Source organism: Haliotis rufescens, unplaced genomic scaffold (genome assembly GCF_023055435.1).
Source record: "Haliotis rufescens isolate VD_foot unplaced genomic scaffold, xgHalRufe1.0.p SCAF_20, whole genome shotgun sequence".
In the NCBI taxonomy this organism is placed as follows: Eukaryota; Metazoa; Mollusca; class Gastropoda; order Lepetellida; family Haliotidae; genus Haliotis; species Haliotis rufescens.
This window is the reverse complement of record NW_025963891.1, coordinates 11,429,470-11,558,232: the sequence shown is the minus strand read 5'-3', so window position 1 is coordinate 11,558,232 and position 128,763 is coordinate 11,429,470. Positions and strand designations below refer to the sequence as shown.

Genomic DNA, 128,763 nt, shown 5'->3' with positions numbered 1-128,763 from the left:
CTGGTTTCGTATTAAAAGGATGCAGTATATCTGATGAGCGAATACTCTTAGATTACCAGTCAGCTTAAGATGGGCAGTCAACATGTGCGGATGAAAGTGATTCGTAGTATTTCATATTGTACTCGGGTGAGAGAGTAGTGTTTTACGCCGCTTTTGCCAATCTTCAAGAGCAAGAACGGACATTTCACACCGTGGAACTCGAAGCGACGAACCAGCGCTTCTGATCATTCGTTGATCCCACAATTCGATACATCGAGTGATGTATATCATGGGATTTCGGTTGGCCGACCCACCATGCAGTATAGGTCGATGCCCATAGTGGCCACTGGGTTGTCTGGTCAAAGGCCACCGTACCCTCATACCGTGCCGCCATGACATGGTTCGCAAATTACTGCATACTAAAAGAATTTAACCTCTCTCTCTCGTATTTATCTGCTGTTTTCAAAAGCGAATATCTTCTTGTGAGGATACATTTTGGTGCTGTCACAATATTACTATTTAATCCGAGTTGGCTATAGTGAAGCGAGTCTTAACAAGTATAGAGCTACAGCGGTACGTGATTTAGACCACTTTAACCATAACGAGACTGTGAAATATATTTTAGAACCATTGTGCCACTTCCGACCAGGGCGTTTCAGTTCGACTTGATCCTTTGCCCCGTTTAACTTCCTTGTGAAGTTGCAGCTCTAAGTAAAATAAATACGTGCACACATACTGCCCTCTACATATCCGTCGTTCTTTAAAAAATGCATTGCGTCATTTTGTTGTTTTGGGGTTTCAGGGATGCTTTTCGTCTAATGCGACGGGAAACGGATTCAGATTGCCATTGAATTGTTATTGAATTATTTCTTTTCGTACTGACTGTCTTTCTTAAGCTGAATATTACTGAGTGCGGCGTGAAATAACAGACATTTTTCTTACCCTAGAAGATGCGCTCAATATACTCGTGGTGTAATCTTGTTTAATTGCTTATATTATTTACCGAACTGGACCAAGAGTGGACAGACCCTGTTATTCCAAGTTGTTTCTGTTCTAAAGATAATTACTGGCTTGGTACAATTAGGCGACATAAAATATGTGTGCGTATGAAGTAATTGGTACTGAAAATAGTGGATTCTCGCAACAGAACAAAAAGTCAAATTCTCATAAACAAGTTACATTCCAAAACATATACAGTAAACTACCGTTATAAGGGACTAAAAGGGACCACTAATTTTATTTCGTTATAACCGCAGTTCGGAATAAGCATGTTCGTAATAAACGTATTACTGTGGATGTAACATGGCTACCAAAGAATTCATAGTAGTCAAAACAACGTGTCGAACTTGCATTTGTCTCGAAGTAAAAGCTTGTTCCCTGCGTATTCCTTCTATATTCACCAATTTCGGTTGTGTCGAACCTCTGATAACTCGAAGTGTAAAGGTAGGTCCCTTCAACTTCGACACAACGGTGTTTGACTGTAATTAATGTTTACCGAAGCTTATATATATTCAGGTCTTGTAGCATCGTTTGAAATAGAAATCTAGTTTGGTATCCTTTCGATGAACAATTAATACAATACTGTAATAAAATACAAACATGAAGTACCAATAAAGAGTAAACTTAAAACACACAGATAATCTCAACAATTAGGAATTTAGCATGGAGTCTATCGCGAAGAACAGGCAGAAGTCGTTTTCACATGTATAGTCTGAGAATCAAGGGAGGTAACTCGGCGATCGTAAACAAACCAATGTCGACCATTATGGCTGCCGACGGGAGTGCGACGAAGGATGACAGTGGATAAAAGCCAGTGTTATCTTTCATGTGGCGTGTGGCACGCTATTGATAGCTAATGTAACATGTAGGTGCTGGAATACATCCGGCGTCAACATTGATACCGTGTTGGAAATGGATAAACTGAGCATAATATCGGGGGCATTGTTCTTCGCTGCGGATATATTCGCTGTCACAAGTTTGGCGATGCCGAACTGGATAGTATCAGAAATCGGCGGTAAGTGTACATTCCAGGACATTTGTCATTGTTTTGATCATGAATGAATACAAGATGAGTTAATGATGTCAATTTGGTCTCATATTAAGCTATTTTGTTAAGCTTACACTTCACATGGTGCCAAAATGGTACCCACTTCCAGGCAGTGGCTGAATTGACATTTCGTGAGTACCAGAAGCTCTGAGTAGACAATAATACAATTAAAATAAGACTATCCAACTGTTTGTACGACTTTCAACTATTGGTTTGATAATTATGAAAAGTCATGTGTAAACCATTGGTTTTGTTGTGCCAAAAGAGCAGGCAATAATGGTATAGTGTATTCATAATTATTAATACCACTGTTCCCATATATATTTGGTGCAAGCATTGATCAGGTGTAATAGTTCTTTATTAAATAGGGAAGGTTGGGTTGCCTTGTGGTTAAAGTGTTCGTTCGCCACATCGAAGACCCGAGTTCAATTCCCGACATTGGTACAATGTGTCAAATCCATCTCTGGTGTCCCCCGCCGTGATATTGCCGGAATATTGCTAAAAGCGGCGTAAAACCAACCTCACTCCCTCTTTATTAAATGCCCTTTTCCATAAAACTTTCAAAGACTTGGCTGAGTCATCATGGTGGTCTTATGAAGCATCTTGCAGCACAGAGTTGCGTCCCTAAGTGTGCCAGGATTTGAGTTCCATTACAAGATTTGTGTGTCATGTGGTCTGTCAGCATTATATCAATACTTGTGGCCTCTGTGGATATTCAGGGTTAGAAGGTGCCGACAGCAAGCTATGCTGGTCATATAAGGCGAACAAGTGGATCGGGTGGTCTGCCTCGATGACTTGGTTGATGGTATGTCCTCGTACTCTGGCGGCATAGATCGATGCTCACGATATCAATCACAGGATTGTCTGGCCCAGACGATTATTTACAGGCCCCCCGTCATACGGTACCTGAAATATTGCGTTGGCAAGCAACAAACAAAACAATTCTTGATGGTTTAACAACATTGGCGAACATATAAAACCTGCGTCAATCCAGCTTTCTTCCCCATCCCACACTAAACTGACAGTTTTATATGTAACTGAAGTGCTGTTCAAAGCTGGGCTAATCCCCATTAACTCATGTAATGACTTGCAAGGAATATGTAAGCTTCAAAGACTTTCAGTGGGCTGCCACAAGATAACACACATAGCCCAAATGTCATAAAAGTGGACTGTCACCCAAAATAGACTGGCATGATTGATGTTAGAGCCAAATACTTGAAACTTATTAGAATGCAGTGTAGTGTGCATGACTACCAGGGTAAGTGGATTAACATGTCATGTTCCCTTATCAAAGTTTGTATGGCTATAGTTTGTTTCATAATCAGGAGGTATAATACATAAGTACCTTTACATTTAAACAAAACATACATACCATATTCGATGTAATAAGCACCCCGCTCTAATAAGCACCCAAGGCGATATTTGCTAATATATTGGCCAGTGAACAATCCCAATTTGCCCCCCTTCCGATTAATCAATGTACACAAGACTTATTTATTCGCGTATGATACGCACTCATGTGTTATGTGCATACTTAATTATGGGCAATTAAATTTTGGAAAAATATGTCTGTCGTACATAAACATTTCAGGCTGTCAGCATAAACCACGATATTTATCTTTCAACTCTGTTTTTTTCACTAAAATAATATTCCAGTAAGAGCCCCCTATTTCTACTTTTGAGAGCGCCCTGGGCGCTTATTACGTCGAATACGGTATGTAATCACTTTTTGATATGAAAAGTTATTTATATAAATATGACAATTTTTGGAAATGTGTTGTACATCTTATTTCACAATGTTTCAACTGATTGTTTTTAGATATCTAAGAAATAAACAACAAGTGAGAGTTGTTTATTTCTTATATATGAGATATCAACATTATGTACAGCCTATTTAACAAGTTTAAGGATGTTGATAAAATGTACAAGCTTTAAAAATATTTACCCCTATTTATATAATGATGACTCCCTCAAAAGAATCTGACCGCAGCAATGTCAGACAAGTCCATTTTATGCACAGGTGGGTATTTCCTGCATTTCCTCACAATCCTCACATCGAATACCTGTACCTTTTCTCCCAATACCGATTGTCATATCTCTCCCAGTAATGGATGCAATCATTCGGCCATCACGTTTATCTACGTTGCCCAGCTACATCTATGGGGAACGACTCACTAGACACAAAAAATAACATCGTCAAACATACGGCCTCATCAACTTGTGAACGTATGTTTGAATCTCCAGAAGTGACGTCATGATAGAACAATGTTTTATCGGGAAATAAACCACGCTTCGTTCTTCATTGTTCTTTGCCATTTATTGCGTAGCTATCTTCTTTTTGTAAATAAATCATGCTGACCCTCTTTTATGGGAGGTCAGTTGGTCATTGCCATGGTAACGAAACAAAACTCATGTTCCAAATGCATGATTTAAGAAAATAAACTGGTGAAAAATGCAGGGATTAAAATTCTACGAGCACTTAGCATGCATTGGATAACTTTAACATTAACAAAACAGGCTTGTGCTTTAAGCATGTTAAGAACTTGCATAATAAAGACCAATCTCATTAAAATCAGATCTTAGTTCTCGCTGCCGCTATCCCATTACGGGTCACGTCAGACCGACCTTGGGCTAACTTTGACCGACCAATGGAATCACCAATCAGAAGGCAGCTTTCTCGTGCTTTACGGCACTAAATTCGAATTGGCGACTACGCTTCGAAACATATTTTGACAAATTCTAGATTACGAATTTGAAACCTGAACAAAAGAACATTCTGGAATGGCTAATAGATGGGCTAGACTGTATGGATTCAGTCGTTAAACCCGTAACTATCGTTCGGAATAAAGTTTTCGAGGTTGCATGATAAGAAATCATATTCTGACTGTCACTTTCATAATCTGGTAAGAGACGCTCTGATTGGTGGGATGAAAGGTCGTTCTGATGTGACCCCTAATGGGATGTCTTCAGATCTTTATTTAGCGGTAGCGAGAACTAAGGTCTGATTTTAATGAGATTGAATAAAGACTTTCTAACGGGTTTTGTGGAATGGACACATCAACTGGTGCCCAGCAAACATTTCCAAGTTGGGGCACATGTAATCCAGTTACGGTAAGGGTACATTTCTATATTTAAAGAACAGTACCTAGGGTACATATCTGTAGTACCCTGTATGACCACAGCCCCTTCAATGCTTGTACTAGTCATGCTAGTAGCACAATACTTGTTTTGGATCTCCAGGTCAACCAATGCACCAGTTTGATAATCTCTACTCTATTTGTTCTGTAAGATGTCAACATTGTAGCTGAAACGTTCTCTTCCAGGGGACACATATATCGGTCTGCTACAGACCTGCCTGACCATCTACGGCCGCCCGACGATCTGCTTCACGCCGGACCCGGTGCGAGGGGAGTGGCTCCTGACCTTTGTCTGCATCGTGATGGGGATTCTGTGTATCAGTGTCACTATTGTGCTTCTCGGAGTCTCCTACTGGGAGTACAGGGTCATGAAGTTTGCCCGCTGGCTCGGCTTTGTTGCAAGTATGTCACATACGGAAAATCCTTTTTTAGAATTTTGTTGAGGTCTTGTTCATGTTGTTGTGCATTATATATATGCACATACAGTCAAGTCTCGTTAATCCGACACTCATTAATCCGACAATCGGCATTATCCGCCACAAATGATGGGACCGAATAAATCAGTGCTATTTAGCCCCGTTAATATAACAGTCTCGCACTCCGACTCCAACCCACCTAATTTGCAACAAATTACCGAAATCACTCATAAATCAGTGTTGTAAGTCCGACACAGTGATCAGCGTGCGCCATGGTCATCTGCCCCCGAGTACACAGCTCGTGTTTTGATACGAGAGGTTGCTTGATTAGAAAACGTATTCTGCTGCACCTCAATTTATCTCCATGTATTCCTTATGTTTATTTTTTTAAAGATTGACACATGCAGTGAGAGACTTTATAGGCATTTAGAAGTTGAATAGAATTATAACAAGGAGTAGTAGGGATACCAACTTATTTATTATACATGTACATACACTATGTTTCATGTATAACAAGACAATGTTATCCATAATACTTTTTGCCACAGGGCTAGAAAGTAACATTTTTAGTCCACTAGTCATTATAGTGATATAGATGGCAAATTTCTACTTGTCCGTATGATACCTTAACTATTGGGCAGTATGGCAAGACTATAGGACTAGTGCCAATGTCTACCGCTGTTATCATAACATATACTGTGTTTGATACTAAGCTGGGTCCTGGGTTCCTGGAGGTTACTTTCTTACTCACCCACTCTTTCACTCATTCTATCACTTACTCTCTCACTCGCTCTTTCACTCACTCTATCACTCTCTCACTCACTCGCTCTTTCACTCACTCTATCACTTACCCTCTCACTTTATCACCCCCTCGCTCTATCACTTTCTCTCTCACCCACTCTTTCACTCATTCTATCACTTACTCTCTCACTCGCTCTTTCACTCACTCTATCACTCTCTCACTCACTCGCTCTATCACTCACTCGCTCTTTCACTCACTCGCTCTTTCACTCACTCTATCACTTACCCTCTCACTTTATCACCCCCTCGCTCTATCACTTTCTCTCTCACCCACTCTTTCAATCATTCTATCACTTACTCTCTCACTCGCTCTTTCACTCACTCTATCACTTACCCACTCACTTTATCACTCACTCACTCTATCCATTACTCTCACACACCATCTCACTTACTCTCTCACTCACTCTCTCAATCGCTCTATCCCTCACTCTATCACAAAATATATGTGAGCTTCTGAACCTGTTGTAGTCTGGTTATTATGAGATTTAATGCACCATGTGTTTCTGTTGTAGTGATTCTGTTTTGCCTGGCGGCAGTGATCTTCCCTATAGGATTCGACATGGATCAGATCGGGGGCGAGGCCTACCAGCTCCCCAACAACTTCCGGGTCGGAATATCCTACATTTTCTTTGTCCTAGCTCTCTGGATCACTGTTGTCTCTCAACTCTTTGCCAGTAAAGTCTGTCTGCCACATTTCTGATCTCCGAACATTTATGTGACTGGACGCTCCAATTATTCACACTATGCTAGTCAAGAGGAGTGCAGTCATGTGGTAGGCCTAGCATCAGGAATCTCACAGGCTTCCCTTCTGTATTAGTGATGAGTAGTGCTTACTAATACCTCCACATAGTGGCTGTGGTCGTTTGTACCTACAGCAAGTCATCTGCATTGACAGAGGGCGAAGTTCATCGTCAGCACTTCACAAGTTTGTATGCAACCACGTTTCTCCATCACCTGTAAATACCTAAGGCTACTTAGTGGTGTGGTCACTATTTCGTATCATTCTATGCCTGGTCTAACTGAGAGGAAATAGACCGATGAGATCTTCGATTACAAACGTTTTTCTTCTACAACATGTGCCATATCTTGGACAGGTAGGTATGTACAAAGTTCATGCATCAGTAGGGCTCATTTGACTTCCGTGGAATCTACAAAGCCTGACACATTCATTAGCAAAGTGAAAATAGGCTCAGGACTCTTCTCCACAGTGTGGCTGTATGTATTAAACAGGTGATGGAGACACGTAATGGCTACAATCCAGTGAAGTATTCATCATGACCAAATTTCACATCAACTGTTTCTCTATCGAAGCCAGCCGGGAGATACGGTGGTCTTGACAGATGATCTCCGTTGTGTACCTGTCTTTGCCTGAGAGGATGTAGACGGCCATTGTTGTAGAGAATATAACCTGCTATTCTTCGTTGGGTACAATTAGGTTCTGAAGAATCATGTTTCGAAAGCCGATTCCTTCTTGGAATGAATGTAGAATGTAATAATATTGGAACCTTTGCTGTCCTGTTGTGAAGATGTGTCACATTCACTGATGCGATAGCACTATTTATTATCCATGTTTTTTTCCTTTTCTACAATGAAGAAATTAAAGTGCAGTTTTCTCCTGAGATGCCTTGCACAAGTATTATGAAGAGCTTTCAGGCAAATGTACAGAAATGATGAAATCCATGTTTGTATGAACAAAGAAGCATTGTTCTGTAAAACAAACAATGACAAAGGTAGCACTTCTTTTGCATATTATCAAACAACTTGGTGGACAACAATACATCATATGTTCAAAAACAATTTTCTGAAACTCTAAATTGGTGATGATAATAGCTACCATCTGCATTCCAGTAAGAAGTTGTGAAATCTTCCGAATTGAAAATCCAACTGAAAAATCATCCATAACTCAGCTGATGGTATTTGCAGAATTTTGTTAGAAGGTCCTTTTGACACTTACGTCCAACTTAGTACCTTACTTTTCCAGGTATTTCCTTCCACAAGTGCAATGACTGTAGATCTGCAGCGTGATGTTTGTGCATACTCTGTAGAAGTGTAGGGCTGCTGAGGTGTATTCTGATGATAGTCCATAGTGTACATAATCTGTAGGTACATGGAAATATACCCAATAGAGAGGGAACCAGTGGAGTGAGCTCACCTGAATACGTTTCTCTAGCTACTGTGGGCCATGTGTTGTTTCAGTAACTTTGTCTGGTGAACTCATTCAGCCAATGCAAGAGGCCTGCTTTGTCCACACATTGGGTTAGTGTCACTGGTGGTGTACAGACTAATCATCCTTTTCCAAATATAAACGTGATATCCTGTGCCCCATTCATGACATCCCGTGCCCTATACATGATATCCTGTGTTCGATACATAATATTGTGTGTCCCAGACATAATATCCTGTGCCCCATTCATGACATCCCGTGCCCCATACATGATATCCTGTGCCCCATACATGATATCCTGTGCCCCATACATAATATCCTGTGCCCCATACATGATATCCTGTGTCCCATACATAATATCCTGTGCCCCATACATGATATCCTGTGCCCATACACGATGTCCTGTGCCTCACACATAATATCCCTTGCCCCATACATGATATCCTGTGTCCAATACATGATATCCTGTGCCCCAAACATGACATCCTGTGCCTCATACATAATATCTTATGTCCCAAACATGATATCCCCAGCCCCATATATGACATCCCGTGCCCTATACATGATATCCTGTGTCCAATACATACTATCCCATGCTCCATACATGATATCATGTGTCCCATACATGATATCCTGTGCACCCTACATAATGTCCTGTGTCCCATGCACGATGTCCTGTGCCCCATACATAATATCATGTGTCCCATACATAATATCACGTAGCCCTTACATGATATCCTGTGCCTCATAGATGACATCCTGTGCCTCATACATGATATCCTGTGCCCCATACATGATATCAAGTGCCCCATACATGATAGGCCCACTTGTGTATTCAAGTACAACACTTGTGTATTCGTATACAACACTTGTGTGTTCATGTACAACACTTGTGTTTTCGTATACAACACTTGTGTATTCGTATACAACACTTGTGTATTCAAGTACAACACTTGTGTATTCATGTACAACACTTATGTATTCATGTACAACACTTGTGTATTCATGTACAACACTTGTGTATTCAAGTTCAACACTTGTGTATACATGTACAACACTTGTGTTTTCAAGTACATCACTTGTGTATTCGTATACAACACTTGTGTATTCATGTACAACACTTGTGTTTTCATGTACAACACTTGTGTATTCAAGTACAACACAGTAGCTGTGTAGGACATGTGCGGACTAAGGGGGCCTCATTCTATAAGTGTTTTATTGGCTATATGTGTGTATTGTAGTCTGGCATGCAAGATGGCAACTCAGTGCCATTACCAAGCTTGGTATGAAGGACATGGATATAAGATATTCATTGTAAATAGTTGTATTGTCCAACCACAGGAGCTATGTCAGGGTATTGTCTCCATCAAAGTTTTCCCCGGACTTAATTGTTCATTTTCTTAAAGCTTGGGACACTACGTGCAGTGGGCACATTGTTTGTACTCGAGATGAAGATGTGATCAGCATCATATTTATCCTTTCCAAAGAAAAGTTCCTTATGTTTCTAACGACGATTGCTATCATTTTATCAAGACAATATTGTCATGCAGTTGATCTGCAAGTCACAGCTGAGGAGCTTTAACATTACTGACGCCACATTTTGTTGTATTCATAGATTGGGAGAAAATTAAAACTAGATTTATGTTCCTGAACATATGTTATTAATGAGGATGCAACTTATCACTAGCCGTTTCAGTTTGTGTACTTATAAAGTATCCCAGGGGCTGGTACAATTCCCGGCTTGTTCGTGGTTGTCCTTCTATGTTATCACTATTGAGACTTAGGGAATGTTTCCATTCATCCCTGTTTTATATGTACATTTGTAAACATTTCACTGAGAACACTGCTAACAAGCATTAATGTAGTTAGGTAATGGTCAACAGAAGGAAGTACCTGAACATGAATCTCATCCTTATTCCTTCCAATCCAATGCTTACTGACCTACTTGTGTTTACATGTTTCCAATGACTACTTTTTTCAAAGCATTTATTAGCTATTTATTTCAATCTGACGAAGGACAAAAATAATGCTGTAGGATTTGTCACGGATGTTGGTGTTATGTCGAATCATTAACGTCCTTCAGTTTAACACTGGCTAAGTGTGCAATAGCTGGTTTAATCGTGTAAGTCCAGATGGATGTAACTTCTTTTAAAAGACATGAAATGTTTAATGAACACTCCAGTTATCTTTTCCAAAATGTGAAGGGATATGTATATGATGCAGAATCTTCATTTTGGTCTTTGATGAGGATTTTTAGAGCAGGGAACAGGATGCCCAGTTTCCCAAGGTGTTGCAGTTCAAATTGCTGAGTTACATCCCTTAGCCATGCCAGGATTTGCTGGTCATTGGTTCAAATTTGGTGATTCCCGGTCTGTCAGTACCAGGCTGATTTGTTTTCCCTAAGTGGGAGTTCTCTATGATATCTGTCATTTCCACCCACATTTGGCCTTGCTGTATTTATGCTTGGTTTACAGATCCGCTGAACTTAAAAATGAAAACTTAAGAGAAATAAATAATATCAGAAGGGCTAGGTTAATTTAATACCGCAGATGGTAAATATCTCTTTGACAATATTTTTGTTACCACTTTACCAATCTAAGTAAAAATTTAAGATGATAAAAAAATCCATTTTAAGCATATTTTTTACATTTCATTTTTTATCTCCCGACCAAATGTTTCTCTATAAAAATCCGAAATGCTGATATGACCAACATTAAAAGATCTGTTACAAAGTCTCTCTTAAAGCTAACCATGCTAGCACAGAGTTACATATATTGGGTACTTCAGGGTATAGAATTGTATATTATCAATCTCAGTGGAAATGCATTGAATACTTAGGAATGATAGTTGCAGAAATCAACCCAATAAGTTACAAGATGTATCCATGTTAATAATTTATTATGATTATTTTTTCTGATTGTTTGGGCCAGCTGTATGTACAGTCCTCCCATACTGTGTACATCTAGTCTCGGATTATGTGAACAGTATTTAGTGGCATGATCGGAAGAGGAAGACATGCATGATACATGAACCATGGTTTTGTCCATTGTGTGTGTTGTGGAGCAATGTGATACCTTGTACAAAAACCACTTTGACATATGGAGGGCAGTTAGATGTTGAGTCAGCACAACCCTGGTGGGCCTACACAAGGCGCGGGGTAGATGAAGGAGCGGGGTAGATGAAGGTGCGGGGTAGATGAAGGTGGGGGGTAGATGAAGGAGCGGGGTAGATGAAGGTGCGGGGTAGATGAAGGTGCGGGGTAGATGAAGGCGCGGGGTAGATGAAGGAGCGGGGCATAAGCCTGCATCACAGATATATGCTGACAAGAAGAGTGTTTTACTTTATTTACGATAAGTGCATGTCCTTGATCGTCGTCGGTTGTCCAGTGTGTTATGTCGCCATTCTGTTAGGATCAGGGGTGGTCGGGTAGCCTAGTGGTTAAAGCGTTCACTTGTCACGCCGAGGACCCGGGTTCGATTCCCGACATTGGTACAATGTGTTAAGCCCATTTCTGGTGTCCCCCGCCGTGATATTGCTGGAATATAGCCGAAAGTGGTGTAAACTCACTCACACACTCACTGTTAGGATCAATAGCCTGGTCCCATTGGTCACAATAGCATAGTGACATCACCAGCTCTATCCCACAGGCCCTTGTGGTGTTGCTTAAACAAGTGTCAGAAATGCTGCGTCCTATTATTTAAGAAATAAACGATAAGTGGGAGTTGTTTATTGTACAACAAAACTCTGCTGGGAGAATAAACCTTGAGGGGCACAGTCCCTTCAGTGTTTTATTGTACGAAAAACAATGACCACGAGTTGTTTATTTCTTACATGAGATATCAACATTATGTACAGCCTCTTTAAGGATGATGGTGACATGTACAAGCCTTAAAAGTACTAAGCCGTATTTAAATATTGATAACTCCCTGAATAGAATCTGACCGCGTCAATGTTGGACAAGTCCATCATATGCACAGGTGGGTATTTCCTGCATTTTCTGACAATCCTCACGTCGAATACCTATACCTTTTCTCCCAATACCGATTGTCATATCTCTCCCGGTTTTGGATGCGATCGTTTGGCCATCGTGTTTATCTGCTTTGCACAACTACATCTATGGGGAACAACTCACTAGACACTCCCCTCTCAAAAAATAACGTCGTCAAACATACTGCGTCATCAAGTTGCGAATCTCCAGAAATGACGTCATGGTAGAACAATGTTTTATCATGAAGTAAACCTTGCTTGTTCTTCATTCATCAGTGTGATTTATGGTGCAGCTATCTTATATACCGCTGTGTAAAGATAATATATTTCTGACACTCATTTAAGCAATGACACAAGGCCCTGTGCTCCATCCCTCGGGGCACAGAATTTCTGTCTCTCAACCAATCAAAATGGCCCTTGTGAATTCGAGTGAGTCATAGATTTACGTTCAAAATGGCAGCTTTATCTAACTGAACCATGTATTTAAATGATTGACAAAAATGTTTTAAATGATTTTTTAGTTGGTAAACATGGTAGACAGGGCAGGAAAGTCCTCATTAGCTTCTGCTTGAATGAGACGGCATACAAAACTTGAGACAAGTACGGGTGATATGGCTGCTTTATTAAATCCTGAAAGAACAAATTTTGTTTTATTGGATATCTATTTTTGTGCCATTCCAAAATAAATGAATGGGTCCAGGGTATGATAGTATGGAGATGTGATACACTGGGTGATCAAGGGTATGATAGTATGGAGATGTGATACACTGGGTAATCAAGGGTATGATAGTATGGAGATGTGATACACTGGGTAACCAAGGGTATGATAGTATGGGGATGTGATACACTGGGTAACCAAGGGTATGATAGTATGGGGATGTGATACACTGGGTAACCAAGGGTATGATAGTATGGAGATGTGATACACTGGGTGATCAAGGGTATGATAGTATGGAGATGTGATACACTGGGTAACCAAGGGTATGATAGTATGGGGATGTGATACACTGGGTAACCAAGGGTATGATAGTATGGGGATGTGATACACTGGGTAACCAAGGGTATGATAGTATGGAGATGTGATACACTGGGTAATCAAGGGTATGATAGTATGGAGATGTGATAGACTGGGTAACCAAGGGTATGATAGTATGGAGATGTGATACACTGGGTGATCAAGGGTATGATAGTATGGAGATGTGATACACTGGGTAACCAAGGGTATGATAGTTTGGAGATGTGATACACTGGGTAACCAAGGGTATGATAGTATGGGGATGTGATACACTGGGTAACCAAGGGTATGATAGTATGGAGATGTGATACACTGGGTAACCAAGGGTATGATAGTATGGAGATGTGATACACTGGGTAACCAAGGGTATGATAGTATGGAGATGTGATACACTGGGTTATCAAGGGTATGATAGTATGGAGATGTGATACACTGGGTTATCAAGGGTATGATAGTATGAAGTTGTGGTACACTGGGTAATCAAGGGTAAGATAGTATGGGGATGTGATACACTGGGTAACCAAGGGTAAGATAGTATGGAGATGTGGTACACTGGGTAATCAAGGGTATGATGGTATGGAGATGTGATACACTGGGTAACCAAGGGTATGATAGTATGGGGATGTGATACACTGGGTAACCAAGGGTATGATAGTATGGGGATGTGATACACTGGGTAATCAAGGATGGCCCTTGATGTGCAAGTGGGGATTTGCTGAAACAGGTGCTTTTATTTATTAGGCCAATCCAACTTTTTTGTTTAAATGTCTTGAGGGCAAAGTCAATATTAAGAAAATTTATATGTTGCCAAGTTTGATTTGAGGCTAATTTATTGCAGAAAACTCTTGAACTAAAAGTAAAACATAAAAAGTAAAAAGTGTTAAATAAAACAGCATTCTGTCCTTTCAACTTATGTAAAATGTAGGGTAACCATTATGAGCTGAGGTTTTTAGTGAAACAAGAAACTACATTCATCTGTCTATCGTATAATTTTAGAACTATTCACAGACCGCCTTCATATAGCCGGAATATTGCTGAGTGCGGCGTTAAGCAACAAACAAAGAAAAGAAAAGAGTTTTATGATGTTGAATGTTATGATTTTGCCAGAAAGGGTGAAAGGTGAAAGCCCCGATATGTCTGGCTCATGAAGTGTGTTGATAGTGGATGTATATAGTTTTGGAGACATAGTATTCAACTTTGATTGAAACTTTTATGCTTTCATAGTAGGCCACATTTATCATTTGTTATCAAGAGTTCAGGGTTACACATGGCCACTGTGTTGCTATTGAGGGCAGTGTTTGAATTTAATATACCGTATTCGACGTAATAAGCACCCTGCTCTAATAAGCGCCCACGTCGATATTTGCTATTATATTGGCTAGTGAAAATCCCAAGTAGCACCCCTTCCAATTGATCAATGTACACAAGACTTAATTATTTGTGTATAATACGTGAGTTGTATGCATCCTTAATCATGGGAAATTAAATTCTGGAAAAATATATATGTCGTATATAAACATTTCAGGCTGTCAGCATAAACCACGAAATTTACCATCTTTCAACTCTGTTTTTTTTTTCACCAAAATAATATTCTGATAAGAGCCCCCTATTTATAATTTTGAGAGCGCCCTGGGCGCTTATTACGTCGAATACGATAAGTCTGCTAGTCCGAGACCAGGAAATTTCAGGACTAGTAACAATTTCTTGTGGACTACCACTTTTCCTATTAGGTAGATTGCATCGCTGTAGCGCAAGTTTGTTGACTAGTGAAACTATGTCGGAAGCTGTGTAGACCAGTAGTGACTTGTCCAGTGAAAGAAAGGCTGCTTTGAACCTTATATGTGATCAGTTTAGTGTTGTAATGGCCAAAGTTTAACAAAAAGGAATCCTTTCATAAATATGGAGGGACATTTTGTAGGTTGCAGTGCTTAGAGGATGTTATACAATAATAACCTATCTTTTACCTCAATGACGAACTGTGCTGTGAAAACCAACTCTAGTATATGCAGATGACAGCATGAGAGTGGAGTATGGTGGGTGTCACACCAGAACAGCTTGAATTTGAGTTGGTATCCATCGGGGCCTATAAGTGCGCTTGCACTCAATACATGAACATCTCTGCAACTTATGGATCTTCCAAAAAATCACTCTACGCTGTTCATCAGTTTCTGTTTTGTTGATATTTTTACTAATTATTTATTAGTATTTTATGATTCACATATGTTCTGAATTGGAACAGATGTTTTCTGTGGTTGTTCAGAGTACCTGGACAAGAGGCTAATCAAAACAGTTGATTTCATATATTATGAAGATTTTTGTTTATGGGAAAGTCATTGTTTTGAAAGCTGAAGATACAATAAAGAATCTGTGTGTATATCTTGCATGAATTTGTCATGTATATTTTGTTTTGTTGAAAATGATTTTATGAGAAAACTATTTGTGCATGCAATATTGATGAGTGTTGGTTTTGATAAAATGTTTTGTACTGTTATGTTTCTTGCATTTTGATCATCATTTCAAATATTGGAACTTGGTGACGAGTTTATGTAGAAAGACCTTTTATGATAATATATTGTGGATGTTGGATCCACATTTCAGCACAGCAGTCCGTGTTTGTTTCTGGCAGAGTTCTCCAGGAAGCCAAATAGTAATACCTCATTCATAACAAACAAGTTTCCCAATGTTTCACTCCATGCTTAATAATTGGGTCAAGTGTAATATATGAAGAAGACAATATATGGATGTCAACTGCTTTATTATGAGGAACACAACGTTTTGGAGTTTATACTTACTCCTTCATCGGGTGAATTATTGCTATGAAGCAGATAACATGTATGTTTCTGTAAGAACAAAAAAAGTAATAAGATAACAAAGGTGGAAACTTAACTATACTCCGTAGCATTGTGTTCCTCATGATAAAAAAGTTGACATCCATAAATTGTCTTCCTTATGTGTATCACTTCTTAATGCCATTCAAAGACTACAAATAATACGGAATTGTATTAAGAGAAAAATGTTCCCAGATTTGCTAATTTTGGTCACAATGTCATTATTTCTAAGGGACATAACTCTTATCTGTAAATTTTAGAATGTTGTGATCGTTTTTCCAAGGTCAAGGTATTTCAGTTTGGAAATAAAAAAATATTATATGGATATATTTGTTTGAGATAACGTGTAATTCTGTATGTCGCCCAAACAAAATCTATTATTGACAGGATACCTACAGTTAATGATGGAACAAGATGATAATTATTGATATTCAGACCTTTTTAGAATATTTTGAGAACTTAGCAACTTTGAGAAATTGAATATCTGTAATGTTCTCCATCATCATGGCAATATTTTCATCCTTTATCTCTAGGCGGAGCTGTTGATCAGCCTTGTGTTACATGTAAGTGATGGAATAAACACTTTTAATCATTGCCTTCACTTCTCTATTGTCTGACAGAGGTCTCTCAGCGCTTGTCAACAAACTAACCCAAGCATTTGAGTTCTGACAGTCTTGGCTTTAACAACACTTGTGGAGTGAGTGAGTTTGGGTTAATGCGCTTTGAACAGTATTCTAGTGATATCACAGCGTTCAGCTGTATGTGGGAGGAAACCCAGTGATTCAGGTGTCAGAAGTTTTCACCTGAGGTGAAACGGGTATCGTGCTGATAAACCTAGAAACATATTCGAGGCTAAAAGTGATTTGAACACACGATCGTGTTTCTGGCATGCCTAAGGGGGACAACTCTGCAGAGCGAATTGCAAACCATATGGAACTTAGCCCTCTCTTACATCATTGTCATTAAAGATGCCATTCCAGAAATCCATTTAAACATTTGACTGCCTCCGTGGTCTACTGGGTGAACATTAAACATGAATACCCCACTCAGACACAGTATACCGACTCCAAGCTGACCAGTCCTTGTTTTAGCTCCGTAATGCTGAGCGCCAGACAGGGTAACAAGAAGTACCATCTTTTAACATCTTTACATATGATGCGGCCGGACATCAAACCAAGGAACCGCTCTACCACCAGACCACGAAGGCAGTCTGCTTATCTATATGGTCTGGACATAAAAAACAAGCTACTTGGTGTCCTAATGCACTTTAGACGAAGAGAAGACTGGCGTCATGGGTGAAATAACTAACTGAGGTGTTATTGTCCTCACTTTTATTTAACTTGCATGTGTTTTGAATAATAGGGAGACCCATTATGACACTGTCAGTGAGAGAAACAACACAGGCCAGCAGACCAGCATGTACCTACGACAAAATTCCGCCAAATATCTCATTAGTACCTACAAGTATATTGGAGTAGAGACTATCAATTGGCCCACTGGCTTTAGATAACAGTAAACTGGCCAAAGAATCTGTGGTTAAGTCAACCAATGGGATTAGTGCTGATTCATCATCATAGTTACAAGCTTTCACAGATGCCAGAGAGCAAAATTACACATTTTATCGGTAAAAACAAAAAACACAACATGTCAGGTTATGTATTTATTATTTAAGAGCATCTTTAAATGATCCAGCAGTTTGAGTACAGTTTACAGACTGGTGTGATGTTGGCTGAACTCATGGCTGACAGAAGCTTGTGCTGACTTCATGCATATCAAAGAAAGTTGATGCTGAAAGATGACGTCGACAGCACATCAACGATACTACACTCAAGGAGTGGCTACAACCAGATATATATAGACAGGTATATATACAAGCACAAAGAAAAACATCAATCAGCCATGGCTTTGGTTGGCGGCTACAGAAGTTTGTAAAAGATCCATTTGATCCAGGATATGACGAAAGAAAGACTACGTTTGACAGACCATGAATGTCACAGTACAGAAGTGTTGAGTGTTGCTATGTGCCCTACACACTGCCTGGTTTGAAACCATGCCTACCAGCTGACCCTATCTCAAAACAACACACACTAGTCATGTCTTGCACACACATCGTATTCAAACAAAATATACAGTGACATCTTTACAATTCCATTTAGCACACCACAATGTATTCAACATTGCTCCCAAACAAGAAGAAAATTTACAGACATCCACTACATTTAATGAAAATAGCACTTCATGCTTTAACTTCAGTGGTTAGAAAAAGGCTTCAAATTAGTACAAGTCAATAGGAATCTCATGAAAATTGGATATATTGGTGCTCGTTACTGCTAAACAAGGCTTTGTGTAACATCAGCGAGCTCCAAGATCTAATTTGAATGAGATTGAGTCAATATTGAAGCATTCTCATATGATTTGGTGTAATTAATATGTTTCACATTAAAATCGGAGTGCAATCTATTGTCAGATGAAGGTGACACAAACACAGACATAATAGGGCAATTGGTATAATGTGCACACTAAAGTACTAGGTTGCTAGTGAAGTTCAAAGCTGTGTAGTTAGAGGTTAGTATCAGCCTTTATACTATTGCCTATATTCATAAAGGAACTGAAACATCATGCCAAATATCAAATGAGGTAGATGAAGATGATGACAAACATTGCTGAATCAAACTGAATACTAGGACAGTCAAAATGTATGGGGTCCCTGTCCGCTTACGTCAAGGTTACTTTTGTTGAGTGCTGCTTTGACAAAGAAGTGGTAGCAGTGTAATCAAATGCATGAATTTGGTCCAATGCAGAGAAAATGTTGACACAGTGAACATCATTCACTGCACATCTGGCATTATTAGACAAGTTGTGCAAGTGTGGTAATACTGTGACCATATTCTCCTCCATGTATGCTTGTATAGGGACTGAGCAGAGGGGTTTATGCCAAATCAGCATTTTCTTTTGCAGCCTTATCAAGATTGGGCACCAAGAACAGCCCCGCAGTGGAACCGAGGCTTACTGGACACATGATACACATAACACTAGCTTGACCCACAACATTAAATGCATTTTGCAGCCATTACTATGGTAACTAATTCAATAACCATATTTCCAAAGTAAAGATGCTTTATGAACATTGTCTCTCCAACAAAAATGAGAGGAATTCTATCATGATGAAGATCACGGTTTCCAAAGGCAGGTAAGTTACTGCCAGTAACTATCTACTGAGTATTTACATCTCTTGGATTTCTCACGGAATGAAATGATTGTTACTTGTGTTAATGCCTTTCATAACTTGCATGAGGGCATCAAGAATGTTTTACTTCAAATGCACATGAGAAAGTAACATGATAAAGATACTCCTCAGAAAGTTTTGATTTGAAAGGCAGTTGATACATCCTTATGACTATTTTTTTATAAAAAGACACGTTTACATAATGTTTTGAATGTTTACTTTCAACACTTCATCCTCTAAACAGGAATTTGGTAACATTCGTGTTGAAACAAAAGACTGTCCGAGAGGGTGAAAGATTAAAACCCTGAGCACCATTATAATCATTCTCTTGACTGTGATAGTGGAATGACTTGGACACATTATGAAAAAGGGAATCGCCAAGAAATAAGGACTGGAAAAGTAACAAAACTGAGCAATATCATTAACAATGAAATCAATAGAAAAATGTTCCCATAAAATTAACATCTCACTGATGTCATAATTCAAACAAGACTAATATTTAGCAGCATTAGGCAGCAGCCACCGACCTTCAACACTAAAGTCCTTTTAAGATCCCTGTCCTGAATGTGACCATTTCGATGAGATGACCAGCAAATTCACTTTTCCATTCCCAATTTCTCCTGCTTCATGGATAGCGACAATATATACAACAGCTACGCACTCCTGGATCAAACAGACCTCATGTGTCGAGGGTACAAAATTGTTGCAACAACATCTTTTTGTTACTACACACATTTAAGGAAGCTTAGGGGATACACACAAGGTCTGTGTCTTCCTGCATAGACACATCAGTACCCTGGGGTTTCTATAGTCATGAAGTCTGGCAAAACCAACACGCAAGAACACACTGCTTGAATCATACAAAGATGCACTGGTAAAATTGAATTTAAAGGAGAACCCGATTTAAATCATGGAAATGCCACAGGAATGATATGATCTGATGTAAGTGACTAAAATGGAGAATGATAAAAATAATGTCATTTACAAATAAATTATTGTTATGAATTAGTTAGCATGGTTAGTACTACAAGATTATGTTATGTGTGGCCTTAAAACCAAATAAATAGTATATTGTATATACAATATAGTAGGGATGTCATCGTATATCGCTATAATGATGTTACAATAATTTTTTAATGTCGATAATATATGGATAAAAATTTAGGAATATTGAAATTATATTTATAATTTACTATCACGGAAATGTATGCCTTGTATACCTTGATTAAGATGGAAAATGAGATGGCAGTAAATTAAAATTTAACCATTTCTTGGATCAGCCTAGTTCATTCATATTTAACATTAAGTTGATTAACTGCAGGTCCAGATGGGTATTTGTTTTAATTGCAGGTCCAGATAGGATTTTTGTATCTGTACACATACAGTATAACTAATTTTGTTATTAATCAATATATCATGATACTTTTAAGTCGATATATATTAGGGTGAAATGATACATCGGTGCACCGTGAGTTTACATGTGACGATATGATACACGATACACGATAAACTTGCCGAAATAAATTACTTACTACTCATTTAATGACCCCTGGCGTTTTTTGTCAGTCAGATATAGCAAAATGTGTTGGAATTAGCGTTTCAAGTTCACTACAAAAACTAGCCACAACGAGTATGTGTCTACAGCAAGTTTTGACTTTTGAACCTGCTCTGAAATACTTATTGTCGAGAAGTTTCCATGTGATTTGACGGAAATATGCGTATCGCGAAACGTATCTTATCGTGACCTATGTATCGTGATACGTATTGTATCATGACCTTGCGGTATCGTTTCACCCCTAATATATATATGGATACTAAGTCTTCTAATCAATGACACCCCCACAATATAGAAGTTTGTAAATGTTGAACGTGTATGTGGACGCATCATCAGGATGCTCATTTTCTAGTCAGCACTATAACATGATAAAACTTCTCAACTTGTAGAATTTAAGTCCTTTTTTTCAGAATTGAAGCCATTCAGGGATTCCTTATTTCAACCTTATCCCAAGCATCCAGGGACGTAGGTTATAGAGCACAACTTGTCAAGGAGAAACTGACCCCATTAACCATTCTCACAGAATATACAGACACACGTCATCTGACCCAGCTTTCCTTGAGGAAACAAGGATACATTTATCTTATATACATATACATGTTTTGGCAGTGATCAACACAGTGACTGTTTCTACACTATTCAGCTGAATGTTTTACTCGATGCATATATAGATCACAGGTGTACTTACCTACTTCATGGCTTTCTATTAGTCTAGCAGCGTAATTTGGAAGTGTATGGTATACAAGTATTACTATTTGTTTGTTTGTTGTTTAACGCCGCACTCAGCAATATTCCAGCTATGTGATGGCGGTCTGTAGATAATCGAGTCTGGATCAGACAATCCAGTGATTGACATCATGAGCATCAATCCACGCAATTGGGATTGATGACATGCATCAACCAAGTCAGCGAGCCTGACCACCTGATCCTGTTAGTCGCCTCTTACGACAGTTAGATTACATGTTTTGTCGTTGCTATCAAATTCCATTCTGATATTATTTACAATATGAATATTACTGGTGCAGGTTTTGACTTGCATGATTAAAGCTCAAATATTCTCTTTCAAATATCAACATCAAAACAACATCTAGATGTTAAATGAAGAAACTCTTCATACTTGGTCCACATACTTATTATGAGTTTCAGATATACATTTGCAAATGTTGTGTTAATCAAATAATCAATCACTCTGATACCTAATGCATTGTGTACGAACTCCAAATTATCAAGTAGGTTCTCAAGTGGACTAGCAGTGGAAAGTATTGTGCTTATATGATATTACAAAAAGACTGCTACACTATTTTTGTTTTTTTTGTTTAATGCCGCACTCAGCAATATTCCTGCTATATGGCAGCGGTCTGTAAATAATCGAATCTGGACCAGACAATCCAGTGATTGACATCATGAGTACGATCCACGCAATTGGAATCGATGACATGCATCAACCAAGTCAGTGAGCCTGACAACCTGATCCCGTTAGTCGCCTCTTACGACAAACATAGTTGGCTTTTACGGCAAGCATGGGTAGCTGAAGGCCTTTTCTAACAAAAGTTGACATGGACCATAAAAAAAGATTCCACATGTGTACACAACAAACCACCTGTCATGACAGCCCTAGGTTTCTTGAAGTTCTTATCACTTCTAAAGGTAATGGGACAAAACAAATGTGACACATTTCATTAATTCTTAGCTCTTCAAACTACTGCAGGAATGACCAATAACCAATGTTCACAAGATCAAATAGCAATGCAGTTTGTGATTTTGAAAATATGAATTCATTTAGATTTATCAGAAAGTGTATACTATGAGGCACATCTTAATTATGATTATCATAGCATATCTCAAATCTTATAGCACAAACATGGACGTTGGGTTATTTGCTTCTAAAACTCACAATAACTAAGCATGTCCACAATGTATGCAAAGGTACTTTTTCCTGCTAGTACCTCAAGAGAAAAGTTGATGACCTAGTTACTCACAGTCTAACTACACTAGCCATGACATATTACGATCACTTACTCTTTCATTACCCCCATAACCATTACACTGTGAAGTTGGACACATTCATTGATAATTACAATCACTGTTTTGCCAGACTTCATGGAAGAACATTGCAAATCATCCAGTGCATGATACTAAAGTACTTCAACTGAAGTGGACACTAAAAATTAAGGACACAGAGACATCCAAATTTTAAAACGTTAATTGCGAGCTATGCAACTTTACAAGAAGAATCCTGGAAACTTTAAGATCTGAAAGACTGTTGAGTTCCTATCCTCAGTCTGTGACACCGAAGTGAATCAGTCAAATCCTGCATGATTAATCCTCCTTCATGCACAACTCTTGAATCTCCCCCATTCAGACTCCATAGGAAATAAAAGCCAAAGATGAGACAAAATGAATACAGCCTCATGGCTGTCCATAACCAGTGACATGGTTTCAGTCACAAGCACTTGACGACCAAAGTCTTGTCTATCACTGAGTCCGTCTAGCCAGTGTGAGTCTGCCCAATGATGTATTAGACTGTCACACTGGGCGGACTCCACGTTGTAAGGTAAATGCACAGGGTGGTGACTAGACATCTTTCTACTTGCTAGTCTCTTCACATCAGTATGTTCAAGACACGGGTATCTTCATGCTGTGCTGGGAGGCCATGGTGCCTCCACGGCTCATCCGTTTCATTCTGTAAAACACGAGAGGAAACATTATTGAGTCGGAGAATGTCTAAAAAGTCACATTTTGTGTCACAAAGTTACACCTGACAATATGATACACACTGCATCTACCCATGTACTGATTTCCAAAAAGTAGGCGTTTTATTTTTTTTATTCCTTGGTCTACGAATCTGGCATAAATGGACCTTCTTTCAGTTTTTTTTATTGTATGCGACATATTTTTTCAAGTGTCCACAAAATAAAATAAAGCGTCCAGAGAGGGTGGAGAGTGATGGAACAGACACCCCTTCCCGATACACCAGTTCACGTTTTGCAGCATTTCAACGGTAAATGATATCAGTGTGTACACATTTTAGACCAGCTGAGGTGAAGGGGTACTGGGCCCCAAAACATTTGAAAAGAAGCATTTTCAGTGCATGTTCAGTCACAGTGATCATACACACACCCTTCAGAAAAGTTAATACCAACCTATTTCTAAACCATTTAAGGACTTACACCAAAGAAATGCACTTGGTCGAACATTTTTTTCAAACATTAGTCCAAGTGCAGGTATATTTTGTACACATATAGTCCATAAAGTTTAGAAGTAGGGTTGGTACCAACTTTTCCAGGGAAAAAATGAACAAGAAATGAAAAAGGCATCTTTTCCTATGTTTCTCTACCCAGTAACCTAGCATCTGCCCATTGCACATCTGTGTACTCATGAACATATTTGCAGTTGACTGCAAAACGTGAACTTGCATATCGGGCAGGGGTGTCGGATTCAACTTGATTCCCTGATGTAACCATTCTCTAAACACATATCGGTAGTTCTGAATTGCATTGTGAAGATATACTGTACGGTTTACAAGACCTGCTATGAAAATGACATCTGGCACGATTGGACGCACATTTAAATACCCCCGCAATATACACGTTGTGGGGGATAACCAGTGAGTCACAGCATGATCAACAGCCCATGCTGCTGGATATAATCAGCCAAGTTACAGAGACTAAGACTTATGCCGTATTAAGCGTCCTGCCCCAATAAGCACACCTGACCAACTTTTAGACCAATCTGAAAGTAATATTAATAACTGCCCGCTACAAAGAACGAATATTTATAATAGTCCACATTTTCTTGTGTACATAATTATTACAGATTTATATATACAGAAAACGGCAGCGCGAAAAGGGTTAATAATTGCCTTGAAGTTGTAACTATTATTGAAAATGCTTTAGTTTCATCGATGTTTGTGAAGTATGTCTGTTCACTACCACTTGATATCTGGCGATTGCTTTTAATAAGCCCCCCTTGTCAATTTTCTAAGCACCATGTGCACTTGTTTCAGTGAAAATGATATACTGAATCATCTTCCTCTCAATTCAGGCATTACATTCGTCACACTGAAGTACTGACATGGATCATGTTGACAAAGCATTTAGATAGAGAATTCCCAGACTGGAACAATCATATGGAGTGAGTGAGTATGGTTTTACGCCACGTTTAGCAATATTCCAGCAATATCACGGCGGGGGACACCAGAAATGGACTTCACACATTGTACAATCATATGGAGGACTAGAGAGAGCTTCTTAACAAACAATAAGATCAAACAAATAATATCAAAATATGCAACAGGTCTGACTTGTGTGTCTACTCACCTTGGAGAATCTACTGCACTTCCTGCGACTACTTTACCACTGCGAGGCTGATCTTTTACAAAATTTCGACATGAGGCTAGTTTGCTTTCGAGGGCCTGAAAGAAATCACAATTGTTATTTCTTATTTATATAAAAAAAATCATAATCATGTGTTATTGTAATTTGTTAATATATTTAGCATGTCTAAGGCACCACAAATAACAAACTGTAATTCCCAAATAAAATGTAAGCAACAAGAAATCTTGTTTTTTCCCCACTTGTGTTTCCATATAAGAAATTAAAAACAAATTTGAATCCAAATCATGAGAATAGCAAAGTTTACAGTGAAATGAAAGTCTGAAAAGGTGTCTGCCTCAGGCGCTTTCCTCTTCAGAAACAAATTCCAGATGTGGCTCTGTCAGGTTAACTTCACAGATACAGACGCAAGATACGGAACAGACATGGCCAATTAAAAGTTCTTGTCCAATCTACCATTCTTAATATTATTAGAAGCATTCACATACACATATTTGAATCGGCACAGCAAAATCTAATCTGCAAAATCTAGTAGAATCACCAAAAAATACTTCTGTTAGCATGGTTAGTACACAAAACACTCTTTAACATACTGTCCATGCTAAGCCTCTTCACATTCTAACTTCTGACAATTATCTGTTTGTTTATTGTTTAACGCCACACTCAGCAATATTCCAGTCATATGACGGTGGTCTGTAAACAATCAAGTCTGGACCAGACATTCCCGTGACTGACATCATGAGTATCGATCCACGTAATTGGGATACAATGACATGCATCAACCAAGTTAACGAGACTGACCAGCCGATCCCATTAGTCGTCTCTTACGACAAGCATAGTCGCATTTTTCAGCAAGCATGGGTTGCTAAAGACCTATTCTTCGCTGACAATCAAGTCGAAAACAATATCAATTAAATAATCCCTACCGAATACTCTTAGTGTAAAGGTTACCACTGCTCGACAATCGGCTACAATAAGGTAACAAGTTGCACAAGCTAATTAATCAGAAACATGATATAAACTAAAATAGAAATGTTTTTCATAGACAATAAATGAAATTAATGTTCCACACAGTATGTTAATTTTTATAGGAGATGAAATTATTCATGTATTATTTAATCAATTTGGATGACTTTTTTTCACATGATCAAAGGTTACAAATATTTCTTTCCAAATTTCCATAACATCATTTAAAGTTCAACCATTTGTCTTCATGGCCTAAATATTATCCCACCATCACACTAATCCAGCAAAACACTAGGTACTCAACCAATATAACAGGGATATATATGTAGGTTACCTATCTATTAACAGGAGTACAACATGTACAAAACACGGGTCATCAGGAGATGACAAATGCCCCGATCCCCACAAATTAAAAAAACCTAAATCATCTGTCTGTTATTTTAAGTCCAACTTTGTGACAGAATTTCTATCTAATCTGTATACAAGAGTAGTTATTGAGCTATCAAAAAATGCCCAAAATCCAAAAATAGCAAAAGGCACCACTTCAGGATGTTTGATATATCTGCTAATTTTTTATGAATAATATTGAACGGTTTCCAAAATAATTACAGACGGACGACTAAGGGGGGAGGGGGGGGGGGGGGGGAGAGAGAAGAGAAATATAAAAATTGATTTGTGATCAAAATAGCACAATAACAATATTTCTTAAACAAAGATCTCCAGTCATTGTTTTTCAGAGATTGTCCAAAAAAATATCAACTGATTCTTTATTATAATTAAGGTGTACGTGCTGACAATATTTCTTTCATAATGCAATTGACTGACAAATCATAATAAAGCAACATAAGACGACTTCATGTGTTCTTGTTCAGAACAATCATAGAAATTCCCAGACGCCAGCCATCTGATGGTTATCAAGAAGATTCAAACATTTCTTTACACATACGATACACAAACAACCTATGATTGATCCTTTCTAACACAAACACTATGTATCAATACATATGAATGATATGAAATGAAACCATAATCGTTAGTAAGTCTACTTCATAATGCACCAAAATCACTCCAAAGGGAAGGAAATGTTATCAAGTTACTGCAGGCAGTAAGTCAAGGCAAGGTGACTATTCAAGAAACAGGTCTGAGATGCAACAGCATCACATGCACAACCAGCATCCAAGTGCCAATTATGGCCGCCAGCCAGTTGACTACTTACACCCACTTTCCGCAACAAATCTCCAACAATGTTTAGGGCCGAGATTCGCGCCGAAGGAGTGAGAGGTGTACCAGAAGAACTTGTGCTGGGGACTCCTGCAAAGCAAAACAGGTGTCATTCAAGCCGAGTAGTGGACACATGTACAGGTGGCGGCAGTCCCATGCTGATGAGTGGATGAGAGATGATATATACATACCACTGGACAGTAGGGTTAGTAATGGCAAACAGAGGAGTCGGGAACGTTAGAATGTTACTGTCAGATGTCACAACTTACAAATAAAATAAACTCTTACTTCAGTATCACATTATCCATTATTTTTCATTTCAAGAAATACATAGTTAAGAAAATATAATTTGTATATCATGGTATATATCAGCCAACATAATATTACAAAAAAAATTGAATCAATTCAAATATTATGATTCCTTCTGATATCAGGATTATATGTTCCGGGTATCAATAAAACATCAATTTATACTCTGTTGTACCCATATAAATCTGAATCACCTTTATATACATCATTTAAACTATTGCCTGAACCTTACCACTGTGCTGTTGGTAAGAGGTGAGCATGATAAGATACTACTTCACATGCTATTCTACCACATGCACACACCACATAGGAACAGCTACTACATGACATTGACAACACACAACACTAAAGGTCTATGAAGCCCATTCAGTTCACCCACTAGGCTATACTTGGTTGCCAGCTTCGGAATATATCAGCCAAATTATCACAACTGCCAAAACAGTTACATTCAACATCAAAAGTAACTTTTTACAACACTCGAATTGTTCAAAATAATATATTTCCATTCTCAAAATAATACCAGACAAAGCATCTGTATATCTTCCATCTAATTATCAGTCCAGCATGTTCAACAATGTTATAACAGAAAGTGCCACAAAGCCACAAAGAAAAAAAATATATTCTCAGAATACATAAATGTATATTTAATCTTCTGAAGTTGAAAACAGTTCAGAAGAAAATTAACAAGGCAGCAAATATTCAGCCACATGTACTCAAATATTATAGAGTAACAATTATTCATTCCACATTTCTTTTTCACTTTTAATTCACGAAAAGAGCATGATGGACGATTGTCTATTTTGATTAATCTTAATCTGCTGTACAGAAACTGAAGCTTTTGTTACTGACTGTTAGGATAGCCCCTGCATACACAATGTAAAGCTCAATACAGAATAGGTAGGCATGCTGGAGTTACAGGAGGATGAGTGAGGTGTGTGATACATGATGTGCTGACATCGTGATGTACACGGTTACTAGCATATATCTAGGATAGTTAGCATTCATACATGGATAGTATGTCACTTGTTAGAAGTCACAGGTTAGAGAACAGGTTATGCAAATGTTGCATAATATAAGTAAATGAGGATATGGTATTAGGTCTTTTTTTTTGTCTTTGTTTGTTGTATAACGCCGCACTCAGTAATATTCCAGCTATATGATGGCGGTCTCTAAATAATCAAGTCTGGACCGACAAGTGATTGATATCATAAGCATCAATCCTCGCAATTGGAATACAATGACATGCATCAACCAAGTCAGCCAGTATGACCACCAATCCTGTTAGTCGCCTCTTACGACAAGCATAGTTGCCTTTTACGGCAAGCATGGGTTGCTAAAGACCTATTCTACCCTGGATCTTCAAGGGTCTGGAATTAGGTACTGCTGACACATACTAGTTGTTAAAACATACAAATCTAAAACATATATCAAACTTGTTCAATATGTGCTCATGTAAATCATTTGACTATTCTTATCACAAAAACCTGAAGTTACCAATCTAGGTAAAAATGTTTATTACCATATTCTTGTCCAGATGAATGGTTCATCATCAATAAAGCATACATATTTGGCAAACTTAAAAACAATAATTATTCAAAGCAGCATTAGTGTATCAAAGCTGAAACAATCCAAACAAGCCTTGCATCTGATTCGTTCTTCATCACACAAACACACAATGTCTCAGGAAAGTGAACATGTGAACAGAAAAAAACACCCATAGACAAATACGCATGGTACAAGCACAACACCGACAGCTAGGACATGTACTGCATGTAACAGTGTCTGTATCTTACCTCTACCCACAGGAGTAGAGGGAGACAAAGGCACTGTAGTAGACATGTGGGACCCACTATATCCACTGTCTCCCATTCGCTGTGGGGTCATCCCGTTACTGCCCTCAGCAGGTTCAGGAGCCTCTGGTTCCAAGTGTGTGCTGGCTGTCATGGACTCACAGCTTGTGCTCATCAATTCTTGGCGCTCTCGCACATCAATCTCCTGCCTCAAGTCTGAAATAAGGAGACAGGATTATCATGATGTGTTGCGGGATTTCTCCTTGCCATTACCACGTTTAGAGTCTGTGGGTCATGATGGCCAGTGATCATAATACAAGGCACATGTAATTGTTACAGATTGGTACTTCTTACCATGATTGGATTTTTTCCTCAAGGTCAGTTTGTAAATACTGTGATACCTTATAATAGGGGTGTCTATTACTCTGGAAATCACTATTGCGATAACTATTGATATTGAAAGAAACTATTGTGATAACTATAAATAGTTCAAGCAATTATTGTGATAAATATCAATAGTTTTCACTGTATCATTTTAGATGGATTTTAGAGTTGAATTAAAGCTTGGAACTGAAGTTTCCTTTGAATGTGATAACCATAACAACAAATAAAAAGTAAAGTTTGAGATATGACCGATTTGTTTTTTCTTAACCCTAATAATTTAAGAAAAATAAACTTCCACATTACCATGTGTAAATTACTACCACTCATGATCAAAAGAAAAATAAATTTGAACAGCATTGCATGTACAATCGAAACTATTGATATTCCAAACTTAAATCGATACTATTGATCGGAAACTGATTTCGTTTTAATGACTTTAAGTGCTTACCAATAGCAATATATCGATATTTTGACTTATCGTGACACCCCTACATTATAAGTCCAGAAACCTTGCCATCCAGGTATGTATGTGTGGGAACTAATATTTCATTGTAATTGCTATGCTGTGGCTAACCCAGAAAAAAAGTTTTCATGACCTAGGCACCTTAAACATCTGACCCAATAAAAACTCATCAAAACATAGCCAGTAGCCGCATTTGACACTTTTTATACAGTTGTGGACCATTGCTCCTACTCTGACAATAGTTACCAGATCTGCGTACCCAGTATATACAACTCTAATAGAGGTCCTGTTTCAGTGTTTGTACAACTCTGTAAACTGATCATTAACTACTTATTCTACACTGACTTTGGAGTACCACCTGTCAAGTTTAGTTGCCCATCACTAAACTCCAAACATGGTAAACATTACAATGTCATGACTTAGCAGTTTCACAATGTCTTAACATGGATCATGCAGATTATATTGTAACGAACATGTGAGTGACAAATTGAACAGGAACATGTCAAAGTGAGTGAATGATAAATCTATCAGCAATTTGTGCAGCGATTCTCGACGATCAAATTAAAGGGACATCACAACATATAATATATTGTAATGCACCAAATAATGATCATACTTCAAGCACAGATATTGTCACTGTTATATATAACTTTTCATAAACCAAATGTTCATAAATTATGATTGCAACAAACAGTTGGCTATTTACTAACCTCTTGCCTCATCTTTGAGTCGTTGTACCGTCTCTGATAGGGTCTCTTTCTCATCCAATTCACTTTCAAGGAATGCATTTCTTTCTATTGCCTGTAACCGTTACAAGTATTACAATAACAGTATAAATCCTGGTGTGAGATTGAATATACACTTCCTACATACATATGCATAATGCATCCTCTACTTCATTGTCGTGTTCAGACACAATAACACCAAGATACAAATACAACACTATTATTAACATGATTAAGGAATTGATAGCCTTTAGACAATCCTGATAATATCTACCACCCTGTTTCAGTAATGAGTACTGGTAATTCAAATGAGTACAGCTTATATTTTATGTGTCTAGAAGACTTCTTAGTAACTTGACTACTACTAGTACTAGTGTATCAGCTAAACCTTCAAAAGCTAGTCTACATCTTGAATAAATTGAGCTCAGTTTAACTGGCTCTGTAATGGAACTAGTTCTTGATAGCTGAAAAAGTATGGAACAGACCAGCACAGCACCATCGTTAGTTTGTTGAAAATGTATGCAAAACTAACACTTACCATATTTAATCTAGATTCAAAATCTTCAAGGGATACAACTGTAGCTCTGCAAAAATTGAAACATCTTATGAAAAACCACATAGGACAGATTAGCAAAATATGAGATCTGAACACTGTGATAAATTGGCCATACCTATAAGTATTGTCAACGTAGGCAATGGTAAACAGTCTGTAATTTTCTATATATATTTTTATCAATTTAATTTGAGCCATGTTAACTAGGCTTAAAGCATTTGTAAGGATGACACTTAGCAAAGAACTCAACATAATTCAGTCTCATCATGCTTATGTCATTCAATTCTCACAATAAGGAAAGATCCTTATTACTATTAGAATAACATTATGTATTAACCAATATAGACCATGTGAACAGCACATACCTTTTAGCTCTTTCTAAGTCATCGTTAGCCTGTTCTAGTTCCCGTACATACTTCTGTAGTTCATCTTTAAATGCAGAAACTTGAGCTAGTTCATCTTCTAAAAGAGAAACTTGTTTATGGCTGGAACCTTGTAATATCTCTAATTTTTCCTGAAAGTAACAAGCGAAAAACACTGATAAATAACCATTTGACATAATGATAATCTACATCATGAACTTTGCAACAATATTTATCAGCATCGATATTCATGATAATGTTAAGGAAACAACATGATTATTAACATGACAAAAAAAGAAATATAAGAAAGCACAAATGTATAACCATGACAATATGTACAAGTAAAATTTTCATTAACAAAAAACATCTATCGTTCAATTTTGGAAGAGCAGATGCTCATGATCAGAATTCAATGGTGATTCCATTCAAATTGAGATCCTTCTCTTTTGTGTAATGTTAAAACTTACAAGTAATGAGGTGAAATGGGGTTTAACGTCGCGTCCAAGATTATTGCACTTATATAGCGACCTGCATGCACGTGTGTGTGCGTGTGCGTGTGCGTGTGCGTGTGCGTGTGCGTGTGGCTGTTTGTACAAAAAAAAAAGTCAGGACTGATGTGGATTTATAGTGCTAGCTCACTGAGATACCACGCCCCAGTTTAACATGAATACCGCACTCAGACACAGTATACTGACTCCGAGCCAACCAGTCCTTGTTTTAGCCTCTTAATGCTGAGGGCCAGACAGGGTAACAACAAGTACCATCTTTTAACGTCTTTTGGGATGACGTGGCCGTGTATCGAACCCCGGACCTTCCGCATCAAGTAAAGATGTTAACCATGTCAACATTGTAAGTAAATACAGAGAGGGATCATTTGACATGTTAGATATGAAAAAAATAATGCCATGTACACAAACAATAAAACAAGATAACAGCTAGTTTTCAGAAAAACCTTAACAAACAACAAGCAATGACCAAGCGATTAAAGTGCAACAGTGCTGTCTCATCTGATAACTGATGACACTGATAGTGTTATCAAGTAATCTCTGTACCTTTAATGATTCACACTCAACAGTGAGCCTGTGTTTATCAGCCATTAATTCTTTATTCTTGTTTTCCAGCTGTTCTAGCTGTGTCTCCAGCTCACATTCTAGTTCTCGGCTGCTGATCTGGAACTCTTCTAGCTCCTCCTTTGTCTCTTCAAGCCTGAAACATACAGCAATTGTTACGATCGACGTTGATGTGCCATGCTTACATATCCATTAAAATAATGTAAAGGCAACATGAGACAGATAGACATGAACATGAACGTGATGATCCGGGGTAGAATAGATCTTCAGCAAGTTGACAGCAACCCATGCTTGCTGTAAAAGGCAACTATGCTTGTTGTAAAAGGCGACTAACAGGATCAGGTGGTCAGGCTCGCTGACTTGGTTGATGCATGTCATCGATCCCAATTGCGTGAATCGATGCTCATGTTGTCATTAATGTCAATCACTGGATTGTCTAGTCCAGACTTGATTACATACAAACCACTGTAATATAGCTGAACTATTGCTGAGTGTGGCGTTAAACAAAAAACAAACAAATGATACCCAAAGGTTCATTTTCATGGTCATCGTGAAATCCTTGGAACTTGTTCATCACATCAACCGAGGCAAGTAAGTTATTAAACTCACTACATGTATAAAACTTTTAAAAGTCCAATTTCCACCCCTGCCTAACTAGACGTGAATTTCAATGTTATCATGGTTATGTTTTGACTGGACTAATGAGTCTATGCATAGTCCAATCAAAATCACGTAACGAATTTGACATCTGGTTCTATGTTGGTACAGTTAGTATATGTACACTGGCCCTTGTGCATGCACAACATGAGTGAGTGAGTTGGGTTTTGCGCCGCTTTTAACAGTATTCCAGTTATATCACGGCTTGTCAGCTTAATGTGGGAGGAAAGCCCGAAGTGATGCAGGTCTCAGAGGTTTACCTCTTCGGTGAAGCCCACGAGCACGGGTATGGTGCTGACAAACCTAGAAACATAATCGGGGCGAACCGTGATTCGAACCCACAATCATAGGTTTACGTGTGCCAAAGGGACGCAATCGCGGCGCCTTAGAAGACTGGGCCACCCGTGCCCCCCTGTACAACATGAGAAACATCATACTGATGTTAAGCAACGATAGAAAACATTTTAAGTCCACTAGTCCTTATAATGATAACATATACCAAAACCATTAAAAATAGCAATTTTTCGACTAACAGGATCGGGTGCTCAGACTCAATCATAGTCGATGCATGTCATTGTATCCCAATTGTGTGGATTGATGTGCATGTCAATCACTTTATTGTCTGGTCCAGACTCGATTATTTAGAGACCGATGCCATATAGCTGGAATATTGCTGAGTATGGCGTTAAACAACAAACAAAGAAACTTGTCCCTTATGGTACCTTAGCTAATGGGCAGTTTGGCAAGGACTATTGGACAAATACCAATTCTAACGCTGCTAAGTAACAAGCAAAGACATTGGAACGGTATTCATTGCTATTATAAAAACCAACTAAACCCACAGCATGCACATGTATGGTATGCATGTAATAAACATGATGAAGGACAAATCTTCAGCATGTATCCTGATGTGTAACATATATTTTATATCTCAGACAAGTCAAGAGAAAGATCATGTTGACCTCCAGTAATAGTTTTTCAAACAAATATATCCAATACAGCCCATGCAAGTCTACAATATTTGGCAAGCCCAGTTGCAGTATTGGAAAATGAAGAACGCCTCAGTTTCTTATATTTCATAACTTTAATTTAACAACTGCTTTCTTCTGCAAGGGTAAAATAGTTCATTTCAGAGTCTTCTCCCATAATCATGGTGATATTGGTTTGTTTTCAATGCATTAATGAACTTAAATGCAATGACTGCACAGTATCAGACCTGTTGGGCTGTTACATATATTAAAATTCAGTGCCATACACCATGTTAACAGGTCCATTATTTCCATGATTTAAAACTGACATGCCACAGGATCTATTACATTAAGCAAGTCAACACTCAGCATGCTTAGTGCTGTTAGTTATGGAGTCATCATGTCAATGACAATGGCTTTCACGTATTTTAACCCCTGCTGCTATCAACTGCCATATGAACATAAAACTAGGACATGAAAAATAATTATCATAGTAAAGCCATCACTGAAAGCAACCTAATACATTCAGTAGCTGGCTAGCTGCACATGCATCCCTATATTTACTAAACTGGTTATATAAGTGTCCATTTAACCATGAAGGTTTTACCATGAACACAACTAAGTCACATTAACATGCATGGGAAGCATGGTGAATGTTTGTGCACTGTGTGATCAGTGATCCCTCATGCATGACATAACAAATGTTAATGTTGCAATAACTTGTGTGGCACTGTGTGACCTACAGGTAAACACAATCTCAGCTAAATTATTTATAGGGCATTTATAATGTTTATTTATTATAATGCTGCTTTCGAGTTAGCACTTGCACCATTGTATCATTTCAAATCCTAGAATTTGTTCCAGTGATTAATTTATTTTCGGGGTCCAGGGGACTCGCACGCTTTAATTGTCTTAGTCCCATGTAAAACAATGTCAAATATTGAATAAACAATGTTAATATTTATTAATTATTATTTTTTAAATCATGTTTGTTTGCACTTGAACATGTTGAAGATGTACTATATCTTTCCCTGCTAAAAAACATTTTCAAACCTTGTTGTTTGGCCATGCCTTGTAGCACACAACTGATGTATATATATACTATTGTGCATGCTCTGAGGCCACTGCCTAATTATAAATATGGAATTCCTTTACTGAAACAACAAGTGCTAGTACTAAACATTTTTAATTTTTATGCATATAGGACATATAGGATGCAGGATTTCACGTCCATCAAATCCATCAGTGATCATGGTGGTATTCACCAGCAAGGCATGGAAATCTTTGGATCTTTTTGTATGTTTAGTGGGTCATTGATTATTTGCTACTTCACCCAAAATTACCTTATTCAAGGAACAGTATGTCGACGTTGTGTTCTTAAATTTTGCATGAAATAATTTCTGAGTGTGATGTCATGGCCGATTCAATTCTCAAAGCAAAACAATACATCTCCGCACAGTGAAGCTGACAACGCAAGCACTGCGCAGAGTAAACTGGCTTCAGTCTTTTTTTTCGATTGAGGCAAATTGAAGAGAAGGCTTGTGTGTAACTGAGTGACAAAATATCATTTGCCAGTTGGATTAGAGACAGGTGTTTATCAAAGCCTAGATTACAATATATATATATATATATATATATATATATATATATATATATATATATATATATATATATCGGTCAAATGAAGCCAATCACTCTCCTACTAAGAGCTCCTTGAAGCCAGCAGAGTACCTCTGTCACATCTTACCCATTCATCTGATTTATCGGGACGAGGCTACACATTTAGAAATGTTTCATCTTTCATTGAGAAAATACCCTAGAACATGGAAAACTATTTCCATTTGCATATTTTTCATCCAAATCCGATCATCGAAACCCTACGGAGAGCTTGCGATATACGGTCACTTTGGTGTGTAAAGGTGCGTTGTCATGCACCTCACTATCTCAGTTGTAGTAGTATTTCCATATCAGAATAAGAAACAATATGTAACTTCAGCACACCAAAAGGCTTGCATTAGATTAGGCCCGTCTGTTCTTATTACAGAATAAGTGTGTTTGTTTACAAACAAGAGAAAAGCCTAGTCATGTAATAAGCCTACATATGCGGTGTGGTCATTGGAGCAGAAACGGAATAAGGCATGCAGAGCTCGGGCGTTATCAGCTATTATTTACAAACAAAGTTTTAGAACGGTCGACATCTTGTCCATTTAACATAACACCATTTAACATGATTTATTCATAAAATACTCAAATGATCTTATCAGCATGAACATAAAAGTTAAAAAATGGGATTTATGTACTAATACTTCTGCAAACACATGAACACAACATTCAAGCATGGTACAGACATAATATCATTTTAGGCATGGTTGAGCACAGGCATCCTATTTCATGTATGAAGACGTTCATTGCACAGTTGCAAAAGGAATTAATTTCCATGAACATCAGTTATAATGGTTATTGTAAGATCTGTTTACAATCAACACTCAATTAGCCAAACGTGAGATACATTATCAGAATAGACAAATCAACTTACTCTTGCTTGAATTTCTCAGCAAGGCTTCTCCAATATTTCAGCTCCTCTTCTGGAGTCTGAAACTTCTTTGCATCATCTGCCATTTTTTCCCAATGTGCATTAATTACCTCTTATCACAAAGATGTCAGCTCCATTTACAAAGTGCTGTCACTTAACCATAACACCGTATCTGGTGTCATATGGACATTTTATTATGTGAATTATGGACTGGTCTAACAGGTGTCACTGTGACACCACGGTCAAAAGATGTTGATTAGGACTGAAGACTACTTATACAGCTAACCCAAACCAATATATATCATCAATGTCAATCATCAATATACTCGAATACATATATAGTTAACACATGACAGATAAATCAGCTAATTATCCACGAGACGAGAAATGAAATCCGGAGCAGTCCTATTCTCAGTCAAACCTGAAACGTCAGATGGGTCAAACTAGACACACTCGATCGAAGCAATACACACGTGGATTTTCAATCGGATGACTGTTCTAGATACATTGTCTCTACACGCTTCAGCATATATGTACCACGTAACAGTCCAACAAACGTACAATATGAATTAGAATAATTAATTTCCTTCGGTTATGACTGAAACTTTGAGCGGAAGTTGGATATCAAATATGGCTACGAAAGTAGTTCGACGATACATGCGCCCGTTGTGGGAATTCTATAATAATAATAAACAAGATTATTTCTATGAAAACCAGTCTGGTTATATATTGCATGTTATGTTTAAAATCAACACTTTTGAATATATTTATAATATCAACAGTATAACTATTTGTTTCACTGGATTATTTTATGTCAAGGGAGGCAACCGTATGAATTAATTCGATTGATCAAAGCGGACGTAAATAACAAATGCATGCCGTAGTGAATTTGATCTCGTCTTCCCGCGGCAAGAGCCCCAACTAACCTATTTATCAAAGTCTAGTTTCTAATGACTCCCACTTTAGGGTCAGTTTTGATTAATGTTAAACTTTCGTCTCGTCATATTTTGAAAAAATACGTTTCAAAATCTCAGTTTATACTCAGGTTTTGATTGTGTGAAGATGTATGCCGAGGATTACTGAATGGAGTTACAGAAGGCCATGCAAAACTGTAAACACACACCGAGCAGGCTGTTCCAGTGGTGAGTCACGACGGTCGGAAATACGCAGTGCGTCGCCCTTGACGTGCCCAGTTGTACAAGAACCACATCACACAAGACTACAATCAATACCCAGCGCTCCGTTAACACTAATCTAAGCATTTTTGATAAAAGATACTTAGGCCATAATTTGAATTGTTGGCATTATCTTTTTCATGAGATAAGGTATATATGTGTTATTTGACAAGAAAATACAAATATCAATCTAGGTTTTGTACTCTTTCACATTGTTATCGATTTCCTATCTTTTAGACACCGCCGAGATGTCAGATTATGGTTGGAAAACTTAGAGCGGCGTTGACCAAACACACTCTTTCGCCTTCTTACAAAAAATATGTCATTGCGTTTGCATTTAGGAAGCGCTCGTAAAATATACGTTGTTCATATCCATAATGACAAATGCAGTCGCTCAGTCGGAGTGTGAGTGAGTTTGGTTTAACGCCTCTTTGAACAGTATTCCAGTTATATCACGGCGTGTCAGCTTAATGTGGGAGGAAAGCCCGCGGTGATGCAGGTCTCAGACGTTTACCACTTTGGTGAAGCCCACGAGCACGGGTATGATGCTGATAAACCGAGAAACAAAATACATAATCGGGGCGAACCGGTATTCAAACCCACACCACATGCCTCTGGCGTGCCCAAGACGATGAGCATCGATTCACAAACGGCGTAGACTTAGTGTTGGGAGGCGGCACTAGTTTAGAATGTTTCGGTTGCATGTCAATGATCAATGCACAACAATATGTCCGTACGCGGTATAAGAATTTCCTTTGGCATCGAGGGGGCGGTCATGTAGCCTACTGGTTAAAGCGTTCGCCCATCACATCGAAGACCCAGGTTCGATTCCCGATATTGGTACAATGTGTGAAGCCCATTTCTGGTGCCCCCCGCCGTGATATTGCTGGAAGCGGCGTAAAACCATACTCACTGACCCACTATGGCATCGATAGGCTTATATGGCGAATATGGCATTTCTCCAACGGACAATTAACGCCAGGAACACAACATTGTCAATAAGTGTCTTCTGCACAATAAGTGCCTTCTGCACAACAAGTGTCTTCTGCGCGCGTAATGCTCCGCAGCTAAAAATAGACTTTTATCGACCGACTCCCAAAAAAAGAAATGTGAAAAAAAGTAAATAAAAGAAAAGCAGTGTTGTTTTTTATTCCGCCGACCAGAAATACACGACATATAAAAAAAAAACTCATTTACTAAAAGATTCCCACCCCAACTTTGTTTTCCTAAATGTTTAACAGTTTTAGGAAACAGAAAAAAACATAAATTGGAAGTCGCTTCCTTTTTTCGATCTACCAACCTGGATTTGGGGGCAAAAATTCTGTAAACATAAAAAAACTCTTGTCTAATATTTTATGTTAGTGCCCCTCTGTTCTAACTTTGGGACCACAAAATACACCTTTAATGGTGAACATTATTGTCACTTATGTATCCATGGCAACAGAATGAGTTAATGAAACACTGATGGGTCCGCCTTGTCAAAAACTTGCTTGAAGTCAATAAGAATGTCGCAATGGTGGACACGAAATCAAATTTTAGTCGTGTAATACGATTTATTCTTGGCTTTTATGACATTTAGTTTAATTATAACCCGACCAGCATATATCAGGTTATGTCTCCAGTTTAAAATCTTCTAACTGATGCGTTGTGGATAATGAGAAGTGAATCAACATTTATCCGCTGTGTAAATGTCATTTGTCCAAGTCTTGTGTAGTCCTAATCGCTCTATAGCCTCATAGCGAGAAGGGTAATCTCCGTTTTGATTAACTATATGATGCTCGTCTCTAACTTGAACTTTGGTAATGATGTCAGAATGGTTTTCATTATGGTAATAAGTGTCGTGCATCATGGGTATCAACTATTCTCGCTGAGGGCATAAGTTCCAAATAACTCAATATTCGTATACATCCTTGTCTGATTGTCAAGGTGAACTCCATTCTCTCACTCACACACTGTTGTAAGTTCGAGTGAGTGAGTGAGTGAGTTGGGTTTAACGCCGCTTTTAACAGTATTCCAGTCATATCACGGTGTGTCAGCTTAATGTGGGAGGAAAGCCTGAAGTGATGCAGGTCTCAGACGTTTACCACTTCGGTGAAACCCACGACCACGGGTATGGTGCTGACAAACCTAGAAACATAATCGGGGCGAACCGGGATTCGAACCCACGATCATAGGTTTCTAGCGAATTTTGCGGCGCCTTAGACGACTGGGCCACCCGTTCCCCCTTGTAAGTTCGAACAAACACACACACACACACACACACACACACACACACACACGTTATAAATCAATTGTGTGCCATGTGTACAGCCTTGACTTAGGTGGCTGTGAAAAGCTTTTAAGGTCAGCGAGTTAACATTTGCAGTGTTTTGCGCCCTAAAAAAACTAGGAATTAAAACATCAATGCGACCGGCAATGTGTCATATGTCTCAAATCCAAAAAGGAATTACCGTATTTATTCGTGTATAATACGCACTTGCTTCAAAACAAAATTAGATTCCATGATTAGGGGTGCGTATAATACACGAGAACTAAATGCTACCCACCTTTTCCCCAGGCAAGTGCGTAGCCATACAACGGAACGGAGCAGCGCCAAACCCATAAGATGAGGTTTATTTAAGGAGTAACCCCTCCCCACAAAGCACATCCACATTTTTCTTCATAAAATGTCATTTATGCATTGGAAAATGCTGGTTGTGGGGATTTCCTTTGGTAGCAGGCATGTTTTTTGGTGTAAAAATTCATATTTATGTGTAAAAATTAAGTAAGTCAAATAAATGGCTCTAAATAAGTCAGTTTGCATAGTGGAATGCGCATTTTATAAAGAAATCGGTGTGATGACTTTGGAAACCTAAAGTAGAATAAATCAACAATTAGCAAAATTGTTTAAATCGAGATATGAGCCAAAATGTGTCGAAAACATGAAAAAAATCACTCTATTTTCATTTTCAAATTATTACGAAACTGAAGATGATGTAACCTCCATATTGACAATCACGTCGTTTGATATATCAAAATCTGCCTGGAAGCTTTAGGAGCTTATTTAAAATGCCACAATTAATGTAGGTATAATATAATGTATGAAAATTTAGTACTTGTGATCCCACCCAACATCCTGTTAAAACAACAACAAATAAATAATAAGATATTGAACAATTTACTATGACAGCAATACCATTCTTGTACACCAACACTTTTTAACACATGGATCGTTTACGCAAATATGAGCTTAAGAAATTTTATATATCCAATACTGCGGACAAAATGGCCCCCAAGATGGCCGCCAATACAGGAAAATGACAATATTTCGTCGGAAAGTATGAGAAATTTAAATGTCAAAATTTAGGTTTCGACCAGGAACTCCATCTATCGTGTTATTGTCATATTTAAGATAATTATCGCCGATGTTATATACTATAATGTCTGATCATGTTGACTTAAAAGAAAAGTCAATGTGAAGCACTTATTTGGAATTGCTTCGACAATGTCAGCAACTCATTAACAAGTCCCTTATTTTTCTCCAGCACAGTAAGATACATTTAGTCACTGCCAGTGCCGGGGCGGTCGGGTAGCCAAGTGGTTAAAGCGTTCGCTCGTCACGCCGAAGACCAGGGTTCGATTCCCGACATGGGTACAATGTGTGAAGCCCATTCCTGGTGTCCCCCGCCGTGATATTGCTGGAATATTGCTAAAAGCGGCGTAAAAGCACGTTTAGAGATAAGTATGTATAAAACCGGTTTAATACCTAAACACATTTTTACAGACTATAAATGTGGTAACATCTTATATAGACGACCCTTAAGTATTGCAGCAGATAGCAGAACAAAATATTTTATGAAAGGTTACAAAACGTCAACACCAGAGAACAACCAGTCTCGATTATCCATTGGGCGTAACAGCAAAATAGGGGTGAAAATTATATGAATAGATCACTGAAAATCAGTGAAAAAGGTAAACATGTCCTGCCCTACCGGTAACATATGCCACTCATACAATTTGAGTGAGTGAGTGAGTGAGTTGGGTTTAACGCCGCTTTTAACAGTATTCCAGTCATATCACGGCGTGTCAGCTTAATGTGGGAGGAAAGCCCGAAGTGATGCAGGTCTCAGACGTTTACCACTTCGGTGAAACCCACGAGCACGGGTATGGTGCCGACAAACCCAGAAACAAAACGGGGCGAACCGGGATTCGAACCCACAATCATAGGTTTCTGGCGTGCCTAAGGGACGATACTCTGCACAGCGAATCGCGGTGCCTTAGACGACTGGACCACCCGTGCCCCCTCACACAATTTGAATACACAGTAAGTGTTTGTAAGTTGCCTGCATCTTCCCGAGGCAAGAGAGTTAACTGGCTATAAAAGTCCAGTTTCCATCCTTGCCGAACTAGACTGGAATTACTGGGCTCGATCGTAGCGACACCAGTGGCTATTGCCAGATATGTCCCCGCTAAGCATCTCCTATGGACCAATCAGATTCCACCTGTCGTATCACTTGCGTTTGTTTCACACAAAATGGTGGCGCCCAGTCAGGACGATCTGATCGATAATCAAGATCTATATTGTGATAAAACGGGTCTTACATCGCGAAGTGCATCAAATCACGTGAGCACCTTGATTAAAAACATGAAAATATTTGGAAAATATCTTCTGACAACAAGTTGGCGGTGCACATGCTTTGCAAATCCTGCAATCGATCAAAATCTGCAAGACACTTTACGAACCGAATTTCGATTTTGATTGGACTATGCATAGACTCGTTAGTCCAGCCAAAATGTAACTCCATAATACCAGCCTAGTTCGGCAAGGGTGGAAACTGGACTGTTATAGCCAGTTAACTCTCTTGCCTCGGGAAGATGGTTGCCTGTGACGATTGTCTTTAAACAAACCATAGAATCAAGTAATGGACCAGACAGAAATTCAGTGACACGATAGTGTATTTTCTGTTTTTTTTCAGTTGAAACTAAAAACCGATGTGTTAATTTTGAATTACGTCTACTGTGTACAGGTGTTAGGAGTGTGTTTGGAATGCAGCATGGCTACACAGTCACAATATTGTTTTCATTTCTCGGTTATATCTCGGTCATATTCATCTGTTGTTTCTTTTGACAGACAAGTCATACAGAACTGTACGCGTTTTGTGTTTTAAGTGACTTTCTCTTGTGAAGAATCATGTATGTAATTAAACATATGATAAAAGTGCACTCCTTAGGTATTGAGAGCAATAGTGTATTCATAAATATTCTTATTTGTATGTCCGATTCTGAGATAATAACCTTTATGTAGTCTTTGAATGGCATTTAGAAGTGATACATATAAGGAAGCGAATTTATAGATGTCAGCTTCTTTTTGTATGAGGAACATAACGTTTCGGAGCATATACTTACTCCTTCATCAGGTGAACTAATGCTAGGAAGCCAAGACCAGATATATGTACCTGTAAGAACAACAAAAGTAATAAGACAACAAAGGTGGAAACTAAACAAGGGAGGCCAACAGTTACTTGGCGCTGACAGGTGATCTGCAATGGGCAAATGGAACAGTAAACAGCCTCCGAGCCAATGGCAGAGGCACCAGCAGCGCAAGTCTCAACTGTATATACCAGATCACCTGCAACTGTGGCCACCAATACATTGGAGAAACTCTCAGATCTGTCAACACCAGACTAAAAAAACATGAAAACTCTGTCAACAGACTAGACCTGAAATCCACTATTTCTGAACACATCACTTAGAACCAACACGAAAGTCCCGTCTACCACCAACAACAACTAGCGACAAAGAAAATGTATAGTTATATGTGCATTTGTAGCATTTTTTGTACTGTTCATGTATTAGTTTAGAACTTTACCTTCAAAGTGACATTGATTTTCAAATGTACCTCCTCGGTGGTTAAAATAATCATTCATTTTAGAAACACCTTAAATAATATCGTATAAAGAAAAGGTATTTGGAAACACTGATATGTGTAAATGGAAAATTAAAATAGAGCGCAAATTACCATTTTGGGGCTATTTTTTTTACTAATAACTCAATTTGTGAGAGACTATAATTAAAATAATAATAATAATTTAAGTCTACTATGCGTAAACTATCACATAAATGATAAAAATAAGGACTCAATGGATACACTACCTTTTTAGGGGACTTTTATTTGTTTTTCACTATTATTACAACAGAAATGTGCATTTTCACCCCAAAATATTTGACCACAAGCATCATTCTAGTCTGTTGGATACAAAAACATGAAGAAAAGTTTGCATTGTTTTACTATGGGAGGGGTATGTCGGCAGTTTGGGGGTCTGACCCCTACTCTATATAAGGGTCCTTATCTTCTCAACCCAATTAAAGACGGCAGCAGCAGCATCGACGCACGATGTCGGGATACAATGACTCACCACATCACAGACTGGGATCGGGCTTCCCATCTGTGTACATTCACCGCCAACGCCTAGCAACCGTTGTGGACACCCAAACCCACTGTGTACCTCTTGGACACGACATTTATATAGTGATGTAATACTATTGCGACCAACATCTCCCCTAAAATCTGTTCGTCTTCACCTTTCGTTGTATATTTGGTACTCATTTTGTACCAATTATCCGTCCCAAACCTAGGCAGACAAATGTATTGAAATAAATTATACATTTCGGAATAGTTTTTATTTTAATGATAACATGTTTGTTGTTTAACGCCGCATGCAATAAACACCACAAAAACACAACATCCCATAATCTGAACATGTTTAGAATTTAAATATGCTTTAAAAAAATCATATCATTGGGCATTAAGTCAAATATGGATAGGCTGTAAAATTACTATGCCAATGAAGCTGGGGCTTGTGGGAATCATAAAGACATATCTTCTTATCTATATGGTAGTGGCAAATGGAAATGATATGATCACATCTGCTGGGGAGTAGGCGATCAGATATAATGGGTTCCAGTGGTTTGTGTGATGAGATGGTGGCGCACTATATTTAGTTAAATAGGTCGGGGTTCAAATTCGAAACATTTCGCAGCCAGCGCCACTTATATCGGGGAAATGCACGAATTCTTTGAGGCATGCTTCTAATGAGTCGACAAATGCCAGCTTGAGAGCAACACCGAGGTCAGTGAAAGTGATGGGTGGATTTTGACGTTGACGTACACGTCTGTCAATGACGCCCATGCAGAGGCGTTCAATGAGGGGGGAGGTCAGGACTGGGTGCTGGCCATGGCACGACATGGATGTTTTCCTGTTGGGGGAATTAGGTCACAATCTTGGCACGGCGAGTACGTGCATTATCACCTTGAAAGAGGAAACGTTGCCCAACACGTGGTGCAAATGCCACCAAAAGTGATGCAATGATGTTGTCCCGATAGCATTGACCAGGGACAATATGGAGCGCAGTTCATGTAGTCAATATGATACCACCTCATACTATTATGGACCTACCTCAAAACGACCATGATGTGTGACGTTAACGGCCAGAAAACGCTCATTAGGTTGTCTCCAAACTCGATACCTTCGGCCATGGAAGTCGAGAGTGACCCTCGATTCGTGACACAACTTGACATTAGCCAAATGTCGATTATCCAAGTGCTGACGTTCCTGACACCAATGTACCTCTGATTCAAATGACGTGCAGTAAGTTGCGGGTTGACACTTGAACGTCGTGCACGCAAATGCCACCTGTGCAGACGATTTCGCACCGTCTGGGCATGTACTCTTGAGTGGCAGTTTGCAACCTATTTCTTCGTGCCATCCATCTGACTTATCTTTCCTAGGCTGGAGTTGCGCCCTTGGGCGTCCAGAGCGGCGTCGATCACCGACGTTGTGTGTTTTTTGGTATCGGGACCACAATCTGCTGGTGGCAGACTGAGAAACATGCAGAGTTTGAACATCATATTCTGACGTGTGCTCACTTTCATGACCCAGTCGTCTAAGGCGCCGCGATTCGCTGTGCAGAGTTGCGTCCATTGGGCACGCCAGAAACCTATGATTGTGGGTTCGAATCCCTGTTCGGCACGATTATGTTTCTAGGTTTGTCAGCACTATACCCGTGCTCGTGGGTTTCACCGAAGTGGTAAACGTCTGAGACCTGCATCACTTCGGGCTTTCCTCGCACATTAATCTGACACGCCGTGATATAACTGTAATAATGTTAAAAGCGGCGTTAAACCCAACTCAACAAGACAAGACAACAAGATGCGTCTGCTCACAGACGAGTCTGAGTGACAATGGTAAATCTGGCATAACGCCCCTTGCACGGGCTGTCCGAGGTCACGTGCGTCATGACCGTCACAATGTTGGGTTTCGGGGCTTGATCACTTCCTTTCATTGCCAGACATCGGTGTATTTGGTCCTGTAAATATCCCCTACTTTTTTTGCATAGTATATATATGTATTGAAATTTCACGTGCAAATCAGATTCACAGACACTTATTAACACACCACCAGGACTTACGCTGAACTTGGTACAATATTAGCATATACATGTACAAATAAACCAAGCTGAGTTACTTGTGACCAGGGCAATTGACATTTGTGGCGAGAATAGTCTCCGTGTGGTTGCGTGAAGGAGTATAGATCAACCCTAAACGCGTCAAGGGGCGGTGGGATAGCCTAGTGGTTTAATTAAGCGTCCGCTCGTACCCCACATGGGTTCAATGTGTGAAGCTCATTTCTGGTGTCCTCCGTCGTTGGTGGAATATCGCTAAACCATACTCATTCACTCACTCACTAAACGGGTCAAAATTATGGAACAAGGGACGTGTTTCGGATCTAAACGCATTTTTACAGTGTATCTCAATTTTGTCGGGAAGACAACAATGGCTTACGTATCGAATGACGTGAGCACCAAATACACGGGGACTTACATTTCCCTTCATCTTGACGATGATAGTCTCCAGTATGAGGCTGACACCATAACCCGCCAAGGGGCGGTGGGGTAGCCTAGTTGTTAAAGCGTTCAGTCGTCACGCCGAAGACCAGGGTTCCATTCCCGACATGGGTACAATGTGTGAAGCCCATTTCTGGTTTCCCCCGCCGTGATATTGCTGGAATATTGCTAAAAGCGGTGTAAAATTATACTCACTCACTCCATAACCCGCCAGATGACTGATACCAACAGACGCGTTCAGCGTCCCCGAGGTTATGATTAAATATGGTTATTTTAGTTGCCATGGCGACAATCAGAAAACAAAATTATGAAGCAACGCGGGTCTTAAAATTTGATTTCTATCACACACTTGCCCTGGATTGGGTGCTCAATGTTTTATTAAAGGGGAAGCAAGGTATCTTCTCGGCGTTGATATATTCTTTCAAAACGTTGAACAATTTGGGTAAATAAATAAAACATGAATTCATGAATAATAAGAATCAGTTGAATCCGGGTGGAAGCATATGTTCTTGACGGATATTCATTTCATAGACAAATTGACACACGACAAGAAGCTCAATCTCAATAAGATCAGGCCCCGGGATCATGAAAGTGGTCTTAGCTCACATTTTGCTAAGCACGAATTTTGTCTTAAGTGTTTAAGATTTTGCTTAGCTAAGATTCGGTCTAAGACTGGATCTTGAAACGGTCTCAGCAAACTCTTAGCTATAAGTCTAAGTCTAAGACCGTCGTCATATGGACACGCGCACGTAATATCGCACTACGGTAATCATTGGATGCCGAGGTTATTTTTCTGACGCACATTTTCCTAAGATCGGAAAAGTGAAGGTTGTGCGAGAATTGCGCTCACCCGGCACTGGATCTACCTCCTGCTATAAAATAACGCAGAGATGTAGAATATTAAATTTCCTATCTGATGGTGTAAATTTAACTGTAAATGTTAAACCAGTTTGAAAGTTAGACGCTGCTAAGTTTTGTCCGAGAATTTATTCTGCTGCTGAACAAAGATCTGAGGACACCCCATAACGGGTTATGTCAGAACGATCTTTCGCGAACTTTGACCGACCACTGAAATGACTAATAGGAAGTCGACATCAGCCAATTAGACAGCAGCTTTCTCGAGCTTCTCGGCACTCGTTTCAACCTGGCGACTTCCATTTCAGACTACGCTTGAAAAAATATGTTTACACAGTTCTCGATTAAAATTTTGAAAACTTAACAAACGAACATTCCGGTAAGCGACGCTTTGATTGGTCGGATGAAAGGTCGTTCTGACGTGACCCGTAATGGAATGTCCTCAGATCTTTGTTTAGCGATAGCGAGAACTAAGATCTGATTTTCATGAGATTGCAAGACGCATGACATGATCACGACCATGTCGCATATGACTATTCTTCCAGTGTGTACTCGAGTACTAAACCCCTATGGGGGTCGCTGGAGGCGACTTACTGGATCGGGCGGTCAGACTCGGTGACGTCATCGTCCCTTGACGGTGTGGATTGTTGCTCACAATATCAATCACTGGATTGTCTGGTCCAGATTCGATTATTAAGAGGCCACCGTCATATCGTTGAGGCGTGTTCAGGAGGGCGGGCGATCGCGATATTACGTGCGCGCGCTGTTGAACACGACTGATCGCGCGCGTGTTCTCGCGATCCGGGAGGTAGTTCGCCTAGTCATCCAAGATGGCGTCGCACATTGTACAAATGTTTGCTTTTGACCGGAATCGAACCGATGTCTAAAGAATAATCTTTTAGACTAGATCTACCATTCAAAAGCTTCATTGCATTTTTAAATAAAGACGGAGTAATATTGAAGTAGAGAATATAGGGTTTCAACAGACCAAGTTTGCCATAAGAGGCGACTATGATTGTCGTAAGAGGCGACTAACTGGATCGGGTGGACAGGCTCGCTGATTTGGCTGATGCATGTCATTGTATCCCAGTTGCGTAGATCGATGCTCATAATGTCAGTCCCTGGATTGTGTGGTCAAGACTCGATTATTTTAAGACATGTGATATTGATGAGTGCGGCGTTAAACAACAAACAAATATTTTCGATATTAATCAAGAACATCAAAGTATGAACCACTCATACTTGTGGATGAAATTATAAATGTGTAACCTGTAATACTTGTGGATAATGTTATTTTGATCCCCGGCGATGCCATTTTGGATGCTGTGTCATGAGAGCGAGTACGCGCCTTCCGTTTATGAAGGAGTCATATTGCCTTGCTGCACGCTCGCGCGATCGCCGGCCCTCCTGAACACGCCCCTGGGATATTGTTAAAGGTGATGTGAAATTGGGTTTAACGTCGCGTCCAAGATTATTGCACTTATATAGCGATGTGCATGCACGCGTGTTTGTGTGGCTGCTTGTACTAGTCCGGACTGATGCCGATTTATAGTTCTAGCACACTGAGATACCATGCCGCAGTTTAACATGAATACCCCACTCAGACTCAGTATACTGACTCCGAGCCGACCAGTCCTTGTTTTAGTCCCTTAATTCTTGTTGTTGGTTGTTGTTGGTTTGTTGTTTAACGCCGCACTCAGCAATATTCCAGCTATATGACGGCGGTCTGTAAATAATCGAGTCTGGACCAGACAATCCAGTGATTAATATCATGAGCATCGATCAACGCAATTGGGATCGATGACATGCATCAACCAAGTCAGCGAGCCTGACCATCCGATCCCGTTAGTCGCCTTTTACGACAAGCATAGTCGCCTTTTATGGCAAACATGGGTTGCTGAAGACCTATTCTACCCCGGAATCTTCACGGGTCCCCTTAATTCTGAGCGCCAGACAGGGTAACAACAAGTACCATCTGTTAACATCTTTTGGTATGACGCGACCGGGGATCGAACCCCGGACCTTCCGCTCTCCGGGCGGACGCGTTCCAGGGTACTGTTAAACAACCAACACACACACAAACAAATCGAGTAATAAATTCCCCAATATATTGCAACAAAATGAAAATCAGATGGGAGCACGAGTGGCCCAGTCGGCTAAGGCGCGTTAATTAACAGTACAGAGTTGCGTCCCTTAGGCGTACCAGAATCCCATGGTCGTGGTTTCGAAATCCATGTTCTGTCTGATTATGTTTCTAGGTTTATCAGCACCATATATACACGCTCATGAGTTTAACCAAGGCCATCTGAGATCACTTTAAGCTTCCACCACATTAAGGAGTCGATACTGGCAAAACTGAATTGCCGTTTAAGGCAGCGTTAAACCCAACTCACTCACTTACTCACTCACTCATAAAAAGGATGAATATGTGATTTGAACCAACAACAAAGAAAGGAATCCCATTTCGGGCAATTTTGACAACAATTATCAGCAAGAGAGTATTTTACTGACGACACATGCCCTTTAATTACATTCTTCGCCCATATGTATTGTGTATGACGACGCCTAGGGAGAGTGTGATGTGGCTATTACTGGAAGTACTAGAGTCTTATGTTAACCGCCAGTATCTGTGAAATTGGATTGATGTAAAATACAACACTTACGTGCAAATTTACATATCAGTTGTACAAACTCTTCTCGGTATATGTTTCAGCAACGACGAGTAATTGCATTCCAACATAAAAATACACGATTTTTCAAACGTTATGCCATCTGAGAGATAATATTTTTTTTCTAATTTCATATGCCCGCCAGAACTGAAGCATTGCCGTGTTGAATTATACTCAGGGCTGTTAAACATGTTAATATAGTATTGTATAGGCGCACGAATCAGGCGATGTTAAATAATTGCTTTTGTACATTTATCCGGATTAGTCACGGAGATGGGCTCCGTTCTACAATTAAGATCGTCTTAGCCTCGTAAAGTATGGGATTTACGATCATCTTAATGTTACGACTTGTGTAAGTCTATGTTAAAGTGTGGGAGATACGATCGTCTTATTGTTACGTCTGGCGTATGTCTGTGTTAAAGAATGAGAGTTACGATCGTAGCGCGACGACTGATTGCTCAGTTTTCTATGGCGCGGCAATTCGCTGTCCGTAGTTGCGTGCCTTAGCTGCGCAGGATCTGCTTATCGCACGTTCGAATCCCTCATTCACTCTCATTATTCTCACTGGTTTGTCCGTGCTCGGCGTTGTAAACATCAAAGTACTGCGTCAATTTGATTTCCCTCCTACATTAGATTGAATGACAGTGGAGTGACAAGATGAGTTAACTTCAACTCACTCGCTTGCATCCAAACGACGTGTATGGTGCTCATCCCTACTGCCAGAGCATATAACTTGTCACATCGTGCAAAATGTAGGCCTTAAATATCAGAACCCAGTCAGTCATCATTTGTTTAGTTTCTTGGTGCGGTGGTCAACATGAAAATAACATTTTAAAAATTAATTGCTTTATTTATGATCCCAAAATATCGGTCGGCTGAAAAGAATATTTGAATGAAACATAAAGGGTCACTTCCCTTTTACTCTATCATCTTCATTCCTGAAATATACTCTTAAAAACAAGAAACGTTAAAACGGATATTATTGGTCATAAAAGCAAAATTAGCGGACCAAGCTGTGCAAAATAAAGAGGTTCAATGTGTTATAGTGTCAGTGACAAATTTCCCGGATCAAAATGATCAGGACTTGCAAATCATTAGTCGGGAAACACGTACAATTAAAAAGTGCATTGACAAAAGGGCCATGGAGCTGCACGTACTGCACGTGCAGCAGCACTATGAACGGTATTAAAGTGCAGGGTTTTTGATTGCCTGGCATCTTGCGTCAATCGAACAGTGAAGGTTAAACAACATGCCGAGATTAACAGAAGTGCAAAGAAACAACGTCATAGGCCGCTTGCAGGTAAGCAGGGGAATCCCAATCAGCTGTAGCCAGGGTTTTCAATGTCGCGCCCAGCACCACCACAAGGCTATGTGATCTGTTTCAACAGCATGGGTCAACACGTGATCTCCCAAGGTCGGGACGACCAAGAGTAACCACCCCCGCCCAAGATCGCTACATCCGACTGCGTCACCTACGTGAAAGAACGACCACAGCCACCTCAACCGCATCCCAAATACCCGGAATGCGCAGAATCTCCGACCAGACAGTACGAAACCGTTAAAGAGCAGCAGGTCTACGAGCAAGACGTCCTGTTCGACGCGTCATATTGAGTAGACAACATCGTCAACAACGACTGCATTGGTGTCGTCAACACAGGGTGTGACCTCAACTGCGATGGAGAGATGTCTTGTTCAGCGACGAATCAAGATTTCTCCTCCGTCGGGGGGTCTACCGACGTCGAGGAGAACGTTACGCCGGAAAATGCGTACAGGAAGTGGACAGGTTTGGTGGGGGTAGCGTTATGATGTAGGCAGCTATCTCTCATCATGGCATGACAGGTTTGGTCCATATCAAGGTCAATCTTACGGCTCAACGATGCATCAACGAAATTCTCTTACCACACGTCCTCTCAATTGCAGCCAATGGCAACGGTGTATTCCAGCAAGACAACGCTCGACCACATACAGACGGATCACAAGAGCCTGTCCACACAACAACGTTGATGTCATGCCCTGGCCCTCCAGATTTGAACCCGATAGAGCACCTGTAGGATGAATTGGATAGACGGCTACGCCGACGTCAACCACAACCCAAGACGTTGCAGCAGTTGGCTTTTGCGTTGCAGGCCGAGTGGGCTACCATTTCCCATGATGTGATTCGCATGTGCAGGAGATGTCAGGCCGCTATCGATTCCAACGGGGGACATACGCGTTATTGATGGCATCTGACGTTCATCTGTGACTTTTCCTATGTACCGATAACTGAGATGACTACAATCACCAAGTGTTCTCTCCACAACATTTTGGCTCAATATCTTGTACGGTTCCTTGTAAAAATGTCCTTTCCTACCTCACACAAATCTGGCTTTGCGTTTCATTATTTGAAGAGTATATGTTTGTATACTCAGCCGGGAGAAAAGAGATTGATTTAAATTAATTCTAAGTATGCTTCTGAGTAGTTTAATTTGGTATGAATAATATTTGTACATCAGGTTCAGCTGATAATCTGTAACAGTAGCGTCAGCTGTATCACAATACATCTTATAAAGTATTTTTAGCTGGAGGCAAGTAGGATACAAATACATCGTACAAAAAGCCCATCATCATATTTCAAGTATATTGAAGGAGATTGAGATCCAATAATATTCCCTCGCTCTCATTGTCTCCATAACAGAGCACATGAAAGACGTGGTAATGTCATAGGTCCCTGTCGACTGGCTGTTTTGTATTGTGTAGACATTGTATATTGGAGACACTAGATGGCGTACATATATACCGCTATAGTTTCAACTGATTGCAAGTTTAAGTTCACAGGAAATTGAAACCACAATGAGATATTTATTTCAAAGCAAGATGGATTTTACGACCTTCTGTTAACGTATGTTTACGCTGAGTTAATATTTCTCTAATGTTTCTTCAATTCGAGATGTCATTTGATTTGTATCTGTAAACACCTGCACAAATACATGACATGTTTAAATAAGTTGCTGCAAGCATTTAACACATTTTAAGACATTTGTTAGTTGCTGTATATATGTTACACATTTGTTTGTATACTGGCCCAAAAAAGAAACGCATAGCTGAAATCAGTTTTTCAAACTTGACTGCTATTAAAGATGAAGGCTTGAACTCAATATAAATGTCATTGCTAACTGTGAATATTGACCTTACACTAATTTATTGCACCCGAACACAACATTTGGTGACTTGTCGCCAAAATACAGCATCTTGAAACCAAACTGGGAGAAATTGCATGGAGAAAAACCTGTAAGCATGCTGCACGTGCAAATACGGCTACTTAACCTTTATACCGATGGGTATAAAAATTTGGCAGTCCTCCTGCGAATCACTCTCCGATGTTCTGTAAACGTGACTCTCATGATGCCAAGACTGAATGCAGACTGTAGAAATAGAGCCATTGGACGTCTGGAAGCTGGAGAAAGTCAGACATCAGTAGCCAGGCACTTTAACGTGAGGCAGAATACCATTTCTCGTCTGTGGCAGCGCTACAGACTCCACAACTCTACAAGAGATCGACCGAGAAGTGGAAGACCCAGGGTCTGCGGCGCAGGACCGCTTCATCCGGGTGATGCATCTTCGCCACCGGACAATCAGTGCAGCATACACAGCTAACAATGTTCCTGGTCTTCGTAGAGTCTCAGCGCAAACCATCAGAAATCGTCTAAGACAGCATGGGATACGGCCAATGAGACCATATACAGCGCCCGTTCTGCGGCAACATCATCGTCGTGCACGTCTGCAATGGAGCAGAAATGTGGACTGGAGAAGGATATGGTTCAGTGATGAGTCGTGGTTCATGCTGTGTCGCCATGATGGTAGGATGCGTGTCTACAGACGGAGAAATGAACGCTACACTCGACACTGTATTCGACCGATACGGCGGTGGAAGTGTCATGATGTGGGCAGGCATATTCGTGAATAGTAGGACAGATCTGGTGCACGTGCAGGGAAATTTAACTGCTGTACGCTACCGTGATGAAATCCTTCAACGTCACCTTATTCCCGCCATTGACGTCAGAAGAGAGATTTTCCAGCAAGAAAACGCAAGACCGCATACTGCAGGTGTTACCATGGACTATCTTGCCCACAACAATGTTACTGTGCTGCCATGGCCCTCCAAATCGCCTGATCTAAACCCCATTGAACATTTGTGGGATCTGCTAGACAGACGTGTACGACGCCGACAGCCTCAACCACAGACGCTTCAACAGCTGAGCCATGCATTGCAGGATGAGTGGAGAAGGATTCCACAACGCCAGATTCGACGACTCATTACAGTCTGTGTCGGTGTCTGTGTGTGTGTGTGCAGTTGCCTCTGTGCGCGCGCCTCTGTGTGTGTGCACGTGTGTGTGTGCACGTGTCTCTGTGTGACTATTACTTCCTCTGAGGCACGTTAACACGCCGTCTTGACTGAAGCACGCCGTTCAATTAACCCTGTGTTTCAGTCAAGACGACGTGTTAACATGTTTCAGTCAAGACGGCGTGTTAACGTGTCAGTCAAGACGGCGTGGTAACGTGTTTCAGTCAAGACGGCGTGTTAACGTGTTTCAGTCAAGACGGCGTGTTAACGTGTTTCAGTCAAGTCGGCATGTTAACGTGTTTCAGTCAAGTCGGCATGTTAACGTGTTTCAGTCAAGTCGGCATGTTAACGTGTTTCAGTCAAGTCGGCGTGTTAACGTATATCAGTAAAGACGTCGTGTTAACGTGTTTCAGTCAAGAAGGCGTGTTAACGTGTTTCAAACTCGACGGCGTGTAAAGGTATTTCAAACTCGACATGGTGCTTGTGTTTCAGACTTGTCGGTTGTATAATTCACACCGTTGTAAAATGCACACATCCTCGCGTATCATATCACCATTGTATTATGATGTGTCGTATTTTCACGGGAATGCGCTGGATAAACGAGGATGTGTAGAGATGATTATGCAGAAAGGTTCCGTGCCAACAACTAAGGTTTTGTTAGTTCAAGCCGAATTACCGTTTTGGCTGTTCACGTATTTGATCCCGATCCAGCATTGCCCCGTTGTATAGCTAAGAACAGTTGAAAGAGCATAAACACCCCCAGACACTCACTGGTAGTTCATGTTGAGCATCACAAAGCCAGCAACCTCTAACGAACAGTTAGACTTCTTGAAGAAAATAGTAACTCAAGATTCATCGACATCACGCTGAGCTGATAAGTAGTATTTTATCAAACATCACTACATTATGATCCCACACGTCACGAGGGAAATTTAGCCAGATCCGAAATGAATCCGTCCCTATTAAGAGAGGATTGTCTCGGACAACGATTGCTGACGAAAGGCTTTGGGAACACAGACGACTTGAGACAGCGATTGGTGGCAATTCGGAGACGGAAATATCTTTGAAAGTAAGACACTAACTTTCACCGAAAAATATCGAGTTGTTAAAACATGTTTGCGAAGCATTTCCTGGAGACTTGATGCGAAAGTTGAATTTTTTTCCGTTATCGCTTGATCGATGTCCTTTACCACATTTCTTAAGATATCGTTTTCTAATTTGTTTGCAAAGCAAACATTCTCTTTCACGTCGAGTAAAAAGTCTTATTAACGGCTATTGATTATTTCATAGGTCGGAATGATTCCATGTGGTAGGGTTGCGATCATTCGAGTTAATGTTCTTAACAATACATGCAGGCAGCGTTAATCATCGCCCCAAGAGTCGTGCCATGCACTTAGATAGCTGTTCTATAAAGTTTGCGTGGATGCATCACAATAGTTCTTTCCTGTATTGGTTAATTATTGATAACTGTTTTGTTGGAAAGTGATGGCATTATTGACGGACTATTGTTTTAGAATCTGCCTGATAAGAATCAAGCCGCTTTGAGCAACAGACGCAGACGATCAGAAATACAGCTCAACCGTTCTAACATATCGCCAGCGAGGACCGCGGGAAACGGTCATTCCGCAAGGTGTCGCCTGTTCAACATTGTCGTCTGCTTCGAGACAGTTCGTCAAGTCGTACAGACAGGTTGATGGTGTGTTTAGCTTCGAGACTGTTTTATCTGGCAGAATAAGAAGACAATTAGGATTTCTTGTGAAATAATCACAATTTACATCTACCATATTTGGAATTGGCAGAAAACGGTGAACGTGTCTCAGATACTGTGTACGTCAGTACTTCTCTCTGGGCTGCTGACAGTAGTGATTGATGCAAAGCTTTCATCGACAGTTTATCTTCTGCCGGACACAGCGGAGTCACACGCCTGAATTCTGTCATCATTCAGCCGGGGGACTTACTTTCTCACATCGTGCCGTCCAGTGTACCGACTGACCAACGTTGACCAACACACACAGGTGGGTCCCATGATACATGATCCGATCTGTTTTACTTACGATAGTATTAGACCCTCGTATAATATCCATTGAAATCTCAGCGCAGTAGGTACCTACATATTTATCGTTGTTTCCTTTAGTATTGATTTATCCAGGTTTCCATAAATCGTCTGTTGTCTTATTCCTGTATATTGTACACCTCGTTTTTTGCTATGAATTAGCGACTGAGGCTGTAGCTATTCCTAGCCATTGCATTAAAACACTAACGATTGTGAATATTATGGATATTTGCTGCCTTTTCAAGTTGTATATGTTCTGTTCTCCACCTAATATGATCCTCGGTAAGTTATACCTTTCCGGGGCGGCGGGGTAGTCTGGTGGTTTAAGCGTTCGCTAGTCACGCCGAAGACCCGGATTGGATTCCCCACATGTGTACAGAGTGTGAAGAGCGTTTTCTGGTGTGATATTGTTGGAATATTGATAAAAGCGGCGTAAAACCATACTCCCTCACTTATACCCTTCCAGTAATTTTAACCAAAGCGATAAACGTATACGACTCGCGTCACTTCAGGCTTTCTCCTCACGTCAGACTAACACGCCGTGGTATAACTGAAATATTGTTCAAAGTGGCTTTAAGTCCACGCATTCACTGTAATGTTGTTGTCGCTTTAATAGATCCAATGAATAAATGACAAGTTATACATTCTTGGGAAATGAGCGAATCAATTATATATGAGAGCGACGTCTAGTTACGTTTACATCGTGTTTGAAAAAAAAGCTATCGGATATGCTAAACTGAAGGGCAAAAGAAAGCATACACTTGAAAATTCACGTCAGATACTTATCGATAGGATGCATGTAATATCGCCAGTGATACAGGTATCAAATACGTCACCATCGAATAACCATTTCTTGCTTCTTTCCGTTTTAGTCACCATAAAACATGGGTGTATTCTTTCTTTTCCCCGGCAGTTTCTTTGCTCGTATTCGTTTTAAAAGATCGCAACACATCCTTAACAAGTTAGTTATCTATTTGGCTTAAATGATGTTCGACATGTAAGAATATGAAGGATTTAATTGATTAAATAAATAATAAATAGAAAAAACCCATTTTCATGGGAACGAAACTTTACCCTTTTCAATGAAGACAACTATCCTTGATAAAACGATTTCTAGCATTAAAGTAAGAAACGCTTACGATATCAATTCCCCAGCTTTTAATGCCAAATGGAAATTGATATTAATTGACATCCTTCTGTTTAGAAGAAAATATCAACATGTCACTTTAAGTGAAGTGACAATTTTTAACGTATCTCCCTGCCACCTCCCTCCCCCGCTCATCCTTCTAGAACAAACCTTAAACTGCCCATGCTCTCCAAAGATGCGAGAGGTGTACATTATGTCGCAACATCAACAGGTATATCAAGGACTACGTGATACTGGAGATGAAAATGCTCTGCATACATTGACATTTCCGCGATTTTGATATTTCCTCCGGCGTCTCAGACGGACTTAATAAACAGTACAATATGATAGCCCTGCAGATAATGAGATATTTATCTTAATAACTACCCACAACTAAGAACATGAAAAAGACGTTTACTTGATTATTTTCGAAAATTCCCTTAGATCTTAGATTTTCGAACGAAAGTGATATCCACAATTAATTATGTTTTTATATACCATTGCCCGAAACTAATTGAAAATGGATTCTGTATTAAGGTGCCTTGAAGATATTAAGAATTAAAAGAGTTTATATTGGAAGTCAAACCAGTCATAAGTATATATGATATCCACAATGACATACATTAGGTCAAGGGTTTTTTATTTATAAGTTTTGTTGTTCGGAAAAGTAGGTCTATTGATATTGGTTATATTCTGATATATTTTGATGTTTACACGATATACGACATTTCCAATGGGCGAGCGGCTGGTCAATTGACGTGAAAGTGACGTTCATAAGCGTAAAAAAGACAAATTGTGACGTTCAAACGTTTTCACGAGACTCGAATCGGACGGACTACTTCCACATTCTGGGGAAACCCCTGGGCATTCTTTAGCACGAACAGATACATAAAGGTTGTTACTTGGACACGTTGATCTTCAACTTTGTCAGCATTCCCGTGTTAGAATATCCTCGCAACGACCCATCCTAATGAACAAAATGAAGAAATGCGCACCCAGTCTATCGCCTCGGTCCGTGTCTAGACTGACATCAACATTCTACAACAATCTATGAATATACGACACACATTCGACACATCTACAAATCACCCCTGAATGATCGGTTAGTTGATCAATGATGATTACCAGCTAATCGCTCCAGGGTCATTGATAACGTCGGAAATCTCCCCCGTCACGTTGATCGTGTTGACGCCCTGTTCTTGTGGCAAGTGTATTGAGACCCACTGTCAAAATCACTGACTTAGAGGTAGTTCTTAACACACATTTCTCATTCTAATGATGATAATATATTATTCTGTTTGTTGTCACCAAACTACAAAATATTTCACCGTAGAACAATTTGAGCATGCATGCGCTCTTCTCTCGTTTTGAGGAACTATTTTCTTCCGCGATACAGCTGGTTGTTGTATGGTTGTCAGTGTAAAGATGAAGTCAAGCGAACTAAATGAAATTATGTCTACATCCTTCGAGGTACAAAATAGGGATCTAAAAAATAGAAGAATTGATTTTCACATTCGTTGATTGATGGTCAAACATTGTATGAACGTCGTCGCAAGTTCCGACGTTCATACAGTTTGACCCTGAATCTTAGACGGTTCATGCTCCACTGAACTCACACAAAGTGAAAGTCAATTCTTCTATTTTTTGGATCCTTATTTTGTACCTCGAAGGATGTAGGCATAATTTTATTTGGTTCGCTTGACTACATCTTTACACTGACAACCATAGTGTGATTTCAATTTATAGGCTTCAAACGTCGATACCTATATAGCAATAGTATCGCAATTATCAGAGTATTGCAAGGGTAAACTCCCTCGATAGTCAACCCAAGAAATAAAGTGGATGGCGATTGTTCTTTGATGGTGATGATGATGATGATAGACTTGATGAGGTGAGGTGAAGGGGGTTTACATCGCGTTCAAGATTATATCACTTATATAGCGACGTGCATACAGGTGTGTGTGGCTGCTTGTATTAGTCCGGATTAATTCCGGTTTTATAGTATTAACTTACTGAGAGACCATGCCGCTGTTTAACTTATATACCACATCGCACTGACTCCGAGGTGGCCAGTCCTTGATTTATTCCCATAATGCCAGGCAGGGTAACAACAAGTACCATCTTTAACGTCTTTTAATATGACGCGACCGTTGATCGAGCCACCGACCTTCCGCTCCCCGGGGAGGCCATCTAGCCTCTACACCACGGAGACGGCAAACGTCATGATCTTGAAGCTGCTGCTGCTGCTGCTGCTGATGATGATGATTTGGCATAGGTTCCATTTAGGAGCCTGGCGATATACTTAGCCTTCATATAATAACTGTAGCATAGTCAAGCAACTGAGCAGCCTTGTTTACTCGGTGTTGAATTATTAATCCCGACCCGATAACCTTGTCGACTCGTTGCCCCGCTGGAACTGAAGGAACGAGATATTTCACACTCACTCCATGTCTGTTACATAGGGAACCACCTAGTGCGGACATTCATGAGGCCTGGATCTCACATGACGGGGTCTCCCGGTACACACACTGTGGCGACCTTGACCCTGTCTGTCTCCTAGGTCCCTTTTCTAATGTGCATCACGGTATATTGAATATATGCATGACTAAAACCCACCTGCCCACTGGAAATGTCCTCATTTTTCGAGTTCACGTCAATAACCTGGACCCATTCGCTACATAAGTTTCGTATTGTGCTCATTCAAATAAAATGACGCAAAAATAGCCGTCCAATCAAATTACCCTCATGGGCGAAAGAAAATCTGTGCTCAGTTAGTGCTGAGAAAGATTGTGACGTCACTCCCTAAACGAAGCTTTGGTGTCGAATGGGTCCAGGGTATATATCATAATAGAATGGAGAAATAGTATCCTCGAGGATAGTCCAACTAACATCGAGCCACCTAGACACACATGCATTGAGGTATGCATGCCTAACTCTATGTGTTTGCATCAGATAAGTCTTATTTGACATTTTAATACTTGGCTGGACACAATTTTCTTCGAACTGTCGGGAATCATGCATGCATTTTCAAGTCAGTTATTGATAATTTAATGAACGCAGAAAAATTGCCAATCTAAAGGTTTCAAGAGGCACTGCCAATTGCACGGGCTATTTCAGCTCGCTCCACTGATCTGTAGGAGCCGAATGTTATTGTGCCGCGCTCCATACTCTGCAGAAATCACGCAATCATCTCGAATCTAATTTTGCCAAATTATTTTATCTCAATAAATGCACACTGAAAATCAGAGAAAAGCTAAATGTCGTGATCATAAAAATCACAATTACGCCTCATTATCGTTGTAAGGGAGAGACGGAATCCGCAGCAATCGGCACTCAATCAATGAACATTACATTTAGCCGACTACAATGCGATTTAAAAATGGAAAGTAGATTATTAAGCATTGTCGGATTTCTTCATTATCTGTAAGACCGCCATAAAAATCCATCTGCTGATAATTAACTCTCAGCGAGTGCACAGCCGTATCTCTGAGGTACAGTTTGTGAAGCGGTTCATGTTTTCGCGAAGTCTGTGGAAGTTTCTTTTGAGAAGAAAAGTTTGCAAAAATACGCCCTCACCGACCTTGGCATTGGTGAAGTTTAAAAGTACAAATACGGATATGAATTATTTAAAAGGTTGTTTTTTTTGTTAAACTGCATATTGATCTGTCTGAATGGAACGGAGTAAGGTCAACCTACCCATCTCTGGTGAAATAGGAAGACTTATGATAATACCACACCTGAGCTGTCTAAGAAAAAGGGTTATTGTCTACCTTCCGTCCTCTGGTGAGACAGTAGGACTTATGATAATACCACACCTGAGCTGTCTAAATAAATAGGGTTAATGTAAACCTTCCCTCCTCTGGTGAAAAAGATGAATCTATGATAATGCCACACCTTAGCTGTCGGAACAGAAAGGGTTAAGGTCAACCAATCCTCCTCTGGTGAATAATCTATGATAATGCCACATCTAAGATGTCGGAAAAGAAAGGGTTAAGGTCAACCAATCCTTCTCTGGTGAAATAGGTGAATCTATGATAATGCCACATCTAAGCTGTCGGAATAGAAAGGGTTAAGTTCAACCAATCCTTCTCTGGTGAAATAGATGAATCTATGATAATGCCACATCTAAGCTGACGGAACAGAAAGGGTTAAGGTCCACCAATTCTCCTCTGGTGAAATAGATGCATCTATGATAATGCTACATTTTAGCTGTCGGAACAGTAAGGGTTAAGGTCAGCCCACAAATGTCTGGTGTGGCGCGTGTAAGGTTAACCAATCACTGATCAAAGAGTCAACCACGTGGAAGGTGTTTGTCAACTTTTGAAGGGGATTTTAACTCTCTCGTGCATCTCGGAATGTAAGGTTTCATCTAACCATAGGTGCATTCCGCATGGCAATATATCGACACGTTGAAATATCAATAGTTGACATCGATGCTATGCTTGACAATCGATAGTTGTGATAAACATATACCTATAGTCAACTCTACCTAGTTAATACTGTACGATTCACTTTAAGTCAGAACAAAGCGGCGTTAAACCCAACTCACTCACTTACTCACTTTCTAAAGAACACTATAAGTTTACATATATTCTGCTTTAGACTATTATATTGCTATTGAAAGAAAATAGTTATTCTGAAGCACTTCTTTGGCAAACCTGCACGTTTGGCAATATCATTCAAAATGGTAATCTTACTTCTTCAGCGTTAAACAAAGTAGAGATGATTTATGGATATCAACTTCTTTATTTACTGGAAAGGCGACGTTTCGGTATAGATCCTTATACCGTTGTCAAGCAAGGACTTTACTGTCACCCGTCAACTTCCAAGTAATGCCTATCAAACAATTCTTTAGCGTTGCTAAATATAGTGTAGCGGTTCCTACATTATTTACAGTAAGTGTTGCAATTTATTTCAAGCGGTAAACTTGACAAACAAATACTTAAAGAGTGTATTGTTAAATATATATTGAGATTAAATCCGATCTTCACTGATCTCTGAATTCGACGCTTCAGCCAAGTGAAGATATTAGACGCAACCTATTTAATTTCTGTAGGTTCAACCGATGCCAAAGCACTAATCATTTCCGCTTTGACCGAAGTGTTTGCGTTTGCTTTGACTGGTACAATGTGTGTTTTAAGTTTAGAGGTTTTGAACTAGATTTGATGCCTGTATTATCTTCAAATTTGAAACCTGAAGCTATCGCATTCTGCTTAAATGAAATTTATAGGTATCAAATCGAAGTTCGAAACCTCCAATTTGAAAACGCTCTAGGTTTATCTCCTATTTACACCCAATAGAGACAGAACACTTGCTATTCTGGAAAATACCCGGGAAATAATAATTTAGCATCAGGTTTTGCAATGAAAGTAGTCAATGCTGGATGCCCTCTATCTGAGTAAGAAATTTCTTGTCTTGAAGCTGAAGATATCCTGTTACTAGCAACAATCGCCCCTCAACACCAGCTGCCCCTCCTCACACACCCGTCCCACACAAACCCCACCGGAATATGGTCGTGAGAGAGCCAAGGAGGGTCAGGCTGGTAGTTGAACTGAAGAGTTCTGTTGGAGGTTCTCTTGAAGACAATGTAATTCCTCAACATTAACAGCTAAAATCATTCCAACACTGAACCGGTGTCATTATGTCCACAAGATGTCCACAGTGGAACAAATTCACACACACACACACATTATTATTAAATTAAATTATTACAACAATCCACAGTCTTGATTTCAGTATTATTATTCTCATTAATCAAACATGTCGGCAACCTGTTTCCATGAGGATCGTATCCCAGTGAGAGTAACACCTACTAAAGAATCGTTTCATCTTACGCCAGCAGGCACACATGGCCTACCACCATTCATAAACCAAAGCAAGCAATCAGCCACTCTGGATCAGAAATCGTTTTCGGCAATGATGAAATATTTACATGACTAAGCTCGTCAGCATTACCTGCTAAAACTAAAGAACCTGGGATTACAGACCGGGAAATATCATCAGTATTGATTAGTCAGGCCATGCATGTAATCCTAGCGATTCACGTGTTAGGGATTAGTATAACTATTCATCATACCGCCAGCGAGTGTAGGCCACGGACTCACACCGACAAGCAGGCAATTAGCCCCCTCACCACCTTACTCCAGCATTTTGAAGGAACTGATAGTGTCTTTGTGTTGGTCAAGTCGCTACCAGGCTGGAGGCACTAATTGGGAGGCCTTCGGAGTTGGATTACTTTGAGGATCTTAAGGGAAATTTGAAAGAGAGCGTATGCCTATTTGCAGAGAATTAAGGTTTCTTTTAATTGTCTTGTTGGTTCATCTGTCAGGTGGACGTTCTCACAGTTTTCTGAGGTCTCGTGGTGATGACACGGAAAAGAATTCTGCTCTTCCGAGTGCTACTTTTAAACGGCTAATTTGCCTTTGTGCAAACACTTGCTTTGAACTGTGCTTGAAAGTGTGCCACAAAAATGACCACTCTCTGTGCACTGCGAAGAAGTAAAGTCTCTCATGACTTATTAGTCTATGTTGCCTTGAACGAAAGGTGAAAACAGCATTAATTAAGACAGTGAAATGTGCTCAGGGCTTGGTAGATTGAGTTTTGATGGTCTTGACTTTCGCTAAACAGGACGAGGCTGGGGTCAATTGACAGTTGCAGCACGTTTGAAACAGGTCATTAAAACTAGACTTTGCCAACTCTATTTAAATTATCTCGATCGATATGACATTCAATGACAAACCCAGTTACACAGAAACACTCAGTGTTTCATATGATACGACTTCTGATCTCTGGACCGTTTCTACAAATTAAGCAGCATTTGTAGAATCCCAGGATTGCTGTGATAGGTGAGGTGAGGTGAAATGAGGTTTAACATCGCGTCCAAGATTATTACACATATATAGCGACGTGCATGTCTGTTGTTGTTATTGTTGATTGCTTGTACTAGTCCGGGCTAATGCCGATTTTATAGCGCTAGCCCACTGAGATAACATGCCGCAGTTTAAAATGAATACCCCCACTCAGACACAGTATATTGATTCCGAGACGAGCAGACCTTGTTTTAGCCATTTAGTGCCGTACGCCAGGCTGGGTAACAACAAATACCATCTTTTATCGTAATTAGCTATGGAACGGCCGGGGATCGAACCCTCGATCTTCCTCTCCCCGGGCGGACGCTCTACCACTGGACCACGGAGGCGGTTTGCTGTGAAAGAGAATGTATATGTGTGATATATAGGTTGAATATATGCTGTAGCCTGACATCTTCCGTGGATGCAGTGTTACTCGCCGATTACCGTCTCCTTAATATTGAAACATAGTTTGAATATGCCGTGAGGTTGTTGTATTTATGTCCAAACAAATATAACATTATGGAAACTTAAAAACCTCTGGACATACACAGAAAAAGGGCATTAGACTGGGAGCCTTCTCTCCTGTACTGCAGTCAAACAGGTGACTAAACGTGGGTGTATGTATGGGCGAGTATTTTGGTGTGCGTTCGTACACCGATGGCGGTATTGATGACGGAGTGCCTTTGTGGGCGAACGAGAGCAAGTTTCTGTCCTCAGTTTGCAAGGCTAATATTTGGATAGCACTTCGTGATATGAGGTGAAGTGAAATAGGGTTTAACTTTGCGTTTTAGACTATTTTACATAGATGACGACGTGCGTGCACATTTGTATGTGGCTGCTTGTACTAGTCCGGACTAATGCCTCTATTCATAGTGCTAGCCCACTGCGATACCATGCCGCAGTTTAACACGGATAGCCCACTCAGACACAGTATACTGACTTCGAGCCAACCAGTCGTTGTTTTTGCCCATTAGTGCCGAGCACCAGGCACGGTAACAACAAGTACCATATTGGTATGACGCGTTCGGGAATCTAACCCAGCGACCTTCCGCTCTTCGAACAGACGCTCAATCCACTAGACCACGGAGGCGGTCTTCGCGCACGAATTCCAGCTCCGACAGCAGTAATAGTGTAGTGAAGGTTTAGTGAGATTACACGTTTACTTGTGTCAGTGTACCGCAAATTCCAACCGCGTAAGTACATACAGCATGATCTCTGATTTTGAATCTTCGCTCTAATAGAGAAAGAAAATACACATTCTGATTTAGAGGTGAAAATACAATTAAAATACTTTTCACTATTTACGTCATGCGTCACGTGATGGTCACGTGAATGGAGCTAGTTCCAATATGGTTTCTTCCCATTGCCAACCGAGATGGCTGATGTGACTGATACAAGCCGAGATATTCAGATGGGTTCGACACTACCCGGAAGACAACTCTCAGCTGTAGTCTGTTTAAAAAACTGGTGTTATCTTACCTTAATGAACGGGTTCGATTCTGTCAAACAGTGGTTGTCCTTTGCCATACTAGACTAACCCAAGCAGAGTTACGTTTTCTATGAAACAATAGTCACTATGGATTCGAAATCCCAGTTGTATCTGTAATCATGTAAGCGCAGGAAGTCTATGGATTCGAAATCCCAGTTCGCCCCAATTTTGTTTCCGGTTTTGTCAGCCGATACCCGTGTTCGTGTGTTGCACCAAAAATGTAACTGCCTGAGACCTTTCCTCCTACATAAAGCTGTCACGCCGTGATATAACTGAAACACTGTTCAAAGCGGCGGTAAACCACCCAACTCACTCACCCCCACCCACACACTCACTCAATGTGATATAAGAGGCAATCTCATTAAAATCAGATCTTAGTTCCCGCTATCGCTAAACAAAGATCTGAGGACATCCCATTACGGGTCACGTCAGAACGACCTTTCATCCGACCAATCAAAGCGTCGCTAACCAGATCGTGAAGGTGACAGTCGGAATGTGTTTTCTAATAATGCAACCTCGAAAACGGTGGCACGGGGTATTCCGAACGACAGTTACGGCCCGTACGACTGATTCCGTCAAAATTATCGTCTGCCTCTCGCTTCCGTTGGATAAATATTTGAACGGAGGAGGCGTTGCACAGTACGTGGGAAGCACTGCCATACAATCTCAACCATATATTAGACATTCCGTAATGTTCGTTTGTTCAGTTTTCAAAATCTCAATCAAGAACTGTGTAAACATATTTTTCAAGCGTAGTCTGAAATGGAAGTCGCCAGGTTGAAACGAGTGCCGAGAAGCTCGAGAAAGCTGCTTTCTAATTGGCTGATGTCGACTTCTTGTTAGTCATTTCAGTAGTCGGTCAAAGTTCGCGAAAGGTCATTCTGACGTGACCTGTAATAGGATGTCATCAGATCTTCGTTTAGCGACAGAGAGAACCTAGATCTTATTTTAATGAGATTGTATAAAAGGGTATGCAACAACGTTATTTGTTGTAGATACCCGTGTCTTATATTCCGGACCAAATTTCCATTTTCGGAAGATTGAAAATAATGCGAGCGAGATTCTTATTTCGACAATTTCTCCCATTATTCATTTCAGAAATATGACACTATGTTGTTATTCCATACAGCCGATTCATTTATGAATGGTATCCTTTACAATATTATTCGCATTCGCCAGCGGCTTGTTCGACGATGGGGAAAATTATATGTCATGTCGTGACATGTAACATGTCGCAAGACTGTTCCGTCCATTGATCGAACAATACACACAATAATTGGTAGTCAAGCAGTTATGTATACCCGACCCATCTGGCTTGGAAAACATCCCTTCATCAGGATCAAATGTCATTTCTCCAGGAAGTAAATTGACGTTAGCGTCTCTCGCTGTTATTAATGTTTGTTATCTAGCTGTTGTGATCACATTTTCTGTGTCGTAATCTAATAAGACGGGCTATCCCAGACAACAAGGCTGTGTATCACGATACTGAGGCTTCTTCCTGCGTTACAATGGACGCCGCCAGACTCGAATAAAGACACTGGATCATTCACGCTTAACGTAATGGCCTCCACATGATGTAACACAGAGCATTTAAAGTATTAACTTTAACTACTTTCCGTATGGGGTTTAGTTCGATCGTTTGTGGGACTTCTATGACACAATGTTTGATGCATGAGTTATCAAAATGAAGCCGGTGCAATTCCTTATTTTGACTTGTACCATATGTTCCCGCGTTGTTGTTTTTAGGTGAACAGTTGACATGGTTTTGCATGTGTTTGTGACGCGTGCCACCGGTAGGGCACGATACGCTCACCTTTTCGTAAAATGGACTCTGCTTTTAGAGGAGACTTGTTATGACTATGGAAGGTTGGTCACTTTGGTTCGAATAACCTGGACCTATTTTCCTTGTTAAAGTCAGTGATGGTAGTCCTCATTGACTAGGAGCATCTGAGGGCTATACCGCTGAACCAGTTCTCAAGGCTTTAACCTCAAGTCTTTGAATAAAACTGACAAAATGTAAACATAGCAAAGTCTTCTAAGCAGGACTAGCTTTTTGTGTACAAACGCTGAGGACCAGCGAAGTAAGGCCTTTTCTATACACTAGTCCTAGACTAGTCTTTAAAATGATATTTCTATGTATCTGTCTATCATGTAAGCGCAGGAAGTCTATTTTATAGAGAATGGCATTCGTCTAAAACCATCAGCTTTTTACAGCGTTTTCATGAAGCTCTTACTTCGTAGATGAGATTAAAAGATAACGTCTTACTTTTCAAACATGTGATTGAAATCTTCATTTCGAATTGTCGAACATGGGCGGACGATTATAACAATATATTCAGCATATTCTACATACTCAATGGACTAGCTTCCTTCACGCTGTGATTAACACATCAACAACAGTTTCACGCCGAACAGCCCCTGTTTCGAAACCTCTGTGGACATACTTAGCTTAATTGAAAATAAAAAAAACATACAAGTCTAAAACTGAAATCCCTGGTCAATTGTAATTACCATATGGATATAGATTTATCTGTTTTGTAAAACATCCAGATCTTGTGTCGTATCACGCTCAGCCCACTTCTCGTTTGCTTTAGATCGCCTCCGTGGTCTTGCGGTAGAGCGTTCTCCCGGAGAGCGGAAGGTCCGGGGTTCATACTAAAAGACGTTAAAAGATGGTACTTGTTGTTACCTTGACTGACTCTCGGCATTGAGGAGCTAAGACAAGGAACGGTCCGCTCGGAGTCATGTTATAGTGCGGCATGGTATCTATAAAATCGACATTATCCCGGACTAGTACAAGCCGACACAAACAAACACACACACACACACACACACACACACACACACACACACACACACATGTCATCGAGTCACTGGGAGGAATGCGCAATAGAACCTAGTTCCCCTCACGTGGCCGTCACGTGATACAACATTGTACCTGAAAGCTGTCTTGACTGTAAATGTTTTAATATTTCTGTGTGCACTCTATTCAAAAACATGATATGCCAGTACACAATGTCTGTTCAGCGTACAGTTTTCAAAATCGACCACAATGTAATCCGAGCCTTGTGGCGGGATCTGGCGGTAAACAGTTCACCCTGTAATATCACTACACTAGTGTTGTTCGAGGTTATGTGTAGGTGTATTTAAACTTTAGTCACATTTCTGAACATGTGTAGGTGTGTAAACGCGTTTAAATTATAGGACAAGGTGGGTGTTTAGTTTGTGTAGGGGAACATGTAGCGTCATTGCGAGACAACTATATTTAGTAATGTGTATGCTGTAAACAAATAAAAACACTAGAAAGAAAACAAGGATGAAAAATTATCATAAAAAAATAGTATTATGAAATTATTCGGAAATGTTGTTGACAAACAGCATTTCATTCTTTCTGTCACTTGCACGATCATGTACTTGAGTACTGCCAAGTCGAGGGGAAAGGCAACTCGAACTTCTGGAGAAAAATATAGTTAGCAGCAAGTTCGTGACCCAAGTTAAACATTTCGCCATTAGCTTCCATTGCCACAGTGTCACCCGTCACAAACACATGCAAAGGCAGGTCAATTGTTCACCGGACCCACATCCTGATTATCTCTAAAATGAGGCTTTTGGGCACATTTTAGCATTGCATCTACTTTTGGTGTGGTTATAAGCCAAAAACATGAATACCTTGTAAATGTTCAATTCTTATAGGAATATAAGTGCTAACTTTAATAACGCTTTCTAAAACCTTTCTATAATTATGCAGATCTTGTGGACAAAAGTCTCTTGAGCGTACCTTGTACTTTCGTAACTTCAGAAGCATTTACAACTCAATGAAATTCTGTCTTTGAAGATCTCACTTCCTATGAAGATGTCAGTTTGTATAAAACACACGCATGGTCATGTCAAGTTAGAGGTTTTCAGCCCGAAATATGCATCATATTAGTTATTTCGTGCAGTTGTACCATTAACGTCCACGACAATGCCATCTAAATGGTAATGTTTTGTTATATATGTAGACAATTGATTGGCAATATTGACTTAACTGTCGGAACGGAGAAAACATTTCTCTTCAAACAGTTCATTCGTAAACACAGACGTTATGAGAACGATAATACTGTCATAAAACACAATTACATAGAAGTGCATTGCCTGCATAAAGGAGCAAATATTGACTTAATGATATGAACGCTGACTATAGGAGGTGAGATCGCGACTTGATAGGCCATATAAACGCGGAGTCCTCTGCCAGATTGGATTATAGATATTTCCCCGTGTTGTAGCAATAACGCAGTCCATGTGCCACCCTGCAATCACACTACCCACGTCGTGGTGCGGTACCGTAGATACTACAATAACATCCTACATAAAATATACTAGCGCCTGTCGGTCTTACAGTAACACGGTCACTGCGGGAACTTGCGACCAACTTGGTGTTGCCATACTGTAGGTCAAGCGGTAATGTCGTCAATTCATATAAGATAAATATAAACTATTTTATTATTGTGTCACACGGTATATGAGGGGGGCACGGATGGCCCAGTCGTCTAAGGCGCCGCGATTCGCTGTGCAGAGTTGCGTCCCTTGGGCACGCCAGAAACCTATGATTGTGGGTTCGAATCCCGGTTCGCCCCGATTATGTTTCTAGGTTTGTCAGCACCATACCCATGCTCGTGGGTTTCACCGAAGTGGTAAACGTCTGAGACCTGCATCACTTCGGGCTTTCCTCCCACATTAAGCTGACACGCCGCGATATAACTGGAATAATGTTAAAAGCGGCGTTAAACCCAACTCACTCACTCACTCACACGGTATATGAAACATTTTCTATCACATAAATAGGATCCACCGTCTGCCAGTAATGCCTGTGAGACACAAGTGAGTTTATTTGTTGTCTGAACCAATGAGAGGGATGACATGTACTAGCTTAAACACAATGTTCGCGACTGCGACAAGGACTAACGATGACTCTCTACACAGTATAAAAACAATGAATTGGTCAACTGGAGTCATATCAATAAACAAGGGATTAATTAGAGAGGCTTGATGAAATAAATCAGATCTTGTATCAGAATATTATGATTCATTGTACTGCCAGATGCATAATATAACGCAATAATACCAGGATGGATACAACTCAATACAACCAGGATGTATAATATGACATTAAAGCCAGGATGCATAATATAACGCAATAAAACTAGCATGCATAGTATAACACAAAAACCCAGGATGTATAAGATAACAATAAAACCAGGATGTATAATATAACAATAAAACCAGGATGTATAATATAACAATAAAACCAGGATGTATAAGATAACAATAAAACCAGGATGTATAAGATAACAATTAAACCAGGATGCATAAGATAACAATAAAACCAGGATGTATAAGATAACAATTAAACCAGGATGTATAAGATAACAATAAAACCAGGATGTATAAGATAACAATAAAAACAGGATGTATAATATAACAATAAAACCAGGATGTATAATATAACAATAACACCAGGATGTATAAGATAACAATAAAACCAGGATGTATAATATAACAATAAAACCAGGATGTATAATATAACGCCCCCCCAAAACAGGATGCATGTTGTAACCCAATAAAACCAGCATGCATAACATGACACAATAAAACCTGTATTCATAATAAAACCCAATAAAACCAGGATGCATAATATAAATCAATAAAAACAAGACCCACAACATAACAATAAAACTAGGATGCATAATATAACAATAAAACCGGGATGCATAATATAACACAATAAAACCAGGATGAAATGTATATCGCAACGAAATATGTAAAACAATTTTCAAACATCTGGTCAATTATTTCTCATCCTTATGATCACAGTACACCAGTTAGCGTCAGATACGGGCTTATTTAAATTACGACGGGATGTGTTCATTTCGAATTCAGACAACGGGTCTTAATGACACTGAATATTAAAATTTGTAAAAATCTCTAAGGTCGAGAGCCAAAGAAGAAAGTATGAGGAAGTTAGTTCATAAAGTGCCAACACTTTGTTTAAGAAGGGTGTCCCAACCAAAGCAGACACGTGTACCAGACACCTCGGTTTTTCAATGGTGTTTACTGTACTGACCGATGTGGCTTACGTATGGCGGTGTCAGGGTTTCTCTCTCGGGTGTCGGGGTTGTCTACGTGTGTTGTGTACGTGCAAGTCACCATTTACAACTGCTCTGGGGACAAGGACCCATATCGGGTGTCGGGGTCGTCTACGTGTGTTGTGTACGTGCAAGTCACCATTTACAACTGCTCTGGGGACAAGGACCCATTTCGGGTGTTGGGTTCGTCTACGTGTGTTGTGTACGTGCAAGTCACCATTTACAACTGCTCTGGGGACAAGGCCCCATTTCACAAAGCGATCGTAATTTAGTTACGACTCTGTACGTTAAACTATATGACCCTCGTGCATGGCGCTACGGCTGCTTTGTGAATCGAGCCCCGGTCTTTGATAATGTGATGAGTCAAAACGTAAGAGATTTGCATAACTGCTCCGTTGTGGCACTGGGAATAAATGCTAATTTGCAGCTGAAACGCCATGATATTATTTTCTAAGCATGGTGAAACAAATTGTTAACCTTACCGTATGGAGCTTAAATTCCCTGTGCATTTATAATGTGTGATTGCAGGCGTTTAGAGCTATTCATTCTAGGTCAGGCAACTTGCACATGCATTTTCAAATAATGTCTTTAAATTCTACATTTACTACTTTGGCAAACTTTCATTCCGCAAAGAATCGAAATCCAGGCAGGCCCATCATATCATAATCAACTCAACTTGTTACTCTGATAATGTTTTTTGTTTTTTTTGTCGGTTTCCGAAAGAACAAAAATAATCTGTAATCTGTTAAACTCTTTCATACACAGTTGATTAAGCAAAGCAAAATAACACATACACAATGACAACGTTGTTACACGCTTCACGATTCTTCGTACCATCTGTGAACCCGTGAAGATCCGGAGTAGAATAGGTTAAGAATAGAATGCTTACCGTGAAAAGCGACTATGCTTGTTGCAAGAGTCGACTGACAGTATCGGGGGTCAGGCTCGCTGACTTGGTTGATGCATGTCATCGTATCCCAATTGCCTAAATCGATGCTCATAATGTCAATCACTGGATTGTCTGGTCCAGACTCGATTATTTACAGACCGCCGTCATATAGCTAGAATATTGCTGAGTGCGGCGTTAAACAACAAACAAACAAACAAATTACCATCTGGGCGTCCACACGCAGAGGTCCCAGATACAAGGAATCCACGAGTCACGTCACGGATGTGTGTGGGCGTAAGCAGTAGTGACACTGCACCCACGGGCCGATCCAGAGGGGCGAAGGGGTGCACATGGCCCTTTTTCAGACACTTTACATGTGAACTGTCACCTCGGCAGCCAGAGGAAACTGGTGGAGGTCCGTAGCGATTCTGACGTGCAAATCGATCGTCGAACTTGGGTATAGGGGCGAAACACTTTCAATTTCCTGGACGCGCCTCTGGCACCAATCAACTTTTACAAACCAAATGTCATCACACAATGGAAGGGTTTACATAGGATTATAAATCAACATATCAGTGTTATACGAACTTGTATCATAGAACAGCTGAGCCCGAAAAGACATCATTAACGACCGCGTGGGGTCAATCTAGCGCCAAAGAAATTACCGTTAGAACACGTTGAAAATAGATTGAGTTGTGCTACACTGAGTTCAGGGACACGCTATTTTCTGTCGATGCTTTGACAAATCGTTTTTTGATTAACAGCGGCGCCAATCACGTGTTCAGTCTTGTGGGCAAATTAGAATTTGAAATTGATTTAGTTGAAATGACGTGTCCGCCCACTATAACGTGGGTTTAGTGCTTAGATGTAAAGGCAGTGCAAACATGATTTTTTCATCGTTGTTCATCGTTGAACTTGTTAATAGTTTCTCTACTTCACGATGTCACCCAAGCACCTCACCTGCTCGATGTCACTCAAGCACCTCACCTGCTCGATGTCACCCAAGCACCTCACCTGCCAAATGTCACCCAAAGCACCTCACCTGCTCGATATCACCATAGCACCTCACCTGCTCGACGTCAACCAAGCACCTCACCTGCCAAATGTCACCCAAAGCACCTCACCTGCTCGATGTCACCATAGCACCTCACCTGCCAAATGTCACCCAAGCACCTCACCTGCTCGATGTCACTCAAGCACCTCACCTGCCAGATATCACTCAAGCACCTCACCTGCCAAATGTCACCCAAAGCACCTCACCTGCCAGATGTCACCCAAGCACCTCACCTGCTCGATGTCACTCAAGCACCTCACCTGCTCGATGTCACCCAAGCACCTCACCTGCTCGATGTCACCCAAGCACCTCCCCTGTCAGATGTCACCCAAAGCACCTCACCTGCCAGATGTCACTCAAGCACCTCACCTGCACGATGTCACCCAAAGCACCTCACCTGCCAGATGTCACCCAAGCACCTCACCTGCCAAATGTCACCCAAAGCACCTCACCTGCCAGATGTCACCCAAACACCTCACCTGCTCGATGTCACCCAAGCACCTCACCTGCTCGATGTCACCCAAGCACCTCACCTGCCAGATGTCACCCAAAGCACCTCACCTGCCAGATGTCACTCAAGCACCTCACCTGCTCGATGTCACCCAAGCACCTCACCTGCCAAATGTCACCCAAACACCTCGACTGCTCGATGTCACCCAAGCACCTCACCTGCTCGATGTCACCCAAGCACCTCACCTGCCAGATGTCACCCAAAGCACCTCACCTGCCAGATGTCACTCAAGCACCTCACCTGCTCGATGTCACCCAAGCACCTCACCTGCCAAATGTCACCCATACACCTCGACTGCTCGATGTCACCCAAGCACCTCACCTGCTCGATGTCACCCAAGCACCTCACCTGCCAGATGTCACCAAAGCACCTCCCCTGCTCGATGTCACCCAAGCACCTCACCTGCTCGATGTCACCCAAGCACCTCACCTGCCAGATGTCACTCAAGCACCTCACCTGCTCGATGTCACCAAAGCACCTCACCTGCTCGATGTCACCCAAACACCTCACCTGCCAGATGTCACCCAAGCACCGCACCTGCTCGATGTCACTCAAGCACCTCACCTGCTCGATGTCACTCAAGCACCGCACCTGCTCGATGTCACACCATACACCGCACCTGCTCGATGTCACTCAAGCACCTCACCTGCTCGATGTCACTCAAGCACCGCACCTGCTCGATGTCACACCATACACCTCACCTGCTCGATGTCACCCAAGCACCTCACCTGCCAAATGTCACCCATACACCTCGACTGCTCGATGTCACCCAAGCACCTCACCTGCTCGATGTCACCCAAGCACCTCACCTGCCAGATGTCACCAAAGCACCTCCCCTGCTCGATGTCACCCAAGCACCTCACCTGCTCGATGTCACCCAAGCACCTCACCTGCCAGATGTCACTCAAGCACCTCACCTGCTCGATGTCACCAAAGCACCTCACCTGCTCGATGTCACCCAAACACCTCACCTGCCAGATGTCACCCAAGCACCGCACCTGCTCGATGTCACTCAAGCACCTCACCTGCTCGATGTCACTCAAGCACCGCACCTGCTCGATGTCACACCATACACCGCACCTGCTCGATGTCACTCAAGCACCTCACCTGCTCGATGTCACTCAAGCACCGCACCTGCTCGATGTCACACCATACACCTCACCTGCTCGATGTCACACCATACACCTCACCTGCTCGATGTCACCCAAGCACCTCACCTGCCAGATGTCACCCAAGCACCTCACCTGCTCGATGTCACCCAAGCACCTCACCTGCCAGATGTCACTCAAGCACCTCACCTGCTCGATGTCACCCAAGCACCTCACCTGCCAGATGTCACCCAAGCACCTCACCTGCTCGATGTCACCCAAGCAGATGTCACTCAAGCACCTCACCTGCTCGATGTCACCCAAGCACCTCACCTGCCAGATGTCACCCAAGCACCTCACCTGCTCGATGTCACCCAAGCACCTCACCTGCCAGATGTCACTCAAGCACCTCACCTGCTCGATGTCACCCAAGCACCTCACCTGCCAGATGTCACCCAAGCACCTCACCTGCTCGATGTCACCCAAGCAGATGTCACTCAAGCACCTCACCTGCTCGATGTCACCCAAGCACCTCACCTGCCAGATGTCACCCAAAGCTCGATGTCACATCCTACACCTCACCTGCCAGATGTCACCCAAAGCAACCCGCCACCCCCCCCCCCCCCCCTACCCCCCCCCCCCCCCCCCACACACACACACACACACACTCTCCAGAAGAAACAACACTACCACAGAACTCTGAGTTCTGACAAACATTTAGCTTCCTGTATTCCTGTAGCGTTAAACTACTCCTGTCTTGTCGATGAGTATGCCAGTACAATAATGCTGTGTTTTATGGCAAGCATTCACTATGTGCTTATCGCCATGGTCCTTCTTGCTCGAAGCAGGGTGGAACCTGAAACTGTCTAGCACCATGATAACACAGATTGGGTCATGGTGTAAATATAAGCATTTAATGTGTCTGTTTTTTAAAATAACGATTAGCATTGATTTTAAATCGTGAGAAACCTGTCTCAGATCCGAGGAAGCTGAATTTTTATGATTAGTAGTGACATTGCGCGACTGTTCGCCGCATTCAAGTCAAATGTGTTTACCTTTAAGAGTCATGTTCACACTATATGAGGATATGTAGTGCTGTAACTACTAAAAAAATATCTTCTTAGAAACCACAAGGCCGAGAAATCTGTCATTTTGATATGATATGTAACCCTAAGAATGACTTTTTAAATTGAATCGTGGCTTCTAAATTACATATTTAACTGAAAAACATGGTCACGAATATGACTGATAGAGCTGGAACTTACATAAAAAATATTATGAGAAGTTTCAGATGTCATGAATACATCATGGATGCGAAATGTCTTACATCTCAGACATTGCTGCGTCATATGCGATGTTACAACCATCGATTGTTGTTACCGTACCACTGTACTTTAAAGCTAATACACATATGACATACAGCCCTGTAACATCAAACAGTCCACATTACACGTCTTAAAAATATGAAAACTAAAATGCTTGTAACAGACATCCTTCTTTTATCGATGGCTCAAGGACTTTCAGCTTATCTGGTTAGCAACGTTATTTTTGTGCATGACATGATGACCAAAATTTATGGCATCTATCTAAATTGCCATTCATAAGTGCTGGACATTTGGAGATGAATACGTACCTCTTAAATTCATTCCGGAAGATCCGGAAAGATGAATCTCCCTTGAATCTTTAGCTTACTCCAACTGGTCTTGCAATGTTTAAAACAAAAGCAATGTGTAGTGTTATTGAATGATAACTGGGCACCCCATTTGATCTGCTGACCTTTGACCACCAAGAGGTACCACGCTGGTTGGTTGGTTTTATTTTACGCCGCACTCAGCACCATTCGAGCTATGTGACCAGACAATCCAGAGATTGACATCACAAGCATCGATCCACGCAATTGGGATACGATGACATGCTTCAACCACGCCAGCGAGCCTGACCACCGGATCCCGTTAGTCGCCTCTTACGACAAGCATAGTCGCCTTTTACGGCAAGCATGGGTTGCTGAAGACCTATTCTAACCCGGATCTTCACAGGTCTGAATAACCTTTGCTGTGTCATCCCGACCCAGGCTGTATGTGTCCACGATTGAGACACATCATTTATTATAACGTAGCAAATCGTGAGTCACGTCTTCAAGAATGATTAGTTTATATGTTGATTCAAACCCCAACTCCCAAGATAAATACGATAAAATCGATTTCTTAGTGATGCGTCTTTGTTTCTGTATTAAAAAAATGGTAGTTACAGTGATACATGTACATCTACGGCCGGCCCTAACCCATCTGTCTCTTGGCGCGTAGGCGTTGCCCTATTCAAGGGGAGTAGCGACGGTAGAGTTACAGTTTACTGCAATGAATGATTTATTGAGGCGTCTCCCGCTGTGCAAGAAGCTTTGTTTTCCAGACAATGTACAAGACCCCAGTTCATGGGGTTGAGGAGGATTCAGGGAAATGCACACGAAGCAGTTCCTGTCATCTAAATGCCGTCAGGTGTCATTTTGAATGTGAACTCGCAACCAGTGTAGCGTTGTGTTCACTATTGGGGAGAATAGGTTATAGTTTAGACATCGGAGACGTTGCGGTTATTGTTTCTGTCATAACAATTACGCCAAACAACTCACCTGCCCGATGTCACACCATACACCTCACCTGGCCGATGTCACACCATACACCTCACCTGCCCGATGTCACACCATACACCTCACCTGCCCGATGTCACACCATCCACCTCATCTGGCCGATGTCACACCATACACCTCACCTGGCCTATGTCACACCATACACCTCACCTGGCCGATGTCACACCATACACCTCACCTGTCCGATGTCACACCATACACCTCACCTGCTCGATGTCACACCATACACCTCACCTGCCCGATGTCACTTCCTACACCTCACCTGCCCGATGTCACTTCCTACACCTCACCTGCTCGATGTCACACCATACACCTCACCTGCTCGATGTCACACCATACACCTCACCTGCTCGATGTCACGCCATACATCTCACCTTCTCGATGTCACACCATACACCTCACCTGCCAGATGTCACACCATATACCTCACCTGCCCGATGTCACACCATACACCCCACCTGCCCGATGTCACACCATACACCTCACCTGCCCGATGTCACATCCTACACCTCACCTGCCCAATGTCACACAATACACCCCACATGCGCGATGTCACACCATACACCTCATCTCCGCGATGTCACTCCAAGCACACTCACCTCCTCCATGTCACACCATACACCTCACCTGCCCAATGTCACAAAATACACCTCGCCTGCCCTGTGACACACCATACACCTCACCTGCCCAATGTCACACCAAAAACATCACCTGCCCAATGTCACACAATACACGTCACCTGCCCAATGTCACACAAAACACATCACCTGCCCAATGTCACACAGTACATCCCACATGCGCGATGTCACACCATACACCTCATCTCCGCGATGTCACTCCAAGCACACTCACCTCCTCCATGTCACGCCAAACAGCACCCTGCTCGAGCCGTAGCGTCAGAACAAGAAATGACATTACCGCAATCAGACCTCGAGTTTGCCATCTGATTAATGTTATCTTCCTGTAATGTAAACTAAAACTATTTCTATCTAGTCGTTCGGTATGCCTGTAAAATATTGTTGTTGCCTGTGTCCAGAAATGAAGGCATAGTCTACCGTGTGCATATGCGTTGGGTAAAATGTGCTCGTGCAATATATAACCAAAGACATGGTTAGTTAGGAAACGACCCCAAAGCCCAAAACGTCACCGTAGTTATTATCCTCTTACAATGGCATTAATTTCACAATTTTTTGAAGATGACGGAACATGTTCTTGTGCAATGAGAACGCGACTATTTACATGGTAATGATGATGATGATGGTGGTGTTGCTTATGGTGATGATCACGTGTTACAGATAAGTCAGCTGACGCCGTCATCTGGGATGAGCCAGCCTCCCCGCCTCTCCAAGCGCCGTCCGCCATCATATACAGATGTTTACTCAGATGAAGACAGTTGAAGTCCTCCTTATGTTCACCGTTATTGCCTTGGACATCACGACAGCAAGACGGGTAGGTCACCGATTTTGACTCTGCGCATCACGGCAACAAGACGGGTAGGTAACCGTTAATGCCTTGGACATCATGACGACAAGGCGGGTAGGTAACCGTTAATGCCTTAGACATCATGACAGCAAGACGGGTAGGTCACCGATTTTGTCTTGAACATGACAAGACGGATAGGTCGCCGATTTTGTCTTGAACATGACGACAAGGTGGGTAGGTCACCGATTTTGACTCTGCCTATCACGGCAACAAGACGTGTAGGTCAGTGGTATTACTTTGCATATCTCTGCCTCAAATCGGATAAGGTCACTGTTATAGTATAGCCTTGGACATCACGACAACAAGTCTCGAATAGGTCAACGTTATTGCCTGCAATGGTATTAAACAGCCAACTGTGCTTGTCTCTCTGAACAGACACTTGGCCACTTCATAATCTACTTCCAATTAACTATTTGTGTAAATATGTACCATTCACGTTTAAACAACCAGCTATATAGGCCAGAAATTGAAGCTTGTCGACTCCAATACTAAACTAATTACGTTTACCGAAGGACTACATGAAGATATCAAGTACTGAAAAAGAGAACACTGTACAGCTTTTATATTGAGATCTGAACGTAATTGAATGTGTACTTTAGTATTTAATCAATTAACTGTATGCCATCTCAAATGTCATATAGGCAATTTGATATCAGATAACATCAAGCAATTCTTTGAAATATGGTAATGATTTGAAGTTCAAGACAGGCTATGTCGGGTGACACACAAGATGTCATTGCCACCTGAGACTTATATTGCGAACATGTCTGAGGCAACAGAATGATACACAGCGGTCCGAGTAACACACTACTGATGTTTGTTTGTTTGTTTGTTTGTTTGTTTGTTTGTTTGCTATTTAACGCCGCACTCAGCAGTATGACGGCGGTCTGTAAATAATCGAGTCATGTCCAGACAATCCACTTATTGATATCATGAGCATCGATCCATGCATTTGGGATACGATGACATGCATCAACCAAGTCAGCGAGCCTGACCACCCGATCCCGTTAGTCGCCTCTTACGACAAGCATAGTCGCCTTTTACGGCAAGCATTGGTTGCTGAAGGCCTATTCTACCCCGGATCTTCAGTAACTGATGTAATGTGTTTGACCTTAACATTTAGACTCTGAATTTCACAATTTCACTCTGACACAGACATCTGGCAAATGTTTTGAGATCATGCAATAACAGTATTAACGGTTTAGATTCAGTCGTTCACTTTAACCTACATGCCTACAACTAGTTTCAAGTCGATTGAATTAAGTTATTAAGTCAAATGGCATTAACTGAATGTTCCAAACCGACGTCTTCGCATAACACTGATGCACACACTACCACTTAAATAATTATATGACTCAGAAACAACTATCGGTTTTGTAATGTTGTTATGTTACTCTCCTGCAGTTACTGCCCAACAACGACATTTCGATGTGCGCTTTATGGGCACACTGATATCGAGTGGTTAAATATTGATGGTTGCAGACTCTTATTGGCATTAGACGTTAGTAGCACCGGGAAACATAGAGCTCCATTGATGACAAGCACCTTCTGGTTAGAGTGACTAAGTGGGTGAGTTGGGTTTGACGCCGCCTTGAACAGTATTTCAGCAATATCACGGCCGGAGTCCAAGGTGATGTAGGTCTTAGACGTGTACATCTTTTTAAACCGACGAGTACGGTATAGCGCTGACAAACCAAAGATCATGATCAGTAAACATCTGGGATTCGAACCCGAAATGAAAACGAAAGAAATCAATAAAGTTATCTACTAGAATTACATCTGAAACGAAACATCAGTGAAAATATAAACACCTGACATGTCTTTGTGGTACACAGATTGTGGCATATTGTAAGAACCAAACTCTAGAAACCCCGTTTTTAAAAAGTGTAATTGGATGTCAAGAAACTGTGAATAAATCATTAGCGACACAATCACCGTCGTTCTGTCTATCACTGCGGTACAAATGGCCTAAGGTGCTAGCCGACGGTACTGGCTTGCACTGTGCAACCAGCCTCATTTCACCTATTCGGATATTCCGAGCAGGAACAAAACTGCCTCTTCGCTGCAAGGAGTGTGGCTATAAGCCACGTGACTTTGACAGCTTGTCACTTGCCTGCGGTACTATTTGGACAGTTCTGACTACGTTGGTGTTGTGGAATGATAATGTGATTGGACTGAGCTGCTTCTCTTCAGGGAGACGCATGATGCCATATTTGATTGCTTCTACACATGTTATGAGACGCTTGTATTTCCCCCACTAGGGCGCAGTTAATAAGTTCATTACATGCCCACGGTACAGAGTGGAGACTACAGGTGGTGTTCCCACACCTTGTTATGGCTGGATTGTTGTAGAAGCGGCGTAAAACCCAACTCACTAACTGGATGTGTAGGTTTAACGTCTAAATGTATCGGATATTATTATTCTGTTAACGTTTGTGTGCATATTATATCATACTGTGTAATTATTCTTGGCATTTCTAACCACCCCAAATTATTGTTTTCTGATTTCGGCGAAATCTAAACATAAGGAAAATGGCTGTATATTTTATAGAATAGTTACTTCTTTGAGAGGCATTTAGAAGTTGGAGTACTGAGTAAGGATAAGATTTATGGATGAACAACTTCTTTATTTCAATTAAGAGCGTCGTTTCGGTGTAGGTTCTAACATCGTTATCAAGCAGGTTGAAAACGATGTTAGAACCTACACAGGTGTATGGTTAGAACCCCCCTAACTGAAATAAAAAAGTTGTTCATCCATAAATCTTATCCTTACTTAGAATATATACTGGTAACGCAACTGATGACCGTTGTTATTCAGACTTTTAGATAAGTTCGTGACCAAATGAGATGGTTCTGAATTTAAAATTTGTACAGACAATACCTTTATAGGAACGACCTGTTTGCGTAATGTAAAGGCAAGTTATAAATTGTTACAGGTAGAGGACGCCTTGTATTTTGTGTCTGTTGTCATGATTTGAAACTCATTAATATAATTTGTAACCGAATGAGATGTTCAAGCGAATAATTAACGTTTTTCAAAACATTGAATTAGTACAATGTTTCCGGGTACATATGACGTCACGGTCCATAATATACTTCTCAAAAGAAGTTAGGGAACACCCAGTTCTTTTATGTTATTACAGTTAATATGTCATAGCATCACATATTAATTGTGATCATATGAAATAATAATGTGACACTTGACTTCTGTTGAGTAGTATAGGAATGATAGGACCAATTCGGCGTACGCCGGTAATGACGAGGTATGATACCGGCCCGTTTATCCCACGAAAACAACCAAAGTAAGGCAATGTGGAAAACACTTTAAGACTTTGTTGTGAATGTTATTATGTGTTTACATAAGATTGCTGAGAACAATGATTTGTTATCTACATACTTACATAGTTTGGGCACTGAATGAAAGAAAATGGTTAATTAATCCCCAAAGACTTACTTTAGGGCTTTTCATGGCATATAATTTAATATTTCAACATGTTCTACTCTTTGAGCAAAGATTATTTTATAAATATTCAGGTAAAGACGGTATAAGCAAGTTATATGGTGAGAAATCTCGGGTCAAGAACGGATCAATCTCTCCTGAAACGAAAGAAATACCGTATTCGACGTAATAAGCACCCCGCTCTAATAAGCGCCCACGGCGATATTTGCTAATATATTGGCAAGTGATCAATCCCAATTAGCACCCCTTCCGATTGATCAATGTACACAAGACCTATTTATTCGTGTATAATACGCACTCGTGTGTTATATACACCCTTAATTATGGGCAATTAAATTCAGGAAAAATATATTTGTCGTAAATAAACAGTTGATGCCGTCAGCATAAACCAAGAAATTTATCTTTCAACTTTATTATTTATTTTCACCAAAATAATATTCTAATAAGAGCCCCCTTTTTTTATTTTTGAGAACGCCCTGGTTGCTTATTACGTCGAATACGGTAGGCATTTTTCAGACATTCCAGCAAACGTTCGCACTGGAGCATAATAGTCCAAAGGAAGCAAGTATGAGAAAAAGGCTAGTTGTCAGTCTTATAAACATGCCCTATAACAATTTAGAAAATTATTTCTGGTGATACATTTTATCACGCCTCGTCTTTAGCATACAGTCCACGTTCCACGATTTTCTTCAGATTGTCTGTCCGCTTGCTACCATCTAATAACAGTAACAATACAGTATTTTATCTGTATGTGATGTACATGTACCTATACTGATATACCAGGATTTAGAACTGCATACTTGTCATGATTGGGGAGTAAGTGCTTACTTTCAAATATATTCTTGCCAAGTGGTGTTGGTGAGGATTCTGGAAAGGTCATTGTGTACAAGAATAACATTGCACCTTTCACTATATTCGCAAAGTCTATATATTAAGTGTACATATATCATAATTATTTTTTATGTAATTACGATTACTTATGTCAAGTGTCGAAACGTGTTCATCAGTGATCGATTCTTGTCATTTTCACCTCTACGCCTGACACCCAATAAAATCTGTTTCGGTGGATGATCCTGACTGGTTATTCTCTGGTCTTGACGTTTTATATATATTGAAGAAAGCGTGACTATTATTGACGTGTCGTCATTGTAAGTAAGTTGGACACGAAGGAAAGCACAAGTACCGGATGCAATTGATTATTTTCCACTTTTTGAAACCGGGTTTGGTCCCAACATGCACTCATGTCACACTCGAGGAGTCATCCATCAACGGTCGCCGGAAGAGTGGTTCGGAATAACACGAGTGGTCACGAATGTGCCCTGAATGTCAGTGGCGTCTCATTCTTACGACACCAAAATAACATAGCCTAATGAGAAATGACATTTGCACGTAAACTTGTATGCAACGTTCATCCGGCATATATAAGAGTACGTGGTCATATTTGGTACGATTGATCAAACATTCGTTTAAACAGCGTGCATGGTACGAATCTATCTCCCAATGACAATTCGAGGGAGTCTTGTCCACGCCTCTTGCAGCGCCTCGCCTAGTGTGTTATACGTAGCGGATCGTCTTTGACGTCGGTGTACACGTCTTCCGATAATGTCCCAGACGTGCTTTATGGTGGAAAGGTCAAGACGCATGGTTTGTCATTGCATTCTGGTGGTGTTTTTCTGTTGGAGGAGTGAGTGAGTGAGTTGGGTTTAACGCCGCTTTTAACAGTATTCCAGTTATATCGCGGCGTGTCAGCCTAATGTGGCAGGAAAGCCCGAAGTGATGCAGGTTTACCACTTCGGTGAAACCCACGATCACGGGTATGGTGCTGACTAACCTACAATTATTGGTTTCTGGCGTGCCCAAGGGACGCATCTCTGCACAGCGAATCGCTGCGCCTTAGACGACTGGGCCACCCGTGCCCCCTGACATTCGCACGTGACGGGCACGGTGAGAAGGGGCGTTATTGTCTTGAAAGATAAAACGTGAACCAGCAGGGCGCGATACGGCACAACAATTATCGCCATTTTGTTGTCTCGGCAGTACTGTTCACTGACCCGTCCATGGACAATATGCAGGGACGTTCTGGCAGTCATAGTGTTCCAGCTCCTTTTCATTACAGATCCACCCCTAATTCTGGCATGTTGCCTTACGGTTACGTTCGAATGACGTTCGTAAGGACGCCTCCAGACACGACCACGCATATCCAGAAAGTCCAGAGTGAATTCCTCTGAATACATTGCACGAGACCAGTTTAAATACTCTAAACGCCTTTGTCGTCTGGATGAAATGTGTCGATTTGTTAACGGTGGTACAACACGCGGCTGTCGAGCATGTAGACTATTTCTAATCGTCTGGTCTGTAACTTTTACTCCGGTGGTCTGGCGTAAGTGAACAGCTATTTGATTAAGAGTTTGGGCTCGATTTCTTAATGTCTGGTTTTTGATTAATCGATCCTGGACTTCCGTTGTTGACTAGGCGCCCTTTGCGGGGACGATCATTAACATTTTGGACCTGCAGAAACCAGTTCCAAAATCTGCAAATCACACCGAGACACACAGAACATATTGGAGAAGAATGCCAATAGCCATCAATCGTTCATCACGTTGTAGACGTCCCAATCTGATTACAAATACTGTGTTACTATGGGTAATGAGAAACTACTCGGATTAGTTTGACGACCATTCACTGAAGTGGCCAAATCAAGAATAACCCCCTACCCACGTGCACGGAGGAATTCCATGGTCCGCGTGCAATGTTTCTGGTGCGGTGGGGCGTTAGGTTTTGGTTACGAAACCGTTCTATCACGTGCAGTTGATCTTCCCGCTGACGACCAATCATGAGGGTAATTTTTCATGAACCTGTACTTTCTTTTGTGTAAATTTTGTTTTGATATAAAATATTTTAAGATATACCAGAAGGAAGCCAAGAGAATCCCTCATTTTGAGCCTGACGCTGAATAAATCTACACTCGATAAAGTATTGTAGACTTGCTTGTGAGATTTAGGCTATTTTGTTTCATGGTCTGTATGCGAGATGAGGGTATAGTTCTCAATGTGTGGTGTCCCCGCTTAGTGTGTCCCCACACCGTGATATGCTCGAGATATTGATAAACGCGGCGTAAATCAATAGTCACAATTCTTTTTGTTACCTTTGTTTTAAATAAAAAATAATGTCTTATTTCAAGTCCTGAAAGCTATAATAAGAAATAGTAAAGAGAAAAGTCTATAGCGATAAATATTCGATTATACATATTTCACAAGAGATGATATTCATGAACACAACACCCGTATATACAAGAACATGCCACTGGTATATACAAGAACACAACACCCGTATATACAAGAACATGACACTGGTGTATATACAAGAACATGGCACTGGTATATACAAGAACATGACACTGGTGTATCTACAAGAACATGACACTAGTATATACAAGAACATGACACTAGTATATACAAGAACATGACACTTGTGTATACAAGAACATGACACTGGTGTATACAAGAACATGACATGGTATATACAAGAACAAGACACTGGTGTATACAAGAACACGACACTGGTATATACAAGAACACGACACTGGTGTATACAAGAACATGACACTGGTATATACAAGACCACAACACTGGTGTATACAAGAACATGACACTGGTGTATACAAGAACATGGCATGGTATATACAAGAACACAACACTGGTGTATACAAGAACATGACATGGTATATACAAGAACAAGACACTGGTGTATACAAGAACACGACACTGGTATATACAAGAACACGACACTGGTGTATACAAGAACATGACACTGGTATATACAAGACCACAACACTGGTGTATACAAGAACATGACACTGGTATATACAAGAACACAACACTGGTGTATACAAGAACACGACACTAGTATATACAAGAACATGACATGGTATATACAAGAACATGACATTGTTGTATATACAAGAACATGACTCTGGTGTATACAAGAACACGACACTGGTGTATACAAGAACACGACACTGGTGTATACAAGAACATGACACTGGTATATACAAGACCACAACACTGGTGTATACAAGAACATGACACTGGTGTATACAAGAACATGGCATGGTATATACAAGAACACAACACTGGTGTATACAAGACCACGACACTGGTGTATACAAGAACATGACACTGGTGTATACAAGAACATGGCATGGTATATACAAGAACACAACACTGGTGTATACAAGACCACAACACTGGTGTATACAAGAACATGACACTGGTGTATACAAGAACATGGCATGGTATATACAAGAACACAACACTGGTGTATACAAGAACATGACATTGGTGTATACAAGAACACGACACTGGTGTATACAAGAACACGACACTAGTATATACAAGAACATGACATGGTATATACAAGAACATGACATTGTTGTATATACAAGAACATGACATGGTATATACAAGAATATGACACTGGTATATACAAGAACACGACACTGGTGTATACAAGAACATGACACTGGTATATACAAGAACACGACATGGTATATACAAGAACACAACACTGGTGTATACAAGACCACGACACTGGTGTATACAAGACCACGGCACTGGTGTATACAAGAACACGACACTGGTGTATACAAGAACACGACACTGGTGTATACAAGAACACGACACTGGTATGTACAATAACATGACATGGTGTATACAAGAACACAACCTGGAGACATACAAGAAACACTTTACATGTACAGACGCTTGTCGGGAGTCTTCACGGTAAAACAGACGAATTATTCACATGGTCTATGTAAGTACATATGCTGCATCGAACCACACACACTCCAACCGCCCAATCGTCAATAGTTAATGGATGTTTCACGAGGCAATAGCTAACGTCGTTAGTGGCAACACATGAAGCCGCATGTTATATACCATTGACTGGCGACTGCCGGTATGGTATGCGGTGATTAGCGTCGTCAAGGCAAGTAACGACATCAACGTGTGCGTGATGTTTTCCAACATGCAACAATGCTCCCTACTCCTGCCGCCTCTACATAATAGATGTGTCATCGGATTTCGGTTAGGCCTCGCCGATAAATCGCTTTGAGACAGTATAATCACACTACACCAAACCGAATGTTTCCTTTCCAAGATGAAAGTAATTTTGTGAATGCATTTTCAACCAAACATAAGAAAAGCATCAGAAACAATAGTCTGTCTCATAGTCCCTCAACCATATTATTTTCCCTCCCGCCATGCCCTTACTGTATTGCTATAGTTCTAAATGAAGCAAGTCTAGATTTTCCAAAGGATAAAAATCTAACCATCTGGAGCACCTCTTCACTTTAAATGAAACTGCTTGCTTCTTTCAAAATTAGATATTTTCGGAGACTAAGGATAATTATACTACAGAAACAAGTATAACTGTTGATATTTTATTATTGTGTTTATTTTACCCCCGAAAGATCGGAACGTTTTAACAAGTGATATAAAGAGGCTTTATAATCTACCCAGCGATCTGTAGTTCTCTAGCTATGGAACAGGTCATGCTATTGGAAATATAGACTTCGGTAATACAAAACCTGTCTAGAGTTCATATAGCTGAATGTGTGTATAATCGTTGTATTTAACACCGTACTCATCAATATCCCCGCTTCATTACGGCGACATGTTAATAGTAGAGTCTGGACCAGACAAACTAGTGATTGAGAATATGAACAGTACCGCACGCCGTCTTGGTACGATGACATTAGTCAACACAGTCACCTGGCCTAACCACCTGATAATTTACTGCACTGGTTACTGTGGTGTTTGCTAAATCGCAACCCAACGGGATCCCTTTCTTCGGAAACGTATGATCCCGCATCTAACCATAGCATGGTTAACATTGACAAGTTTACAGAGGTCCTATTTTAGTCACTAAATGACGCAGAGCGTCCGTTTCGTTGCTGCCATGTTTCCGCTAATCTTTCGCTGAGTGGTTATAAACACCGCGTGTGAGTTTGTTAACAACATTCCAGCTGGAATACCAGAATGGACTTCACATAGTTTACTTCTGTTGGGAGGCAAACCCGGGTATTCGAAGTGACGAGCGCACCCTTTAATCACAAAGCTACCTCATCTGTTTGTAAGCATCAGCGATGCATGAGTTGGTCACAGGACAACATAAAGACATTCAGTGAAGTGTAATCCCGGTAAATTAAAATAACATGATGCATCTTTTTTGTATTATGATTATAAACAAAAATGAGTAACCGTGGATTCCCAATTATATTTTTATATTCTGTATATATATTTTCTTCTCACAAGCAGTCACATTCATGATTGGTCCGCGTTTTACACTGAATTTACAATACCGAATCGAAAAAAAACCTGGTATCGAGTGGTTTTAATATTGATGGTTGCAGACTCTCATTGGCATTAGACGTTTGTAGCACCGGAAAACATAGAGCTCCATTGATGACAAGCACCTTCTGGTTAGAGTGAGTAAGTGGGTGAGTTGGGTTTGACGCCGCCTTGAACAGTATTTCAGCAATATCACGGCCGGAGTCCAAGGTGTTGTTGGCGTGTACATTTTGTTTAAACCGACGAGTACGGTATAGCGTTGACAAACCAAAGATCATGATCAGTGACCACCCGATCCAGTTAGTTGCCTTTATCAGCAAGCATGGTTTGCTGAAGACCTATTCCACCCTGGATCTTCACGGGACTATTTTTTCATGTATTTTGATGCTCTTCTAGCTTTTGTTTCGCCGTAAGTATTTATATCACTGCTTGGAGTGTTAAGAATGGGCTTCGAGAATGTGTGTAATCAAATCCGTGTGTTTCTTCTCCATTTACAGCCAAATATTTACACAAAACAGGGTCTTGTAAATAAACCAGTACTAGCATCACCAGTCAACATGTGCGAACGTGGGCCATGACGTCATTACAAGCAGCGCCTATCAATCTGACCTAACACTGCCACCTATCGGCGCCCTTTGGCAACACATTCCACAAGCATCACACTCGTTGATTAGAATCGACTCCAAACAGGACATTACAAGTGTGTTGAGTAGTTAGTCTAATACGACTTCATCTCCCTGTACGGACGCGCCACCTGCCGGCAGGGATTAGCACTATCGCTATTGGTCCTTTGTGTGCCATGCTGATGAATGGCCTGGCTAGAGCCTGGAGGTTGGAATCAGGGACGGAGTAGACGCTTAAGACATATTTAGTGACTCTTCTTTAGAAGGTTTAATGTGATGTTTGATGTATTGAGTAGAAAACAAGAATATTACATCATCGGGAGCCGCAGGGCGATCGTTGCAGAAAGATAAAACCAATTACCATGGTAACTTCTTATCTGATAAAAGCACGGAGATGCACTGTCTTTGATATATATGTGTCTGGAAAAAGGTTAGAAACATCCAATTTTATGTTCATATATCTTGAACTTCAGTGTACCCTTTTTGAAATATCTACCTATGACATTTTCCATCCTAATAAATGTCTAATAGAGCACTGATACTGGTGAATAGTTCTGACATTATAAATATAAAACCTCAATGCCAGAGAATAACCCGTCTCGATTATCCGATGAAACCGATTCCCTTGGGCGTTTAAGGCAAAATAGCGGTGACAATTTGTGAATGGATCACTGAAAATCAGCGATGACACCAGGTGTTCCCGTAAGAAGCATGTCCTGCCCACAAGAACACTGTTCCCTAAATGATCGCACACACTGAAGCAAGTCTTTAGATGCAAAGAAACAGGAGATGCACTTGCAAGTGTCAGTGACCAAGGATCAGCTGCAAAACATGTTATTCGGTAATTGATTTCGGTTGCTGTATTTCTGTATGAGACTCTTTATATTAAAACATATATGTTCCTTCAGACAATATTTTTAAATGGTTGTTTTATATGAAAGTACTTTTAAGCAATGCTTCACCGCCGGATGCGTCTGTGCTCAAAGGCTGAGAAAATGATTACAGAAAGTAAAATCTTAAATTAATTGTGGTTCAAGTTTTAAACGAATTGGTTTTAAGACATAGCAGTAGCTGAGGTTTTGGCTTTGCGGTCTTGGCCGAGGCAGTTTTGAATCAGGTTCATCGTCTGGTAGCTTTGCGAAAGCGTCTGAATTTCACACAGAGCACCAAATCCCATCTCTGATGAAGGTATCAGCTCGTGATGACGCGGTGTAGATGCTGCCCTTTTGATACCGGATAGATGGACGCCTGAACAGAGATACGTGATGCGGCCGTGAATAATAGATGTTATACATACTCGTTACCCAGCACTCCATCGGTTCAACAGAGACATCCGTGGGAGATGCTACAGAACGTCCCGTCTCTGTGTCAGAAGTATTGGTCTGTTAGAATCTCTGCATTTGAACACAGAAAACGTATTTTCAAATTAACATCGTTTTGAGTTTCAGCAGAATCAGTAAATATCGTGTAATTGAATTTCTGGTCCATCACTTGATTGTCTGGTTTGTTTACATGTCGCCTTCAGGGGCGGTCGGGTAGCCTAGTGGTTAAAGCGTTCGCTCGTCACACCGAAGACCCGGGTTCGATTCCCGACATGGGTACAATGTGTGAAGCCCATTTCTGGTGTCACCCGCCGTGATATTGCTGGAATATTGCTAAAAGCGGCGTAAAACCATACTCACTCACTCACTACATGTCGCCTTCGCATGGCAGGAGTACTTCTGTGCGGCGCCAGGCAACGAACATACTTTTGTATGCCAAATGTGAATGGCGAGTGCCACCGGTAGGATAGGACATGTTTACACTTATCGCGAACACCTGGTGTCATCACTGGATTCATATAATGCCCCCGACTGCTTTGCCTTCGACGCCCAATGGAATCTGTTTCGCCGGATTATCGAGAAAGTATCCGGTGGTGACCATAGGTAGCGATTGCAGATAATCTGGTAGACGAGACAAGTACCCGATGGTGATTCAGTAATCTTTGTTTGTTTGTTGTTTAACGCCGCACCCAGCAGTATTCCAGCTATATGACGGCGGTCTGTCAATAATCGAGTCTGGACATTTTGTCATAAACATGTTTTCACACTAAACATGCGTAAAATCTTAACTCTAAACATGTTTATGTTCTAAACAGGTTTAAAATCTGGACATATATAGTATTTAAATGAGATACAATTCCAAACACGTTCTGGTTATCGTGACTTTATGTTTAGGTGGTGTTTAGGCTGTGAGACGATACCTCATTTCTTGTGTTTAGACCCTAAACACATTCCTAAACATGACGTGTAGATAGGCAAGCAATGGCAGTAGGGGATGGGGAGACTCTCAACCAGATTATTCCCCCGAGATGGGTGAATCACGTGAAGCGAACCCTTAGTGTTACCTCCCCGTGTAATGTATTCATAACTATATAGTCTTAATGATGCATTATTATTTGTATCACGAAGCTTTGATGGTAAAAATACCGCTCGGTGGCCATTGCGATCAAAGATATTACAGAACCGTGTGGATAAAGGCATCACTTAGGCCATTTCCTTCGTCGCGCAAGATGGCGTGGAGACACGAATCACAAGAAACTGCAGATTGCTTGCGATATTATGGCGACAGTGGGATTGCAACACGCAAATGTCAAGGAATCCATACAACTAACTCACGAAACTTTCACGTACTGTATACGTCAGTGGCTGGCACTTCACATTCGGCCTCGTAATGAATCAATACACCAATCCTAATGACTATTGTTGTCTACAACACAAGAACTAGCGTTCTTTTCTGCGGTAGGGGAAAGGTTTAATCACAAATGTTTTCACAAAATTTAATATAAATTACTATGTATATATTTAGGTATCGTCATTATGACACTTTCTAAGTGTGGTCATTGACGAGTATATTTAGACTGCATTGACGGAATCGCCCTCTCTATATCTCCAGAGCACGCGGTAACGCTTGTATAGGTTTACCGAAATGCGTGCCCTGGAGATGTCCACTAGCCTCTATCAAAGCCAAATTTGTGTTTTTTGTTTGTTTTGATTTTTTAAGCCGCACTCAGCAATATTCCAGTTATATGACGGCGGTCTGTAAATAATCGAGTCTGGACCAGACCAGACAATCCAGTGATTGATATATTTGAACTTCAAGCCAGGCTGTGTCGGGTGACACGACACACAAGGTGTCATTACCACCCGAGACTTATTTTGCGAACATGTCTGAGACAACAGAATGATACACACAGCGGTCCGAGTAACACACTACTGATGTGTTTTTTTTTGTTTTTTTTGTTTGCTGTTTAACGCCGCACTCAGCAATATTCTAGTAATATGACGGCGGTCTCGAGTCTGAACCAGACAATCCACTTATTGACATCATGAGTATCGATCCACGCAATTGGGATCGATGACATGCTTCAACCAAGTCAGCGAGCCTGACCACCCGATCCCTTTGGTCGCCTCTTACGACAAGCATAGTCGCCTTTTACGGCAAGCATGGGTTGCTGAAGACCTATTCTCGACGGATCTTCACGGGTCTCAAAGCCAAATGGAAACAAGACTTTGGTTTTAAAAAAAGGCTAGTGGGCGCTCTTGCTTCGGGAAGATGGAGATACAGAGGATGATGGCATTGTGAAGACTCGTGTATGCATCTAACTGTATTAGGTACGGTAACTGTAGGAGTCCAACTAGCTGAAGCCATTGTGATATTATCGTATAGTGTTGTTTTGTTGTGTGACACGTAACGTTACCTATCCATAATGCAGCTGTCGTGAGTTTGACATATCTCCTTGATTCAGTGGATAGCTGGGGATGTTGGGGAGTAAAGGTGTACGAGTGTATGTTGTTGGCAGCAATAGTCCAGCTACTGCACGGCTCTCACGATAAACATGGTTGTGCCGAGGACCTGTTTCACTCGAAGTTGCCACGGGGGAGTAAAGTTATGAAAGTGTCTGGACAACCAAGGTGACCTTTAGATTAATAGTAACGTACTTGCTGGAGCTACAGGTGTTGTTTATCAGCACTGTTTGAGTGCGAATATATCGTTTGTATGTTTGTTGCTTTGTTGCTTTATCCCCTTTCTTAACCACTGTAACCCATAGCGACATCGGTGTAAACATTCATCCACGGAGCCTTGAGCAGTTGCGGTGTATTTTTATTGCTCGATAAAACGTTTCCCAACGAATATATATAATTAATAATTAGATAAAATCGATTTCGATTATACTGTTGATATTACAAGTCGCCATTGGTGTCGTGCCACCAGTTACAATGCATCGATTCGTTCGATCAGTTATCACACACACACGCTCACTCACTCACAAACACACACACACACACACACACACACACACACACACACACACACACACACACACACACACACACACACACACACACACACACACTCGTACTCATACTCTATTGGGGGGCACGGGTGGCCCAGTCGTCTAAGGCGCCGCGATTCGCTGTGCAGAGTTTCGTCCCCTGGACACGCCAGAAACCTATGATTGTGGGTTCGAATCCCGGTTCACCCCGATTATGTTTCTAGGTTTGTCAGCACCATACCCGTGCTCGTGGGTTTCACCGAAGTGGTAAACGTCTGAGACCTGCATCACTTCGGGCTTTCCTCCCACACGCTGACACGCCGGGATATAACTGGAAAACTGTTAAAAGCGGCGTTAAACCCAACTCACTCACTCACTCTTACTCTATTGCCATCTCATTGCGTCCACACACTGATCTCATTTTGCAAGTGGTTAATAGCTATCAAACTTGCGACTAATGGTAAGGTGAGCTGCTCACTTTGATGTTCTCTCATGTCAGCTGCGTCTGAGCTATAATCTCCGCTAGTCTCAATGTGTCAGAGCTTGACATGCACTGCCTCATGGCTGTGCTTGAGATTTCTGAGCAGGGATTCCGCTGATCCTGTAGCTTAAATGTTGGTGTTTAAAATGTCCTGGAATATTGATGACGCCCTTCTGTCACCGCGATACAAATCCCTTGTGACAGACCTAAACTGCCGAGCAAAAGAAAGTATTGGATTTGACCTAATAATTGCAAACGTCGAAACGCCAATAGGCTGAAAACAGTCACCGAAACACTGCAACACTTAAGGTCCAAAACATAACTATGATATCTGTATCAAATACATCCTCATCAAATGAACATATCTTGTTTGTTTCATTTTTAGCCACCATCAAACATATGTATGTCTTCTTGCCAGTTTATGTCAGGGCGGTCGGGTAGCCTAGTGGTTAAAGCGTTCGCTCGTCACGCCGAGGTCCTGGGTTCGATTCCCGACATGGGTACAATTAGTGAAGCCCATTTCTGGTGTCCCCCGACGTGATATTGCTGGAATATTGCTAAAAGCGGCGTAAAACCAGACTCACTCACTCACTGTATCAAAATAATGTTTATAAACCAACACACGAATATCGGGTAATTATAAGGCATGTGTATTTACCCGATATCTCTATGTGAACATATTCATTTGAACATAACGTCTCCATGTTTGTCTTTGACTTCAAATGGTACTCTCCTGTATAATCACAAGTTAATAATAACTGTTGAAATGTATACGTTTTACGTTACAATTAATCTCCCACATACATAAAAATTACTTCAAATAACCAGAATGTAATTTATTTTTAGGAACCAGATATTTTAAATAGCATTGGTATTGAGTTACAATTCAAAAGACAGTGGTATCATCCTTAATGACAAGTCCTAAAAAAGAAAGAGGAGAAATCAGATAGCTCTTCCGCTCGAAGCGTTAAAGCACTTCCGATATATGACTCGATGGTATTTTTCAAAGACAGGTTCCATGTTCTAATTTCACGGGTATTGGTAAACCCATTCAAACCCTCTGGTATTTACAAATAGTGCCTTTAGGTTCATGTGTCGCATGATGTAATGAGAGATGTGATTTATGCCAGTTCGCGTACTTGCTATCAAGCCAAAGCCACGGGCATTCCGACCTCAGTAATCACAAGGAGGTCTTGTTATCAACTTGATATCAAGAATTCTGGGTGATTTGGATATTAAACAGATTTTACGAGGGCTGGCCAAGAGTCTGGCTAACCTTCAACTATGGGCCATAACAAACGAACTTGTCAATGTAGTACATTGTTTGAGTAGTTTGTTGCAAGTGTATTTGGTCTGTTGAGGCCGTTTTATATTAGTGACAGCCAGTTGAACGTGATAGGGGTCCAAATGGATACAAAAATGGAAAGGAACGAGTTCTGAGCAGTCATCAAGTGTTTGGCTTCAGAAAAGTACTCCCCAAGAAATTCATGACCGCATATCACAAGTGTATTGGGATAAGTGTGCGAGTTATTCCACTGTTAAACAAAGGGCAGCTATGTTTGAGGCTTGGAGAAATAGCCTTGATGATGACCCTAGGCCTGGACGTCCCTCAACTTCCAGCAATCAAGGAGATAGAAAAACGTATACTGTCAGATAGACGTATTACCATTGCTGAACTTGAGGAAGACACACGTCTAAGCCATGGAAACTATTATTCATGAACATTAACAGACGAATAAGATATCTGCTCGTTGGTTGCCAAAGTTTCTAAATTCTGATTTTAAGGAAAAAGGAACTCACATTGATATAGAAAATGTAGTGCTAACTAAGGAGGATTTTGTCAAATTCAAAAAGAGATTAGTGATGGGTGAGGAAACAGGGGTATACCACTCTGATCCCGAGCCAAAATGTCAATCTATGGAATGGCATAATTCCACTTCTCCGGCACCAAAGAAATTGAGGTCTTCAAGATCAGTGCAGAAGGTTATGGCCACTGTATTGTGGGATGCAAAGGGTGTAATCCTTGTTGATTACTTAGAAAGTCAACAGACGATTATCGCTGCCTACTTTGCTTGAGAGATTCAATCCAAGAAAAGCGGCGAGGGATGGTAACTGCTGGAGTTCTATCCTTCATGACAATGCCGCTTTCACACCTCTCGAGTAGCAAATGCTGCTGTGCGACAATGTGGATTCGAAGAGATTTCTCAACCTCCATACTCGCCAGACCTGGCCCAAAGTGATTTCCACCTTTTCCCTAAACTGAAAGAACACCTTCGTGGAAAGCGCAATGGCGACAACGATGACCTCAATGCTGCTGTTAATGGCGTGGCTTCAGAAAACTTCTTCCTGACTGGAATTGAAAAACTTCACTATCGATATGAGAAGTGTATTGAAAGCAGGGAGATTATGTTGAAAAATAAAATTAAAAACAATTTCTTAATTGTTGGTTTTGTTTGTTCGGCTTAGAACTTTTTTTACCAGCCCTCGGATCAGTCAAGTCAAATGTATTCAAGTAATGTAGCCACCGGCCTGTATTACAGATATTTACTAGTATGTAACTGACAATACTGTTCTGGAGCACAGATTAGTCATGATATAAGTTTAAATAATACACAAAAATCGTGCACACTTTTTCAATCCTAAGAAAATAAATTTCGCAAGACAGTGTACAATGTGAGCGTTATTTGTACTAAACAGCATGTACAGCTTCTGGTAGGATGGAGATGTGCAATAATATGGTGGTAAAATGTGCTTTCTTAGGTCAGAATAAAATGGACACTGTAATATAAAATGAAACTTAGATTCGTGAATGGGTATTATACACAATGGACATAACCTCTCTTCAGGTGGACTATTAAGTTTTCCCCGTAATCATAATATTAGGTATTGCTGATAAGCGCAGAAAAAAACCATTAAATTTTGTGAATCGGTCACAGAAAAAATCACCATCCAGCTTGGCGTCATGGAAGACCTTCGGTATGGTCTGAATACCGTCCTCCCTCGCCATAGTGCCGCCTTTCGTCCAGCGGAACATATGGCATTATAACCAAAGTGGCATTATATCCAGGGAGGTGAAACCGGATCTCACTGACATGAGATATCCGCCAATGGTCAGTGTGGCTTTACCCGTACTTACGGCACTGTAATTTGATTTCGTTAAGAACTAATCCTCAGCGAAAATGGTGATGTTACAAGCTTATATTTAGCAAATGAGGAAGCGCTTCGGTATCGAGGGGCATGATCTAGGAACAGGGGCGCATCAGTATTGTGGCTATTGTGAGCTGTAGATGGCAGTAGTGTCATTAGTGCTGGTTTAAAGAGCAACAACATCCTCCCCTATGGCTATGTGATACGGGAACGATGAAGAGGTTACCTCAGTGTAGGATATTATTAGCTTCCGATTTTTCTGCATATCTTTCGTGAGAAGATTCATAGACATGTGATGACGGTTACATAAGATCGGAGTTGACGATTTATGATTAATACTTATAAATACAATTTTTTGGGATTAAATAAACACCATGGGTTGCACAGTCTCGTGTTACAGTTCAGGTGTTAACGGTGACATTTAAGGGAGTAGTGCAGTTTATAATTACTAGCTTGGATTAGATTCGTCTCGTTCCTTCAAATAAACACCAAACTTGTGTTCAAGGTTTCCCGACTGACCCTAATCTGGACCTCCCGACCCCAAAACTATTTGCACACTGTTCTCTATTTGCACATTAGACGATGTCACCTTCCTGTTGTTGTCTGTCGTTCATGCCAATGGTGTAAATGTGTCGCGCGTCACTTCAGATAACCAGTCATTATCCTCACTTGACAGCGGGCTCTTACTGACATCCTGCCGATAACCGATCAAAAACATATCTATCCACGTCGTCGGGGTAGCATTGCACACTACCACAACGAGTTAACGGATGATGTACACATGTGCCCAACCATCACCTGGTTGACGGATGATGTACACATGTGTTCAACAATCACCTAGTTGACGAATGATGTACACATGTGCTCAACCATCATCTAGTTGACGGATGATGTACACATGTGCTCAACCATCACCTAGTTGACGGATGATGTACACATGTGCTCAACCATCACCTGGTTGACGGATGATGTACACATGTGCTCAACAATCACCTAGTTGACGGATGATGTACACATGTGCTCAACCATCACCTAGTTGACGAATGATGTACACATGTGCTCAACCATCACGTAGTTGACGAATGATCTTAACATGTGCTCAACCATCACCTAGTTGACGGATGATGTACACATGTGCTCAATCATCACCTAGTTGACGGATGATGTACACATGTGCTCAACCATCACCTAGTTGACGAATGATCTTAACATGTGCTCAACCAACACCTAGTTTAAGGATGATGTACACATGTGCTCAACCATCACCTAGTTGACGGATGATGTACACATGTGCTCAACCATCACCTAGTTGACGAATGATCTTAACATGTGCTCAACCAACACCTAGTTTAAGGATGATGTACACATGTGCTCAAACAACACCTAGTTGACGGATGATGTACACATGTGCTCAACCATCACCTAGTTGACGGATGATGTACACATGTGCTCAACCATCACCTAGTTGACGAATGATCTTAACATGTGCTCAACCAACACCTAGTTTAAGGATGATGTACACATGTGCTCAACCATCACCTAGTTGACGAATGATCTTAACATGTGCTCAACCAACACCTAGTTTAAGGATGATGTACACATGTGCTCAACCATCACCTAGTTGACGGATGATGTACACATGTGCTCAACCATCACCTGGTTGACGGATGATGTACACATGTGCTCAACCATCACCTAGTTGACGAATGATCTTAACATGTGCTCAACCATCACCTAGTTGACGAATGATCTTAACATGTGCTCAACCAACACCTAGTTTAAGGATGATGTACACATGTGCTCAACCATCGTCTAGTTGACGGACGATGTACACATGTGCTCAACCATCACGTAGTTGACGGATGATGTACACATGTGCTCAACCATCACCTAGTTGACGGATGATGTACACATGTGCTTAACCACCACCTAGTTAACGAATGATCTACCCTTGTGCTTACCCACCACGTAGTTGACGGATAATCTCCCCATGTGCCCACCCATCACCTAGTTGACGAATGATCTTCACATGTGCTTACCTAACTTCTAGTTGACGGGTGATCCTCCATGTGCTCACACATCACCTAGTTGACGAATGATCTTAACATGTGCTCACACACCACCTAGTTGACGGATGATCTTCACATGTGCTCACACATCACCTAGTTGACGAATGATCTTCCATGTGCTTATCCATCACCTAGTTGACGGATGATTTCCCCATATGCTTATCCATCACCTAGTTGACAGATGATCTACCCATGTGCGCACACACCACCTAGTTGACGGATGATCTACCCATGTGCTCACACATCACCTAGTTGACGGATGATCTCCCCATGTGCTCACCCATCACCTAGTTGACGAATGATCTTCACATGTGCTTACCTAACTTCTAGTTGACGGGTTATCCTCCATGTGCTCACACATCACCTAGTTGACGAATGATCTTCACATGTGCTCACACACCACCTAGTTGACGGATGATCTTCACATGTGCTCACACACCACCTAGTTGACGGATGATCTTCACATGTGCTCACTCATCACCTAGTTGACGGGTGATCTTCACATGTGCTCACACACCACCTAGTTGACGAATGATCTTCACATGTGCTTACCTAACTTCTAGTTGACGGGTGATCCTCCATGTGCTCACACACCACCTAGTTGACGGATGATCTACCCATGTGCTCAAACACCACCTAGTTGACGGATGATCTACCCATGTGCTCACACATCACCTAGTTGAAGAATGATGTACACATGTGCTTACCCACCACCTAGTTGACGGATGATCATCACATGTGCTCACATATCACCTTGTTGACGAATGATCTTCCATGTGCTTATCCATCACCTAGTTGACGGATGATTTCCCCATGTGCTTATCCATCACCTAGTTGACGGATGATTTCCCCATGTGCTTATCCATCACCTAGTTGACAGATGATCAACCAATGTGCTCACACACCACCTAGTTGACGGATGATCTTCCATGTGCTTATCCACCACCTAGTTGACGAATGATCTATCCATGTGCTCACCCATCACTTAGTTGACGGATGATCTTCACATGTGCTCATACATTACCTAGTTGACGAATGATCTTCCATGTGCTTACCAACCACCTAGTTGACGGATTATCTACCCAGGTGCTCACACACCACCTAGTTGACGAATGATCTTCCATGTGCTTATCCATCACCTAGTTGACAGATGATTTACCCATGTGCTCACCCACCACCTAGTTGACGAATGATCTTCACATGTGCTTACACACCACCTAGTTGACGGATGATCTTCACATGTGCTCACACATTACCTAGTTGACGAATGATCTTCCATGTGCTTATCCATCACCTAGTTGACGGATGATTTCCCCATGTGCTTATCCATCACCTAGTTGACGGATGATTTCCCCATGTGCTTATCCATCACCTAGTTGACGGATTATCTACCCAGGTGCTCACACATTACCTAGTTGACGAATGATCTTCCATGTGCTTATCCATCACCTAGTTGACAGATGATTTACCCATGTGCTCACCCACCACCTAGTTGACGGATTATCTACCCATGTGCTCACACACCACCTAGTTGACGGATGATCTACCCATGTGCTCACACATCACCTAGTTGAAGAATGATGTACACATGTGCTTACCCACCACCTAGTTGACGGATGATCTACCCATGTGCTTACCCATCCGAACAATCAATTTGTATAACTTCTTTGCTGTAACAGCTGACTAACCTGGGGAGATCGGGTGGCAGAAAGTATGACTTGGTTAACTGTGTGTCATTGTAAAGTTATCAAAAGGGTATTTGCCTGCTCCAAACGTCATTAGTTAGGGCCCACCGTGATATTGCTGTATCATTGCACAACAACATTCATTTACTCGCGAACTTGTTAGTCTTTCTCTGCAGCCAAGACTCTTGCTTGCAGATTTATTGATCAATTGAAAACCTAACACTATTCGGAGATTCCAGTTTTCAACGTGTAAACATATTTGGAATGGAAGCTATTTACTCAGATAATATTATGTGATTGATTAGATGAGAATTTGAAAATTCTATCACACGATGATAAACATGTTTTCTGACCTAGGCATGATTTCATTGGCCTGTGACAAATTCCGTCAAAGTTCTCCTCAATGGTTGTACTGTTCAGAACGGCGTTATGCCCAACTCCCGCACTGCCTACGATAGACCGAGTGACACGGCATCAGATCTGTTGTAAACATATTATCATTCTTTCGGACTCGCGAAAGAAGGTAGCTATTACATATATTCCCCCTCTTTTCGTGAACATTTTCATTATATTTGGTTTGTGAACATGACTAGAGGTTGTTTATATTTTTAAAACACGGTTTAGACCTCCTCTAGGGAAATTGTAGGTATGTAGTGAGATCGTTTGTCGAAAGGTTAAAATATTTTCACGATACCCAATCCCACCATCTTGGGGTGTTATTGGTAATGCTAAAGAAAGAAGAGAAGAGGTGTGAAATCCGTAGCTGCATCAGAAATAGACACAAATCACCAACATTTTTCGTCACCACTCGTCTCTTTCCGTAATCATTCGGATTATCCCGAAATAACGCGAGTGTATGGAGGCAAGCGTAATACAAGTACATGCATTATTATTACGTGTATTCTTGTTGTCATCATCTTATGATATGATTGTTATCGAACTGAATTTGAAATACCTACACATTTTGAAATAATCTTAAAACCATTTTTTCTTTCCTGTTTCAGTATCGCTATTGTTCGGAAGGGTGTTGTATTCACGAGTACTGCGCATACCACAAGATCTGCTATCCCAAGACGCATTGCAACTTCGGTTGCCCGGATGGAACTTGTGTAGACGGGATCTGTATGCCTTACCAAGTGTGCAACCTCAGCACATCGTGCCCCATGGCACATATCTGCACCTACCACCACAACCTGGGCTACGACGTGTGCCAGTACAACCTCGACATCGGCAATACGTTATGTGTCGACCGCTATGGAAAGTCTCTTCTGAAACCGATGAACTAGTTGACGTGTCCATTCATAAACTATTTATTTTGTTTAAACGGAGTGAAATGTGTAATAAAGAATCTTTTGTGACAGATTGTCTAAAATGACCAACCTGTTTAAAACAACGATGTTGATAATTTTAGAGGGTAATGCTATGCAGTAGTTGGACAATGGTGTAAGATGACAATGGTGTCCAGCCTATAGGCTTTGTCCATCCTCGGATGAGGTGTAGTACGTTCCGCCCCTCGCCTCGTTTGTTTGTTTGTTTGTTGTTTAACGCTGCACTCAGCAATATTCCAGCTATATGACGGCGGTCTCTTAATAATCGACTCTGGACAAACAATCCAGTGATTGACATCAAGAGCATAGATCCATGCAATCGGGATTCGATGACATGCATCAACCAAGTCAGCGAGCCTGCCCGCCCGATCCCGTGAGTCGCCTTTTACGACAAGCATCGGCTTCTGAAGACCTATTCTAACCCGGATCTTCATGGGTGCCTCGGGTGGAATCCAAACAAAATATTTTCCTCCTGATATTAGTCACTGGAATGACTTGATTATTTACAGACCGCCGTCATATAGCTGGAATATTGTTGAGAAAGGCGTTAAACAAGCAAATAAACAAACCAAATTAGTGTCCTGTTCTCTACTTATGAACACGCTAACACAAACATGTAATACAATCACGGGTTTGTTGCCGACGATACCTCAGCAGCTGTATCCTTGACAATGGCATTTCCTGCGACACTGAGATACATTCAATTACTTGACGTAACCAGAAACTCGGCAACCTGACATTTAACATTGTGTAAACAAGAGAGGATGTGTGTCATAAAGAACCCAAAATAAATATTTATGACATATACTGAACAGCAAAACAAACGTCACCCTAAGTAACATTGCATGAAAAGTTGTCATTGAAATATCTGGGTAATTTTTGTCAAAGTTTCTAAAATTTACCATAACCTTGTACGGAAAAATGGAATTGGATAATAAAAAAACAAAGCAGATGACAATAAATTCGAAAGTTCTGTGCAAATTGAAATGCCCATGCGTTCCCCCATTTCTGGCCCTATAAAATTCCACCCAGATCGGATAACATTCATTCGTTATTGAATTGCTACCACATGCCAAGATTGACAAGAAATCAGCGACACCAAGCTCTTGGATGATTGCAAGCTGGACAAAACGCCCGGCAAGTAGCCAATGCATTTCAGGTCAACGTAAGGACCATATACAGACTCCAGCAACGGTTCCAGACCACCAACACTACAGATAACCGACCACGTAGTGGAAGACCAAGGGTCACCACCCGACTTCAGGATCGTCAGATTGTGTTCGACGATTGACGAGCAGACACGTCCACTGTCACAGACCAGGCCACAACGGGGACCCATTCTGTTGTTGAGAGAGACACGTTAGGTGGTCAGAGCATCATGGTGTTGGGTAGAATTGGTCTTGCACAGAGGGTCAGCCCTGTGGTCTTCCGGAACAACGATCCAGGGAGAGGCAATGGTGGCAAAGCAGCTCGGTCTTAAGACCACACCCCATACCTCATTTGGCACGTCGCCTTAACCACGAGTTCCAGTATGATAACGCCCATGCTCACACTGCGAGAGCAACAAGAGACTAACTCCAGCAGAATGGCATCAAAACCATGCTGTGGCCTGCCCTCAGTCTCGATTTAAATCCCATTGAGCACCTGTGGGACGAGATTCAAAGACGGCTGAATGACGTCTGACCAAGGCCGACAACTGCAGCTGAACTGCGTCAGGCGTTCCTCAGAGTGTGGGCTCAAGTGCCTGTGGACTTCATCAACCGCCTCATCCATTCCATGTATCGACGTTGCACGGCAGTCATCAATGCACATGGCGTACACACGAGATACTGACTTGTGATGCGATTTTCTCAGAGACTAGTGTTGTGTTTCACATTAAGAACATTTTAATATGTCTCAAAGTATGTTTACAGTGTTTGGACAAATAAGGTTTCTCATATATCTATCCATGGTGACGTTTCTTTTGCGGTTCAGTATATTAGGAATCAACTTCGACTGAAACATTAAGTGTTGTTTATGTGAAGCACAACTAAAACATTGAGCGCAGACGCCAAGTCTGAAAAGATACATAAAAAAGTTTTTAAGTCAACTTGAATTTCTACTGAAGACCAAAAACTGAACCCCTAATGTGTGAATGTCAAGATAATAAACGCATGTCAACATGTTTAGCTCTAAAACGTGTTTATATCCTGAACAAAATAAAGATTTCAATTGTGTCTAAACACGTTTTGGATCTAAAACCAAACGAACCGGTTACGATCTCAGTACATATCCACATCTTCAACATCTACGCTTTTAACGTGTTAATTATGGTATTTTTAAGCTAAATATGTATTGGATCTTTTTTTCTTCTTTGTTGTTTGTTTGTTGTTTAACGCCGCACTAAGCAATATCCCAGCTATATGACGGTGGTCTGTAAATAATCGAGTCTGGACCAGACAATCTAGTGAATAACATCATGAGCATCGATCCACGCAATTGGGATACGATGACATGCATCAACCATGTCAGCCAGCCTGATCACCCGATCATCGCCTCTAACGACAAACATAGTCGCTTTGTACGGCAAGCATGGGTTGCTGAAGACCTATTCTATCCCGGATCTTCACGGGTCGTTTGAACTGAAAATGTTCATGATCTACGCGTGTTCACGAAGTTGGGATTTATACTTCTATGTCTATTGCTTTTCACACACACACACCACCCCTTCCCGTACCCACCCACCCTTGCGCGAGTCAACATGTAAAGGATTAAACACGACTCCGTGGTTTTACATTTTCCACCAAAACCTAGGAGGAGTGTTTTATCCAACTTATGAATGCTAGAAATATATAAAAAATACGGAAACATCGGGATGCCTTATTGTGAAACAATACAGTGTGTCGCGGTTCTTGCAACAAGTACACAACTAAAGTCATGACATGTAAAATTAAACATCCTTTAATGCCCCGGTGGCTTAGTAGGAAAACAGTGAATTCCAAAACTTAAAACGATATGTGATGTTGCAGGTTGGATTCACGTCATGGAATTATATTTTGTTGATTTTTGGTCAAATTGCATATCCGTGTGGAACAAGCCCACGTTCGGCAAATATAGTCATAAGTTCCAATAATCAATCATCGTCATCATCATCGGATTATACTTTTTGTCATGATGTGGGGAAGAATATTATTTTCAAAATGGTACATAAGATATAACATACCACGCAGACCAACGATGTCAAACTACCAAATCCCAGTGAAAGGATACGCTATTATTTATTTAACACTTCTTCCAAGATAAACACGCTCTTATAAAAGTATTTTTAAAATTCCAATTAAGAAACCGTCTAGAAACATTGCGGCCATAAATGACTACGGAAATGGTATTCAATCTTAGGTTGGTTGACCTTTTATGCCGGTAGTAATATGTTGTAATACGTTGCTATTAGCCCTGTCAGCATTTACTGAAAATAATTGCGGGGAATGTATCGGTCAGTGTCGATGCACCAAGAACCCAACGCTCTAACCGGCCAACCCGACATGAAATCAGACACCATCAGGTTCATGTTATGAGCATGCCACTCGCCGTACAGATGCGGTGACGCCCAATCAACCAAGTCACCGAATCTGACCTCCCAATGAAAAATCAGCTTTTTACATGTACGGGAAGCAGCATATTCTAACCAGGCTCACGACATTTTGCAAGCGATAGAGTGCTGGGGACGTATTTCTAACCAGGCTCCCCTGGGTATTGCAAGCGAAAGAGTGCTGGGGACGTATTTCTAACCCGAGTCCTCGCGGGGTTACAAGCGATAGAGTGCTGGACACCTATTTCTATTTCGGGTCCTCACGGGGTTACAAGCAACTGAGTCTGGGGACCTATTTCTAACCAGGCTCCCCACGTTTTGCAAGCGATAGAGTAATGGAGACCTATTCTCCCACAGTATTGCAAGCGATAGAGTACTGTCCAGACCTATTCTAACCAGGCTCCCCTGGGTATTGCAAGCGATAGAGTGCTGGGAACCTATTCTAACCAGGCTCCCCTGGGTATTGCAAGCGATAGAGTGCTGGGAACCTATTCTAACCAGGCTCCCCTGGGTATTGCAAGCGATAGAGTGTTGGGGACCTATTCTAAACAGGCTCACCTGGGTATTGCAAGCGATAGAGTGATGGGGACCTATTCCTAACTCGGGTCCTCACGGGATTACAAGCAACTGAGTCTGGGGACCTATTTCTAACCAGGCTCCCCACGTTTTGCAAGCGATAGAGTAATGGAGACCTATTCTCCTACAGTATTGCAAGCGATAGAGTACTGTCCAGACCTATTCTAACCAGGCTCCCCTGGGTATTGCAAGCGATAGAGTGTTGGGGAGATATTTCTAACCTGGTTCCCAAGTTTTGCAAGCAATCTTGATGTTTGAGGAAAGTTCATAGTGATGCAGGTGTCAGACGTTTACCACTTTTTTTAAATCCACGGCCAGGGGTATGGTGCTGACAAACATAGAAACATAATCAGGGCGAACCACGATCATAGTGTTCTGGCGTGCCAAAGGGGCGCAACTCTGCAGAGCTAATTCCTGCGCTTTAGACGAAAGCGCCTCTTGCGCTCCCACAGAACATGAGAAGTGGATATATTCCTGATGAAATAAAAAGTTGGTTCAGTTGTTTATTGGGATGAAAGCTATCTTATTTAAGTAAGGTAAATACATTATCGTTCAACATAAAGCAGTATATAGTCGGGTAAAAAGGACATGACAATTTTCACTTGCTCCTAAAATTAGTCCACATTCACAAGGTTGTTTGGAAAGAAATGGTACTGAAAGTTTCTTACTGTGTTACACCGTTGTTAATATATATGTACACAAGAGAATAGCTTCATACACTAAGTCTTGGTCATTTAGTCAATCCCTCTAAACGGGCGATTGGGTAGCCTAGTGGTTAAAGCGTCAGCTCGTCACACCGAAGACCCGGGTTCGATTCCCCACATGGGTGCAATGTGTGAAGCCCATTTCTGGTGTCGCCTGACGTGACATTGCTGGAGTATTGCTAAAAAAGGCGTGAAACCAGACTCACATCCTCTATCTAACAACTCTCCAGATTATCAAATATCCTAAGTTCAGTTGCTGTTTGACGTTATATATTCATGACCAAGATGACAGATCGATAATCATGAAGATAAAGTACATATAATAGTTTGCCAATCCAGAATGAGAAGATTGAACCAAATCGGACCTCAGTCATATAGCTGGGATATTGCTGAGGGTGGCGTTAAACAACCAACAAACAAAACAAAAAACTCAAAACAGTACAAGTATGACACTGCTACCATCAACAAGGGTGGATCCAGCAGTTTTAAAAGGGAGGGGTCCAAAATATCAAAATCCTCTCTTACATAGGTTTTCAAAGGGGGGGGGGGGGGGGGGGGGGTATGAATATGAAGTCGAAAAAATGGTGGCGGGACACACTCTATGCGAGTCCATTCAGAGACCTTATGGTACATGGTCTCTGCTCCATACAATCAATAGTCACCTTGTATACACCTGGGCCATGTTCCACAAAGCAATATAAGGGCTAGGATTTCGTACCCCCCATACTTTAACATAGCCTTACAATTAGCGTAGCGCCAAGACCTCTTTTTCGAACGGGCCCCTAGGCATTTTAATATGTACGTGTGTGTTGTATCATGATAACTTTCTGGTCATTTTTTTTTACAGTATCCCTGGATCCAGTGGTGCCGTGCCAGGACCTGATGCTCGTGGGTTCGACTCTCAGATTTGATCCGTTTATGATCCTTGGTTGTCGGCGCTGTATCCATACTCGTGGGTTTCATCAAAGTGGTAAACGTCGCCGACCTGCGTTAGTTTGGTCTTCCTTCAACATTAGACCACGTCAACGTATACCTGAACACGAAAATACAATGCCCCACTTCGTGAGATTTGTTTAATTGTTCTTTTGAGCTGCAAGTCAGCAAGCGGTCGGTAAATGATCTCGACCAAGCAAACAAGTGATGGGTATTATAAGCAACGTCCGAGGTGGTATGGTGACACACAATCTACCACGCCACCGTAGCTGACCACTCGATCCATTCATATGCCTCTAACGACAAACATTGGATATCATGGATCTATCCTAATATTCCTACGGGATCAAGTGATAAGCATGTTAATGCTGTTCTACGCCGTAATCAGATCTAGTTCTAATTTGACTCTTCAGACTCGATCAGTAGATTCTCCTTTTGGTATTGGGGCGTGTAAGAGAGGAAAGGTAGGCGACATCTAAACTATAAGCAAACTCCTCATCTATACTAAATGAAGCGTTCATAGAATCTATGTAAATGGTTGTTTTAGTATTTCAGAGAGAAGGGGTTAATTTGGATCTAGTGGTTCGGAGTCTTTTGGTAAGTTGTTTTATCATGCGTGTATTTGAAGAATTTTCATTTTTTGAATTAAAGTTATTATTTGGGGGTGACCCTCCGCAAATGTCCATTTCCTCATGACCCTTCCTCACGTGCACTGAAATACCAAAATGAATTTCCATCAGAAATAACATGTAACCACGAAAAGGGGTTTTATGGACACTTCTATTAATTTAGTATTTCATCGCATTACTGATTTATACACTTATATTAGAGTTCTGGAGAGGACTCCACAAACAATACTATACCAGCAGGTAAGCACAGTGATGACTGGCGTCTGCTACACAACGCCTCTGTAGACTTTACGATTATTTTAGTGTCCTGGTATTTCGCAGTACAACAGTACATGACAACCTGGCTGATAAGATATGGAAGCGCGGTCTGGATCCCACACAGCGCATCTTCCCGAGTCAAGAGTGTTAACTGACTTTGAAAGTCCAGTTTCCACCCTTGCCGAACTAGGCTGGAATTCCTGGGCTCGATCGTAGCGCCACCAGTGGCTATTACGAGTTATGTCCCTTCTAAGCCTCTCCTACGGACTAATCACATTCAATCTCTCGTATCACATGCATTTGCTTCAAACAAAATGGCGGCGCCCAGTCAAAACTATCTGATCGATAATCAAGATCTTTATTGTGATAAAACGGGTTTTACGTCGCGAACTACATCAAATCACGTGAGCACTTGAAAGATTGGGAAAATAACTGTTGACAACGAGTTGGCGGTGCACATGCTTTGCAAATCCTGCAATTGACCGAAATCTGCAGGACAGTTAACGAACCGGACTTCGATTTCGTTGCGCGATTTTGATTGGACGGCGCATAGACTCGTTAGTCCAGCCAAAATGTAACTCCATAATACCAGCCTAGTTCGGCAGGGGTGGAAACTGGACTTTTATAGTCAGTTAACTCTCTTGCCTCGGAAGATGCACACAGCGCTGCAACAGAGTATTGGCATCTGTCTTCATTCTGCTGAGTCCCAAATGGAATGGGATATGAACACGTAGTCTGCATCTTAATCAACAGCCATCGTCGCATAGTACGTTTATCGGTGTGCGATAAAAAGCGGAGAAATGTACTGTTTTTCAGCGCATAATAAATTCTCGGACAACACTTAGAAGTGTCTTTTTTAAAAACCGGTTTAATATTTGCTGTTAAATTTACACCATCAAATAGGAAATCAAATATTCTCCACCTCTGCGTAATTTTATAGCCAGAAGTAGATCCAGTGCCACGTGAGCACAATTCTCGCACAACCTTCACTTTGCCGATCTTAGGAAAATGTGCGTCAGAAAAAAAATCGGCATCCAGGGGGTTAATCAGCGACCTTTTGGAGTCATCTAAATGATAAGATGCAATGGAGCAAGATGTGCTTGTTGCGAGTAGAAGTAGTCGAGCTTGTGGCATATAGGCAATAGCTTGCATGTTGGTGTCTTCTATGTGAGAGTACCTTACCAGCGAGTGGTAGTGAAGGAGAAGCTGATGCACGAATGGCTTCTGATTTGATCCCTGTGGAAACACCAGAAGACGAGCAACTTGATCTTTTGGGGCTTCCACTGTAGCTGCAAACACTAGAATGTAAGATGAGTGAGTGGGTTGTACAAAATTGTTCATTCTTAACCATATGGGAAGCCAGATAGTGGGTATTAACTGTTCTGAAATGTTCTTAGCAATTACAGTTTTTCTATATATAACTCGTCTTCTCATTGGTCGTTCGTTGCACTTTTCATTCGTTCGTTCTTTCAGTCTGTCTTCCGCGTGCAGGAACGAGAACCAGAGAGGATTGTAATTCTCAATAACGAACTGCAACTTGTTGATAACTATTCCACATCAATCCATGTATCACCCAGTGGTGGTATGCATGTCTGGCGTTGTTTATGTTCGTAAACCTTCAAATCAGCTACTGAGCTACGTTTCTAACGTTTGCCATTTTGTTTTTGTACAATATCAATTGATAAAAGTATTCCAAATTTGAATGGTAAAAGAGAGCTATTTTATACATTCCGATGTGCTGTGAAAAGGTCGGGTTTTTTATGTATTGGTCCCACTGGTGGTAGGCACCGCAGGTTTGGCACTTATCCCACTAGTATAGGTAGACAGGAGCCTAGTCAAGCATTTTCACTGTTGCGGAGGCATATACTACTTTTTGTAAGTGCTTTTGGTAAAACCCACGATTCGAAACATTCGTGACCAACTCGTGTTATTCCGGGACAAGCCGAATAGGTTACGGAAAGGGGCGAGTGGTGACGAATGGATTCGAAACCAAGATCAGTAGATCCTGGCACGGCTGCAGATGAAGCCTCTGTGCCCCTGTCATGCAAGCATAAGGTACCAGACTGAGTATCCATGAACGGTTAACATTAGACCTACATGTTCACTTCATTGCTCAATTTCACGAGGTTATTAATGTGTGCCGTTATTGTCAAGATATAGAAATCAGATGTGCTGGTTTGAAAGCTTCATTTTTGTACAGAGAATTTAGAGCATCGATGCTGATTGGCCGATCAGAAAGTTTCCCTGAAGTTGTCCTCAGATCTTTACGCGGAGAGGTATCTTTTTCGGAGTGAAAGATTTGATTTTAAAATGCGATTGCCCAACATAATTATTTTAGTCGAATTCTCATCCGCAAATATCACCTAAAAACGTTGGGAGAGTTTGCTATGTGGAAATCAAACCCCATCTATAATTTCTTTTAAATGGCATGTGTTTGAATCATCTCAATGTTTATAACCTTTGACATATTATATTATATGTGCCTTTAACCTTAAAAGGTTAAATTCTATCATATAACTTCAAATAATCATCGGTAAACTAAACTATTTGAAACAACGCGAAATATGTGAATGACTGCAAATTTCTACCCTGAAGAACGATAAAACAAGTTTTCGTATATTCATAGCCTTCGGCTATACCAGTTAACATATGGGTAACGCTATGTTCCGGGCTTTATCAGGTGTACACGCCCGATCGCGAGGCCCTTCATTAAAACCGAGGGCTTCTGCAAATCATAATGCCTTGGGGAATAATGGTTCCATTATTAGAAATAGAATGGTTTTGTTAACAGACACTGAAAGGAAGTTCGACGTTCGCCTAATATGGGATTGTGCCTTGTTTGTAATTTGTGTAGCTATTTTTATTTAAAGTGTGTACATGCTCCATAGTTGAGTACATCTCTGCTAGGCCTGTATGCCATCTGCCGCACGTTGCTTTTTTCTAAATCGGTATCGTTTTTCATGAGTAAACTGAGTGAGTAAGTATAACGCTGTTTTGACCAGCATTCCTGTTACGTCACGGCTTGTCAGCTTAATGTGGGAGGAAAGCCCGAAGTGATGCAGGTCTCAGACGTTTACCACTTTGGTGTAACCCACAAGCACGGGTATGGTGCTGACAAACCTAGAAACATAATCGGGGCGAACCGGGATTCGAACCCACGATCATAGGCTTCTGGCGTGCACAAGGGATGCAACTCTGCACAGCGAAGTGTGCCGCCTCAGACGACAAAGCTACCCATGTCCCCTCCTGAGTAAACACACAAGGGTGACACGCGACGTTGACAGAGCCGACCACAACATAAAACAAGAGACCAAGATTGGGGCCATCCCTGAGTGCCCTCTTCCATTGTTTAAGGTTTAAGGCAAACCAACGAAGCATGTTGATTGGTAAAGCAGTAGCTCCATTTAACCTTGACACGACCTCCATGCTTGTAAGGAGGCACGGGTGGCCCAGTCGTCTAAGGTGCAGAGTTGCGTCCCTTGGGCACGCCAGAAACCTATGATTGTGGGTTCGAATCCCGGTTCGCCCCAATTATGTTTCTAGGTTTGTCAGCACCATACCCGTGCTCGTGGGTTTCATCAAAGTGGTAAACGTCGGAGACCTGCATCACCTGTATAAGACACCATGTCATTCTAATTATTGTTTTCTGCATTTTCTATTTTTAAAGTCAGTGAATCTTTGTATGGTGTGTGGTTCTTGTTCATCTGTGTATCTGCAACTCTTAGCTATGTAGCTATGCCTACCCAGTTGCTCGATAAAAGGGCTGACATCTGTACCAACATGTTGCATTAAAAGTATAAAGAAGTTGAAAACCATGAGTCAGAATAAAGAAAAACAATGTAAGGCCTAATCTACGGTATACTCTCTCGTCTCTGGGATGACACATTTTCAGACATCAAAGTCTCGAAATATTCACATCCATTTCTTAGAGAGGTATTTAGAAGTTGGAGTACTGAGCAAGGATTTATGGATGAACAACTTCTTTATTACAATTGGAAGCGACGTTTCGGTGTAGGTACAGAGTAAAGTTGCCAAGTATATATACAGGTAGGAGATAATGTTTATACAGTAGAGTAGATACCAGATGTAGTTATACTGGAGAAGAGAATCCTGTTATGTGCACAGAAAGTGTAGTTTACATACTCTGTACATCACCAGGTGCTTCACCTGGCCCACTCTATAGACCCCTAGTGGGGTCCATGTGAGGCGACTAACGGGATCGGGTGGTCAGGCTCGTTGACTTGCTTGATGCATGTCATCGTATCCCAATTGCGAGGATCGACGTTCATGATATCCATCACTGGATTGTCTGGTCCAGACCCGATTATTTACAGACCGCCGTCATATAGAATCTACCTGGTATATTGCTGAGTGCGGCGTTAAACAAACAAACAAACAAACAAAGTGGCCATGTCGATAGTAAAAGTTTGTTGTAGAGTTGAGCTGACAGTTTGGTTCTTGACTGTGTACATCCGCAAAAGATGGCCTCAGATGTAAGTGTTTGTACCTCTCATTCAGTGCCCTACAGACACACGTGCCAGTGTCGCCTACTATGTCTAATTTCTGTGATGCTGCATAAACACGGCACAATAAAGTGTTCACATATTCAGCCATTGTGTGAGACACAATTAGCTTTTGCTGGTTATAAAATGTCTTTTGTATTTCCAGAGGTACTATTAAGTAATAACTCCGAATATCGTACCAAAGGACAACATGCAACAGACGCTAATCGCTACAAGCTTGCTCATTCAACCACGATAATATCCGTTGGCGCAGCCAAGGAGCATAGGCATATCGCTGTTTGGAGCTTAGTGGCATGCTTAGAGTTATTTCCCTTTTTGAAGGTCACCATAACGGGTGACATTTCGCCAGCAGACGATGTAGTAGTTATGGGACGTTAGAGTTACCCAGTGCTCAAGATGGAGACTGTGACAGCCGTGAAAGTGTGCTGTGGCCTGGCATTGTTTGTTTGGTTCCATCGGTGTGCGTCGGCCGATGTTGTCCTTACCTGTGAGTGTTTTTGCCTATTGATTATGGAACAATCTGAGTTTTGTGAACTATAAACTGAATAATGAAATTTTTGGCCTAAAACTTTTCCTGTAAGTGACCGACCGAGTAATTGGAATAATGTTTATGGTTCTGTACTTAGGGGACACATTTGGATTACTCCGACCCACAAATCTCCTATGAAAATTTCATTTGGAATGCAATGAAACGTCCCAATATTTCGTGTATGTTTTGAAATCTATATAGGCCTAGATCTATCGGATATTTATAAAAAAACGAACACCGAAGTGAACCTTCCGCCATATTGGCTAGTCTTTACAAAATCACGTTTCAGGTATGTCGGTTATGAGACGCCTATTACATCAGTGATCAGTGATCACGTATATTTCAAACTGAGCTGCGATAAATTACATACATCCATGAATGCCTCATGCAATTTAGAATCAAATGACAAATGGTCTTTGTCACTAAGAAAAATCGTCTTGATGAAACCAAGCGAAATAAATTAGGTGTGAAAAGGAACGCTGACTGCTGAACTCGGAAAACAGTAGTAGATTTTTTACTGTGTAGCATTTAGTGATATTATTTGTCCTATTTTAAGAGATCCTTTCTTCTATTTGTTGCATATATTGGCTCACGTTTTTAGAATATCCATAGGAAGAGTATGGTAGCAAGAATTAGGGAATTAAAAATAGATACATTACAATGAGTTGGTAAATTTCACAGAAATAACGGTGAATAAAAATGAATACATACATGTCCAATATCAAAATTTGGTTTGGTTTGAAATATTCTTTTGAGTATTTGATTTACGTGAACTGGATGCCTAACAGGTGCACGTCTTGCAGGGTAAACTCTTTATAAATCTATTCAACTTTCAAAACAGTATTTTTGTGTTAAAAACAGTCATTCTATGTTGTGTCGAGAACGCCTCAAATTCTCTTTTACACATCGACTTTCACCGACGCCACGAAAGACATAAAACAAGCCATGACGTCAAACGAAAATGTGTAATTTTGCTGGTTGTCTATTAAAATTGGTGCAACAATAGTGAAATTACACTTACACAATCACTTACACATGAATGCAAGAAGCCAAGGCCTGATTTACATGTTAGATAGGGCGATCCATTTCGCTTTAATTCCTTTTTTTTATGTAGTGAATTATTTCTAATGGTTTGTGATAATACCTTAACGTAAACGGTTTCAGTATCGATATTTGTTTTGGCATAGTTTGGTTCCTGGTGAACAAAACAATTACGACATTTTTGTGTGTCTTCATCCATAGCAAATTCTCACCGAGTGAGTTGAGTTATAATGGACTAGTTCTCAGCATAGCCGAGATATGCCCCCTTTTCTTTGTGCATGTGTCATTGATGTTGTTTCATTTACAGCAAGCCATGTTTCGTATTGGATGTATAACTGCGTTTACATAAGCATATACATCCATTACGAGAGATATTAGGCAGTATTTTGTTCGCTCATAGTTAACATAAGTCTGGAAATCGTTGCAGAATACTTTCATCTGTTTATGATAAGAATTGGCGAAATTTACTGCTTCTTTACGCCAAACAAAATATCGGACTACATTTGGAACCGGGTTTTTTTCAAACCAGATTAATAATGGCAGTTAATTTTACACCGTCAGAGAGGAAAGCTAGTTTTGTACATCCCTGCGTAAAGCTTGTAACGCCGAGGTCCCGGTTGCGATTCCCCACATGGGTAGATGTGGAAAGCCCATTTCTTGTGTCCACCATGATATTGCTGAAATGTTACCAAAAAAGGCATAAACCAGCGTTAGAAATTGGCACAAGTCCTGTAGTCCTTACCAAACTGCCCAAAAGTAAAGGTATCTTTAGGACTAGTAGAAATTGGCTCATTTTAAGGGTTTTGCTATGTTATCATTGGCAGGACTAGTGGACAAAAACTGTTAGAACCCCTGATAAACCCAAACAATCTGACCCGTGAAGATTCCGGGGTAGAATAGGTCTTCAGCAAACCATGCTTGTCTTCAAAGGCGACTGTGCTTGTTGTAAAAGGCGACTAACAGGATCGGGTGGTCAGGCTCGCTGACTTGGTTGATACATGTCATCGATGCCAATTGCGTGGATCAATGCTCATGATATCAATCACTGGATTGTCTTGTCCAGACTCGATTTTTTACAGACCGCCGTCATATAGCTGGAATATTGCTGAGTGCGGCGTTAAACAGAAAACCAACCAACCAAACAATCTGACTCTGTGGCACATGCCACTATGCAAACAATCAATCCCTAAATCTAAAGTTTACCTTCCTTCTTGAGGATGTTAATATCTACACACATCTATACACCTATACGTATGTATCTTGGTGGTGTGTTTCAGATTACATGGAAGAATCCTGCGGTCGCACGATCAAATTCAGCTCAGTGGACACAACTGAGTTTGTGTTTAACCTAACAAGAGATGGGAGCAGATTCTCTGCCAACATGTACTGTCCAGTAGTAATACTAGCAGATACTGGATTCAAGATAATGTTCAAATTCACGAGGTTAGATTTTTCATCGTCTACACATTACATGGCTTTATACAGCACAGCCATAGGTTGGCGTTATGGTGAGTTGACCCCATTCCCTCAACAACTAATATTTGGGTTATGGAACTAAGATTGTCAAAACTGGAAACTCAAAATATATTTATACAATGTTTTATTTACCAAGAAAACCGGTATGGTATTTGACTGATATTTGATTGACTGCCAAAAGCACACTGCAAAACGACGTCAACAGGAAACTATCGCTTCAGTGAGTGTGTTTAACGCCGCTTTTAACAGTAGTCCAGTTATATCGCGGCGTGTCAGCTTAATGTGGGAGGAAAGCCCGAAGTGATGCAGGTCTCAGACGTTTACCACTTCGGTGAAACCCACGAGCACGGGTATGGTGCTGACAAACCTAGAAACATAATTGGGGCGAACCAGGATTCGAACCCACAAACGTAGGGTCTCGCACTTGCCAACGTCGAACTCGCCTGACCCATGTCAACTCGTTACTTGTCAACCTGTCAACATCCACGACAGGGTTGACGTGCTCTGATAACATGCAGTTCTCTTCATCTCCCATACAAAGTCTATCGACATACCCTGTGTCCCAGTGCCGTCGCAGTTTCGGAAATGAATGGTCCGGATATGGCGGTCTTCAGTGGGAGTGGTCTCCCGCTTCTACGACTGTCTGATTTCTGTCGTGTCTGTTGTCAACGTTGCATCAATCTGGTAATGGTGACGCGGGTGCATTGTGCCGTTCTTGCATTGGCGGCAAGCGTTGCTCCTAGTCGCCCAATACCAAAGGCCCTCTCCCTCCGTATAGTGTTTGAACACGGCAAACTTTCTTGATGCTTTTGATTGCGTTCATAACGTGCCGTGTCATCAGTATGTTTTATACAGTACTTTTGCACGTACATTTCGTTCTACGTAGCACAAAGTTTTCTGGCAAAATGCACGATTTTCACCCAAACAAATTTTGCTTTTTGTCACCGAATACCTTGGTTGTATTCGTGCGACATATTTAAGTCTTCTATCAAAACAGTGGAAATCCTTTTAGTTGGTATACTTTCTTTTGAACATAAGTTTAATTCAAAGACCATTTTTTCATTGTTTTATATGTCAACTTTTGACATTGTGACATTTTCTGTGGCTATTTTGCAGGCATAGATACGTTTATATACCCCCTTTTAAACACGCGTAACCCCCTTTGTCTTCGTAACAATAATCGTTCCTAAGTTAGTTTTTTTTAACGAACTGGGTCGAACCTACTGGATCTACTGTAGGCATTTTCTATAATCATGTATTGTCGTTCCATATTAGACTCGGGCGGTCGGGTAGCCTGGTGGAAAAAGCATTCGCTCGTCACCCCCGAAGACCCGGGTTCTAATCCCGACATGGGTACATTTCTGGTGTCCAACGCTGTGACATTGCTGGAATATTGCTAAAGCGGCGTAAAACCATACTCACTCACTCACCCATATAAGGTGAGGTGAAATTGGGTTTAACGTCGCATCCAAGATTATTGCACTTTTATAGCGACGTGCATACACGTGTGTGTGTGTGGCTGCTTGTACAAGTCCGGACTGATGCCGATTTATAGTGCTAGCCCACTGAAATACCATGCCGCAGTTTAACATGAATACCCCACTCAGACACAGTATACTGACTCCGAGCCGACCAGTCCTTGTTTGAGCCCCTTAATGCCGAGCGCCAGACAGGGTAACAACAAGTACCATATTTTAACGTCTTTTGGTATGACGCGGCCGGGGTTCGAACCCCGAACCTTCCGCTCTCCGGGCGGACGCTCTACCACTAGACCACGGAGGCGGTTCACCCATATTAGACTCTTTGAGACATTTAATGCAGCACCTGTGCTTGTGAGGAGAGACGTTCCAGGGATGTTTACATAAGAACATAATGTGGACAAGCCTTCATGGATTTAAACTTAGTTTAGTTTATACAAGTCAAAATTTGCCAAGAATCATCACTTTAAAATGTAATGTGTCATATTGTGTGCATCTGTTGATAAAGCCAAAGGCAGTGTTTCTTGAAGTCATGTTTAATGAACAAAAGCCTGTTGTCGTGTGCCACACAATGCCAACAAGCAACACGTGACCAATAATCAGTCAGATCCCCCGTCAAAATGATAGTTTCTGAAATATCAAAAAATCCCGAGAACAAATTCATTGTAAAAAAACAACTCTCAATAACGTGTATTGATTCATATGATGAGATCGTCGTCTAATGGTCCCAATATGTGTCTGGATGGGAAGATTGAGCCACTCTTCAGTAACAGCTTTGGCGAGTTCCTGTAGAGTTGCCTGAAGCACAGGGCGTCGTGAGAGCGCGGTCTGCAGCTCGTTCAACATGTTCGATAGGTGTGTGTTGAGGTCTTGTGATCACCCCATGCGGACAATATTATAGTGTCCTGCAACAAGTAGACATCAACGACCCTGGCACGATGAGGTCATGCGCCATCGTCAATGAGGATGACGTCCTGTCCGATTGCGCAAAACGTACACATCCAGAATGTCATCCATGTAGGACATGGAGATGGAGCCCCAGTGATCCTAACTCAAATCATGATTGAGCCCCCTCCTTAGCGGTCATGTTGGGGTATGTTGGGAACCTGATTTTTGTCTCCTTGTCTACGTACTCGGGCACGACGATTTGTGATGTATCAGCCCAATCCAACGTGCCTGCCTGTGGTGTCGGGTCAGTGGGAGGGGAATGCATGCTCTCCATTTTTCTGAGACCAGTCTCACGAAGATGATTACACATTGTCTGATCATAAACGTTAACACCTCTGGCGTTCCGGGGGGTCATTTCTGAGTGTGATGGCAGTAACCAAATGATGACGCCTTGCTGCAATCAGGAGTCTTTCCGCAGTGTATTGGAACGCTGTCAACCACCTGCATGTCACTGGGTAGCTGATCCAAAAGTCTTGTATCGATTCCATGCCCTGCTGATCACACTTTGGATGACCACAAAGACGTTTGCAACGTGACGTTGTGCTGACCCAGTTTCGGGCATGCCTATGCACCTGCCTAATTCTTCGGTCGTCAAACGAGGTCTTTGACGCTGAGGGAGCATAAATGCGTTCAGTTGTCGCAATCCTCAGTAGCAAGTTTTGTGCTCTCTGATTAAGATGTGCAATATTTCTGTCACGATACATAAAAACACAGGTTTCAAGCACCTCGTGCACATCATGCTTATGACTGCATGCCTCTTAAAGTGGTTACCCAATCATTGTGTTCAGAGAAATTTCAATTTTTATTGTTGGATGACTGTTTTATCATCAAAACTTGATCTTGAGCAAACCTTGTAGTAGTGGTGTATCGGCCCCACTTTGTAAAGCCAATGGTGTGTTCAAAGTCCAATATGTGTGTTAATTAATTTTCGGTTTTTGCTTTTAATATTTTACCGATATTTGCAGTCTTGGTTTTCAGGCATAGATACGTTTATAAATGACCTTTCCTCCACGTACATATCTACAACGCCAAGCAATAAAGGCATTCTCCTGTTCAAGAGTGGAACATACTATCGTAACGGGGGAATGTCCGTTTTAGTCACGATGTTCGCTAAAGGTAAGTTCTGAGATTTGCAATTGGTATCTATCAAAGCTATGCATGCCCTTGTCCTTTTACATTAATCGAGCAATCACTGTCCCGGTCCAAGTATCAAGATGTTTCGTGTAACACCAGAAACACACAAGTGTTGTTACATCAGGACTGTGTGAGAAACGAGCCTGTGATGTCAAGTTATTACTGTATAATAATACCCGTGAAGATTCCGGGGTAGAATAGGTCTTCAGCAACCCATGCTTGCCGTAAAAGGTGAGTATGCTTGTCGTAAAAGGCGACGAACGGGATCGGGTGGTCAGGCTCGCTGACTTGGTTGATGCATGTCATCGATCCCGATATCATGGATCGATGCTCATGATATTGATATTAATCACTAGATTGTCTGGTCCAGACTCGATTATTCCGTCATATAGCTGGAATAATACTGAGTGCGGCGTTAAACGACAAACCAAAACAAATCAAAACTATATAATAATAAATGTAAGCGACATTTCCGTAATCATGAGAGGTCATTGTAGTGATTGTACGATTTCGATTATGGAAACATTATGGCTGTAAGATATGCAAGGCTGTATGTGAGGGTGGTAGTTTGATGTTAAACTGCCGTTAAGAGTATTTGCCTTAAGGCTGACTTACTTTTATTTGATACAATAAATGCCTTCCATTTAAGTTATGAATAATGTGGATACTACAGTTTCATGTCAACGCAGTCTTAGTGTTGTGTCCTATCCATTGCACGCCCCATGTGATCATGTTCCTTGTTGTTGCAGCAAAACAAATTGGATTTGGCGAGTCTAAATGTGAGGAAGGTCATTTCCTCTGCCAGAATGAGCGCTGTATCAGTGAGGACCTGGTGTGTAACACACGTGACAACTGTGGAGACGAGTCTGATGAGTGGGACGACTGTTCCCTTCTACCATGGTGGAGTTCCGTCTTGATTGCCTTCGTCGTTTTTTTCCTAATAAGTGGAATTTGCATCATTTGCAAATTATCTCAGAAACAGGTAATGCTACTCTCCACCTAAAGTCACAAACAGGCTCTGTTTATGTTGCGTATGTTTACCCTGTCAATGTCTGTTTTTCAAGTTCAAACCTGGCAGGCGATTGCCAAATACATTCCAGTTCATTTGTTTTCAGCAACCAGGGCATACAGTAGCTCTTGGTAATCGATTGCAGATCAACACTATTACCAACCCAACGGCTGTAGCCAACAACAATCTAGAGATGACTTCTTTCCCAGCGACACAAGGGTCAATGCAGATGCAATCACCGTCAATGGCCCAGTCCCAATGGGTAGTCTCACCAGCCTACAACAATCAACAGAACATTCACCAGGTGCCACCACATGTTCCAATGCAGATGGGCGTGCCCTACCAAACGCCCCCCAGCCCCTTGTCTTTCCCAGTGTCCCCACCTGGCCTCATTCCCCACAGCCCCACAGAAGCTCCACCAGCCTACAGCAGTCTGGCAATGAACCCATCTGCACCACCACTTGGTCCTGTTAGCGAGGTCGACGACCGCTTCAAGGGTTATGGCATGGGAACTTTAGATCAAAAAGGACTTCCTCCAAAGTGAGATCGGTGATCAAATTGTACACTAATCCAAGGAACCACATCCATCCTACAAACCTAGGTGTATATCTTCCCCTTCGGTCTCACAGATGTTCTCATTAATCAGTAACCAAAAAAATTAATTACAATATTTCAAAAAATTAAATTGTTCTTACCTGGTTTCATGACCATATCTTATTTCCATGAATATTGACAAGACGTAAGTATTTCTGTTTCGAGAGCAATTGTGGCACTTTCAGGCTCATATGCACCTGTTACAAACTGCCCTTTGTCTAAATGTTTGTTAGAAAAGATGGAATGAGAGAAGTCGGCTTTTGAATGTCTGCATTCAATGGCAAATTGTCAACAAAATCCCAAAAGGAAGACTGTAGATATTTTAACATGTGCATTTTGCTCAAAAGCTGTAGTATTGTTTAAGATGGAAGTCCAGTTCATGAAATCCAGCTCACCTGTTGTTTTTATATCAGTCAGAAATGTAAATACATGTGATCAAGTGTGGGTCTGACAAACCATTGGTTGACATGAGCATTCTACCACGAATTTGGGAAGTTACACTTTGTGTGAGAGGTTTTTTTGTCAAATGCCACTTTGAACAGTATTCCAGTTCTATCACTGCATGTCAGCTTAATGTTGGAGGAAAACCCAAAGTGATGTGAGTCTCATACGCATACCACGGTGGTGGAACCCACGAATCCATGTAGGTGCTGACAAACCAAGAAACAATCAGGGCGAACCAGGATTCAAACCCACGATCATAGGTTTCTGGCATGCAATTGGGACACAACTCTGCACAATTAATTGCAGAGCCCTTGTCAAATGGGCTACCCGTGTTTAGAGATTGTCACCATCTACCATTAGGTCATATGTACGCATGCATATATCTGGATCAAGTAAAACAAACAGATCTTTAGTGTCATATTCATTTATGCCAAACTACTTATTAATTACGACTAGTTTCACATATTGACAATTCTAACATAGCACTAGATCCAAACATTCCCTTGAACATCTACATCATGTACAAGGACTGATGAGATCTAGATACGCCTCGATCCACAAATTTGAGAATGAGGTAGACCAGGGGTCCGGAAAATTTAAAATCCCAATCGGACATTTGCATTTAGGCCACGCCCCCTTCAAATAGCGTATTTTAGTACGACTTTTCACACACATTACAAGTTTACGTATTCATAATATGATGAATTATGAATTGTTTCAATTTAAATTGTTTAATTCACCGGACAATTAATAACAAATAATATCATTTTAGATTTACATGGAAAACATACGTTTGTTTCTTTTATAATAACGATCTGTTAACGTAGTGAACGGTCTAATTAATATTCATGAGTTATATTCATGAGTCTGCTCAAGTGTACGTGTTGTAACATTTGGATCGAGACTATTATCCCATATTTGGTTATCACGTGACCTCACGGGAATTTTTTTTGTAAACTAAAGTTTTTTTAAAAACAAGACAGATAATTTAATCACAAATACAAAAATATCGTTGATAGCAATAGTTATTTGAATACTTTTTTCAACTGTACTTATTTATTGACCATAAAAAAATTGGATATCGATCGTCCGAGAAAGCAAAATGGCGGTCAATCAAGATTCAATATACGACTAGCTACTGAAAACAATAAAATCTGCAAATCCTCATTGTATGTCAACCAAGTGAAAGTCGTTAGCCACGACTTACAAAATGATCGTCCAGACTTTGAGGGTTTGGCAGATCCGCTCGACTGATCTGCATCGGTCGACTGGCTGTCGTCAGGCTTTTGCTTCTTGTCTGAGGTTACGTATCGTAGCATTGTGAGGATAATGCAAGGTATTAATGTACAGTTGTAAACACCTTACACTCAAATTAACAAGAAGTTCTCAGTAATTAATCCTCGATTAATCAGTGTCAACTCAGTTTATTGCCTATTACAGTGATTGACCGATTGGACTATCATGTAGGTACGATGTATTTACAGCAATCAAAACAAACAAAGCTTGTCAGTGTAGTTAATCTTCATTGTGTTGCGACTGCAGACAGAAACTGCTCAGTCCTAACTGTTGATCATGTCCGGTCAAAATTTAAGAATGTCCGGACAATACTTTTTAAAATGTCCAGTAAGCAATATTTTAAAACGGACATTTGAGATTCCCAATCGGACATGTCCGGCGCATATGACGGTTTCCGGACCCCTGAGGTAGACATTTAATCTAGTATTTACAATACGACTTTATACATAATGAATTGACATCATACTTCTTCAAATATTGTTGCCTGTTTTGGAGGATGTTCGATAATTCCAAGTTCTTCCTCTATTTTCTTGTGTATGACCTCTCCATTCTATTACAAGTAAAACCCAGGATCCATTCTCCACCAAGTTTCATTTTGGAAGTGACGTCCATTCTTCATCTCCACATACCAGTGTCCGAAATAACTGCCAGCCCACCTGTTCGTGGCTGGTAAATTTTGTGTCATGTGCATGAGATTTTCCTCAACCTGTCTGTCTTGCCGATAATTTAAGACTACTTAAATATTCAGTTTTAATAGAACTCCTCGTAGATTCTCATGTAATTAATTTGCATTTTTAATGAATTTAAGACTCGATTTGTCTCTTATTTTTCATGACTTTTAAATATTTATAATGTCTGAAAGCAGGCAGGTAACTTTGAAGATGGGCAGGCAACATTTATGGGTCACCTGCCCTACTGTCTAATTGGGTTTTACAGTTATTTCAAACACTGCCACATACAAACTTGGGCAATTTGTCCAGGGTATTCAGCTGTAGAAACTAATATTTTTAGTCCACTAGTCCTGATAATGATAACATATAGCAAAACCCTTGAAAATGGCAAATTTCTACTAGTCCTTCTGATACCGTAACTAATGGGCAGTTTGGCAAGGACTACAGGCCTAGTGCCAATTTCTAACGCTGGTATTTATCATGGTAGAATGGACATAATATACACTCGTTAATAGCGAATGATTCAAGTTAGTGGCATTCAACATGCACCTATTCATTGCTTTCTCCATATAGTATCTCTTAAACAATGTCAACATTCAAGTCATTAATGAGTGAGTGAGATAAAAAAAAAATTAACATTGCATCAGCACTATTTCAGCCATATAGCGATGAGAACAAGTTGACATATACACAATTTAGTCATCAATACAAAGTTATATTAAAAAAAAAGATTATCAAACATATTTGGGCATAACAATATTATATATAACTGTTTAAAACACGGGCATAAGCCACTAGTAACCAAAGGTAGGCCACTTGCTGGGGATCATGGGGACTTGATGATTTAGTGCAAACAGATATAATCAAGAACAGTGAAAACATATAACGGTACAGTTGCAGTGAATAAGTTTCTCGTGTAGGGCTGCATCTCTCGCAAGCATGAGCACGCGCACGCACGCACACACACACACAGAGTCAAAATGTCTACTTCCTCCTTATAAGGCAAAGATCTGCCTGTGCCTTGTGCAAATATAACAACACGACAGGCTGCATGAAAAATGAAAATACCATTTTCTTGGCATTGTAACCAGGAAAATATGAAAAACGAGTAAAAGCGTAATATAATCATCTGGATTTGTCAGTGTCAGGTCAGCTTAAATAAAACATGGCATTGCTATGTCATCCCCAGCATATTCGTGGATGATAAACTTGTGACACTGACATTACATCATAAGAGAATTGTGTAGGATTCTATTTAAAATAGCAACTTTGTGAAATTCTCCCTTATCATTCTAGGGATGAATAGGGAATTTTATTACAAGAAACACAAAGTATTATAGCAGACAAACCATTCTGTGAACAGCACTGGGGAAGACACAATCAGATATTGTTTAGTCATGGCACCACAGATAGAGGGACAGCTACTGATTAAGGGGAGACAACTCCAGGTTAGAACCACTACAGTAGACTACAGACAGAGAAATGGATAATAGTCCACTTACAATTGTTAATGTATATGCACCAAATGTAGAGAAGGCCAGGTAAGTATTTTATAAAGTAGTATATGATGAATTGGTTAAAACCTACGTTCCTGGGGATGATATTATAATTGGGGGTGATTTTAACTGTCCTGAACCCTTCCTTGGATAGAATACCCTCAACAAAAACAAGCATATCTTTGTCAAATATAATTGTTAAATTTGAACTTTCAGACTTTTGCCTAGAGTGAGTGAGTGAGTTTGGTTTAGCGCAGCTTTTAACAGTATTCCAGTTATATCCCGGTGTGTCAGCTTAATGTGGGAGGAAAGCCCGAAGTGGTGCAGGTCTCAGGCGTTTACCTCTTCGGTGAAGCCCACAAGCACGGGTATGGTGCTGACAAACCTAGAAACATAATCGGGGCGAATCAGGACTCGAACCCACAATCATTGGTTTCTGGCGTGCCCAAGGGACGCAACTCTGCACAGCAAATCCTGCGCCCTAGACGACTGGGCCACCTGTGCCCCCTGACATTTGCCTTGATGAACACCCACTGGAAGGTTACACTATCTCAAAAAAGAGGAATTATTACTCTCTTGGATAAAAAGGAAAGGCCTCTTATTAACGGAAAATAAGAGAACAATTTCATTAAAAGCAGATGATGAAATATTTGGCAAAGCTGTTGCAAATAGATTTAAGTCCATCTTACCAGATTTGATTAACCCTTCTCAAACTGGTGTTATAAAAACAATACATTGGTGAGAACATTAGATTTTTATAAGATCTCTTGGAAATGTGTGATGATTCTGAAATAGGCATTATGGTTTGTTTGTTGTTGTTCAACGCCACACTCGGCAATATTCCAGCTATATGAGCCTGGACCACACAATCCAGTGATTGACAACATGAGCATCGATCCACGCAATTGGGATCGATGACATGCATCATCCAAGTCAGCAAGCCTGACCACCTGATCCCATTAGTCGCCTCTTATGACAAGCATTATTGTGTCTTTAGACTTTCAAAAGGCTTTTGATTCAGTTGATCATGGTTGATTGGGACTTCATGTTAATTTTTGTGAAAAGTTCAATTTTGGACCTGAGATGTGTAATTGGATTACTATTTTTAATAATTCCTCAGAAATGTTTTTACATAACTATATCAACAGCATACTTAAGATTGACTGATAGGGGAGGTAACTCATAAAGCACTGGTGAACCAACCACCTGGTAAAGAATAAGATGCAGAAACTGAAAATATTTTTAAAAAACTGAAATATGTACACAAATACATTTATTAACATTGGATAGTGTTTAT

General features: G+C 40.9%; 3 protein-coding genes and 1 long non-coding RNA gene across 8 annotated transcripts; 3 read left to right on the top strand and 1 right to left on the bottom strand.

Moving 5' to 3' along the window:
• The first annotated feature begins 1,726 nt into the window (after positions 1 to 1,726).
• LOC124131490 (uncharacterized protein C16orf52 homolog A-like) lies at positions 1,727 to 16,968 on the top strand. The gene is made up of 3 exons (XM_046494780.2): positions 1,727 to 1,993; positions 5,350 to 5,565; positions 6,893 to 16,968. The coding sequence occupies exons 1-3, from the start codon at positions 1,891 to 1,893 to the stop codon at positions 7,078 to 7,080; spliced, it is 507 nt and encodes a 168-aa protein (XP_046350736.1). The 5' UTR covers positions 1,727 to 1,890; the 3' UTR covers positions 7,081 to 16,968.
• A 1,053-nt stretch (positions 16,969 to 18,021) lies between these two features.
• Positions 18,022 to 38,137, bottom strand: LOC124131467 (nuclear distribution protein nudE homolog 1-like). 3 transcript variants are annotated; one of them, XM_046494755.2, is made up of 9 exons: positions 37,494 to 38,137; positions 33,315 to 33,468; positions 32,266 to 32,414; positions 31,886 to 31,931; positions 31,333 to 31,423; positions 29,779 to 29,991; positions 27,672 to 27,766; positions 25,475 to 25,569; positions 18,022 to 23,838 (listed from the first exon to the last, which is right to left on the bottom strand). In XM_046494755.2, exons 1-9 carry the CDS (start codon positions 37,574 to 37,576, stop codon positions 23,772 to 23,774), a joined length of 993 nt encoding a protein of 330 aa, XP_046350711.1. In that variant the 5' UTR covers positions 37,577 to 38,137; the 3' UTR covers positions 18,022 to 23,771. The 3 variants fall into 3 exon arrangements, with proteins under 3 accessions (XP_046350711.1, XP_046350719.1, XP_046350726.1); XM_046494763.2 differs by having other exon boundaries at positions 29,836 to 29,991; XM_046494770.2 differs by lacking the exon at positions 27,672 to 27,766.
• An 18,189-nt stretch (positions 38,138 to 56,326) lies between these two features.
• On the top strand, positions 56,327 to 104,191 carry LOC124131456. Of its 2 annotated transcripts, XR_006860659.2 has the most exons (4): positions 56,327 to 56,461; positions 56,907 to 57,407; positions 80,515 to 80,668; positions 103,836 to 104,191. It is a non-coding gene; the product is annotated as an uncharacterized LOC124131456 (long non-coding RNA). The 2 variants fall into 2 exon arrangements; XR_006860658.2 differs by lacking the exon at positions 56,327 to 56,461 and having other exon boundaries at positions 56,741 to 57,407.
• Positions 104,192 to 115,668: 11,477 nt separating this feature from the next.
• LOC124131438 lies at positions 115,669 to 124,415 on the top strand. Of its 2 annotated transcripts, none has more exons than XM_046494733.2 (5): positions 115,669 to 115,837; positions 118,198 to 118,428; positions 121,801 to 121,938; positions 122,706 to 122,938; positions 123,072 to 124,415. In XM_046494733.2, the coding sequence occupies exons 1-5, from the start codon at positions 115,747 to 115,749 to the stop codon at positions 123,507 to 123,509; spliced, it is 1,131 nt and encodes a 376-aa protein (XP_046350689.1). In that variant the 5' UTR covers positions 115,669 to 115,746; the 3' UTR covers positions 123,510 to 124,415. The 2 variants fall into 2 exon arrangements, with proteins under 2 accessions (XP_046350689.1, XP_046350681.1); XM_046494725.2 differs by having other exon boundaries at positions 123,057 to 124,415.
• Positions 124,416 to 128,763: the final 4,348 nt, after the last annotated feature.

What these genes read in the sequence shown, in the direction of transcription:
- LOC124131490 (XM_046494780.2), top strand. Translation starts at nt 1,891, where the DNA reads ATGGATAAACTGAGCATAATATCGGGGGCATTGTTCTTCGCTGCGGAT. An exon ending in GATAGTATCAGAAATCGGCG is followed by an intron (nt 1,994 to 5,349) that starts GTAAGTGTACAT and finishes GTTCTCTTCCAG; the next exon opens with GGGACACATATATCGGTCTG. An exon ending in CTGGCTCGGCTTTGTTGCAA is followed by an intron (nt 5,566 to 6,892) that starts GTATGTCACATA and finishes TTTCTGTTGTAG; the next exon opens with TGATTCTGTTTTGCCTGGCG.
- LOC124131467 (XM_046494755.2), bottom strand. Translation starts at nt 37,576, where the DNA reads ATGGCAGATGATGCAAAGAAGTTTCAGACTCCAGAAGAGGAGCTGAAA. An exon ending in GCTGAGAAATTCAAGCAAGA is followed by an intron (nt 33,469 to 37,493) that starts GTAAGTTGATTT and finishes TGTATGTTTCAG; the next exon opens with GCTTGAAGAGACAAAGGAGG. An exon ending in AGTGCAGTAGATTCTCCAAG is followed by an intron (nt 23,839 to 25,474) that starts GTGAGTAGACAC and finishes CGTGTTTTACAG; the next exon opens with AATGAAACGGATGAGCCGTG.
- LOC124131438 (XM_046494725.2), top strand. Translation starts at nt 115,747, where the DNA reads ATGGAGACTGTGACAGCCGTGAAAGTGTGCTGTGGCCTGGCATTGTTT. An exon ending in AGTCACGATGTTCGCTAAAG is followed by an intron (nt 121,939 to 122,705) that starts GTAAGTTCTGAG and finishes TTGTTGTTGCAG; the next exon opens with CAAAACAAATTGGATTTGGC. An exon ending in GCAAATTATCTCAGAAACAG is followed by an intron (nt 122,939 to 123,056) that starts GTAATGCTACTC and finishes AATACATTCCAG; the next exon opens with TTCATTTGTTTTCAGCAACC.